The 144,179-nt window shown below is 42.3% G+C and overlaps 1 protein-coding gene and 1 pseudogene across 4 annotated transcripts; one reads left to right on the top strand and one right to left on the bottom strand.

Annotated features, from left to right (window-relative positions):
* Positions 1 to 19,520: 19,520 nt before the first annotated feature.
* LOC110284996 (charged multivesicular body protein 3 pseudogene) lies at positions 19,521 to 20,203 on the bottom strand (annotated as a pseudogene).
* A 28,897-nt stretch (positions 20,204 to 49,100) lies between these two features.
* Positions 49,101 to 130,416, top strand: Epc1 (enhancer of polycomb 1). Of its 4 annotated transcripts, none has more exons than XM_085833507.1 (15): positions 49,101 to 49,295; positions 102,908 to 103,067; positions 110,788 to 110,933; positions 111,742 to 111,948; positions 112,485 to 112,633; positions 113,742 to 113,901; positions 115,503 to 115,676; positions 115,757 to 115,846; positions 115,924 to 116,072; positions 116,911 to 117,263; positions 125,093 to 125,214; positions 125,292 to 125,360; positions 126,135 to 126,276; positions 126,395 to 126,758; positions 129,054 to 130,416. In XM_085833507.1, the coding sequence occupies exons 1-15, from the start codon at positions 49,293 to 49,295 to the stop codon at positions 129,124 to 129,126; spliced, it is 2,361 nt and encodes a 786-aa protein (XP_085689633.1). In that variant the 5' UTR covers positions 49,101 to 49,292; the 3' UTR covers positions 129,127 to 130,416. The 4 variants fall into 4 exon arrangements, with proteins under 4 accessions (XP_085689633.1, XP_021006172.1, XP_029328101.1 ...); XM_029472241.2 differs by lacking the exon at positions 49,101 to 49,295 and adding an exon at positions 74,946 to 75,507; XM_021150510.3 differs by lacking the exons at positions 49,101 to 49,295; positions 125,292 to 125,360 and adding an exon at positions 74,946 to 75,507.
* Positions 130,417 to 144,179: the final 13,763 nt, after the last annotated feature.

Raw genomic sequence — 144,179 nt, 5'->3', positions numbered from 1 at the left:
TCAGGACTCAACAGATAGAACCTCTCCAGAAAGTTGCTCTGCCAGAACTGGAACTGTGCAGTCAGAGTTTTGAGTATACCCCTGAAGATATAAAACTAATGGACAATTTAGGGTTTACTGCAAAAAATTCACAGGGCCAACGAGCAGCCAATAATGGTAAAATAATATTACCACAAAAAGAAGGGAAAAGATTTATTGAAAATATACATCAGCTTTCCCACCTGGGAGTCAAACACCTGCAAACACTGGTCAAAGCATCTGCTTTTTATGTTTTATGTTTTAAGACTCTCTGATGTTGCAGAAGCAGTAATTAAGAACTGTGTACCGTGTGCCATGACTAATGCAGGGCATTCAAGATATCCTCCAGGGAGAAGACTAGGAGGAGATCGCCCTAGGAGATCGCCCTAGAGCCTATTGGGAAGTAGATTTTACTGAAGTAAAGCCAGCTAAGTATGGTAATAAATATCTTTTAGTTTTTATAGATACCTTTTCAGGATGGGTGGAGGCCTACCCAACAAAAAAAGAAACTGCCAATGTTGTGGTTAAGAAAATCCTAGAAGAAATTTTTCCATGGTTTGGAATACCTAAGGTAATAGGGTCTGACAATGGACCCACCTTTGTTGCCCAGGTAATTCAGGGACTGGCCATCCAACTGGGGATTGATTGGAAATTACATTGTGCTTATAGACCCCAGAGTTCAGGACAGGTAGAAAGGATGAATAGAACTCTAAAAGAAACTTTGACTAAATTGACCTTAGAGACTGGCGGGAATGACTGGACAACCCTCCTTCCCTTTGCCTTGTTCCGAGTTAGGAACACACCGGGAAAATTTAAGCTTACTCCATGTGAAATCTGTACGGGGGGCCTCTCCCACTTACTGAAGTAGGGAGAGTGTTAGATTTTCTAGAATTTAACCCTGGTCCTTCATTGTTTACACGCATGAAAGCCCTAGAAGTGGTCAGAAACACCGCCTGGGAGCAGCTCAAGGAGGCCTACGAACCAGGAGATTTGATGGTACCACACCAGTTCCAGGTGGGAGATACAGTTCTCATCAGACGACATCGAGCTGGCAATCTAGAACCTCGTTAGAAAAGCCCTTATATCGTGCTACTGACCACCCCCACTGCTGTCAAAGTAGACGGCATCTCTGCTTGGATTCACGCCTCTCACGTAAAGCAAGCTCCTAAAGAACTTCAAGATGGATGGGAATTGGAAAGGACTGATAATCCTCTTAAGTTACACCTACATCGTCAGTGCCATCCTGAAAGAGAAGAGTGACAAACCACACCAGCCTATGACTCTCACTTGGCAAGTGTTATCCCAATCAGGGGAAATACCATTTGCCACCTCAAAATTAGAACCTCCGGGGGCATGGTGGCCAACCCTGTATTTTTGCCTCTGCCAAATCATTCCTGTGGCCGGGAATACTCCCCCTAATGCGGTCCGAAGCTATGGGTTCTATAGCTGCCCCAAGCACCTTAAGAGTTCCTGGTGTGGGGGGCCTAGGTGGTACTTTTGAGCCAATGGAGTTGTGTTACCTCAAACGATGGAGATTGGAAATGGGCCGTTGAGCCCTCTGGGGATGGATTAGAATTTTCTTTTCAAAATAAGGGGCCAGGCAAACATGCAGTAATGGGGCTATACAGAAATCAGAAATGCAAGTCTACAGACTTAGATCGTGTGAAACTGCCATTCACAGACATGGGAAAAAAATATGCTCTTGCTCAGTGGATTGGAGGCATGACCTGGGGAGTCGTGTTCTACAATTATGGTAGTAGACCTGGATCATTGCTCCATGTCCGTCTTAACATTGAAAGTCCTCCGGCCCTACCAGTAGGCCCTAATAAAGTGCTCCCTGAGCCAAACTGACCTCTTCTCCCAAGACCGGCCCCGACCTTACCCACACCCAAAAGACTCACCAAATGTCTTCCCCACAGAAAAAACTTTTTGAGTCATGTTCTTCACTCTATAGCCCCAGAGCAAGTTGAACTATCACCCACCCAACAAAGACTGTTAGGCCTCCTCCAAGGAGCTTTCTCTGTATTAAATGGTACCAATCCCAATGCCACCAAGTCTTGTTGGCTGTGTCTAACATCTGGACCTCCCTATTACGAGGGGATGGCAGTAATGGGAACTTATAATAATACCACGAGTCATGATCACTGCAGTTGGGGACTTAGCCACACACTCACCCTCACTGAAGTGTCTGGCACAGGCACATGCATAGGAAAAGTGCCTCTGAGTCATTTGTGTAATGTTACCTATAAGAGACCCCGGACCAAATTGACTTATTATTTGTCACCTGGTTCCAATAAGTGGTGGGCTTGCAGCACTGGATTGACCCCCTGTGTATCGACATCAGTGTTCAACGACATTAGAGACTATTGCATCCTGGTGCAGTTAGTGCCCAGAGTCATTTACCATCCCTCAGAAACTTTTGTTGATGAGTTTGATAGACGGCTGACTCGCCTTCGCAGGGAGCCTGTGACTATGACTTTGGCTGTGCTCTTAGGGGTAGGAGGAATAGCAGCAGGAATCAGAACTAGAGCTGCAGCCCTAGATAGTGTGCCCCACTATTATAGTCAGTTAAGACAAGCAATGGATACTGATATCGTGGCCCTAGAACAGTCTATCACTAAGTTAAAAGACTCTTTAACATCCCTGTCAGAGGTAGTTCTTCAGAATCACAGGGGGTTAGACCTGCTTTTCCTTAAAGAAGGAGGGTGTGTGCTGCCTTAAAAGAAGAATGTTGCTTTTATGTAGGCCATTCTGGAGTCATAGAAGACTCCATGAGCAAGTTAAGAGACAGACTAGAAAAGAGAAAACAAGACCGAGAAGCACAGACTGGATGGTTTGAAGGACTTTTTAATAAATCCCCTTGATTGACCACCCTCATTTCTACTTTGATGGGCCCTCTAATAATTTTGCCCTTACTGCTGATGTGTGGCCTACTAATTCTTAATAAATTAATGACCTTTGTTAGAGAGAGGATTGGTGCCGTCCAGCTGTTAGTATTAAGACAACAATACCAGTCTGCAGAACCTTGAAGGAGAGATTGCAGTTTAGTTCTAAGATTAGAACTAGTAACTAGAAGAAGTGGGGAATGAAAGATCCTGACAGAATGTAAAAGGTCACAGAAGCCCTGAAATTGGCAAAATAGATTTCGTTGTTAGTAGAACTAGCTTCACTGATTTAGAAAAATAGAGGTGCACAATGCTCTGGCCGCTCCTTGAACCTGTGTGTCTGCCAATGTTCTGACCAGGTGTGTGCCCATTTCTGCACCTCACTGTCAGGTGTTTGTGATATTGGTTGCTGGGAAAGAGTTGGGAAATCTCCCCAGCAACCATAGTCGGGGCCAATCCGGAATGCTGCACCTTCATTAGACTCTTTCCTTGTATCTCTCCCATACCCATTTCTTGAGGAATCAATCATTTTAGAATAGACATTGTTTAGATCTGGAAATCCCCTACTCCCCTCTTCTCCTTCCCCCCTGAGGGCCTATAAAAACTGGGTCCTCTTTCCCCTCGAGGTCGACTCCTCTACCCCTGCATGGGATATGAGTCGTCCCCAGAGCTCTGGCTTTCCCCGAATAAAGCCTCGTGTGGTTTGCAACAAACTCGGTCTATCGTGAGTTCTTGGGTGTCCGCTATTGTCCTGAGGCCTGAGCGAGGGGCTCCTCTCGGAGTCTTTCAGGACTACTGTATGCTCGTGGGTATTCACAAACTATAGAATGGACAACCTTCCCTCTGTAGCTCTCCTCTGACAATATCTCCTCAGACTGTGCTGGTTACCTGTGATCTCCTCCCCTAATTCTGGAGGTGGGCTGGTTTGTTTTATTGTTGTTGTTGATTTGGTTTGTTTTGGTTTTTTTTTTTTTCAGGTCTTGAAAAGTAGCACTAGTGGCTGTGAGTTTGTGAATATGACAGGTATATCATGTCAGAGAGCAGCATTCCACAGCTCTCCCCGTCCAGTCTCTAGCTCTCACATCCTTCCCACCCCTCATCTATGATGCTCCCTGTGCCTTCAGTGAGGAAATTGATAGAGCTGTCCCATCTACAGCTGAGTTATTATCAGAACTTCATCCAGTTATGATCAACTCCAATTTTTAAGTATATAATCTGGGTCTCAGAGTAGTAAATTGTGGTTTCAGGAGGTCAGGTGGCAAGAAAAATGTTCAAATGTCTCAGTTGTGGTCTAGGTACATGCCTATACCTGATCATGGTAAAGGTACAGGAGAGAGTTGCCAAAAATGCTGGGAGAGATCCAAGAATACAGTATGATGACCACAGCCCCAGGGTCCCACATGGAGAAAAGTACAGTACAAATGCCACAGCTCCAATCTGAGGCATAGAAGTTCTGCTCTGTGTTGGTACTTACCATGTTAGCAATGTAGGAGTATCTACCTGTTAGTGTACTGCAATGTAGTGTTGAACATGTGTACATATTGTACAGCACACATTCAAAGGCCTTATTCTCATGTTATCGTCTGACATCTACACTCCATTTGTCCTCATTTGCTTTCTACTGTTTTGATAACCAACATAGCCAAAAGCAATTTGGGGCCAGTCATGGTGGTGCACACCTTTAATCCTACACCAGAAGGCCAAAAGCAAGAGGATCCCTGTGAGTTCCCAGCCAGCTTGGTCTGCAGAGTGTGTTCCATGAAGCCAGGACTGTATAGAGAGACAAAAAGGAAAAAAAAGAAAAGAAAAAGAAAAGAAAAAGAAAAAGAAAAAGAAAAAGGAAAAGAAAAGGAAAAGGAAAAGAAAAAGAAAGAGAAAAAGGAAAAGAAAAAAAAGAAAAAGGAAAAGAAAAGGAAAAAGAAAAAGGAAAAGGAAAAAAGAAAAAGGAAAAGAAAAGGAAAAGGAAAAAAGAAAAGGAAAAGAAAAAGAAAAAGAAAAAGAAAAAGAAAAAGAAAAAGTGAAAGATCCTGACAGAATGTAAAAGGTCACAGAAGCCCTGAAATTGGCAAAATAGATTTCGTTGTTAGTAGAACTAGCTTTACTGATTTAGAAAAATAGAGGTGCACAATGCTCTGGCCGCTCCTTGAACCCGTGTGTCTGCCAATGTTCTGACCGTTCTTTGAACCCAGATGTGTGCCCACTGCTGCACCTCACTGCCAGATGTTTGTGATATTGGTTGCTGGAATAGAGTTGGAAAATCTTCCCAGCAACCACAGTCAGGGCCAATCTGGACTTAATGTAGCTTCATTAGAATCTTTCCTTGTTTCCCTCCCATACCCATTTCTTGAGAAATCAATCATTTTTTAATAGACATTGTTTAGATCTGGAAATCCCCTACTGTTGTATGCTGGGTACACCTGGGAGGCAGGTGGGGCTGAAAGAGACTTAGATTGCAAGAGAAGATAATGAAGCCAAGACAAAGGTTCTGATCAAGGCCCGAGAGTTTACTAAGAGACTGTGCTTAAAAGGGGGAAGGCCCATCCCCCCACCAGTCCATTCTTGGTATCTGGAGCCAGCCTGTAGGTGATGTGCAGGATAGTATGTGCCTCTGGAATACCTCAGGGGTCTATCAGCAGGTAGCAGAGTCTTGAAGGAGAGCAGTGGCAGGTGACAGAACAATAGAGCCATCTAGGTCGGAAGGCTCCACCCTAGGTAATCTCCTTCTTAGTGGCAGCAAGGTCAAAGTCTAGATCACCCTGCTTCAAGGCTGAAGGAGGCTACACCCTACTCCCTCCTTCTCCTTTCCCCCTTGAGGACCTATAAAAACTGGGACCCCTTTCCCCTCGGGGTCGACTCCTCTACCCCTGCATGGGATACAAGTCATCCCCAGAGCTCTGGCTTTCCCCAAATAAAGCCTCGTGTGGTTTGCATCAAGTTTGGTCTCTTGTGAGTTCTTGGGGGTTCGCTATTATCCTGAGACTTGAGTGAGGGTTTCCCTTCAGAGGTCTTTCAGAAGAAGAAGAAGAGGAAGGAGGAGGAGGAGGAGGAGGAGGGGGGAGTTAAAAAAGAGAGAGAGAAGGAGAAAGAGAAAGAGAGAGGGGGAAAGAAAAAGAAAAGGAAAAAGAGAAAAAGAAAGAGAAAGAAGAATAAAAAGAAAAAGAAGAAAAAGAAAAGGGGGGAGGTAACGTGGAGAGGAAAGGGTTTAGTTTACCTTACAGCTTATAGTCCATTATCCAGAAAAGTCAGGAGGCAGAGGCCACTCCCTATGGTTTGCTCAATATGGTAACTTTATATGTATGGCCTCTATAGACTCATATGTTTGAACGCTTGGCCCTAGGAAGTGGCACTATTAGAAGGTGTAGCCTTGTTAGTAGGTGTGAGTTTGTTGGAGTAAGTATGTCCTGGTGGGGACCAGCTTTTGGATGTCAGATGCTCAAGCTAGGCCTAGTGTGTCATTCTCTCCTGCTGCCTGAGGCTCAAGATGTAGAATGATCTAGTACCATGTTTGCCTGCATAACACTATGATTCTGCCATGATGATTTTAGACTAAACCTCTGAACTGTAAGCCAGCGCTAATTAAATGTTTGCCTTATAAGAATTTCTATGATTATGGTCTCTTCCCAGCAATGGAACCCTAACTAGGGCACTCAGCCCTGCTTTCTTATGCATCCCTGAAGCAGGGCCAGAGACGCAGCTCCACCCACCATGAGCTGGATCCTTCCCCATCCATGATTAATCAAGAAAATTCCACCAGAGACATGTCTACAGGCCAATATGATGGAGGTTTTTTCTCAGGCAAGGTCCCTCTTTCCTGATAAGCTTAGTTTGTGTCAAGATGACAAAAATAGTCAAGCAAATTAAGGAACCCCAGCAATTCTCATAATTGAGAAGAGTAGGCATTTGAATCTGATCCTGACCCAGTTCCCAACCAGGTTCCTGTCATGAAGCATGTGACCACAACACCCTACTAAGAGGACCATGGCAACTGGTCACATAGCATAGATCCCAGAGTTCTCCATGCTAATGAGGTCTCTAGCTGGGACCCAAGGGTTTGGCCAATAACCTTCCCTTCCCAAACATTCCCTCCTGCAAAAGGTAGTTAAACACTGGTACACCTGAGTAAGTTGTATGCATCCATGTTTCCACCATGAGTAAACAGTTTAGACACGCAAGGTCTGTCTCTCACATAAACCTCCCACTCCTCTGTGCTCCTGGCACTCACCCTGAGCTAAACTGGGTACCCAACCCCAGCTCATCTCAGGCCCATGACCCCCTGTTTTCAACTCCTTGAGGTTCCCAGAGGCTTCTGGGTACCCTGGAGTTTGAAAACCAGCCTTGACTCCACCCACCATGAGCTGGTGCCACTATGCCATTTCTCACCATGGCTGGGGGTCCCATCTTAGGCTGTGTTCCACCTCCCCTAAGCAGGTGTTGACACCAACCCAGTGCCCTGATGGTAGTGAGGAAGAAATATGGCCAAGTGCCCCTGCATTTTGTCTCCCTGATTTTCATCCCAGCACCCCCAGAAGCAAGGTAGAATGCAGACCCACAACTCATACCCTATTCTAAGTTGTTCAGTTAGGGGCAAAAACATACTCTCCAAATTAGGATGCTCACAGTCCTAAGTCTAGTTTAGAAAATAGAGGTCAATAAGTCACTCCAGTAGTGACTTGCGTGACAGGCCTAGAAACCTGGATGCAATCCCGAGGCGAAAAGTTCATGGAAACTTAGTCTCCTGGAACGGTGACATCCTGTATAACGAATGATCCAATAATGCCCTTGCTTTACTCGGTGAATGGATCTGTGAGCTTTCCCTCATATTGTTTTATTATAGGTGTCTCCAAGCAATGACTTGCCAAATACCTAAGCAAAATTGAACTTTGCTTCCTGGCCTTCACCAATGCCCTAGGTAGTCCTTGAGCTGACCCTGGGCTTGGAATTCAGTAAGAATGTTGCCTATTCAGTGACATTCAGAATTGCCTCTAGTATTGTAAGAGAGATAGTGAAAGAAATTAGGCATTACTATCTACTACATAGAGTTAGAAATCTCAGGGCAAGCTTAGCAAAGTATACTTAGAACCTTCATTACAGTCAGGTATGGCAGACTACATTGCATATTAGAAGAAAGTTGGTGAGTTCTTCTGACAAATGGAGAGTCCCTACAGATACTTAAAAGAGAAGCCAAGTTACTCCCATACACAGGAATTTACAGTGACCTAGGAAGAAGGAAGGTTGTGGTCTAAGAAGGAACTAGAGTAAATACTTAGAACTATAGATAGCTGTCAGAGACCATCCCGTGAGAAAGCAAGCCCTTCACAATCTCCCTGATGGGCCAAATGGCCTCATGCTAGAAGCTGGTTATCACTCCCTCCTCCCTATTCCCTTCCTGGCACCTGAGGCTGTAAAAGCTGAATTATAGTCCCCTCTTCCCTATCTCTTCCTGACTCTCGTGACTTCCAAGGACATGAGTTATGCCTGAGCCCGGCCTGACACCCAAGTCTGTCAGGGAGAATCTATATTCTGGAGATAAGATGCAGAGTGCCCACTGCCTGGAGCCTGACTTCAGCCCCCATGTCAGCAGATGCCTGCTTCTTTGTTCTTTGTAAAATTCCCCCTCGACCCCTCCCCTATTCCCTGCGATGTATGCTTTAAAATCAAGGCACCTCAGCCTAATAAACAAGACCTTGTTAGGTACCACCTGCTTGGTCTCCTACCTCTCCTTCCCTTCCTCCCATTTCCTTCCAGGTTTGCGATCCTCCTCGAACCCACGAATAACTGAATCTCGCGGGACAGGATAGATAGCTAAGTCACTCCCATGTACAAGAATTTACAATGGCCTAGGGAGAAGGTGGACTATAAATAGACTAGAATTGGAACTATGGCAAGGGCATGAAGGCCTTGCCCCTGGCTTCTAAGATTAAGCTGACCTTAGGTGGGACTGCTTTTGATCCCAATTGTTAACATTGGATTTTTATCCCAGTTGGTTCCTGATAGCTTTTTGTATACATTCCTCTGTTTTGTGTAAAAGTCGCTTATAAGACTGGTGCTCGCTTTGAGACAAATTACATTCAGATACAGCTCACTCCCTTGTGTCCTTGTCTGTTTGTCACCCTTTTGTCACCAACTCCTTGCCCACCTGTCTAGAACCCTAATTTCTCCCACAGATTGAGTGGGACTGACTCAGGCTAGTCCACAGCAAGGTCAGCTGTAGCATGTCCTTCTTCTGTGACCTATAAATAAATAGCACTTTTTCAAAATGTCTTTCAAATGCGTTACTGCTCTAGTGACAGCGTGAACCTGGGGAAGTGTAGTCAAAAAATGATGTGGACTAAAATCTCATGCAATGGCCTCCTTTTTGTTACTGCTGTTGTTGTTGTTGTGTTTTTTTTTTTTTTTTTTGTTCATAGACAAAGAATAACAAGCCCTGGCTATTGAGGACTCACTTTATAGACAAAACTGGTCTTGAACTCCCAGAGATCCTCCTGTCTCTGCCTCCGAAGTGTGGTATTAAAGGCATGCACCACCATGCCCAGTGTGATAGCCATCTTTATTCAGAGTTTCAGACAATTTATAATCTGAGGTCATGTGAGCAAAGTTCACATGAGTGCAAGTTTTGTCTAATCACAAGGGAAGGTCACATATGTTCAGACTATATAGAGTCAAAAGGACAGCTCATGCTTGGAAGCATGACATATATAAGAATGGTAAAACGAGTAATGTGAAGCTATGTATAACATCTGGGAGGGGCACAAAAGCACATTCAAAGAACAGCCCATGTTGTGGATGAACAGAGGTTATGCTTGGAGTTTCCTCACAAGCTTTCAGAAATCTTCACACAGCTTTATTCATGGACTGTGTTCTGACCCAAGTGTTTGTAGCATACCTAAATGTACAAACATGGTGATCATTCACCTTCTACATCAATCAGAAATGCAGAGTCTTCTGAAAACAACACACTCTGCCAAAGGCTTCTTCAGTGTGTGCCCTGCCTTAATGACATCTCCCTGGGGAAAGCCTTCCCATACCCACAGCCCCACAGCTTCCAGATTTTCACTTTAATCTATACATTTTTCATTAACTTTTGAATGTATCTCTTTGAATTTTGATTGTTTGTTTGTTTGTTTGTTTGTTTGTTTGTTTTGAGACAGGATTTCTCTGTGTAGCTCTGGCTGTCCTGGAACTCACTCTGTAGAGCAGGCTGACCTCAAACTCAAAAATCCACCTGCCTCTGCCTCCCAATGCTGGGATTAAAGGCATGTGCCACCACTGCCTGGCGAAGTTTTGAAATTTTGAAATAAAATGCTATTTTCTTTTAAATCCAACTTAGGATTTTCCTTAGGGATACTCAAGTGCCCACAAAATAAAAAACATATTTTTCAAGTAAACATTAACCCTATAAAACATAAAGAATATTTACTATTATCTTTTTAGTCTCTGCATTTGGAGTTTATTTCTCCCACTTACAAAGTATGCAAACCATTTAAAATGCATTCATTTTGTATGAGCAAGAAACAATTTAACATAAAAAAGAATATTAATAAAAAGGACTAGTTCAAATTTTAAGACAGCCAAAGTAACAGAAACATAATGTTGTTTGCATTATTGATAAGTATACCATATTTTTATAATCACCCTTTTCAGCCTTTTTTGTTAAGCCCACTTCAGTGTAGACAGATTATCTTCTTCCTGGGGAAGAATGTTATTTTCTTCCTTAAAATGTCATCTTTTCTTCTCACAACCTCTTATGGACTGAGCATCTCAGAGCTCCCTTGAGCAGCCCGGGGCTCACCAGCACTGAGTTTTTTTCTTTTTTTTTCTTTTTTAAAACCATTGCTGACAAATTCTGTCCTGACGTCAGTCTAAGTCTACAGTCGACAAAGGGTTAACACACACACACACACACACACACACACACACACACACAGTCTGTCACGTGACAAAAACCGCAACTAAGCACACTCGTCCGCGCCTGGACTTATACAACCAGCCAAACGCTATTTTCTGACGGGGTCGGATTCCACATTGGCTCCTTAGTAGACACAATAAGAGCGGACACGAGACTGAGACAAAAAAGAAACCACAGGCAACTTACAGAATCAGATGGCCTCTCCAAGGCCGGCCGATTTAGACCTTCCACCAAAGTGATGGTCTCTTGGCCTTCAGAGGGGTCCACCAGGCGTCCCCGGTCCTCCCCTTGTCTTCCTGGGGCGTCCCCCAGGGCGAGCGGACGGTGGACACCGGACACGTCTATCCCTATCCACCCCGCGCTCTCTCCCGGAGCACGGTCTCAGGTGCTCGTACCGAGCACAGAGCGTCGCGCAAAACCGAAACTGCGATCGCACCAGATACAGATTCAGATGGCCTCTCCAAGGCCCACAGATCGAGACCTTCCTGGCCTCCAGAAACAGAACACAGACACCAAACCAAGACAGAACAGAAAATCTTACCTCTGAGTGGGTCCAGGACTTCTGGGTGGTCGCGCTGATTCCCGGCCAACACACCAAATGAAAGACCCCCGGAGGGCAGACACTCACTCAAGCCTCGGGACAGCCGCGTACCCAAGAAGACACTGAGACCGAACTTAAGATGTAGAGAGTAAGATTTAATAAAGCAACAACAAGAAAGCACATAAAAAGCACATAAACCAGAGCTCTGGGGTCGAAACTCATACACCAGGCATGGTGTAGAGGAGATTCGATGACGACCCAAATTTTTCACAGGCTTATATAGAAAAAAACCCAAGGGGAGGAGTAGGGTAGGAAGAGTACAAGTTTACGTCACCAAGGGGTCGTGTCTTATATTTTGGCAATGTACCCGATCTATTGGAACATTCTGGGGTAGTACCAGGAGGCCCTTATCTCAAAAATGTTCTTGGAACAGTCCTCAGTTAGGAGGGGTAGGACTAGGTTTGTTCCAGGAGACCCTTATCTAAAAAAATGTTCCTGGAACAGTTTTCATTTGGGAGGGGGTCGGACTCTGGGGTGAAGAGTTCAGGAATGTACTCTGGGGTGAGAAGTTCAGAAGTGTTCCGGGAACAGTCTCTAGATGGGAGGGGTAGGACTCTGAGTTGAAGAGTTCAGGTGTTCAGTAATTTTCCTCTTTCAAACCCCTCACAGGTTTGAAAACCTACTACCTCTTTTAGGGGCCATTTCTGCCAAGGCTGGGCCTGTGCTCCACTGTGGTGATGTCACCCAGGCTCACAGCCTCCTGACATTTTCCTAAAGTGTCTTTGGGGTGTGTGGGTCAGGGGAAGAGGGCTCCAGTACTGTCATGCAGAAAGGGTGGGCTCTGGCTGGAGGAGGATGGTGAGGACAGCAGGCTTTGACTCCAGAAGTGCAAGATCTTCAGAGCACTGACCATGGACCTTCTCAGTCCCTTCACACTTACAGAAAGCACCAGGTCCAGACACAGTGCCACCCTGACAAGTTGGATGACCCATGATTTAGTGTCTAACATTCACTAGCCAAAGTTGATAAAAACAAATACACTCAGACACACACATTTAGATGCCATTAGATCAATCTCAAAGGTACTCAGTGCACATGAGCAAAAATGAACCCGTTAAACATGCTTCTGTATGGAGCCTAGCATGGCTATCCTCTGAGAGGCCCTACCACCAGCTGACCGAGACAGACACAGATACACCCAACCATTGGACTGAAGTTGGGAGCCCCTATGGAGGAATTAGGGGAAGGATTGAAGAAGCTGAAAGGGATGGAAATCCCATAAGAAGACCAACAGTGTCAACTAACCTGGACCCCACGGAGCTCCCAGAGACTGAACTACCAATCAAGCAGGATACATGGGCTGGTCTAGGTTGGCACATATTTATAGCAGAAGACTGGCCTCAGTAGGAAAAGATGCACCTAATCCTTGAGAGACTTGAGGATTCAAGGAAGGGGGATGGCTGTGGGGGGTTGGGAGGAACAACCTCTCAGAATCAAGAGGTAGGGAATGGGATGGGAAACTGTGGGGGGGGACTGGGAGGGGCAACATCTGGAATGTAAATAAATAAAATAACTAAAAAAAAATCTATCTGCTTCTGTGCAGCCCCACAGGGGTGGCCTGAAGCAGCATTTGAACTACACTGAACTTAAGGGTACCTCAGGACACAGCCCTTCCCTCTCTGATAGACAATCTACACCATCATACTCTTCTATTTCCCCAGGCCTAGTCTCCAGAGAAACCCTTCAAGAAGTTAAATCAACCAGCCAACTGTTGGTTGCCCTTCCACATTAACCTCCTTAGCTGGTCTCTATGAGAACCTAGGAAACCTAAGGCCAGGTTACTTTATTGACCCCAGAAACTGTGGCAAGATGTATCACTGAAGGATTTTGAGAGGGGTCAGCGGGGAGGACTCTGCAGATCCTCCAGGCAAAATGTAAACTCAGTGTGTCTGTCTCCCATCTAATGATGTTCATGATCTCTTTATTTCTACTTTCCTTTTTACCCTTAAGTCTCTAACCCTTAGGCTATCCTCTTCATTATCCCTAATAACACCACTCACTTTTCAGTTCTGAATCTTAAAGATGCTTTCATCTCAGTACCCCTAGATGTCCACTTCCAAGACCCTTCACCTTCACATCGATGGATCCTGATACTCAATAATCCCAACAACTGACTTATACTTACCTTTCCTAGGGTTTCAGAATCAGTCCCCACTTTTTGGCCAGGCACTTCTACAAACTTAGCCTACCTTTCCCCCTCCTCAGCTCCCTACTTCAATTTATAGATAAAATTCTTCTTCACAGACCCTCCCTCTCTGATAGACAATCTGACACAACCAGACTCCTCAATTCCTTCAGCTTCAGAGGCTACAGACTCTCACCTTCCAAATCCCAACTATCTCCCCAAGTCACTTAGCTTGAACTCTATCTCATGCCAACCCATAGACACCTCACTTTAAACCACCTTGCCTGGCTCACTCCTTATCTATGTCCTCATGGCCAATTTCCCTGGCTAGTGGATCCCTGGATTCTCAAATCTAGTACATCCTCTATACCAAGCTGCTTCTGGAAACAACCCCTACCCTACCCCTGCTGCCATGAGCTTCTCCCTCACAGTAATAAACAATTCCTTAAGCCTGAAAGCTCTCCTTTCTTCTACTGTTGGAGTTCATCAAAAGACCCTCACTCACAAAGACCACAGATACTGCCATCACTGAAAACTGCATGAAGATTTTTATTGATCTAACATGTTGGGGACTCTCCTCTCAGCACGCAGGCTAGAGAACAAAGAAAGAACACAGTTTTTATACCTTTGTAAGGGGCAGATTTGAGCAACAGGGTAACTGGCTTATTCTAGTTGGTGTAGCAAGTAACCTTTTCAGGCATTGGTTGGTTTGCATAGTGACTACCTCTGGTCTAGTGACTCACTTTGTTTGCCCCCACGGTGGGTTATTATGATTTAGTCAGCAAAGTAATAGTACATTTTAAACTTATGGATCATCTATTAACATCACAGCTATTAATATCACAGGGAATTCTAGCAAGGTCGGGGGAGGGGGGTTGTGGTCTTTCTCAGAATTCAGTGTGGGGCAGGGTAGGGGGATTCTTCTAAGAACTCTTATTTTTGTTATGGTTATTTTTCTGAGAACAGCTAATATTATTTTGGCAGCTGTAGGCTTAATCATTTTGATCGCTAAAACTATATTTTTACATTTGTTTAGTCAGCCAACTTCCTTATCTGTCTCTGCACTTGGCCTGCTAGAACAGTTTAGAAAATCCTTTTCAAAGGGGGAAGGTACTGGGTGGTCTTGAATTCATTTTAGATATTACACTACAACCACCCACCTTCCAGATTTATAGAAATCTTTCCATCATTACACTTCCAAAATACATAAACACTTTCTAGGACTGACCTTTGCCCCTACTGCCTACCTCTGCAAAGCTCTATAAACAGCATCCACAGTCAGCCTCCTTGTCTGTGCACTCTTGCCACAGCCTCTCTTCCCACCTCAGGATCTAACAAACTCTGGGATCTGCTCTCACAACCCACTGATACTCTCACCATCCATTCCCAGTGCTCTGTCTCCCTCATCAAAAAACTCATCACTCACATTTCTTATCTGTCCTCTCTTCAATCCCTCCATACTTATACCTTTACTTCAGTGTTCCTCGGATCCTCAACAGTACCATCCTAAAACTATCAAAATGTCCTCTCCCATTCCTCTCATACACAAGAGACCCTTTGGCTAGGTCTGCTTACACTTTTTATACAGATGGCAGCCCCTGTCAGATTACCACATCAGACTGACCCCTCAATTATCAATATTCATCCTCACCCTCCTGTTCTTCTTCCCTCAAGATCACCTGCTCCCCAGAATCTCATCTCCTGCTTTTCCTCAGCCCAAATGATGGCCAAAGATGCACTGCCAATTGACTCTCCTAAATTCAATAACTGTCCAGAGTCTTCACATATTAAACACTCTGAACTAATCCTACTCTTCTAGTTAAAATACTTAACTAAACCCAAGCCATCTCCTCTCCCCCTCACCCCTCTTCCCCTCCCCCTCCCTCTCCCTCCCCCCCCCAACCCTCACTCCCTCACTTGGGTCAAGGACATCCAACAAACTCTTCAATGTCTTGGTCCCTCCTTCAGTGCCTCCCACTGCTTTCCGCATACCTCTCTTCAACTCCCATCTTTAGCTACAGTCTCTCTAACTATAGATACCCCAGTTGCCAATGCCCCACCCCACTCCCAACAGTTTGCCCCTTTGACCATACAAGTCCCCCTTTGGGAACCAAAGCCAAATTCTCTCAATCTATCCACACCAAACTCCAAAACCTGTTACAGACCATACCTCTCAGTGTTTGCCAAGATCCTCCCTAATCATCCATGTTCCTAAAATATCTTAATTTCAAAACCCACCTGAACATCCCAGGAAAGATTATACTGATGTAACAAAAGGCTCTCAAGTTGTAATCTCCCTAATACAACCAGACCCTGCTTTCAGATAACATTTGTTCCCCAATTAACACTTGTACGACCAATCTAAATTTTCCTGGCTCCTCTCAAGAACTCTCAGACTCCAGATAAATACTCCTGTCAGTCAACAGCCTGAGTTTTTCTGATGAGTTGCCTGATCCTAAGGGTGGAACCTCTCCCACTTTCCTTGGGATCTCTCCCTCTTTCCCTGGTCTTGGGACTCCTCTTCCCAACTACCAGGGCCATGAACTGAACAGTTTCAAATGCACATAATTTGAATAAATGTACAACTGCAGATAATTTTTTCTAAACTCCTTAACTTTATCTCTGTCCCTAGACTCTGTCCCAATAGATTTCAAATAAACCTCAGACTGTCCCAACAATTCCAGTACCAGCCCTGCTGTTCCCTTGGAATCTACATCCTGGTTCAGCCCAACAGACTACACTTTCCTATGGTACAAGTGAAACAGCTGCTCTTTCCGGTCTTGACCAGAAATGCAGCTTCCTTGGATCCCCTAACAACAACACCCCAATGTTGTCAACAGGAAGCAGCTAGAGAAAATGACGTCCACTTATCCAACACCTACTGACCCAATAATAAAACAAAAAGAAGAGAATGAAGGGACTCTAGCCAGCTGGAACATAGCAAACATGGTGACAAGCTTGGCTCTTAAAACCCCTGCCCTTCTTTCCCATTCCCTCTGCTTTGTTGAAAACTACTAGTTTACATTCCTGAAGCTAGCCCCAAGGTCTATTACCTTGGCTACTTCCTCTTCCTGTGGCTGACTACCAAGATCCATCTATCAAAGTATTGAAGTCCCACAATTAAAAGCCCACTTTTGCTCACATAATTAACATGCCCAATTATACTGAATATTCCTGGTTGTCAACTTGACTATATCTGGAATGAACTACAATCCAGAATTGGAAGACTTACCAGTGATCCTAATCGAGATGGAAGCTGGGAGATACAAGTTTCTGACCTGGATCTTGAGGCATAGTAGCTATAAATTCCAGAAGATTAAGACAAGAAGATCTCTGAGTTCAAGGTCATCTGGGATTAAAGGCATGGTGGCACACACCTTTAATCTGGGCTAAACCTTCTGCTGGAGACCTGCATATGGACACTGGAAGAAGGAAGATTTACTCTCTTCTTCACCTTGCCTTGTGGGACTGAGCAACTGCTAGATTCTTGGACTTCCATTCACAGCTGCTGCTGACCATTGTTGGGAGTTGGACTATAGACTGTAAGTCATCAACAAATTCCCTTACTGTATAGAGACTACTCATAAGTTCTGTGACTCTAGAGAACACTGACTAATACATCAATTAAAATTAAACACCTCATCCTAAGAGAGGGTTTCCCCTTTTACTTTTATAAACCACCATTTTCCTATGGGTCATGTCTGTCTCCTCTCTACCCAGAGACATTCTTTGTCATACACACACACACACACACACACACACACACACACACACACACCTGGAGACAAATACCCCTTCACCATCTTCCTTGTCCTCTAGCTCCTGTCTTTGTCTCTTATTCTTCACCTTCTGTCCCTCTGGAACACAAAAATCTCCTTTGTGCTAAGAACTTGGTCTTGTGGTATCATAAACTGACTTTGAGTTTCCCTACACTAGTACATATTTCTCTTTTTACTGTTTGAGCATGTCAATAACATACAGTAAACACTGTGCTGGCTGAAAGTTCTCCTTGGCTCTTGTCTTCTAGAAGACTGCAGCCAAGAGACACAGAGAGTTAAAGCAGAAGCAAACACTCCAAAGAGAGATTGAAGTGGGCATGGGCTGTCCCAAAAGTGCGAAGCAGCACAGTGAGTTCTGCATTGTGGGTTTTCTAAGATGTTTTCATGAATATTTATGAGATAGGTAGCATAATCCTAAAGTGACACAATAATTTTTCCTTCAATTCATGGTGGATCATACCTCCTTTTATGATATTTCTCCTAGAAAATCCCATGAACCAAAAGTTGGTAGGATAAGGTAGGGATGAAAACCACAAAGTGAAAGACTCTTCATTAATGCCAGGGTCCTTCTGAACATGCAGAAAGCAAAGATTATTTGAAAATGAAATACGGCCTGGAGAGATGACTCATCAGTTACGAGCACTGACTGCTCTTCCAGGGGTCCTGAGTTCAATTCCCAGCAACCACATGGGGCTCACACCCATCTACAATGGGATCCAATGCCCTTTTCTGGTGTGTCTGAATACAGCCACAGTGTATTCACATACATGAAAGAAAAAGAAGGAAGGAAGGAAGGAAGGAAGGAAGGAAGGAAGGAAGGAAGGAAGGAAGGAAGGAAGGGGGAAGGGATGGAGGAAAGGAAAGAAGGAAGGAAGGAAGGAAGGGAGGGAGGGAGGGAGGGAGGGAGGGAGGGAGGGAGGGAGGGAGGGAGGAAGGAAGGAAGGAAGGAAGGAAGGAAGGAAGGGATGGAGTAAAGGAAAGAAGGAAAAAAGGAAGGAAGGAAAGAGAGAAGAGAAGAGAAGAGAAGAGAAGAGAAGAGAAGAGAAGAGAAGAGAAGAGAAGAGAAGAGAAGAAATGCATAATGAATCCAGCGAGTTACTGACAGCACTTGCCAGTGTTGGTTGTGACTTTACCACATCCCTGGTCCAGAACACACTTCTAATGCATTTGGATGGTAGATGCCTTCACACTTCACAGCACAATGCTATTGGTACACCTTGGCTCAGAGTCCAAACTACCATATGCTGTGAACTGCAGTCATTTTTAATCACACAGAGAATGGTTTGGGAACTTACAGAAGCATAGTGGTTTAGTAACAGAAAGCTAAGACTACTGAATTTTCCTATTAGCATTCCTCAGCATAAAAGAATCCAGAATTTTAGGATTGAATTATGCCATAATGCTTGGTTTTCAAATATGTTTATAAAAGTGAATTTTGACTTAGGATTAGGGCAAAACATACATTGTGTGAAATGGTATTTTCAGCATTGATGGTTGTAAACTCAGAATATTGATCAACTCTGAAAACAGTGAGGATGGTCAAAATTTTGCAGCGTGAAATATTTCACCAAGATTTAATTTTGTATATTTGTGTGTGTGCGCGCACATGCACATGTGTGTACATGAGTGTGTGTACCTGTGTGCATGTGTATGCACATTTATACATGAAGCTCAGAGGACAACCTCAGAGGTCATTTCTCAGGTGCCATCTACTTTATTAAAATAAGGTTTCTCACCAGCCTAGAACTCACCTAGTAGGCTGGCCAGAGAACCCCATGGATCTGCCTATCTGTCTCTCTGACACCGGGATCCCAAGCCTGGATTTTTTTTAAGAGCTAAAGCAGAAGTTTATTGACATCCATTAATATATTATTTTACACATACACACCAAATATAGAGTCCTCAACATTCAATCTACTCTTCTCAAAATTGCTTCATGAGCAAAGGGATTTCTTTGCCCTCCCCCAAGGAAGATACTTCTGCTATTTATGCTCCTGAAAATAATACATTTGAATACACCACCTTCATAAAAACAATCCTTCAATCCTCTGCAGATAGTGAAGATACACCAGCATAGAACCCTCTCCAAATATAATGCTTCACAGCAGAGGTGTAGTGCAAGAGATAAAGAAAATGGTGACTCCTTAGAGGCTGTATACATGCCTAGAGGAGGACACTGGAGAGTTGAGACCCCAACTGGGTGACCCTAGCTTCTGAGTGTGGCCAGCCATGACTGCATAGCCTCCAGATCCTCTTCATCTTCTTCCTCTTCTCCCTCTTCGGGGGCAGCCATCGCTCCTGCAGGCTCAGGCTCAGGAAGGGCATCGGTTACTTTCCTGGGTGCTTTGCCCAAGGTTCCTGCTGTGATTTCAAAGAGGATTCTGTCAGTCTCCATTTCTGCTGCTTCTTCCATTTCTTCTTGATTGTCCATGCTTTCAAATGTATCCTCTAACATCCTTTATGATTCCAGCTTTCATCATCTCTTTGGACAGCTCCCACATGGTGGCCTGGATTTCTAGGATCTTCACAAGACTCTGCATTGCCTTCATCACTTCTGTGCTCTTCTGCAGAGAACCAGCTACTCTCAGGACCGCGAGTTGGTTCTTCATGCCCATGAGCACAGAGTTCATGTGTGCTTTGGATGCATAGAGCTTGCTCACAGCTTTTCTTGACCTGATCATCTCCTTGGCCAGAACCACACAGACTTCCTTTTGGCCCTTCTTGGCTGCATCTTTCACAGACCGTTTTACTTTCTCTTCTTCTCTTTGGATGTCTCTTATTTGCCTGTCAACAACTCTCATTTCCTTTCTGATCTTCAGTGACCATTCATTAACCAGCTCTTTGGGAGGCTTCTCCTGGGTTTTTCCAAACAGTCCCATGATGAACTGAACTCCTTCTGACTTTCCGTTCCCTGCAACCAATCAAGTCAAGAGCAGCCGCCTGGGCGGGGCTGGGAAAGGAATCAGATTTTTTTTTTCTTAAGTGGATTCTTTTTTTTTTTTAATTACGTATTTTCCTCAATTACATTTCCAGTGCTATCCCAAAAGTTCCCCATACCCTTCCCCCTACTTCCCTACCCACCCATTCCGATTTTTTGGCCCTGGCATTCCCCTGTACTGGGACATATAAAGTTTGCATGTCCAATGGGCCTCTCTTTCCAGTGATAGCCGACTAGGCCATCTTTTGATACATATGCAGCTAGAGTCAAGAGCTCCGGGGTACTGGTTAGTTCATAATGTTGTTGCACCTACAGGGTTGCAGATCTCTTTAGCTCCTTGGATACTTTCTCTAGCTCCTCCATTGGGGGCCCTGTGATCCATCCAATAGCTGACTGTGAGCATCCACTTCTGTGTTTGCTAGGCCCCGGCCTAGTCTCACAAGAGACAGCTATATCAACTTAGTATACCCGAGATATAAGAGACAATTTGTTAAACACATGAAACTGAAGAAGAACGAAGACCAAAGTGTGGACACTTTGTCCCTTCTTAGAATTGGAAACAATCACCCATGGAAGGAGTTACAGAGACAAAGTTTGGAGCTGAGACAAAAGGATGGACCATCTAGAGACTGCCATATCCAGGGATCCATCCCATAATTAGCCTCCAAACGATGACACCATTGCATACACTAGCAAGCGTTTACTGAAAGGACCCTGATGTAGCTGTCTCTTAGGTGGATTCTAAGTATTGAACTTGGTTCCTCACACTTACAAGGCAAACATTTAACTAAATGGCCTGTTCTCACATCTTCAAGGCTTAATTCTCTCTTATAGAAACTATTTTTGTGTGAGTGGTGGGTCCATGATTGTGAAAGTGCTGGGCTGTGGTGTGTGTCTGGAGGTCAGAGGACAACTTTCTGGAGTCAGTTCTCTGCTTCCAGTTTTATATGGGTTCTGGGCATAGAATTTTGATTATAATGCTTGCATAGTAAATTCTTACCAGCTGCGGTATCTCCCTGACCCATAAGAATGTGGAATGCCCACAGAGGCCAGAAGAGGGCAACAAATCCCCTGGAGAAGAGCTAGAGTTACCTGTGACTGTGAGCTTCAGGAACTAGGTGCTGACAACCAAACGTGGATCCTTTGTAAGAACAACAAATACTCTTAAATGCTAGCTGAGCCATCTCCCTAACCCCAAGAGTTCATTCCTCATGTGAAAAAGCAAGACTCCAGCAGCTTCCAGCAGTTGACTGCAATCACAACTTAAAGACCTCTAGGAAACAACAGAAGCTCTAGCAAACATGGCACTGGCAAGCCTTGTCCTTCCTTCTCTCTCCCTTATAAACAATATATTACATCCCTAAAGTCAAGGTCTATTTTGACACTTTCTTATTCCAGACTCATTTCTGGGGCTGACTACCAGAGTCCAGCAATCAAAAACTCTTTTGGCTCACCTAATTAACAAGTTCAATCAAAATGTACTACTGCAGCCTAGCCCACTCTAACACAGACCTCGCCTTTTCTCTTCTTAAAAATTACACCTGCATGGTCTTTCAAGCCTCTTTTTCTGCCTGACTCAGAGAGCAGCCACTTTGACTTTTCTTCCCTGCTTATTAAATGATCTCTCTGTGGATATAGATGTTTGGGTATGGTTTGTGTCTAATCCAGGATCCGGTAGGGAGTCCCCACTGTATATAAGTTTCTTCAGTATTTACAGGAATTTACACTATATCAGACATATAGATTAGGCTCAGGGAAAATTAAGGAAGAGTTAGTAGAAAGAATGTAAGACCTAGCATACAGAAAAGGGTGCTATGAATTGTTGACTTTTGAACATGGCATAGCAGTTACACACATCAACTGATAATAACTGTGCTGACCTACATAAGATCATGCCAGTCAAAATTCCAACATGAATGGTCAAAGGGCTCCCAAGGCCCCAGCTTTGATGGAGGAGCTATTGACAGTACATGGTTGGTGAAGGAGAAAGAGAGTTTAGGTTGTCTAACCCTCAGTGGATATACCCACATTCATGCACATGTGGGCTGTACTAATTGGACGCAGGGGCTATCAGTAGCAACAACAACAAATAGAAGATATGAAGTTTGAAGACAACCAGGTAGGGTGGCAATCATGGATGAATATGATCAAAATACACTGGATAAATGTATATAAATTATAGGAAGAAAACACTCGTCCTCCATACCGACCCCATCTCTACCACTGCACACACAGATATTCCTTTTCTACATAATACCCAAGGTCAATGTAGCAGGCTAGCACTGTTGCCTACTGTCCATGCCTCTCCTCTGTTGTTCTCTCTCTCTCTCTTTCTTTCTCTCTCTCTCTCTCTTTCTCTCTCTCTTATTCTTTCTCTCTTCTTTTCTCCCTCTGTCTTCTCTTACAGCTACCTCTCTCAAAATCCAAAGGCTGATATCTGAGTTTATATCTTTACCTCCATATTTTTATTCTGTTAATCAAAACTCCCATATCTCCTCCTCCTATTTTTCTTTGCCCCTCTTATTCCCAGTTATTCCCCTCCTCTATTTCTCCCCTAGCAAACCATCCTAATCACATATTTCACTGTGGTTCTTCACTCATGTTCTTTCCATGTATATCATGATAACTAATATGCCCAGGGAGTGTTCAAAGTGACTGGCTGTGGTGTAAGGGTCATTAGAGAATTTCCTCACCCCCAGCACCTTCACTTACAAGAAAATGGGTATGGGAGGGAACTTCTACTGTCTAAATTTAAAGAATTTAACACAAATAGTGATTTTAGCAGATTTTTAACTCTGCTTAACATCTGCCTGGTACCCATGGCAAGGCAGTCCATTTATCCATCTCAGAGTGGCCTTGACCAAGTTGCTTAGATGGCCCAGATTCTTCTTTGAAATGATCACAGCACTATAACCCCTAATGATAGGCTGTATGTGAAGGGCTGAACTGAAGCATCAAAGCAACCGTGGTGCACAGACCCTGAGTCATAGTGCCTGTTACTAGCTGGGTTTTCTTTTCTTTTTCAATATTCAGTATAAAATTCTCCTAACCAAATGGAATTTCCCATCAAACATATTTTCCCTTTTCACAACTTTACTTTCAATATTTTAGGTAAAGAATCCTTTAAAATTAGCACTTATCTTTTTCATAGTTTAATTTTAGAAATTTTAGAGGAATTTTAAGATAAGATTATAGTGAAGTAAACAAAATCAAAAAGTAAAAGCTAGATGATGCATCATCCATTTTTATTTATGTACTTATGTTGCATGCATACATGTATAGATTCAGATTAAAAAAAAACAGAATGTACCTATGTAATTTTGTTTCTTTTTTAATATAACTTTGCATCTGTCCTCCAGTTGTTAACAGTGTTTCAAAGTTTTACTTAACCCTGGGCTATAAACTCATAACCATTTTGGATAGTTTCCAATTTTTCTAATTAAAAATGTACTATAATAACATTCTGTTGTTGTTGTTGTTACATTTATTTATTTGTTCTCTCTCTCTGTGTAGCCAGGGCCGTAATCCTTTGCCACATCACACACGTGGAGGTTGGAGAACAACTCTTCTTCCACCATCTGGGTTCCAGGATCTGGTTCCATCTGGCCTCTGGCTTGGCAATAGGTGCCTTTACCTACTGAGCCATCTCACAGACCCCTCGTTCTTATACAAAACTCCAGGTAGTTTCTGATTGATTATTTAAAATAGGTTTCTATGCTGGGTGTGGTGGCATTCTCCTTTAAGTCCAGCACTCAAGAGACAGAGACAGATGTATTTCTCTGAGATCAAAGCCTAATTTCTAGACCAGCCAGAATCTCTACATAGAGATTCTGTCTCACAACAGAAGAAGAAAAAAGTTTTCTAGCTGTGTAATTACTGAGCTAAATGATTTAAACAATTTCAAAGAAAGACTTGCTGTCAAATTGTAAATGTTTCCACTTTAAATCACACCAAGCTGTGTTTATATTATATATATATATATATATGTATATATATATATATATATATATATATATATATATATATATATACTTATTTGTATTTGTCTATGAGGAGTTAGATACCCCAAATCATTAGCAAAACCAGATTTTTTTTTCTACTTTTGAATTGTTTTACCAGTGAGTCCCCAGTATCCCCCTGTCTGTACCCTAGTGCTGGATACAAATACCCTGTGCCTGGATGGATACAGATACACTGTACCTAGATGGATACAGATACACTGTACCTGGATGGATACAGATACACTGTGCCTGAATGGATACAGATACACTGTGCCTGGATGGATACAGATACACTGTGCCTGGATGGATACAGATACACTGTGCCTGGATGGATACAGATACACTGTGCCTGGATGGATACAGATACACTGTGCCTGGATGGATACAGATACACTGTGCCTGGATGGATACAGATACACTGTGCCTGGATGGATACAGATACACTGTGCCTGGATGGATACAGATACACTGTGCCTGGATGGATACAGATACACTGTGCCTGGATGGATACAGATACACTGTGCCTGGATGGATACAGATACACTGTGTCTGGATTTTTACTTGGAATCCATTTAGCCAGCCCATAGATCGTGGGTTGGTTTTTTATTTTAATTTTTAAATTGTCTTGCAGAATAATAGGTCTTACGCCAGCATTTTCATACATATATGAATATGAAAATGCTTCTTATTCATCTCCTGCCACACTATCTGCCATACTGGTCCCCCTCTCTCCTCTTACTGGTCCTTCACACCCCTCTGCTGCTTTCATGTAAGATGTACTCCATTTCTCTCTTTTCATCTTCCTCCACCCTTAAGTGCTCTTCTTCCGTCCTTTGGCCCTTTTTCTGCTTTCAATTCATGTATGCCCAACACACACTGAAATATGTAACCAGAATGTGAGAGAAGGTCTAGTCTTCCTGAGTCTGCATCCATCTTCCTGCACATGCCACAGTTTTACTTAATAGCTAAATAAAATTCCAATATATAGACATACCTCACTTTCTTTATTTATTTAACAGTTGCTGGGCATCAAGGCTGGTTCTACTCCACAGCTATTGTGACTAGTGAATCAATACACATGCTGTCAAGTACCTCTGTGCTATGGACTTCTGCTCTTTGGGTAGTAGTTCTGCCCTTGGTTTTGAGGAGAGCTGCCATGTTTATTTCCATAGTAGATATACCAATTTATACTTTCACCAGCAGTGTGCCAGAGTTGCTGCTCCCCATGGCCTTGCATTGGTGAGAGGACAACTAGTGGGAAATTGGTTCTCTTTTTCCACTGTGTGGGTCCCAGGGATTGAACTCCAGTAATCAGGTTTGGTTGCAAGTGCTTTGACCCACTGAGCCATTTCACTCAAGTCATTCTAACTGGGGTGCAGTGAGGATTCAAAGCAGTTTTAATTTCTATCTCTCTGATGGCTAAGAATTCAAACACCATTTTCATCTTAAACAGGAATCACTGGGTTTGGTCAGGCACCGTTAGTCTTGAAATTACAGACCATGGTTCAAACAATCAGATCTGGTCTCCAGTGCTAACTTGTGGTCTTCTATCCCCTGAATACAACCAACAAGTCACCATTTTCTCCAGGAATCAGCTGGGGCATGAAGGGGTCACATTATAAAACTGGAGATCATGTAATGGAAGGTCAGCTCCCCACCCTATGTGCCAGAAACATTTATTATATCCTGGCCTCAGGTCTCACTATCCATCTCAACCTGGCCACAGCCTGTTGAGCTCGGTGATGAACTGGGGTGTGCCCAGCCTGATTAACATGGCCTAAAGTGTGTATTATTGGTGCTAGTCAGCTTCCATCCTCAGGAATGCCGGGATGGATGGCTGTTAAAAGACGGAAGGCGTATTGTGGCTGGAGCTCAGTAGGTTCATTCCATGACCAGTGCTGCCCTGTAGGAAAGATGGAAAATCACTGAGAGAGCCTGTGATGGAGGGAGTCATTCACCTCAGGATTGAAGGAAAGACAGAGAGGATGCAGTCCTTTCTTCCACTTTAAGAAGCCTCATCTCCCGCCATGTCACCTCTTCTATGCTCTGCCACCTCCCATTATAGCCAAACAGCAACATGAGACATCCCAGAAACAAACAACCACCCTGTGAAATTCAATGCTTTACCCCCAAAAGAGTCCTTGAGCAAAACCACCATGGGTCCTTAAAGGCACATCTAAATCTACAGAGACAAAAACAAATTCTTCAGGCCTGAGAGGACACAGGAACTAGAAGCCATTCTACATGGCAGCAAGACAGGAACTAATCCATAGGTAAGTGAACAGGGCAATCACCCTGGAGCCTGGGAATCAGAGGACAGAACAGGTCAACCTACAAGAAAGCACAGAGCTATGGAACCCAGTGTTTGGTCAGGACACAAAAGCACAGGGGTTCAATTTGACTGACCTACTGAGACTGGCAGTTTTATTCTCCACCTGGGCAAACTGCTTCAGAAACCCACCCTTGAACTGGAAGAAAACATGGCATTCCCTTGAGGCAACATTTTGAGCACAGGGTCTAGAAAGATGGATCATCAGTTAAGAGCATTTGCTCATTCAGAGGACATGGATTTGATTCCCAAAACCTATACAGTGGCTTACTACCATCTGTAACTCCAGTTCTAGGGTAGTCAATGTCCTCTTCTAACCTCTACAGGCACAGGTCCCACTGATGCACATACATACAGGCAAAAACACACATGCATAAAATAAAATTTAAAAATCTAAAAATTGGGACTAATATCTTCTAACTCAAATTACAGTCTTTGTGTGTTTTTTCTTAGGAGGAAGTTGGTATAGGTAAGGATGGGTATGGTTGCCTACTGGTCTGGCTGTATATACAATTTGGTTACTTTGAGTGGACATGAGGTGTTTGGCATTTGTCTCTAATGTTTTAATAGGTTAGTTTCTCTTCACAACTGGTTATTTAACTTAAATTTAATACTAGTTACTAATTCCACTGCATTTTCCATTTTCCTTTTCCACTTTTCCTCATATACATGCAAAGATTAAAATATCAGTATACAAAGTATCTTGTACTGTCTTAAAATTTTCTAAACATAAAAAAAAAAAGCTCCAGGACCAGATGAATTCATGCCAAAATTCTATCAGACTTTTAAAAAACTAAGCTAATGCTTCTCAAATAATTAGACAAAATAGTAAATTCAGCTATGCCTTTAAGCCATTTTTATGAAGCCAGTATTGTCCTAATCCCAAGTCAGGTAAAGAGGAGAAGGAGGAAGAAGAGAAAGATGGAGGATGAGGAAAATTATAGACCTATACCCTGACGAACACATATGTGAAAATCTTTTATGAAGGGATGAAGGGTATGGGTGAAGGGATAGGGAGATGGGTGAAGGGATGGGGAAGATGGGTCAAACAGTTATGTGGTGGTCCCTGCAAGCTTTATTGCCTACAAAGAAATAAGCCGCAAGAAGCAAGAAAGAAAATTCAGTTTAGCCTGACTTAATCGGTGCTAGTTCAAACTTCTGGAGACTGACACCAAGCCAGTTTATTTTAAACATATTTAAACTCAATACAACTTTGGAAAAAAAGGTTTCTGGCAACAATTATTCAAACATTATGTGCACAATAAAGGCATGATGATATTAAAACTCTTTCAAAAAGTACATGTGACATCCACCATAAAGATTGTAGATGGGTCTCTCTCTGATCTGGTGTGGTCTCTGAACAAGACAGTGTAGAGGTCAGCAGGCTATAAAGTACATGTGACATCTCCCCTAATCATGGTTCTATTGATTGAGAAACAAAGCTCAAACTAAAAGTCTAGGAAGGGAAGATCTGGGATTAAATTTTGTGGGTGATTTCTGTGAGGCCTGGGTCTACAGAGAGTGAAGGTTATTAACAGCATCCACACCCAAGCTTGTGAGTGGAAAACAGATATTCATTTCCTCCATTAAAGAGACAGTCCTGCACAATCCTCACTCCTGGTTTCTCCAGTGTTTATCTGTGAGCACTCTATCTTCTACACAGTTAAACATGTGCATAGGTCTTCCAGAGGATTAGAGTTTATCTAATTCATCAATATTCATCTCAGATGACTAAAAACAATGCCTAACTCAGCTCCAGGGATCCAACACCCTCTTCTATCCTCCATAGGCACCTGCATTTATGTTTACATACCCCCCACACATATATACATACATATATAATTTAAAATTCAATAATTTTCTGGTGTTCTTGAGGGTCTTTCTATGTAGTCCTGGCTGTCCTAGTTCACTATATAGACCAAACTGGCCTCAAACTCATGGAGAGCTACATGCCTCTTACTCTCAAGTGCTGGGAACAATAAATTATATACCAAAAATTACTTGCAAAACAAATTAAAGGTGACATAAAAAATCATTGGTCATATGAAGTTGGTTGTATTACAACTTGACATATACAAATAAATAAATGTAATTCCCCATTTAATGGACTCAAAGATAGATATCATATTATGATCTCATTAGATTCAGAAAAGGTCTTCAACAAATCCAAATCCCTCTATTATGAAAGCCATGGAGAAGATAAAGATAAACTATATCTCAAAATAATAAAGAACATATACAAGAAACCTATAGCCAGTGCTGGAGAGATGGCTCAGCGGTTAAGAGCACTGACTGCTCTTCTAAAGGTCCTGAGTTCAATTCCTAACAACCATGTGGTGGCTCACAACCATCTGTAATGGGGACCAATGCCCTTTTCTTGTGTGTCTGAAGACAGCAACAAGTGTACTCACATAAATAAAATAAATAAATAAATCTTTAAAAAAAGAAAGGACAGAAGGAAGGAAGGAAGGAAGGAAGGAAGGAAGGAAGGAAGGAAGGAAGGAAGGAAGGAAGGGAGGGAGGGAGGGAGGGAGGGAGGGAGGGAGGGAGGGAGGGAGGGAGGGAGGGAGGAAGGAAGGAAGGAAGGAAGGAAGGAAGGAAGGAAGGAAGGAAGGAAGGAAGGAAGGAAGGAAGGTATAGCCTTCACTAAACCAGAGAAACTGAAAGCTTCTCACTAAGGACAAGACCAGGAGACTGCTCTCTCTGCTCCCCTTCAGTATAGTGTTTAAAGTCTTAGCTAGAGCAATAAGACAAGAAAAGGAAATAAGGAGGGATACAAAAAGCACAAGAAAATGTAAAAGCATCCCTTTTGCAGGATATAATCTATATAAGGAAAAACCCATACACTTTCAGCAAAATGGTAGTATGAACACAGTAACCTTAATAAGAGGGAGGTCAGGAAGATGGTCCCAATCTCAGTAGCTATACACAATATATATCTGAGAACAAACCTAACCAAGAAAAGGAATTCCTCTTTAAGAAACTGATTTTTTTAAAAAGGAAGCTAAGAAAGATACCAGAACATGGGGAAACTGCCCATGCTCCTGAATCAGAAGAATAAATATTGTAAAGACAGACCTTCCATTGAAGGCACTTACAAATTCAGTATGACCTCATAAAAATTCCAGTGCCATTCTTTACATAGAGAAAAAAAAGTCCTAAATTTGTATGGAAACCTTAAAATTTGAAGTTATTTTAATGTTGTTGACATTAACTGCCAGTCAAAGAGAGCTAGAAAGGATGGTCCCCATACTGTAGGCTGTCTCATCTGCTGAGACTTGCCTTCCCTGCAGCCCCACTTATCGGTTCTCAGGGTTACTTCCAATGCTCTTGGATTCCTTTTCATAAAGTTCTTGCCTGGACCTGCACCCTGAAGTGTTTTCCCCCAAGTGTTTAAGCACTTCAGGATTTATTTTAAAGCCTTTGCTTTATTTTGAGTTGATTTTTTGTTCTCTTCTAGGTGAGAAATATGGATCCATCCTTCTAGGTGTAGAATGCAGTTTTTCCTGCACCACTTGATGAAGATGTTCTCCATTCCATCTGTATTTGACACCTTTGTCAAAACCAGGTAGTTGTAACTGGATGAACCTATATGTCTATGTCCTCCCTTCTGTTCCATTGCTCTATACAACTATTGTTTGTCTTAATTGACTACATGGTTTCAAAATTGTTTGTTTTTCCACCATTTTATTTTTAAGAGAAATAAATAAAATTAATGTCTAGCTCTTACACTTTCTACCTCCTGTCTTCTGAGATGTTCTTTGAGCTAAGTGTGGAGAGAGGTGACAGACATGTCCCACTTATATCTGAGCATGCCACACTTACTCTCTGTGCTTTGACCAGCTGTAAATTTCTGTGTTAACTTCATTTTACTGCACAAAACATTTCTCTTATGAGCACTGAGAAGTTATAGACTTATGCATTAAGAAGGCAATTTGATGTTATGTCCATTTACCAAAATACTAGTAAGTTCTCCCCTAGGGCATATGAGTTTCCAAGCCATGGATGCTTGGCCAGATTTACTGTGTAGAACAGTTCTAAAATCCAGAGAGTGGATGAAGCCTGCCATAGCTTTCATACTGCTATTGCACCCATCAGTACATCTTGCAAGACTTACAGCTGTTATTATAGCTACAAAATTTGCAGCTGGGTAAAAACCGTACATGTTTCTCCCCAGCATGTCCAATACTATGAAAGCTAGCCAACAGGGAGAGGCATCCAGGTCTGCTCCACCTTGATTTTTCTATATCCTGTGTCCAAAGTATGTCGCATCTTCAGCAACAGGGTCACAGCATCAAGCTCTGCTGGGTAACAGTGATAATCCACATTGTTTGAGAGTCTGTGGGACCCCAGTATACACACCCCTTTTGGTGCCAGTGCTGTGTTATCTTTGTCACTGTGGCTTTTAACATAATTTGAGCTCATGTTTTGCGATTATCTTCTGCTTTCTTTTTGCTTGGGATTTCTAAAGCTATTCAGGATGACAAAACACGCTTCTGCTTTGTCCCTCTCAGCCTCCAGATTAAACCCAAAACAGAAACACGGAGATGGACAAGACAAAGACAACTGGTGCCCAGACTTACTAATTGGAAAAACACTCCACTATTTAGGTCAGGAGTCTCCAGTGAATCCCCGACAAGAGCCCCCAAACGTAAGGGTTCAAGATTCACTGAAGACTCACTCACCTGGTCTCAAATAGTATGCAAAAGCAAGAGATTTATTCTGCAGAAGTCTCAGATGCTGGGGACTACCATTTACCAAGATGGAGATTCCCAAGTGACCTCACAGACCCAATTTAAAGCCCATTAGGGCAATTTCAGGGAGAGGTAGGTGATCTTTATCTTAGTTGGTTGACATTCCAAAGCCATTGCTGGATGCTCCCAACTCCATACCAGAAGCAGGGGAACTTGCTGATTCTCACCTGGATTCTGAACTGACTCCCCTGTGAAAGGTCTGAGACAGCAGGGTTTTTTTTGTTGTTGTTGTTGTTTTTTGGGGGGCGGTTTTTTTGTTTGTTTGTTTGTTTGTTGTTGTTTTTCTAGACGGGGTTTCTCTCTATAGCACTGGCTGTCCTGGAACTCACTTTGTAGACCAGGCTGGCCTCAAACTCAGAAATCTGCCTGCCTCCCGAGTACTAGGATTAAAGACGTGCACCACCACGCCTGGCTTGAGACAGCCTTTCATTTTGTTTTCATTTTCCCAGGAATGTCCTTCTGTTTGTTCTTTTGGTCCTCTCATACAAAGTTTTCTTTGATTCCTAGGATGGGACTGGCACAGAGCATCCTACTGGGCTTGGTCCTGAACCAGTTTAAGAACTTTTGCCAAGTTGCAGAAGACTAGGGTCTAGTTGTTCATCCCTGAAAACTAACCATTTTTTGCAGGAAGAAATGGCTCACCTATAAAGTAGAATGGCCTGAGGAGGGAACTTTTCATCTCCCCACAATTTATAGGGTAAAAGCTGTAATTTGTGAGGCTAGGGACCACCCAGACAAAGTGCAATACTACCACATGGCAATACCTGGTTGAGAAGTCCTCTGTTTAGGTGAGACCCTTTTTGTTACTGGCCTTGCTGCTCCCTGCCCTTCTTCCTCTAAAGGAGGGTCAGCCTTGGACCCTGCCTTGCTCCCCCTTCTACTCCCAAGGAGGATCTTTGTCCTCCTCCTTATGTTCCTGCTCCTGCCACCACTACCCCTGCCCTCCCCTGACTCTCCTAACTCCACTTGGAGTCCACATCACATTCACGCCAAAACTGTTCAACTCTACTACAGCCTTACCTCTCTGGGCTACAGGACTGTTCAAACTTACTCTAATGTACATTTGATTGCTGACATTTGAAGTTTGGTGCTCTTGACATCATTGTTGGATACCTCATTGTTAGCATGTAAACATGAGATGTGTTCTCTTCCTGCTGTTCTATTATAACTTTGTCTTGCTTGTTCACCAGCATTTCCGAATTCCTCAGGCAGTTCTACAGAATGACAGGTAAATGGTGATACGTAAGTGGACAACTTCTTTGCTCTTTGCTTTCAATTTCCTTCACTTTTCAGTGAAGTCACTCCACTGCCAACCCTCTGAACTACCAATGCTCACAGTAAAGTATATGGAGACCATAGAAAGAACCAGAAAATGTTCAGGCTATTGCCAAGACTACAGGTTGTTCCCCCACAAACTTGTGGCAAGGCCCTATTGCTGAAGACAACACCACACAACCCATTAAACCAGCAAAGTCAAGCTGGTACCTATATAGAGTCTTCACTCCTACAAGCTGATATCTTTAGCACAAGACGATATTCTGTATGCTTCCAAAGGAGAAACATAAACACTGGCCCAACAACAAATCCTTTGACCTACTACAATGCTGTTCTTCCTACAAGATATGTTAGTCTAATGGTGGCACAAAGTTTATAGGTTTAACCAATCAATATCTGATTTGACTAAAGACCCAGTCACTCCATGGCATGGACTCCATACCCTACACAGCTTGAATGATAAAGTACCTGAGACTAGATAGCCCAGGAACTTAGGTAAAAACAAATGCTACTATTCTAAAAAAAAAAAAAAATAGCAGTATAACGACTCATCTATACTCATAGAACAGTGCTTTGCTCAGCCTAGATCAGAGAAGCTTCCTCCTGCAGTTGATGGGGATAAACACAGAGACCTACAGCCAGGCATCATGCAGAGTGAAAGACCAAATCCCTTCCATGAGGATTCATGGATCCCCTTAAAAGAGGAGTCAGAAAGAGTATAAAAGCCAGGGAGCATGGAGAACACAAAGGAAGTAGGCCCTCTAAATGAACATGATTAGTGTGCATCTGTGTCAGGGCACAGGGACTGAGACGACATGCACAGGTTGCACCAGATGAAGTCTTAGAACTGAAAGGAGAAGTAGTAGATACATCCCCCCATCCCTGACCCAGAAGCAGTTGATATCGATTTGCAATTGATAACCACTTGCAAATGGCAATTGAGTTTCTTTTGAGAGGATCTCACTAGGGAAACAAACCACTCTTAGGGTAGGCTGCATGTCCAGAAGTAGATGCCAACAGGAAATGAACTTGGCAGCATCTCTGGAGGTTTCTTGTCTCATAATATCATGTCAGGGCCCTTCTTTATCTTTTTTCTTTTCTTTTTTTCTTCTCTCTTTGTACCCTACAGGTCATTTGAATACATGCTCTGGCTTTAGTTTAGTGTTTCTATGGGATTTCTATGTGAGTGAATACGAGCTTTTGTTTCCTGTGTCATTTCTTTCCTGTGTCATTTCTTGGGCTCTTTATTTATTTGCTTCGTCCCATTCTCGTGTGTTAGTTTTATCCTGTCATATTTTGTTGTTATATTTCACTTTATTATTATTCATAAAAGCCTATTTCTTTTCTAATGAGAGACAGAAAGGGGCTGGATCTAGAAGGAAGGGGAGGTGGGAAGGAGTTGGGAGGAGGAGAGGAAGGGAAAGCCAACATCAGGACATATTATAAGAGGAAAAAAAATCTACTTACTTTAAAAGGAAAAAATAAAAATAAAGAACCAGAAAATAAAAATATATTTTTTAGAGGGGAAGGCTGTGGAGTGCTAAGGGCTGCTGCAGGAGGAACCTGGGAATGACTGTATGAGAGGCCACAGGACTGAAGCTGTCTTCTAAGTGCACAGAGATGAGCTGTCAGAAGAACTGGTCTTATGCAGCCACCTCTGCAGGAAGTAGACCCACTGCAGCAAGTGCCAGATGTAGGCTTATATTTTTCAAAGCCTACTTTTAATATAAATTTTTTAAGTGCTTTAACCTCCCTTCTAGCCCACCACCCACCAGAGGTAAAGAAAAATAAAGATTATTAAGATATAGGGGACTGGGGGAACCTGTTTAGAAATTGATCTTTAAAGTAAATCCCATCTGCTTTGTCAGGAAATCGGCAGTTTAGTTCACAGGAGTCAGTAGCAGCAGCTTGGTCTACTCACAAACACTTCACAGACATACCAACAGTCCAGTTTAGTAGTGTTGATAATAGCAGCGGGGGCACGACCTAGCAGTGACAGCCAGCCACAAGTCAGTAGGAGGGATTAGGACACCAGAAGTTCTCTGCCCTGACTCTCTCAACAAAGCAAAGATCAGCAAACACACGGAAACTAAGAAGCGTTGTCAGCAAGCCAAGCCCCTGTCACTGTTCGCTGAGTCCTATTTATACTCCCTCCAAACATCATGTGTGCTCCAGAGGTCTTGCCTCACCACGTGAGTCTGACTTAGCAAAACTTTACAGGAATCTGTATCTGCTGACATCATTCTATTAATCAGCTGAGTCTATGGAAGCAACATTAAGATACCAGCACATCACCAGAAGTTTTTGGTGCATTTCTCTACATTAAGTCCCAACAAATGGAGCTCAGCTATGCATTGTACGGTGAACCAATCCATGTATGTCCTTAGCAAAGAATACTTCATCACATGTCCTTTCATGTGCTTGCTTTAGCAAAACATCCTTTCAATTGTCTCCACTTCAGGAAAACACTCCCTGACGTTCGCTCCATCTAAACATCCAACACAACTGACTTTCCAAAGAACCCTTAAGTTTCCATTTCAACCAGAGGTATAAAATGTATATTTTGTTTGCTGAGACACAGGATCCACTGCTGCTATCAGGTGACACAAGAGTGGGATAGAAGACTGAGAGTCTTGGAAGTCTTACTCAGCCTGAAGATGAAATACACGTACCCGGGAATGTGCCTACACAGAGTACATGTTTCATGTATTATCACATAACATGGGAACCCAACTGGCTCCTTTCCAGACCTGAGTTTAGAATGTTTCTCTAAAGTGGCCAGACTTCCTGATTTTCCCTGTGTTCAAAGAGATCTAGACATATAAAAATGACTCAGTTCCCTGGTTTCTTAGCCTGTTCTGCCAGAATAGTTACTGAGGTGTTGTGAAAGTTGTTTTCCCTTTTGCAAGGTCCTAGAATCAGCGCCTGGGTCCCATGCATGCTAGTCAGGTGCTGAACCACTGAGCTACCCCTGGGACCAATGCAGGAATTAAGAGTGATGGTCTTAAAAGTGCCCTGGGTTTTCCTGTACGTCCTCTGGCCACTCTGTCCATGTTACCATCCTGCATTATTCTGGCACCCCACCTCTTCTCTAATCCCTCATTTCCTCCACTCCCCAGCAGCCCATCTCTTTCCATATGTTTCAAGAGGCCCAGGTTCCACAGTCATTTCCTGTCATGCTCTTGTCAATCCAATGATCATCAAGCAATCAAGCAATCTAACTAGTTACATCTGCACCCATGTGTGACTTCACAAGTTATCCAGAACTGTGAGGATAATTTTCAAATGCCCTCCCGAAAAATCCCTGCTCTTTATCAAAGTGGAGTGCAATTGTGTTAATTATGTAATCATCCCTTCTGGGTTATTTCTGTGGCTGCTATTACACACACTCATTCAGTTATGTAATAGTGATCACTGACTTGGCATTGAGGTTCCCCTCAACGGTGGGGGAGGAGCTGGGGAATGGGACTGTAAACAGTTGGCATGCTTGTTATTACACATTTCTGTCTCCTAAATGCTTCATGCTGTGTTTATCACTGGAAGAAAATGAATATAATAAGTGAGATTGATTTTTCAGAAGGATACTTGGGACTGTAATTATTTTATCAATGAGAAAATCTGAAAGCTAGGTTTGATGTTAGATAATAGCTGGCTATTAATTAATTCCTATGTTATATGTACATTCAATAATGCTTTTTACCCAGTGATTAAGTCTGACATGAGTCATCACTCAGGTGATGCAGCTGTTCAGGAGTGGCAGCTTCATTTGAACTTCTTGCAGGTATTATAGAGGCTCCATGGTCCCCAGGATGCAGCCCTGTCAGTTGTCCCAGGCAGACACGGAGCCGGGTAAAAATGCTTGTTGTGAGAGAGTATGCTTCTCAGATCCTCTTCCTGAACTGTAGTGACCATCTCCAGCTGGAGAGAGAGAGAGAGAGAGAGAGAGAGAGAGAGTGTTGTATGCATATATGGAATATGTGTGTATGAGTTCATATGTGTGCTGTGTGTATATGTGGTGTATGTGTGTGTCTGAGTGTTCATGAGTGTGTGTGTGTTGTATGTATATGTGTGTGTATGTATGGTATGTGTATATGTATATCATGTGTGTATGTATTTGTATGTATGTGTGTATTTGTGTATTTGTATGTGTATGTGATGTATGTATTTGTATCTGTACCTCTGTGTGTGTGTGTGTATATATGTGTGTGTGATACATGTGTAACTTGCTCCATATAGCTTACTCAGCCTGCTTTCTTATAGAACCCAGGACTTCCAGCTCAGGGATTGCACCACCCATCAAGGGCTGGGGCCTCCCTATTGATCACTAATTGAGAAAAATGCCTTACAATTGAATCTCATGGATGCATTTCCTCGACTGAGGCTCCTTCCTCTCTGATGACTCTAGCTTGTGTCAAAGAGACAAACAAAACCAACTATTACAATAACTAACCAAAATCTAACACCAAAAGTTTTTTTTCAAGGCAGGAAAAAGATAGGGTTATTAAAAACAACTGTGTAGATGTTGACAATACAACAGATGGCCTATGCATGTCTGCTGTCACTAAGGAAGGATAGGAAGCCCTAGCTGTGTTTGACTTGAAAATGGTAAACTCCTCCTTCTCACTTGAGGCTTGAAGCACTCACTGACGCCCTTTGCTCTAGTATGAAGTGTATTCCATAAGGAAAAACAGTGCCATACCTTAGAGGACTTTTCAGCTCCTTCCTGCCCTTGCTCAAAGGTCACACCTTGAGGGAGCATCTTTGCCCACTGTGTTTCCATTGCTACAGTCGTTCTAATTCTTCTCTGACTTAAGGGATTCCTGCTTAATTGGAGCATTGAAGTCTGTGGGTTTTCTCTTTATCCTTCCCAGACCTTGCAGGAGTGCAGCGAGGAGGCAGGAGGCAGGAGTTTATAGTTTGCTAATTTCTTAATAACAAAAAGAATCCCTTTTCTGTATATCCTAGCTGAAACACCTCCCCTTAAGGCACTTTTACTGTTATTTTCTGTGTCCCATTACAACACACACACACACTCAAAGATTTGGTGTTTTAATCACTTTGGGCCCACCGGAATCCAACTATATCCACTATTCTATAAGACACATGCATGAGAAATTTGAGTGACAGCCAAGGTCACCCCAGATTCAGACCTCATATACTGAAGTGGCTGCTACTGAGAAAGGCATCTATATGGCTCTAAAATAAGAATACTAGGGGACATAGTGAGAAGAGGAACAGTAATGTAACACAGAGTCCTATGTGGCCACATGCCAGCAATACATGTCAGTAACACAACAGGGAAGTGTATCCATACAGGAGTACCCTTCGTCCTGGGAGAGACGTCTGTGGTCTCAGTAGCTACTCAAACAAACACTAAGAGACACGATCTTATTTTTCCTTATGGCTGTATTAAATTTCATTGTGTGTCTCATGTGCATCTTCTTTATAAACTCATCTAGGCTGGTTTTTTACCCTGGCTAGTGTGCATAGTTCAGCTATAAACATGGATGTCCTAGTATTTCTGTGTTGACTTCCTTTTGACCGCTTCAGGCATATACCTCTGAGTAGCATTGGTGGGTCATATGGAAGTTATGTCTCAGCTTTTCTTGAACCTGCACACTGATTTCCACAGTGGCCATACCAGTTGACATCCCTACCAGCAGTGAGTAAGGTTCATCATTTCCCACATCCTCTTTCACTTGTCTTCTTGTCATTTGTCTTCTTGATAGTATTCTGACTGCTATTCAATGGAATCTCAAAGAAACTTTTATTTGCCTTTTCCTGATCCCTAAGAATGCCAAACTTTTTTTCACATATTTATTGACCATGTGTATTGCTTTCATGGAACACTGTCTGTTCACTTCATGGGTAACTAGAAGATGTGTGGGTTTGTCGTTGTTTTTATATCATGGCTACTCATCTCCTGTGTGAAGTATGGTTAGTGCAGCATCTTTTCCTGTTCTTCTGCTATCTCTTTGCCCTGGTGATTACTTCCTTTGCTGTGCAGATGCACCTTAATTTCATGTACTACCCTTTTGTAAGAACATGGTCCAAGAGTGGAGCCGTGTGAGGAAAGTTCTAAGTGCTTGTGAGGAAACTCCTAATAAACCAAGACAAGAGGTTTTGTGACCTCAGTTTCTTCAAAACCACAAAATTGCTTTTGGATTATGTTTTCATGCCTCACCCAGGTGTAACAGATAGGAGTGAGTTTACTTCAGATTATTCATTACAACTGGCTATTGTTATTTGCAGACATGTCTCTATGGAAAGTCTATGGAAAAAAGTATGTTTTTGCCATGTGCTGCTTATCTAGCATGTGCAGCCTGCCCTTATAGTTTGACACTTTACTTATGTGACTCCTCTTGACCCTCAGAGTATAAACTGTCCGGTACTCTGAGGGTTTAGTCTGCCTCATTTATCAGATCCGTTCTCCCATGTCTCACCATCAACTAAAGTGGTTAGCAGCCTTTGTTAGTGCTAGGGCTCGTTCCCTATGCTATTGGAGTCCTGTTCCAAAGATCCTCGTCAATGCCTGTCTCTGAACTATTTCCTTTATATTTTCCTCTAGTAATTTTAAAGTTTCAGGCTTTACATTAAAGTTTCTGATCAATTTTTAATTGAGTATTGAGCATGGTTAACAAGCAAACCAAGATAATTGTTCACTCATCTTCATGTGGGTGCCCACTCTCCCTAGCACTGTTTGCTGAGAAGGGTATCTTTCATGCCATGTATTTTATGGCAGTTTTGTCTAAATTCTTTTTGTTAACACTGATAATAACAGATCTGCCTAATTTTCCAGTTTAATCCATTTTCCTAAAATTTTTATGACTTTGCTTTTTCTTTCAGCCTAATAAAATTCCACGTGTACATGCCCAACACTTTCCTTACTGTTCATCAGTTGTCAGACATTAGGGTGGACTCCATCTCCTAGCTGCTGAGAACAGACCAACGATGAATATGGACATGTCTCTGAAGGAGAACGTGGAGCTGTCTAGTTGTGTGTCCATGCATGTTAAAGCTGGGCATGTGGTATTAGCTTTTTGAGAAACACCTAGACTGACTTCCTCAGGAACTATACCAGTTTCTAGTGCCACCACCAGTAGACATGGCTTCCTCAGGAACTACACCAGTTTCTAGTGCCACCACCAGTAGACATGGCTTCCTCAGGAACTACACCAGTTTCTAGTGCCACCACCAGTAGACATGGCTTCCTCAGGGACTACACCAGTTTCTAGTGCCACCACCAGTAGACATGGCTTCCTCAGGAACTACACCAGTTTCTAGTGCCACCACCAGTAGACATGGCTTCCTCAGGGACTACACCAGTTTCTAGTGCCACCACCAGTAGACATGGCTTCCTCAGGGACTACACCAGTTTCTAGTGCCACCACCAGTAGACATGACTTCCTCAAGGACTACACCAGTTTCTAGTGCCACCACCAGTAGATATGCCTTCTCCTTTTCCGCACAGGCAAGCCAGCATTTATTGTCATTTGAATTCTTGATGATGCCCGTTCTGATCGAAATGAGATAAGACCTCAAAGCAGTTTTAGTTTGGCTTTCTCTGATGGCTAATGATGTTAAATACTTTTAAAAATATTTATTAGTCATTTATATTTCTTCTTTTGAGCACTCTCTGTTCATGTCAATATAATCCACTTTTTGATTTAGTTGTTTTCTTAAAATTTAGTTTCCTAGTTTTTTTGTACATACTATCCATCTTAGGCGAGATACACAGTTAGCAACAATTTTCAACTATTCTGTAGCTTTGCCTTTTCCCTCTTCAGTTTCTTTTGCTGTAGAATTCCTTTTAATTTCATGAGCTCCCATCTGTTCATTGTTGAACTAACTGTCCCTGTCTTCAAGTGTTCTGCCTGCTTCTCATTCTAGCAGCATCAGTGTTTCAGACCTTAAGTCATCAGTCTCCATCCATGTGCAAATCTGCACTGAGTGAGAGACAAGGATCTGGTCTCATTCTTCTAGCACAGCTGTCCAGCTTTCCCAGCATGCAGAAGAAGCTCTTTTCCCCCACTGTGCCTTGTTATGAAAAAATTATATAGCTACAGTTGCATGGATTTCTTTCTGGGCCCTCTATTCTATTTCATTGGTCCATCTTTCTGTGCTTGTGCCAACAGTATGCAGGTTGTGTTACTATGGTTCTGTAGTATAATTAGAACTTGTTGATATTTCCAGCAGTATTCTTTCTGATCAAGATTTCTCTAACTATCAATTCCATATGAATTTTAAGATTTTTTTTATTTATGAAGAATACCACTGGAATTTTTATTAAGATTTCATTGAATCTGAAGATTGCTTTTGATGGGACTAAGAGATTTTGAATTTTGTCATTTTGGGGTCTTAGGACACTTGAGCATGGGAGATGTTTCCATCTTCTTGTTGGTGTCTTTCTTTATTCTTTCTTCAGTACTTCAAAGTTTTCATTATAGAAGTCTTCCACATCCTTGCTTAACTTTAGTTCAAGACTTATTTTTGAGGCCATCGTGAATGGAATTATTGCCCTGGTTTCTTTCTCACACATGTTTGTCATTGGTCATAGGAAGGACACTGACTTTGTACATTGATTTTTTTATCTTTCCCTTTGCTAAAAGTGTTTATCAACTACAAAGATTTTCTGGTGTACTCTTTCGTGTCTCTTATATGAGAATAATATCATCATGTTCCTATCTGATTTGTACCCTTTTTCTTGTTTTATTGCTCTAGCTAAGACTTCTAAGACTTCCAGTTCTATATTGAATAAAAATGGAGAAAGTAAACACCCATACCCATATCTTGTTCCTAATTTTAGTGGAAATGCTGATTTTCCCCCATCTAATATTATGTTGGATGTAGGCTTGTCGTATACAGACTTTATCATGTTGAGTCATGCTTTGTCTCTTCCATGTCTCTCTAGGACTTTAGCATGAAGAGTTTTTTGTCAAAAGCTTGTTTGGTTTTTTTTGTTTGTTTGTTTTTTGTTTTTGTTTTTGTTTTTTGTTTTTTTACTTTTATCAAAATAATCATGTGATTTTGGTCCTTGTGTCCATTTATGCAATTTATAAGTTTTAAATTATATGTATTAAGCTATTTCTGCCTTGATGGTGTAAAGTCATGATGAATGATGTTTTTGATGTATTATTAAATTCAGTTTGCAAGTATTTGCTGAAAATTTTTGAATCTGTTCATCAGGAAAATTACTTTGTAAGATTTTTTGTGACTTTTTTCCCTGCTTTGGTATCAGGGTAATGCTAACTTTGTAGAAAGAGTTGGTAACACTTCCTAATTTTCTAGTTTATGGAATATTTGAGAATCTTGGTGTTAATTTTTCTTTAAAGATGTAGTAAAATCCACTGGTGAATTTATCTGGGCCTGAACTTTTTTCTTAATTGGGAGATCTTTAAATTACTGCTTCAACTTCACTCCTTGTTATAGCTCTGTTTAAATAGTGTGTGTCTCATCTTGGTTGAATTTGAAAGCTTGTGTGCATCTAGACACTCATCAGTTTCTTTTAGATTTCTCAACTTAGTATTTTTCTTTCCCTCTCTTTTTTTGAAAAGTTTATTTATTTATTATACATACACTGTAGCTGTCTTCAGACATACCAGAAGAGAGAATCAGATCTCATTACAGATGGTTGTGAGCCACCATGTGGTTGTTGGGACTTGAACTCCGGACCTCTGAAAGAGGTCTTAACCACATTCAGTTAAGAGCATTCAGTGCTCTTAACCACTGAGCCATTCTCTCCAGCCCAACTTAGTATGTTTTTAAGGTAAGACCTTTAAAAGATTTTTCTGAATTGGTAGCTGTTGTAATAGATTCCTTCTCAATGCTAATTTTATTTATTTAGATCTTCTCTCTCTTCTGTGTAGTTAACTAATGCTTTACCAATCTTGTTTATCTTTTCAAAGATCAACTTTTTGTTTCAGTGATTCTTCTAATTGTTTTTGTTATTTATCTGTTTCTTTCTATTTCATTCATTCCTATCCTGATCTTATTTCTCTTCCTGTTGATTTGGGGTTTGTTTGGTTCTTCATTTTCCAGGGTCTTGGGGTGTATCATTAGGTTATTTATTTGAGATCTCTCTGATCTTTTCTTTCTTCCTTTGTTTTCTCTCTCTCTCTCTCTCTCTCTCTCTCTCTCTCTCTCTCTCTCTCTCTCTCTCTCTCTCTCTCTCTCTCTCTCTTTCTTTCAAGATATATAGCCCTGGCTGTCCTGGAACTCTCTATGTAGACCAGGATGACCTCCAACTCTCAGAGATCCACCTGCCTCTGATGAGTGCTGGGATTAAAGCATGTGCCTCTGTGTCTGGCCTCTCTGATTTCTTAGTTTAGATATTTAGAGCTATAGATTTCCCTGAAAAGACTCCTGTACTGGCTGGTTTGGTGTATCAACTTGGCATAAGCTGGAGTTATCACAGAGAAAGGGGCTTCAGTTGGGGAAATGTCTCCATGAGATCCAGCTGTAGGGCATTTTTTTCAATTAGTGATCAAGTAGGGAGGGCCCATCATGGGTGGTGGCATCCTGGGCTGGTAGTCTTAGGTTCTATAAGAAAGCAAGCTGAGCAAACCAGTAAGAAACATCCCTCCATGGCCTCTGTATCAGCTCCTGCTTCCTGACCTGCTTGAGTTCCAGTCCTGACTTCGTTTGGTGATGAACAGCAGTATGAAAGTGTAAGCTGAATAAACTCTTTTCTCCCCAACTTGCTTCTTGGTCATGGTGTTTGTGCAGGAATAGAAACCCTGACTAAGATAACTCCTTTCATTCAGCATAGATTTGTTATGTTGTTCACTCAAGAGGGAACCTGATTTGTTCTGAAGAGTTTTGATTTTGTTGTTAAAAAAAAAAAAAAAGGCTGTTCTATTTATTGAACAGCACATCAAATATGATAGTGAAAAAGAATAAGGAACCTATGTCTTAAATCAATTTGTTGCAGGAATCACACAAAGGGAAATTGTTTTTCTAGCCCTGTTGACTCAGAGCAGCACACAAAGCCATCAAATGTCATTTATGCCCACATGTTGTTGTCAGTATTCTCTGTGAGGACTGTGACTTCCAGTGCCTTGCTGCTATCAGCAGATGATCTTACTCCTGGACAGTATCTTATGACACACTCACTGATCTGAATCAGGGTCGTGATGGCTTATGAAAGAGAAAAAAGAAACATGGGAAGTCCAATGCATAGTAGGATTAATTATATTGTTATATTATTATAGTAACTATATTGTTTTTCTTAATGTCAGTTTTTTGATTTTTGGTTTTTTGAGACAGGGTCTTTCTAGTTAGACTTAGCTATCATGAAACTTGCTATGTGAACTAGGCTGGCCTTACAACTCAAATAGATCCTCTTGCTTTTGCCTTCTGGGTGCTGGGATTAAAAGTGTGCCCCACCATTTCAGGTATAAGGTCAGTTAACTCTCAACAGACTAAGTATACAGTATGTGAGCATAATGAGATAATAGTTATAAATGATCTCAAAGAACATTATTAGTTACAGATTAGGTAAAAGTTTAATTTGTAAAGGAAGCTGCAAGCACCATTTCTTAAAGAGTCATTGCCACTGTATGTGGGGTGGGCGGGGGTTGTCTTATTGAGCAACCTACTCATGAAGCCTCAATCCCCAAGGAGCAATGGCAAACCCTATGAGATACAGAAATATACTTAAAAGCAATTACAACCCAGGAATTCATCACCAATATCAAAAAAACTGAAAATGATAAGACCAGTGTAGAATGTGCTACAATGTTAAGCTTTTTTTTTTTAAGAATAATTGTGTAAACAATAAATGAAATAAGATAAAAAGCATAGAAAAAGAGAGAAGACATGTTAAACAGACAAAGGAGAAAGGAGGTATGGGCAGAGAAGAATGCTGTAGAGAGGAGAAGAGAGCAAGAGCCTGGAGGAGCAAAGAGGTTTTACAAAGTTTAGAATAACACATAAAAACATGCAAAATGTTGTAAGCCAAATACAGTCAAGTCAAAATATTACTAAAGTGTGTGTGTGTGTGTGTGTGAAGGAAGAGACAGAAGGGCAAAATGGGAAATGAGAAACTGAAAAACCCTTGCCCTAGAAAGAAGAAAGATGGTTGAACACAATTGAGTGTGGATAGCGTGGGGTGTGGATAATGAATGAAGCATAAGCATCTTAAATGTAATAAAGTAAAAGCTCTGCTAAATGTTTAAGAAGAAAATCACTCTGAATCATCCAAGAAATAAAAAGACAAAAATGAAGTGGTGAACCAGTTTGCTCTGTGCCCCTAGAAGTCTCACGGGTGTGTGTGAAGGGCGACTGAACTCTACTTGTGCACTTCTGACTTTCTTTTGGTTTATTTTGTCACTGAGTTGTATCGGGCTGGCAACTAATGTTCAATAGAGGTGGTGGCTGTGCATCCAGGGCCTCTGCTGACCACACTTAACCCTTGCATTCTGTATACTGGCATAGAAGACTGCTGATGTCAGCCCTGAAATGGCTGTTTTAGCTGAGAGATGCCTTTCAAGTGCATTGGCATGTCAGAAGCAATCACAGCATTGAGGAGAGTAGAGACAGGAGCCTGAGTACTTTCAAGGTCTCTTGAGTACTGGTCACCCCAGCAGAGGGAAGCCACTGTGGGTGTCATGTATAGCCCTGGAGCTTCAGAGTCTTGAATCAGCCCTCTTTTAACTGACTTGTGAGTCCTACCGAACAATTTCAGCTATAGCCCTTCAGCGAAAACCAGCAAATCTTTCAATGAATAAATAAATGCATCTAAAACCCACAACAAACAATACATTGTCAAGTCAACACTCTTAAATCTCAGCTGAAGGTACCAGAACATTTAAAAAACAAAATAGCCAAGTGTGTTGCTTGAACATAAGTTTACAGGAAGTGTGAGTTCACCATTCTTAGGGCAGAATCATGGAAGTCATGAGGGGATGATAATGGGATTTTCCCAAGAATATGCACAATTTAATACTATTGTCCCCTGGGTGCCATATTGCCTATTTGGGGGCATTTCCAAATTGGAGTTCTCCATGCTCGTTAGGGTTACAAATGCTGACTTCAGCTAAGAATGTTTTGGGTTTTTGTTTTTGTTTGTTGTTGTTGTTTTCTGAATTACCTGAAAGAGACTCAAATCTACAGATGCACAATCCCTCTCCACAGTTCCAAAGGTGGGAACTTCTTGAAAAACTTAATTGCAAGCTGCAGTCCAGTATTTAGTGGGGAAAACTAAGCTGAATTACTTCAGGCTACTTGTATTTACTCTACTTACAGCAATTGGCCATATGTATTTGACTGCAAAAAACAGTAATAAACTTGATTGGGATCAGAAGGCTATATTATATCCCCTCTTGAAAATAAAAAGTTTGCACTCAAAAACATATCTTCCTGTACTTCTCAGTTCTATGAGGTAAAGATGTTATTAATGTACCATCTGGCTCACAATTTGAAGTCTCTGACTGTTGTGGTTCCTAGGCGCATTTGAGGGACTGTGTCCCTGATTTGATAGAACAATGAGTATTCTACGACTTAGATTTAAGTAGTTGAACATGCTGTTTCTGTTCATGTACACATGAAATTTTGAGTTGCAAAAGTCAGATACCAAATTGTAAAAACCTTACTTTTTATTCTAATTAACTTTTCTAACTTCTAGAGTCAACAATGCTTTGTATCTGTTATAACAATAGAAGATACTCAGATTTTTCAATGGATTAAACAATGTGTAAGAATTGTTTATTTTTATTTTGTTTTCCAGACAAAATTTCTCTGTCCAGCCCTTACTGTTCTGGAACTTGCTCCATAGACCAGGCTGGCCTCAAACTCACAGAGATCCACCTGCCTCTGCCTCCTGGTGCTGGAAATAAAGGCTTGCACCACCACACCAGCTTTTTTAAATTAAAAAAAAAATGTAAGAATCTTAAATAAAAGTCAAAGTACTAAAGCCAACTAGGCCAGAGCTATCTAATGAAGCTTTACCTAGGAAAACACAGCCAAAGAGACGCAGAAAATCAAGATGATGAGCTGTCTGTGTTGCTACTTTCTAAAAGAATTTTACTAGTATTACACAGTGTGGTCTGCTTTATGTCTTGCTTTTTCATATTTATAATTAACTCAACCATCATCCCTGGCTATGACATGTGGATAAAAAGCAGAACTCCGTGATGTAGCCATGATGTAGCCATGTGAACTCAAAATTCTCATTGTGGGATTTGCTCTCCACTTCCATTTCTCTGCAGTTCACCACCATTAAAACCTCTGAGTCTATTGTCTTAGTCACTGTAATTCACAGCTTAAATATGGAGCTCTGTGGTGGACCTGGGTCCACTCAACATCAGTCCTGCTCACATGCCTACTCAATCCTACCTGCACCTCTGACCAACTGTTGCCATCTTCTTCCTCTGGGTATACTGTGGGCATGCTGGTCTCCATGGCAATTCGAGAATGTGCCTCTGGAATCCACCTGAGGGCCTTAGTGTATGTGGTGTGGTAGTTTCCCCATCTTTTGAGTCTAGTGTCAATGTCATCTGCTAAGGAGCAGTTTCTGGGCCTCCTTATTGATGCACTCTCTGTCCTGCGTGCCTTTCAGAGAGAGCATTCTCCAACACTTTGAATTATGTGTTAGCTAACTGCTGCTTATTCATTATTACCTATAAGCTGCAAATGCTAAGTTCTCAAGAACTGTGATAAACAACCTCCAACTTACTTAACTGAGAAGTTTTCTACACTGTCTCCTCCATTTTGCCTTTGAATATAGAGAAAAAGCAAGAAACCTGTTCATGTATACCAAGAATATGGCTTCAAAACTGGAAAACCAGCTAGTTCATCAGAAAATATATAATTAAGAATATGAATAACTTACAAGGTGCTCAGAACAGTCTAGTCTGTAGACTATCTGTAGACTTACATAAGAGTCTATTCCTGTCCAGATTTTTTTTTTTTTTTTTTTTTTTTTTTTTTTTTTTTTTTTTTTTTTTGCCATAGCTGCTCTGTAAATATTTGTGAATCCAGGTCTACCCTAGTTATCCTACCCTACTTCAGTGCAGGGGCAAAATATAAAGGCCAGAGGGGAATGTGACTCTGTCTATTTAAATTAGCCCCAAGTCTGTGGGTCACTACCTGTTCATAAACTCTCTAGTTTACTGGAGGCAAGTCTTGCTTATTCTAATCGTCCTGTAATTAACAGCATTTTTTTTCCTCAGTCTTGTTGTAGACAGTGAGTGTGATAGTAATCCTAGGTATAGTTTTAAAGGTGGCTACCTATTAAATACTAGCCCCGTATATCAGATCTCTGTGTGGGGTGAGTTGAGTGTGTGTGTGTGGGGGGGGGGAGGATTTCTTGAAGAATGTGAGCAATTCTCCATCTTTGTTTTCATCTTTTGGTATTTTCTTTCGTCATTGGCCTATTAGAAATTTTCTGACAAGAAATTAATTGCACAGTTGATGCATTCAGTTTACACATTTAAGTTATTGAAACACTTTTTTGATATTAGCTGACTTTGGGGGACTTTACATTTGCAATCACAAGTGTTGGATTCCTCTCACATTTTTATGTTTAATTTTTAGACTGTCTGTATTTAAAAAGTCTGTTTGCAACAGCCCTGCTCAGCACCCAACTAGAGATAATCAAGTTTCCCAGCCCACTTAATTGAAAGTCTGCCAAGTTAGGTGAAAGACCTTATAAATATGTAAAGCAGTTAGTTTAAATTACAATCAAGTAAATCCCTAATGATTGATGTTCTTTTCAAAACAATTAAAAGAAAAATAGAACAAAAAAGAGCGCATTTCCTAGACACCTCGCTAGCACCAGCACCAAAGGTTGGTAAGGAGTTCAGACTCAAGGGTAGACTTTAGGGCTTTATTTATTTTGAATTTCTACCACTTCCTGAAGGCCGGGTGGAAGGATCCAAAAAAAAAAAAAAAAAAGCTGGACACCTCAGCCATTTTGTTTGTAAGGCGGCGCTGTAGAACTGGACCGGCCAGGAAGGGGTTTGGGAGCAGCGTTGAAAGGGGAGGGGGTGGGGGAGCTGACTATGGTTTCAACTTGTGTCGGGATTTATTCGATGGTAATGCAGGGACTGTAGTGCTCGCGGCTATAGGAGGCCTTCGGAACGTCACACCAAGCACCCTCGAACGGGCATCTTTCCCGAATGTCCGCGTCCACATCCGCGTCCCATACGGACGCTGTCTCCCGTGGAGCTCCCCACGCGCCGCGCGCAAGGGCGTGCCCAGATGCTCCGAGGACGCGGTCGCTGCCATTGTTGTGCTTGTCACTGTCACCTACTCCCCAGCTCCGAGCCGGGCCCGGGCGACTGCACTCTCCTGATCCCGGTGTAAAATGGCACAGTCGTGCATTCTTTCCGAGCTGCGGAAGGCGGGAGCGAGGGCGGAGCCCAGAGGCCGCCAGCCAATGGGCGTGCGCGCCCGCCCTCTCGCCCGCCAGCGCAGAGTTGTTAACCCCGCGCCTGCCGCCGCCGCCCGCTCCGCAGCCTCCAGCCTGCTTCATTCCCCCGGACGCCCTCGGATCCTGCGGCTGCCCGCCCCGCTCCGCCGCCCTCCATGGACGAAAGTCTCACTTTTGATTTACCAAATATTTTCAGGATGTTTGAAGATCCGTACGCTGCCCGGAGGCTGTTTTTTCTGGACAACCCAGACCCCAACCTATATTGTTACAATTTTTTTTTGAGAGCTGGCTGCTGCTTTGCCAACACCGATGGTAAGTTTATAATTTTAAACATTCTTGGCATTACGTCTTCAAAAGGAGCACCAGATAAGAGGTTTTCATTGTGTTTCTTCTTACAAAACCAATCTTTGTATTTTTCTTTAGCTTGGATCTCTGCACGTTCCACCTAATTTTGTCTGGTTAATTTTTACCAAAAGAAAAAAAATAGTTTTTCTCTCCATTGTTAAAGATAAACATGTATAATGAAAATTATACTTTAATTGCTGTGAACTAAAGGGAAACTCAAATGTTTCAAGATGGACTTTTTTTGTGTGCCAGCAATGTTGGTAGTGCCAAATATGTACGCATCCTCTTTATAAAAATTATCTATTGCCTAGTTTGTCCAGAGTAAATTACCAACGGGCAAACTACCATTGTAGTTTTGTTTTGCTTTTTAAACATAAATCTATTGTGATTCCCTTGATGGAGTACTTCAGAAAGCAGCTCTGGTATAATGAAGGCGGAGATTGACATAACCGGGTTTAAGTTATGGCTGTTGCTAAATAGTGGCTCTTTTATTGCTGAGAGGATCTAACTTGTGGTCTAGGATGTGATTTCTTTCAAGCTCTTTGTCGATTCATCTCTGCAGATCTATCTTATTTTTTTTCTCCAGAAAGGTACATTTGGGAGACATTTTGTAATTTTTGGCATTTTTCTAGTTTTCTTCTTTTTGCACACGGTGGGAGATTTTTTTTTTTTTTTTTTTTTGTTCTGCACTGATCTGTGTTGGTGGCGCTGTAGTGCTCCTCAGTAATTTGTCAGTTTTACTAAAAGAAAAAAGGAAGAAAAAAGGTGGGGCAAGATTTTATCTATTATCCTTTAATTTTCATAAAGAAAGTTCAGTTTGGCCAGCTGTATTATTTAAGCATTTGCTGTGCTCTGTGCACCATGGTGAGAGCAGACATGTCGTCACAGCCGATCCAGGGGACATTATGGACAAGCATGCAGTTGGCAGTTGTGTTTGATCTCATCTGATTTATTATCTTTATTGGATTCTTTAATAATAAGCTGTCCTTTGCCTTCTCCTCTCTAGCACCCTATATGTATTTTTTTCTTATTTTACAAAACCATGCCCATTAGCACCCTTTCAATGTAACAAAACATTTGAGTATTAGTTCTTTGGACATTGTAAAAGTTGAATTTCATTTTGAATCAAGGGATTTCTCAAATACATATTCTGAATCTGTCTCGAGAATGGTCTAGTAGCTTGTCATGTCTGTTTTATTTTAAGCTGCCCCTTGGATTGAATTTATAGACAGCCTTGTTTCAAAATGAGCAAGTATTTTTATTGCTGGAACAAAATAATTTTTAAAGAATATTGCATACATATTTTAACTTAAAAATACTAATGTGTACCTTACTAAGGAGGCATACATCTTTGTTCTTGAGAGTTATCTGATTAGAGACTAAGGGATTTAGGCCCAAAGCCTGCCAGGAACAAAAATATGTCACAATATGACACTGGCTTTACTAGTCTCTGTAAACATGTTTGTTGTTTGTGAAGAAGTCTTCAGTTGAAAAATAAAGTAGGAAGAACCAGTCATTTTACTTTGAAATGCATTGTTTACCAAGTAAAGTAAAAACTGAAACAGCTTCTGGATTATCTGACTAACAGGTTATGTCTTGAGAGAGCAACCATGTCAGGAGTCAAGAGCCTTTATTACTTTGACATCTGTAAATGCCCTTTCCACTGGTCCTTTACCAGTCTGGAGTAAAACAATATGTGAACTGGAGTAGAAATAGTATTTCCTAGAATCTGTTTATCTCCTTCCTTGAACTTCAGAGGAAACAAGCCCAACGCCTATATTTTGTCTGTAGCATGCTCAGGAGGTTTGGAAGGACTCACAGGCATAGTTCATTCTTTCTCTCTTTGTGAAGTCTAAATGCAGCTTCAAGCGTGGCTTCTGACAGTATAGATTATGTATGGAATGAAATACTGCAGGTATAAATACTGTCTAACCGGGTTATCTGGAGGCTTTAGCTCTCTGAAGCTGAACAGCTGGATAAAATATTCCTTCCAGCACATTTATTGCTAAAATATTCTCTTCTCCATAATGTAGTGATTTTTCATTTTATTTAATTTCTGAAAGTCTCTATGTTTGTCTAATGTCAACCCTTTTAAGAGCAAACTGAGCCGAGAAGTCCATCTGTAGCTATGCAATCCTCTTTGTTCTCCTCCTGACTATTACATCATTGATTATGAAGTAACCATTAGAGTTCAGTCGTTACTTTTGAAAATCACTCAGACATTTCTATCACACGTACTCTTCTAGATGTGACCTTGCTGTCATTGTATAAGAGGTTTAAATCTGTGAGGTAAAAATAATTCCCTATTTTATATTAGTCTCCATTTTCAAATGTATCTGGTACTTCATCTTAGCTCTTGATTCTTTGGGAATTAATTCTTTTTAATTGACATTTTATAGACATTAAGTTCATGAATTTGGTGTGGTTATGCTTAGAATTATAAAACCAATTTTAATCATTAAAAATTCTTTATAAAATGTAATATATAAAGAACTAATTCATGTTTTTCATGGCAGAAATTGCTAGATCATGGACAATCAAAAATTGTATTTTCCACAAATTTGCTGTGTCATTTCAAATTGACACCTTTTTGCATATCATTGTATCAGAGGGAGTAGTGGCAAGTAGCAAAATTGACATCATTAAAATGCCTTTTGTGTGTGTGTGTGTGTGTGTGTGTGTGTGTGTGTGTATGTGTATGTGTGCGTGTGCGCGTGCATGTGCATGTGTGCGCGCACGCTGCCCATCCCTCTTGTGGAGGGAGAGATTAACGAACAGTAATACAGTCAGGAAACAGGTTGTAGAAGGAAGGAAGGAAGGACACAGAAGACAGGGACAGTCTGTAAGTCAGATTCTAAACAATACACCTCAGAAAAATGAACGTTGAATCCTCAATAATAGGAATAAACTGAAAATTACATTCAGACTAATATACTGAGCCAGTATAGTTCCGTAATTCATTACTATGATGTCATTGGAATTCCTAAGTATTGAGAAATTTCAGATTAGCCAAACCCAGTAGGTAATAGATAGTGGTAGGTAAGGCAGCAAAGGGAAGAAGCTTAAGAGGCACAAAGGCAAGATGCTGACCTCACTCAGCGCGCCAGGCTCCCTTAACTTGGGACGAAGTTCTTAAAGGAAAGAATATATTCTCTGAATGCCGCTTCAATACAGATCTGAAGCTAGGCATTTTAAATGGTGCAGTTTTGTCCTTCCTGTGCATATTTGCCACTTCTCTGTTGTTTCTTGGACACGCTGCTGATTCCACAAATGTAACTTACTGTTCCTGGCATGATTTTACCAAGGAAAGAAAAATAATACACAAAATGGGTGTATTGTGCTCTGACTTATTTTTTATCTTTCCACTATGACCCTGAAATGAAGACTCCAGGCAGAAAGTAAGGCAGAGTGAAAGATTTCATTCCTGCACAGATACACACATGCTTTATACTTGCTGTGTGCAGCGCTGATTTTACCAGGGGTTCTCATTGTTCAAGATCTCCCTGTCTCCATCAGTAGTACAAGATGCTGGCTTATGGTAGTGAGAGAGAATGAAAAAGTTTTTCTCTTATCCACCTGAAAGTCTAACATGGCTCCGTGTTCTAACAATGTTTTAAATTTGAGGCCTTAGGTGTGGGATGTTACCATTTGGAGCCACTGACCATGTAAAATCTCTGGAGGAAGAAAAAGGTTAAAATTTTAACTTGTTAATATGGATCTGATAGTCGTCTCTTTACTAAAGGACCATAATTTGGACACCAAATATTCACAGCAAGCTTGGGGAAACGGTGGCTGGCCTTCCTGTTTCAGCTATAATACAAACAGATGGTACATAACTAGATAGCCACCTGATGCCTGTTCCCATTACAAAGCAAGAAGTGCAACTTTGGTTTGTCTGTAAGAAAGCACTTGAGAGGGCATCATGTCTGATGAGTTTGGGGTGTGTCTCTGAGCTCTGTTTGTTTATTAGTTTATGTGCTTGCTTGCTTGCTTGTATCGATGGTTAGAATTCAACCCAGAGCCCAAAATGTTTACTGTTTTATATAATTTTTTATGTGTATTGGTGTTTTGCCTGCACACATGTCCATGGGAGGGTGTACGATCCCCTGGAACCCGAGTTACAGAGAGCTGTGAGCTGCCATGCGGGTGCTGGGAATTGAACCCGGATTCCCCAGAAGAGCAGCCAGTGCTCTTAACTGGTGAGCCATCTCTCCAGGACCCCAGCCCCTACATGTTTACTTAAAAAAAACAAAACCAAACCATTAAGCTGTGGCAATACAAAGACTCAGGACTTCAAGGACAACCTGTGCTAAAGGAGAGTCTGTCTCAATAAGAAAAGAAAGAACCCAAAACAAAGACAGCAGCTACAAAAAGACAATATATGATGGGTTGTTGGTTTTTTTTATCATAAATGGACTTTGTATATTTTACTCACATAGCCCTAATTTAAGCCTTACCATGTTCAGTATCAACCTTTACAGTACAGACAAATAAAAGGAGTAACCAAAGACTATTGGAAGCAATTTAAGACTGTTGAGTCAGGGTCTCTCATTGTGTTAGGCTGGCTGGTAAGAAGTCTGGGGGACGCACCTGTCGCTAACACCCCACCTCTCCTGCTGAGCTTACAGATACATGGCACCAGTTATCTGAACTGAGGGCTTGTGCATAAGCTCCTTTTAATATATATTCTTATTTTTAAATCTTCTGTAGACATTTCTTTTTTTTTTTTTCTCGAGACAGGGTTACTCTGTATAGCCCTGGCTGTTCTGGAACTCACTTTGTAGACCAGGCTGGCCTCGAACTCAAAAACAGAAAAATTTAAAAGCAAAACAAATATTTTATGAAGTTAATACATTTAAACATCTAGCTAATGTTTAATCTACTAAGCAAGTATAGAACAAGAAGTCAAATTAATGTTATTTCTACACAGATGAATTGAAGAACAATTAAGGAGTTGCTGTAGATGATTTAAGATAACTAAATTATTTTGTTATAGAACCAGTTAACTCATACTGGCTGGGTGTTAATCGAGTTTGTTTTTGTGCTAACATAGAACTCTGCTGAGAATGATGTTAAAGCTAACAGTATTTATTAGTTATGTAATCAGGAGGGAAGCTCTAGATTTGACTTACTAGCTGATTGGTTTTTATGAACTTTCTTGGGTTTTTTTTTTTTTTTTCCTTTGACACTGTCGGTGTTATCAAGATGGCTGCCAAGACACAGACATCAGAGCCTAGGAACACAGTTTTCAAAATGAGAAGGCTCTGCTTTTACAAAGGGAGATGACCTTTCCCAGAAACATTGGGCATGCCTTACTTCAGCAAGGTTGGAATGATCACAGAAGGTGTGGCTAAAGAGAGATGCTTAGAAGGGTGCAAACTTCTATGTGTACATTCTGGAGTGAAGCATTAACATCATCTGTCTTCATGGTGACCAGACTGGTCACAGGCCAGCTAAGCTACAAAGGGACAACTGGGGATGCAGAGATGGCTCAGCGGTTAAGAGTGCTTGTTGCTTTTCTAGAATAGCCACATTTGATTCTCAGCACCTACACAGCTCACAGCCACCTGTAACCCTAACTCCCATTGCAGGAGATTTGATGCCCTCTTTTGGCTTCCAGTGGTCACCTACATGTCTATGGTACATGTAAACACATGCAGACACAGAAAAATAAATAAATGCACAATCATTTTTAGAAGACATTATCAATGTAGCTCTCAACTAGGGCTTGTGTTGTTCTACAGCCAGTACTGTCTCAGCATCTTCACACAGAGGAGGGAAGTTAAACTCATTTTTATGGAAGAAACAGAGAAATTGGCACACCTTAGATATGACCCACATTACCTAGTAAATCAAAGAATAGAGCTGGAACTTGTAGGTCTGAGATCAGAGCTTATATTGTAGACTCACCTCTTCACTACTGCCACAATAGATCATCTGTAAATTTGCACTTTGTGAATTGACATATTTTAAATGTGCAGTATAGTATAGCTGCATAATTTTCTACTGGATTTATTCATTATTTTATAACCAATAGTCATTTCATAGGAGCAGTAATTCTCACTTAGCAGTTATATACATCTGAATTTTTCTTTAAAGCTTTATTTATTTATTTATTTATTTATTTAATACTGTTATTGTGTGCATGCGTGGTTTCTGGTATGTGTGCACAAAGATCAGACAACTTTTGGGATCGTGTCTCTTTTTCAGCCAGGGTTTTGGAATCAGATTCTGTCTTCAGCCCATGGCACAGGCCTCTTAAATGCAGCGTGACCTTAGCAGCCCTGCTTCTGAAGTTTTCCATGTTGAGTTTGCCTAAAATACCTTCACTAGCAATTGTATGTGATGAGTTTCTGCCAGAAGTTGATTTTTACAATTTTTAAACTTATAAAATTGAATTACATTCAAAAAGCAAAGAAGCCTTGTTGAAGTAGGGAATTTCACCACTTATAAAATTAAGTGCACATAGAATAATGGCTTCTATTTTATAGCATACAAGGCCTGGTTAGGTTCTAAAATGGTTCATCACATAAAGGTACTTGATGCACAAGCCTGATGACCTGAATTTAAACCCCAGAACCTGCATGGTGGAAGAAGAAAACCAACTCCTGAAAACTATTCTCTGACCTCCACTTGTACACACTTCCTGTCCTGTGTGTGTGCTTGCACACACACACACACACCATCATCATCATCATAACAATATAATAAAAAAATATAATCAAATGGTTTAGTCGTTTTCAGCTTCAAGTCATAACGGAGCTTTTATTTGGAGGACATTTTTAGAGGATTTACAGTAGGTCTCAAATTTTAGCACCAGAATCACCTTGATGGCTTATTAGAACACAGAGTGCTGGGCTACACACCTTGGGTTCTGGCTGTAGGAAGTCTGGGGGTACCTATGAGAAAGCCAGGCCCAAATGACCTAAATGCTTTCCTCAGGGGTACACCCTTGGAGAACATTGCCCAGTTCTTGTCAGGCTATATGCCATGATACTTAATTGGACCTCAAAAGCTGGGTCACAAACTGTCATTCAGATCTGGCAGATATAATGAATGGCTATGTGGGCAGGCAGGGTGGCCTCACTGAAACACTTAACAGGGACTTGGGCGGATGTGTGTGTGTGTGTGTGTTAATCCCACAGTTGAATTTGTTGGCGATTCACATGCTGTGTTGCTAGTATTTGAAAATGTGGCCATGGGGAAGTATCCTGGTCTAGGTTGATGCTAAGCTTTAGAAATTCATTTTTGTTCTTTCAAACTTTGTTAAATTAAACACCATGAGATTTTTAGAATTTCCCAAAAGCTACCCACAATTTACAAGTTATTTGGAACTCAGGTAAACACGGTTAATTTTTATTCAGTAGGAAGTTGCAGTGGGAAGGCTCCTATCTGGGCCATGTTCCTGGCTGTTCTCAGTCTTGTATCCCACCAACCATGAATAACCCCATTCATGGATAGGGCTTGATTTCCAAGGGCCTGAGAAAGGAAAGCTGTCATTGCCAGTGACCTATATTTAGCCCTGGAGCTCAGGCTGTCACCACAGATCACTGGAAACTCTCATCTTCCAAGGCAGAGGTCACAAAGCACAGTTGGAAAACCCTGTACTATGCCAAAGACTGAGGAGGGCTTTCCCCGGAGTTTAATCAGTCACTTCTCCATTATTATGTACAAAACTTAAAGAACATTTGGTTCTGAAGACCTTTGCTTCTTTTTTCTACCTGAATGGAAGAGTGGAAAGCTAATCCACAGCCCTTGCTTTCCACACAAGCCAGTGTAATCTGTGTATCCTTCCATTTAGCTGGGAGGACTTGTTAGGAAATGGTGTGAAGAACCTCAAAGAGGTGTGAGTAGGGCAGCCTGGGCAGAGTGAGATGGTTCAGCAGCCTAAGTCTCATGATCTGAGGACAATTCCTGGGACCTACATGGTAGAAGGAGAGAACCAACTCCCCCAAATTCTCCTCTAACCTCCACATGTAGGACATGGTGCCTGCTGATACACAGACATCACACACACTAAATATATAAAGATTTTCTTTTACAAAAAGAATCATTCAGTCCCATTCAGTCCCAGACTCAGCTCATCTAAAATGACATAAAACTTTCATGCTGTACTCTCCAGTGAGCTAATCCGCTTGCTACATGGCATCTGTATACACTTAAACGTGAAGTAGTTAAACTTGGAGGTTTTAATTTCTCAATCAGACTATCAGCATTTCAAGTGGTCTACTTAGTAGTAGCTGCTATATTGAGCAGCACAGACTATGAAACATTTCTGATGTTCTAGAAGAGTCTATAGGGTAACCCTGGTCCAGAATATACCTGGATCCTCCATACTACTATGGCAGGCTCATCCTCTTACTCTAGAACTTCTCAACGCTGCCTGTGTATGTGCCTGTACTTATCCACTTATGTACTGTGGTGCTGAGGACAGAAGCCAGAGCCTCCTCGTGCTTGCTAAGCAGGCACTTTACATATGGCTTCACCTAGAAAATTGCAAACTCAGGAAATTCTGAGTTAATTGGTCTGCTGGAGCTGGGCATAGGATCTTCCACAGCTATTCCCAATCCCTATTACGAAGCTAGAGCTGAGGATCTGAGTTAGATCAATAAGTTAACAACTACTGAAGGAAGGTAAGGGGCACTCACCTTTAATCCCAGCATTTGGGAGGCAGAGGCAGGTGGGTCTCTGTGCATTCAAGGCCAGCCTACTCTATACAGTGAGTGGATAGCCAAGGCCACATAGAGAAACCCGGTCTCAAAAAGCAAAGCAACAACAAAACAAACCCCAAAGAGCTAGTGAAGCCAGCCGTAGAGCCGGAACTCTGTGGAGGGCTGTTGGTGGACGAGTACTGCTATCCTTATCCCCATTTCCAAAACTTAGAATCCTAGGAGGTGAGGGAGTTGCAAAGTAAATAGATTATAACTGCACAGTTGTATCAAGGGAAACAGCAAGCTAATGGACCCTTGCTACCCAGACTTTAGCTAGGAAAGAGATGCTGACAATCATCCTCTTTCTTTCCCAGGGAACACTTTTGAAACCTTAAGAAAGCCTTACATATTTAAGAAATGTAACATAAATATGGCAAGTTTCTCGTTCGCCTTAATATGTCAGTGCTACTTATAAACTTAGTAGGTATTCTGCTTAAAAGTGTAGGACAGACCTCTACTCAGTCCACTGTTAACCAGTTCAGTTCCTTTCCATCAAGTACTTAGGAGCCAGTTGTGGGGCACTCGCCTATGATCCTAGAATGTGGGAGGTCGAAACGGGGGATCAGGTGTCCAAGGACTACCTCAGCTTTGTAGTGAGTTCAAGGCTAGCCACATCAGATCCTGTTTCAAAAAGTAAAGTGTTTGTTATACCTTGTACTGTGCATTCTGTCTTCCTGGTTTGCGGTGTGCTTAGCTATTACAGGAACAGTCACAGCCTTACATACAGTCCTAGAAGGTGTTGTGAGAGTCCATTTTCATGCATAGCTGGCAGCCACGCCTCACTCGGTCTTGTTCATATAGCTCAGCACCTCCAAAAGTTCCTATCTCTATTATACTATTTCAATTCCCCCTTGGCATCTGTCTTAGTCAGGGCTTCTATTCCTGCACAAACATCATGATCAAGAAGCAAGTGGGGGAGGAAAGGGTTCATTCAGCTTATATTTCCACGTTGCTGTTAGTCACCAAAGGAAGTCAGGACTGGAACTCAAGCAGGTCAGGAAGCAGGAGCTGATGCATACCTGGCAGCCATGGAGGGATGTTTCTTACTGGTTTGCTCAGCCTGCTCTCTTATAGATCCCAAGACTACCAGCCCAGGGATGGCACCACCCTTAATAGGCCCTTCCCGCTTGCTCACTAATTGAGAAAATGCCTTACAGCTGGATCTCATGGAGACATTTCCTCAAGGGAGGCTCCTTTCTCTGTGATAACTCCAGCTTGTGTCAAGTTGACACACAAAACCAGCCAATACAACAAGGTAATACAGAAAAAAATGACTAGACCATGAGGATTGTGTTCCTTTGAGTATTCTCTCCTGAGTTCTGAAACGCCCCCTTTACACCTGGATTAGGTTAGGCCAGTTAGATCATCACCTAGAGCCTGAGTTTGCCGAGACAGGTGGAATTGCTTACCTAACATTAAAATGGGATACCAGTGAGCTAGCCAGCCAGCCTAACTCAGATGGCAAGTTTCTCATTCACTCAGAGACCCTGCTCTGGTCAACAGGATGGAGAGTGAGAGAGAAAGACATCCAACATATTATTCTATCCTCTGAGTGAGCACACTTGGGTGCTCATGTGTGCAGCCTTAGGTGCACAACACACATCAGTGAATGAAACAGACTTTCCAAGAGCTTCTGAATTGCCTTCTTTTCACCTTTTAAGCAAATATTTATTGAACTTCTACCACATTAAAACCAAAACAAAAGCAAAAAGCCTGCTGAGGATTACAGAGAAAGCAAAGAGGGCAGGTTTGGGAATGGGTCAACTTTACCGAGAAGGCAGCTTTTGCCTGGAGCTGTGTGTTGTGGGTGGACTTTGCTCCTGCAGAAGTTGACAAAAAGACAGACATGCCAGATAAAGGAAGCCACGTGGACATAGGTAAGGCAGAACAAGGCCTCTAGGAAAAGCTGGAACTTGGTAGGGCAGGTGCCTAGAATCTCTCAAGCTGGGCATCTAGAACTCAGTGCCCCCAAACAGTCCAAGAATTAACTCACAAAATGGTGGAGATAGAGGAAGAAACTGCCTGTGTCTGTTAATTTGTTCACCACTGGCCAAGGAAAGGAAAGTTTCAGCAGCTTCCATCTCTCATCAGTCTTGATGGGAGAATAAAGGGGTTGGAAAGTTGGAGACAGGTTTCAGTAAACATGGGCACAGGGCAGCAAGGAGCAGCAAGAGAGCACTGAAAAGTTGGTAGAATGTGTAGGTTGTTTCTATAACATTTCCTGCCAACTGTGAGTTGACATTTCTAACAACTGATATTAATACCACTATTCTTTCCCCTAGAATGAATAGAATTAACAGGCAGTAAAAGAATAGCTTACCTGTGATAGGCTGGTAGCATTGCTGTTTATCTTAGAGGACAGAAACCACTCTGCATTATTTCCTCGCAAGTCTATACAGGAAGCCAGAGCTTCACACAATAGTTTCAACTGGAAAGTGCACACACACAGACACACACACATATCTATATAATTCTAAGATTTTGCCTTCTAAAATGGATTTCCTTTTCTTTTTGTGTATGCGTGTGTGTTTGGGGCATGGTATGCACTGTGAGTACAAATCTTCTTAGAGGCAGGAAGAGCTCTGGAACTGGGGCTACAGGGCCTGTGAACTGCTGACTCTGAGTGCTAGAGACTGTACTCACGGCTTCTTGAGGGGCAGCTGCTTTTACCTGCTGAGCCACCTCTCCAGCCCCAGATCTTTCATTTTCCAATATTCATCTATGCTGTTAAAAGGCAGGGAATGGGCGTGGTTACTCTGGAATACAAAACTGCAGGTAAATAATGAACTGAACCAGATGTGGTGGTACATGTAACTCTTAATTCCAGCAGAGATGTGATAACCAGAGGCCCGAGGCCAGCTTTAATTACGTGAGAATCTGTCTCAAAAGAAATCATTCTATTTTAAATTTGAATGTACATATTATTTTACATACCAAATATATAGAATTTTTAAATCCCAAATTTGTAGCTAGTATAGTTTTTGAAATCATTTTTGTCAGTTTTATAGTCTCACTTTGTAGCCCAGCACTGCATTAAGTTAATCACTTGAATCTTCAGTTCCCTCACTGCCTGCCTCCACCCACCCTTCTCTGCCATTGTCTGTTTATCCCCTCCTCCTTCCTCCTGTCCACATTGCAAGCAGTAATCACTGCATGCTTGCCTTCACATTCTGCACCTTGTTTTCATTATTCTCCGTATTACATACTCTGCTTTCCACGTATATCCATATGCCTCACATTTATCTCTTTAAAAGACCAAAATGATTAGTGCCTAGTGTATGATTGCTGAATATCGACTTCTGTCTTTATTAAAGAAAACCAGAAAGAATAAATACATTTTTTGGGCTAAGCTAGCTATAAATAAATTACTTTGTAATCTGGAAGCAGAAAGATAACAAGCTTACCTTTCAAAATAGGGTGTACAATACTGTAGCCTCTTTTCTGAACAGGAAATAAGTTAGCCAAGGTCAAAAACGTGTTTTCCTTTGTTCTCATGATTCATAATCAAAGCTGCATTGGGGTTGGGCTTGGTAAACAAAATAAGCTAATGAAAACTTTGTTATATACAACTAGTTATATAAAGCATAGCCAGGCTTTCTGTGCAGACTTTATACATATATATTCTTTATACAAACAACACTTCAGATAGCTAAACTGGTTGAAGTGTTCCTGTTATTGTTTGGTTGCTAAACTATACTACTGTGCTAATTATTTTCTAAACCTATTACAGTGAAATTCTCCATCCTTTTTCAGGAAGAATATTACACCAGTTGGATTTTTGCCCTCCCCAGACAATTTCAATCATTTCTGTGTAGGCCATTGTTACGAAGTCTGTCTTTCTCTTTTCTAGTTTCACGATTTGTTTACAAGCCTCGAACTCACAGACATCTGCCTGCCTCTGCCTCCTAAATGCTGGGATTAAAGAAGGCGTTCACCACCATTGCCTAGCCCCTAAACATCTTTGATTACCTTTTTTTTTTTTTGTCTTTTAAATGAACCAGAGTTGAATATTTTATTAAAATATTTTAATATAGGTATAAACACTCTCAAAGAAAGTCAGGCACATCTGAGAACATGTGTGGGCATGGCTTCTCAGAGAGTAGTCATCTTTGCTTAGCCTTCTCTGTATTTAAAGTTTTTCATCTATCACTCTTCTGTCAATTGTGGGAGAACAGAGATAATCTTAAAATTGAAGAAGCATCAAAAACTCATCCTTTTCAGAGCTGAGGACCTGGGGACCCAGGAGACTGAGGTCCGATACAGCCTGGGGCTGGTGTAACTCAGGGCATTAGTGTGGCATGGACAAGGCTTCGGATTTCCCAGTAGCTCAGGGAGAGGAGGAGATCATACATGCTGGCTGTCAGCAGAGCACTGGAGCCCAACTCCTTTAAAATAAGATGCTCATGAGTAACCACTGGGAACAAGAAAGCTGGATCATCATGGATTAAATTTTAGCTTATTCATGAGTCAGTTCTAAAAACATCACGTGGCTGAAAATGCTTTTTGCTTTTTAAGACAAGTTCTTGAAACACAGCAGGAGGTGGCAGCACTATGAAAAGCTCTCTAAATTTTTTTCTTTATTTGTATTTGTGTGGCTGTTTTGCCTGCTCATGCCTGTGCAATACATGAAATGCAGTAATTACAGCAGCCAGAAGAGGGTGTCAGGTCCCTTGAGCCCTCATGTGGGTGCTGAGAGTGGAGCCTGACTCCGTGGTCATTAAACCTGTGCCATCATAGCAGCTGGGAAGGAAGGGTTCTCGGCCCTCCCTCAGAGTAATACAGGTGAGCAGGAATGCCTTGTCCTTGTGTGATTGCAGCGAATCACAGAAGACTTAGTTGCTAGAGAAGACACCTTTGTCCACTTTCCTTTCATAAGAAATCTTTTAAACAAGTTTACTAAACTTAAGACTCCCCACTCCCCTTTTAATTTATCTTGTCATAGTTCATCAGTGGACTGTAGAGAATGTATTAAGTCAGGCTCATTTGTACATGTGTGCCTCTTGTGGCATACTCTGAGGCCTGCAAACCCTTCCTTCGAGCTGCTATGTTGACATTGAGTACTCTTCCTTATATTGGTGTGGCACTTTGGAATTTTTAGAGATTGTTCCCACTATACTATCTCATTTGCTCTGATTAACCACCTAAAAGCAGAGAGACTGAGTATTCATTCCTCTGACCATTCGTGTGAGATCATACTGCTCAGAAATTAATCATTTCTGTTGTGTAGTTGTGTTAGTCAAGTGAGGGCCAGAACAGATCACCTGAGAAATCAACAGGGAAGACATTGTCAAGGAGGCAGCCAATGGTAAGTTGCCTCAGTTGGTGCCAGGTCTGGGCCCCAGTGCATCGTGGTTGGGTGCATGTGATGGCTGCTCACTATGGCTGCCAGGAAGCAGAAGGAAGGAGGGAAAGAATTCACTTTTACAGCAAATCCCCTTGGCTCACAAACCATCAATGTATTATCAGTCAGTGAGGTCAGACCCCTTATTCCAGCATTCACCTCTGAATAGTGGTGTCTCGGAGACCGAGGTTTCTACCCAGAAGCTTTTCAGGGTCATTTAGTGTTGAGTCTGGAACAATCACGGTAAATAATAGATACATTAGATTGGGATCCAGATCTTCAACCTAAGAAGCTCCCATTCTTTCCAGTGCCTGTTGGTGTTTAAAATGCACTGTCCCTGAGGCAAACAGTAGCTAGCTGTGTCAGGAAGCTGGTACCCTCGAGAGTTTTACCCTGAGTAACTCTGGAAGCTTTGGGCAGGGAGCTTGAGTGGTCATTGAATACGCTTTGATGGTTAATCACCTGACAGTGGGGTGAAAAGAATAGGGGTGCTCCTTCTGCAAGCCTTACTTGCCTGAATGATGCATAGCTGCTAAATGGAAAGAAATCAAAACACCCAACCCCCACTATGCTTCCATAGGCTGGTTCTGTAAATATGTAGGTGTTTGGTTGGAGAATTTTTGTTGTTTCTAATCTTAAAGGAGTTGAGTCCCTTACAGACACTATTCTCTTTCATACCAAGCATACAAAAAGTAAATTGTAGAGCTGTGAGTGTGTGAGTGTGAGCTGTGGTGATCTGATGTTTGCCTGGCATGTGTGAGTCCCAGGCTCAGTTCCTTGGCAGTAACAAGGAATAAAGCATGGAAAGTAAAAATATTTACACTACAGATGTCCTTTAAAAATGGGTCCTGTAAAGGTGGGCACTGTGGCACACACCCATAATCCCAAAAGGACGAGGAAGGAGGACCACAAGTTTGAAGCCAGCCTGAGCTGGAGAGTTCTACACAGTAAGACCTTGTCTCAGAGGAGAGAAGGAGAGATGCGGGTAGGGGAACTGGCTGGCTTGGGCATTCTTTTTCCATGAAATATTTCATCAAATCCTTGGAGAGCCTCACCTATAGGTTTATGATTCCTAGCTTTTGAAATGGGAAGGAACAGTTCCAAGGGCAAAGCAGTTTCCAGGGTTCACCTTGAGAAGTTTGAGGACTTTTTTTAGATACAGGGTTTTAAGGATCAAAAATATTGTGGAGTATACCAGTTTGCTGAGCTCTAGTTTCTATAGGAAATTCTGACCAAGTCTTTGTTTAAATGGCTTGCTTAGCATTTTTTAATATCAGGATAAAAATCTTTATCAGGTGCTGGAGAGGTGCTCAGCAATTATGGACACCTGCTATTCCTTCAGAGGACCCTAATTCAGTCCCCACTTCCCATGTGGAGTGGCTCATAACCACCTCTAACTCCAACTTTAGGGGATCTACCGATTCTCGAACCTTCAGGCACCTATGCCCATGTCCATATACCTACAACCAATGGTAACAAGTATAATACTATATAGCTATATATAGATTTTTACAATTTTTTTTCAATTTGTGTGTCAGGCATCTTAGACAATAAGATGCAAAGTGTGGTTGAAAATGTTCTGTTTCTCTGAGGTGTCATGACTAGAATTTGCCAAAGTGTGCTATAGATACAGTCAGACACGTTTGAGATACATTGTATTAAGCATCCCATTTCTTTCTGCAGGTTGCCTCTGAGCCTAGACACCATGAACCCAGGTTTGTTTGTTTTTTTTTAAGGGCAAGGTTAATTTGCAGTATTTCCAGGCTTACTAGCTTGTGTATTCATTTATTTCTTCAGCAGCAAGGGTGGAGCCCTAGGTCTTTAGCATGATGCTAGGCAAGTGTTCAGCCGTGGAGCCACACATCTAGTCCCTACTGGTATTTTATATACCTATATAACTCTTATTTCAGTATCTGGACTTACATACTTTTGGAAAATGTCAAATTAATATGTAGAAAGAAATGATACTATTTAAGATCAAGTTTTTTCGAGACTACTCAAATAAAGAATAGTTTTTCTACTATAATTTCTATAGACACAGAATCATCTTTAGTCAAAGAACTATAGACATTTATTCTCTTCTGTCTTAAACCATGATACTTTCAATGATTTTCTATCATAAGTGCTCTATTAAGATTATATATGTCTTTTTGTTTGTTTGTTTGTTTGTTTGTTGAGGCAGAGTCCCTCAATATACTCATGGGTGTTCTGAAACTCAGTATGTAGCCCAGGCTGGCCTCAGACTCACAAAGACCCTTCTGCCTCTGTTTCCTAAGTGCTGAGATTAATGGTGTGCATCACCACACTTGGTCTTATGTCTGTTTTTTATAGTAAACAAGAGTCAGTGTACATAGAGTCCCTTAAGAGGATAATGCTTTAAAAAACTATGGTACATACTATTAGGCTGAACATAGGCTACAGAGGCAGGAGGTGACAAGTTTGAGACCTGCTTAGGCTACACATTGAGACCCTGTCTGAAAAATAATCAAATATTTTAAAACAAAAATGTAGTAATAAGAGAGCAAGCTCAAGTTGTATGAAGATACAAAGGCCATGAAAAGATAGAGGTAGTGTTATCAATAGTATAATATCACTGTAAAACAAGCAAAGAAAAAGGAAAACCAGAAATGAACGAAGCCAGCCCCAAACGACTGGCAGAGATAAAAGCACCAAAGTGTTAACCCTGTGAACAGATCAATTAAGCCGATTGGCTCAGCACCACTTATCCTGGGTCTGAGCTTATGAGTCTCGTGTTTGGGAAACTCAATCCTCAGGAGGTCAGATCTGGATGTGAATTCTACCTCAGTAATTCCCAAAGGCTGACAGGCATTTGGTGTGGTAGCTTGTATGTCTTTGAATCAGAAAAAGGATGTACTGAAAAGGTGTGCATGTATGGAATGTTCCCTTGTAATATAAGGCGTGTCATGAGGGTGAAGACTGGGAGCGTCAGGCTAGGTCCTGATCTAAGCTAAAATTTAGCTCCTTTAGCAGGTGGATGAATTACTTTTCTTGTTGCTATGACAAAATAGCAGATAGAAGCACTTAGGGAAAGAACAGGTAAAGGGAAAAGGTCAGTCTTGGTGGCAATTTGATGGTAGTAGCTGAGTTTATGGTAGTGGGAGCTTTGGTACTGTCAGGAAGCAGGGAGCCCCAGTGGGAGCCAGGCTAGTGTAGAATCCTCAGTGCCTATCCCTTATGTCTGCCAGCTCGACCCCATGTCTAAAGGTTCTACAGTTTCCCAAAGTAGCACCACACTGCCTGAGTCCAGGGGTTCAAATAAATGAGTCTGTGAAGGACATTTCCTATTCAAACCATAACAGCAAGAAACTACAAAGTCTTGATGGAGGGCAGGGCCAGGGAGATAGCCCAGTGGATGAAGACGCTTACTGCCCAGCCTAACGAGCCTGAGTTTGGTGCCCAAGTGTCCAGGATCTACATAGTCTATAGAGTACTGAAACAAGTTTTCCTCTGACCTTTAGACATGGGCCATGGCATTGCCTCCCCACCAACAATAAAGAAATAAACAATGTTTAATAAAATCACATAGGAGGGCACTTGGAAACGGCTTGACACCTTGCTTGGCTTTGGCCCTCCAGATGAAAGACCACCATGGTCCAGGCACCACAGCCAGTCATTCCACCAGCTCAGCTGGTGTCTGCACAAAGCACCATTTAAAAGGATTCTGTGCTCCGAGGTCATCGGCTCCTTCCTTTGTTCTGGTGAGCAAGCGAGCTCAGCTCAGCTCCCAGCTTCTCCCAGCTGTCCCTCTTCTAGCCCTTCTCCCACCCCTGGCTCTTCTCGCTCTGCTGTCTGGACTCTTGATGATGCTCCCTGGGCCTCCGTCCTCTTCACTCTTCTCCTGTCCTGACTCTCCATGACTCACTTCTGATACCTGCAATCTCACTCCATGGGTTTGGAATCTTTATCTTCCCTTTGTGGACAGGGCCAGGAGCTGGATGCAGAGTGCATATGCAGGTGACGTTCCTCAAAGCACAGTGAAAACAGTGACAAGCAACACTCCATTTCACTAGTTAGCTCACTTGGTGACAAGAAAGGTAATTCTGTACCCAAGGATAGAAAGAACCCACAAAGCATTGCCATCCTGTTGTAGGAGCAGTAGCGAGTCACTGTAACCCCTCCTCCTCGAATGCCCTCTGGGCTCCTACCTGTCCACCTGATTGGTCATTGCTGTGGTCGTCGCTCACTGGCAGCTCTTTTGCTCCTTCAGATTTTACTCCCTTCCTCTCCTGTGCCACATATACCTTCCTGACTCACATGTGTTTCTCTGGAAATGGCACACAGGTTGTGGGTCCCATCTACTTAAGATTGTAAGGTGCCCAGCCGAGGTTTGTCCTCTGGAGCTCAGGATCTTTCTCCTGCTCTGACTTTGTCCTTCCTGGAGTCTACACCTCATATGAGCACCTGAGTGGGCTGAATGTGTCAGCAATATTTAACACACCTCATTTGAGATACACTTTGCCAAATATTTTGGACACAGACGGTTTAATTCTTACATATTTTTACATTTTTCTGCTATGGAATTTTATTCTTCTAGAAACCTAGTTGTTCATGACTTAGATCAGAATCCTGGTCTCTCTGTAAATATTAAGTCACTGCAATCTAAGCTCAAGTTTCAATGGTTTCTAACTCAGATTTTCTACCATTTCTCCAGCTATGATGGACAGAGTCCACATTGAAATGCCATCTAGGGTCTTAACTGCCTGCCTACAGGGTGAGCAAAACCCCCATGGCTTGTAGGAGCGGAAGGGACACAGCTTGAAGACTATCAAACTTACCTGGCCACCCTTAGTGGGATGGAAATTCTCAATTTTGACAAAAAGTTGTGCGGTAGTAAGTAAAGTTTGTATAACTTTAGAATATACTTTATACAGTAAGATATCCTAGATGAGTTGTTTGTTTGTTTGTTTGTTTGTTTGTTTGTTTGAGACAGAGTTTCTTTGTGTAGTCCTGGCTGTCCTGGACTCACTTCATAGACCTGGACAGCCTTGAACTCACAGAGATCCTCTGCCTCTTATGTGCCACCACCACCTGGCTGAGATTTTTTTTTAATGTTCATATTGGGTGAATCCACTTCATGCCATTTTTAAATTGTAGTCATAAGTCTCAATGTAGAGAATCCAACATGCAGTTATGATTTCTGGGATCCTCTATTAAATACATTGCAATGCAAACTGTTGTATTTCCTTTCTAGCATTTTTTAGGTTAAAAAAAGAAAGGCCAGGCAGTGGTGGTGCACGCCTTTAATCCTAGCACTTGGGAGGCAGAGGCAGGATTTCTGAGTTCGAGGCCAGCCTGGTCTACAGAGTGAGTTCCAGGACAGCCAGGGCTATACAGAGAAACCCTGTCTCGAAAAACCAAAACCAAAAAAAGAAAGAAAGAAAGAAAGAAAGAAAGAAAGAAAGAAAGAAAGAAAGAAAGAAAGGAAGGAAGAAAGAAGAAAGAAAGGAAGAAGGAAGGAAGGAAGGAAGGAAGAAGGAAGGAAGGAAGGAAGGAAGGAAGGAAGGAAGAAAGAAAGAAAGAAAGAAAGAAAGAAAGAAAGAAAGAAAGAAAGAAAGAAAAGAAAGGGGACAACAACAACTCACCAACAACATCTTAAAGGGTTTCCAGTCTGTATTTTAGTATTATGTTGGAAGGATTATTTATTGACATTTCTTATGTGGCTTATTATGAAAATGAAAGGAACAGCAGGTTAAGGGGAATCATTGCCTAAAGCAAAGCCATGTTCATTCACTACTGTTGCTTTTGCACAGTGCTCAGTACCAGCATCCTCATTTATTTATATTCATATTTATATTTATATTTACCCATTCATATTTAAAGATGTTATTTTCCAGCTGGGCAGTGTTAGCACACACCTTTAATGCCAGCACTCAGGAGGCAGAGGCAGACAGATCTTCCCGTTTTGAGGCCAGCCTGCTCTTCAGAACAAATTTCAAGTCAGCCAAAGCTACACAGAAACCTCAGTGGTTAAGAGCACTGACTGCTCTTCCAAAGGTCCTGAGTTCAAACCCCAGCAACCACATGGTGGCTCACAATCACCCGTAATGAGATCTGATGCCCACTTCTGCTGTGTCTGAAGACAGCTACAGTGTATTTATGAATAATAATAAATATTTCTTTTTTAAAAAAGGAAGAAAGATAATTTTTATTTCCCCAGTATATACAGTAACAGCATCTCCCCTTGAGAGGTCTTATGTATTGTGTTTTCTCATTTTTCTAGCACTGACTGCTTCACCCTAGCTCTGAATAAACTATTGGTAAATATTAAATGCTTTCAGGAATGAGGAAGCTGGACAGCTGCTGTTATGGTATTATGATATTAAATCCTGTTGTTTTATCTAGGAATTTAACTCTTTGTATTACTCTTCATACCTGGCTTCAGGTCTTCCTTCTTATGAGTAAGATTGTCCTGGGGTCAATCCATCTTTGCTTTTAGTATAAACATGTCCAAATCTCTCCCACCTTCCCAAAAAGCAAAACCCTTTACCCATCTCGCTCTTCACTGTCATCCCTCCTTCTCCATTTCATGTCCTCTCTTCTCTCTTTAATCTTATTTCTAAGACTTTAAAATCAGACACAGAGATTCTATTCTAACCAGCTATTCTTTCCAGCTTCATGACCAGAGGTAGTTTATATACTTTCTCTAACCTGACAGACACATCAAACATGGCTCTCAGGGAAGTGATACAGAAAGCATGGAGTAAATGGCAGGCATTAATCTTGCTGTTTGAAAATGGAGTTGACTTCAGTGAAAGAACAACAGTTCATGTAGGCTTAAGGAGTTTTGAGTTCATCTAATTGCTGATTTGTTTTTCAGATCATAACAGTAGCATTTAGATAAACTAAGTTTCCTGGAGTTGATACTGAGTTGGATTTTGAAGGATAGTAGACTTTCTTAGATTGATCCTGTGGGAGGTACCTAGCACTTGGAGGCAGAGACAGAAGGATGGGAAGGCCACAGCTGCCTGAGGTGCACAGGGAACACATATCTCAGATGTGTTGTATGAGAATGTGATGTATGACAGTGAGTGCTCACGTCTATGGACTATCCTGGGTTGGCCAGGGCCCATTGTTAGTGCTTTTCATGGGTCATTTCATTCAGTCCTCAAGACATTTTTGTAAGATCTTTCAGAAGATAGCCTGGAGCTGGACAAGAAGGTAGAAAAGCAGGAGTCAGAGCCTGGAGGCAGGAGAGCTGTGCTATCTCCTGGAGTTGGTAAGACTGACTGACCTTTTTCAGTTGAAGCACCCAGCTTTGGTAATAATGAGAAGATATTAACGGCATAACAGGAGGCCTTAACTCCCATACCAAAACCAATTTTAGCTTTCCTTTTGAGCAAAATACAGAACAGTTATGGACATATGGTCTGGGTAAAGAGTCTTCTGGGTAAAGAGACATGGGTTTCAGGAAAATTGACCTATGGCATGCACTATAAAGCCCCACTAAAGGCAAACCCTGAACTGTGCTCATTTTATCAGAGTGACAATATTTTAACTATTATGTCCATTGATTGAACCTTGCACCTCATTGGGTGGGGTGGGGTTGGGGGAACAATGACAGGATACAACAGGACAGTGACCAAACACTTGCATCTCAGGAGACAAGGCCAATTTGTGAGCTCCAAGACAGCATAGGCTAAATATCAAGACCCTATCTCAGGACAAACAGCAAAAGCACCTCTAATCCACTCCAAAGACACTCATATCTCTTTACTTGTACTTGTACACTGTCCATTCAAATTCCCATCACTTCTACTGGATAGTTTTGTAACAGGATTGTTGTGAGAGTACATTTTCATGCATACCTGGCAGCCACTCCTTACTCTGTCTTGTTCATATAGCTCAGCTCCTCCAAAAGTTCCTATCTCTATTATACTATTTCAATTCCCCCTTGGCATCTGTCTTAGTCAGGGCTTCTATTCCTGCACAAACATCATGACCAAGAAACAAGTGGGAGAGGAAAGGGTTTATTCAGCTTACACTTCTACATTGCTGTTCATCACCAAAGGAAGTCAGGACTAGAACTCAAGCAGGCCAGGAGGCAGGCGCTGATGCAGAGGCCATGGAGGGATGTTACTTACTGGCTTGCTCAGTTACTTACTTCCCCTGGCTTGCTTACCTTGCTTTCTTACAGAACCCAAGAGTACCAGCCCAAGAATGGCACCACCCACAGTGGTGCCTCCCTCCCATCCTTGATCTAATTGAAAATGTGGCTTACAGCTGGATCAAATGGAGACATTTCCTCAAGGGAGGCTCCTTTCTCTGTGATAACTCCAGCTTATGTCAAGTTGACACACAAACCAGCCAGTACAGCATCTTTCAGAACCACATCCTGTGCTACCATCATGTGATGTTTGGTCAACTCATCTGCTGCCACACACACTCACTGTGTGTGTGTGTGTGTGTGTGTGAGAGAGAGAGAGAGAGAGAGAGAGAGAGAGAGAGAGAAAGAGAGAAAGAAAGAATATGTGACAATGTGTGAGACTGTAGGTATGTGTGTGTATATGTGTGTATGAGTGTGTATGAAACTGTATGTATGTGTATGTGTGTATGAGTGTGTATGAGACTAAATATGTATGTATATATGTGTTTAGGTATAAGTGTGTGAAACTAAGTATGTGTGTGTATATGTATGTGTGTGAAACTGTAAGTATGTGTGTATATGTGTTTATGAGTGTGTGAGACTGTGTGAACATGTGTATATGTGTGTATGAGTTGTGTGAGACTGTATGTGTATCTATGTGTTTATGTAAAAGTGTGTGTGAAACTAAATACGTGTGTTGTGAAACTATAAATATGTGTGTATATGTGTGTATGAGTGTGTGTGAGACTATGTATGTATGTATGAGTATGTGTTGCTTGCTCGGTTTCTTAGGGCATAGGCTCCCTTATAGTCTGAGATGGCTGCAGTCCTGCTCTCCTTCTTCAGCCTCTTGAGTGCTGGTCTGCATCCCCACATCCTGCCCTGACTGCTCTCTCCAGCATTTCCCTTGACTGCCATGTGTGGTTCCCCACTCTCTCATTTGTGTTCTCTACAGAGATAACCCATTATCACCTCTGTTCAGCTTGTGTGTGTGATATGACTTACAGCCATTTTTAACTATAAAACTTTTCCCAGACATGTTTCTGTTTGAGAAAAAGTAAGTGTATCCCACATATAGTACATACAGTTTGGCATCATTGAGAATTTTATGTAGCTTTTGTTGGGGACACTTACAAAAAATAAAAGGTTTAAATAGTGATGAGAAAGTTAAAGGCAGTGCAGGGCTAGTGATTTTTCCTCCTAAGGAACCTTTGAGTAGGAGAACTGAGGAAATACTAGATCTGAGCTTTCATTAGTGTGGCGTGCCTCAGAATAAGGAGCTATGAAGTGCAGAGAAGTGGAACTCCTTTGGATCCTGAGAAACCTAGAAAGGCCTGAGATTCCAGGGTACTTGATTTGAAAACATGCTTCTTAGCAGGCATGTTGTATGTAAAAGGGCCCACTGATCTGCATGCAGATCTCAATGTCGTGATGATTTGAACATTTCTGGGAAACACAATTTATTTCTGCAATTTCATTACTGCTACTGTAGAATGTAGAAATGTGTCTGTAGGCTGCAGTTAGTTCCTGCTGATGTAGGGTATAGAAACATACCATATCCATAGGCTGCAGCGTCAATCACTGCTGCTATAGGATGGAAAAACATATACCCATAGGCTGCTGCTTGTCAGTCTCTTTTGTACTGCTGGGATTGGAGCCCAGCACTTTGCATACTATTGGTCCCCTGTCTGGGGGCCCTTAGGCTGTCGTTTCAGTGAAGATAAAAATAAGTAATTTTGTCAGCTCATTCATTAGCTGTAGAAGCTATTTTGCCCTCTAAAATCTTCAGTTCCCTAAGTATAACTTCTACTAGGATTTTTAGTAACCTCATATTACAAGCTGAGGGACTGCCACTGTTATACTGAACAGCCAGTGTCCCCCTAACTGTTGAACCTGGCAAGATATGAGTCATGTTGGACAGTGGATCTGGCAGGTTTTTCTGATTCCCGGAATGTGATCTAGTCTTCCATGCCTCTGAGATTTATCTTTCCCTCTCTCCCGCCTTTTTTCCTCCCCTTTCATAACCCATGCTTATCTGCATAATCTCACTTGGATATCCTCTCCCAAAACTTTGTTGACTACTTCAGTAGAGCCTCACCACTCACTTCTTCCAGTTCTCCAGCAATATGCACTAGCTTTCATCCTAACTCCTTGGGAGAGATAGTTACTGAACCCAGAAGCTGGAGGAAAGGCAGGTGAAAGCCCCACTGCCTCCCAGAGACAAGCTAGCTGCCAGTGTTGGAGTGTTAGGATAATCCTGAAGAACTGCAGTCTGTCTCCTCTGGTCTAGTAGAGCAAAGTGTGCTCTTACTGTGGGACTAAGGTCTTAATTAATGTTACATAGAAACAAACCTACGAGATAGTTTGTGCACTCTAAACTACAAGTTTCTATCAAACCCTGTATTTAAGAGTAGTAGTTAAGCCGGGTGTGGTGGCACACACCTTTAATCCCAGCACTCGGGAGGCAGAGGCAGGCGAATTTCTGAGTTCGAGGCCAGCCTGGTCTACAGAGTGAGTTCCAGGACAGCCAGGGCTATACAGAGAAACCCTGTCTCGAAAAACAACAACCAAAGCAAACAAACAAACAAAAACAAAACAAAAAAAGTAGTGGTTATTTTTACTATGTAGCCCTTGAGGAAATCAGACTTATAACACGTTTTTAAAATCTTGAACATTTGAAAATTTGCCGCCAAACTTTTAAAATCCATCCTAACAGTCTTCCCACTTTATAAAATATTTTACAGAAATGATATATTTGGGTACTTTTTTTCATGTATAATACAAGCCAGCTATTAGCAGTCTTATCAACATCTATGTTTTTAATAAATTAACGTTTATCCTCCCATTTCTGATGTGGCCACGGAAACCATCACGGGTGTTTGATTCTATTTGATAAAGTTTTCCAGAGAACAGATGGCAAGAGTGTGAAGCTACGTTGAAATAGTTTCTTCTAAATACAACAGAAATTCATGAGCTAGCTACCACTACAGGACTGGCTCTAGGAATTGGAAACTGTATCTGAACTGTTTCACTTAAGATTGTTACAATTTGTGGTAATTATTCTGCTTGCTTCAATTATACTAAAAGGGATGGTTAAAATCTGGGATTGGAGGGGGAAAACTACTTTCGAGCTGAATATATGCATAGTGGTTATAGAGATCCTGGGTTTGGAGACTGACCCCTGACTCAATGCTGAACCTGTTAAAAATTACATCAAAAGTTTCGTTCGACTTAGAGTTTGCCTATGATTTCGCGTGCGTTTTTATTTCTAAGTCCCTGGACCTCCCGCACTGCGCTGCGCTCGCCCTGCGCGGCCGCCCAGTGGCGACAAGTGCCCGCGCCCGGGACGCAGGCCCGAGCATCCCGGCCGCTCTACGCGCCGGCCTTCCCAGGGCCCGCGCGGGCGCCGAGCTCGTCGCTCCTTCGCTTGAGCACCGCGCAGGGCGGGAAGCGAGGCGGCCGGGCGGAGCGGGCGGGCGAGGCCGGCGGCCGGCGGGCCGGGGGTTGGCGGGACGCGCGCTCCATGCCGCGCCGCGCCGGCGCCCGCTCGAGCCCGCGCTCCCCCCGCGCGTGCCCGCGTCGCTGCGCGATGCAGTGTGGGGAATGGCTGGGGTTGGCTGAAGAGCGCACAGTGGAGTTTTAATGTCCGCCATGTTGGCCATGGCGTATTGAAGAGAGCGAGTGAGCGAGGCGCGGAGCGGCACAGCCTCCCACCCTCCCGGCTGGTGTCAGGGCCCGGACGGCGGGCTTTGCGCTCCGCCCCCAAGTCCCCGGCAGCGGCAGGCGAGTGGAGACCGAAACTCCGGTTCTCCATGATCCCGCTGGCCGGGGCCGTTTCCCCAGAGCGGAGAGGTATCTGCTGCGCCTGAGATGAGTAAACTGTCGTTTCGGGCGCGGGCGCTGGACGCCTCGAAGCCGCTGCCGGTCTTCCGCTGTGAGGATCTGCCCGACCTGCACGAATACGCCTCGATAAACCGGGCCGTGCCGCAGATGCCCACCGGGATGGAGAAGGAAGAGGAGTCGGTACGTGTTAACTCCCCTGTCCGACCCGCCGCCAGGCCCGCGTCCTCCGCTGCCCGCGGCGGCGGCGGAGCAGCAGACCCACACAAAATGGCCGCCATCTTCTCTCCGCCGCCGACTCTCGGTCGCCGGCCGGGCCGGTCTCCCCCGCCTCCCCGGGTGCTCGGTCCCGGGCGCTAAGGCCCGGCGGAGCCCCCTCGAAGGCCTCCCGCCGTCCTCGGCCACTGGTACCAGGGTCCCGCGGAGTTCGGGGGCCCGAAAGGCACAAAGGGGTCACGTGACGAAGCCGCCGGCAGCCATTTTGTGGTCTCAGTTCTTGGGTTGGGCCTTGTGCACATCCGGAGAGGGAAGCGGGCTGGGCGGCGGTGGGGGTGCCGCGAGCCGGGAGTGGGCCGCGCCTGCAGGTCCCTCTGAGGGCCGCTAGGTGGCGCTCCGGGGCCGTCGGGGCCTGGCAGCGGCTGCGGGCTCAGGCTTTGAGCGCGTTTGCCCGTGGGCTCGGTGCGGTCCCCACGTGGAGCCTCCGAGGGGCCTGTCATGCTGACTACAGGGCTCAGGCTGATTTCTCTCCCCTTCCTGAAAGGAAATGGCGAGGGTGCTCGGGGTCTGCCCAGGCGCCATTACATTTATAGAAGATGAAACTCCGGGTATATTCTTGCTTCCACCCGCAGTGCTGGTGGGAAGAAAAAAAACTGTCTCCTACTTTTTTGATCTTTGACAATGTTGCGGATTTGTTTACAGTAAGTAACTCTGTTCTAAAGTCTGCAACTTTTTAGTTCTTTGTAAATTATTTAGGTTCGCCTGTTTTGGGGAGAAAAGGTAGAGAATAAACTTTTCAATGAATGTTAAAGCTCTAAGGTCCTTTTGTATTAATAGCGTACGTAGCTAACGTTGAATGAATTCTTCACAGACATCCTAACATTAAGATATCCAAACTGAGTGGGCTGCAGTAGTTACATTATTGTTTATACTGCTAATAGGTCATTTACTATTGCTGTGCCCTTAACCTTGCTGTGGAAGTTGGGTCCGGTCACAGACGTAACATAATAGACTCTTCCACACGTTTCCCCCAGATGTTAACATTATAACTTGATGACTTCTAATTCTAAGGACTTGCATACGTTGGTTTCCAGGTACAGCCACTTATACAGGGTGCAGTGTGTTGACAGTTGAAGGAAGTCGAGGATTCCCATGGACTGTGTGCTCCAGTTTTGTTGTGGAAAATTGTACTGTAATACTTCTGTTGGTACTGTAAGAATTTCTATTCTCTGTAATGTTTTTCAAAATAAAACTCTTCAAACTGCTTGGGTTATTTAACCTTTTAAAGTAAAATAGTTTTGACAGTTGAATGTTACTTTGGGCGGAGGGTCTTGAATCTCACTTCACAGCTGAGTGCTAAGTGTAGCTGAGCTGTGTGGGGTAGTGTACTGACTTCAGCAGCTTATTATCTGTGAGAGCAGTGCTCTTTACTTTGACTTGTATCAACTTAGAGTAGATTGGTGACATTTGTTTATTTTTAAAATAAGTGATTTGTTTTTTTTTTTAATTAAAGTACTTGTGATTGCAGAATCTTGTCTTTTTGTTTTATTTTTGTTTCTCTATGTAAGTTATACAGATACTACTTTCAAGTAGGGGTGCTGGTGTTACCCTGCTTGAGGAATTTGTTGCATTTTGTGCATCTAAGGTGGAAATCATTAAGCAAGACCCACAACAGTACACTTTAGAAACTGCGTTAAGTCTTGCTTTCTGACTCTTTTGGACAGTCCTGAGAGTTACAACCTAAAATGAAAGCTGAGTTTAACTGAAGGGTCTGTCCGTGCATATTAACATTTACAGATCATTTTTGTTCACTAAAACAATCTTGTTACTGTGCAGTGGTTGTCACTGGGTTTTGGTGGGTGAAGTTCCAACTTTTATTAAGTATGGTGATTAGTGTTTTCAGTCATCTGTTTAGAATTCTTCACTTCACAACCAGCCAAAACTGTATTGTGAGTCAGGTCTCTTAATGGAAGAACTTAAAATCCTTGGGAAATAAATTGTTCCACAATCCTGTGTGTCAGGCCACACTAGTGACAGGCTCTGTGAGACAGGGCAGTGAAAGTAGTATATTGTACAATATTGAAAAGTACTAAACATAATATAATTTGGAGTTAACCTTTTTACTAAAAAGAAGAGTGAAAGCGAAGTTCACCCATGGGCCTCCTGCCAGGTCCTATAACCTAGGACCTGAATTGATTGTCTAGTTTAAAAATATATAGATTAATTTACTCTGTCTTGAAATGGTTAGAAATGGGATCTAGTTATCATAATCCAAGTTTATGGGTTTATAGGATTCTAATTCAACAAAACAGATTAAGATGAGGACAGTTTCTTATCCACTGCTGTATAAGAAAGCATTTTGTGATTTAAAAAAAAAAGTATGGCACGTAAAACTCCCTAAGGATATAATTGTTGCCTTTATTATATTTTTTTGTGGTTAAAGAAATCTAGGTTTTGTTTCTGGTTGTGTAGCCTAGGCGTATCTAAAATATACTCCCAACCCTGCCTCCCTTAGCCTTCTGGGTCCTGGGATTAGGAATAAGCCACCATCGCCAGTTTAGGAACCTTTTAGTACTGCCTGGGTAACTTGTCAATGTACTCCTGTTCTGCCAGTCTTAGTAGTAAAAACTGAACAAAGCTTAAGCCTGGTAGCATAAATCTGTAATCAGGCTGAGGCCAGTCCAGAAAATGTATCAAGACTCTGAGAATGAACCCACAAGCGAAGGACAGGCTCACTGTAATGATGGAGCACCTGTCCACTCCTGGTACTTTAGAAAAGATGACGATCTTGGCCTAATTAGGCATGCTTAATTTTTTTAAACAAGTTTAGATAAATGATGATACACATAAACACACACACACACCCCAGGTTAAAAGCAAATTGCTACTCCGTTTAAAAACTTATTGTAGAACTGAAAACTGGATTGTAGTGCTTGAACTGACTAAACTATAAATGTTAGGGATTCAGTGTTTCAATCAGTAGAATGTAATAAGTAACAACTTGCTAAGTCAAAAAGTGAGAATGGGAATTTTTGTATTTAGAGTCACATGTAAATTTTAAAGCTCAAAAAAATAAATAAACTAGTAACTCCATAAAAAAAAAAAAAGAGTGCTTTGGGGGTGGGGTGGGGGATAAGAAAGAAAATCAGTGAGGGGTGAATGAATGCCCCATTATCACTTAGCATCTCTTAAATAATTTCCACTGGAGGCAGGGTACCTTTCCAAAGAGATGAGCCCCATTGGATGGGTTTGTTACAGTTTTAAGTGATTAAAATTGGTACTTTACAGTACATTTGTGGGTCTTTTACTAGTTTTTAGAGTGGTGTTTGGCAAATTGGAGCTACTTTAACTTTTTATGGTGGGACACAGGGAACAGGCCATCCAGACAAGGAGTCAGGACTGGGTAGAATATTTGAAGTTACTGGATTATAAACCACATTGATATTAGCCATCCAGTCTCTTGAGACTGATTAAATAGAGTCTAGTTATCATAATTCGGCTCTACGTTTAAAGAATTCTAATTAGACACAGTAGTCTGGTAGTCCTGCCTTGCCTCACCTTCGTTCTGGGGTTACCACATGCAAGTGAAAGATTTATAAGCAGTTTTGGTTTTCTTCTAAAAAAGAAATTTTAGCCAGGCAGTGATGGTGCACGCCTTTAATCCCAGCACTTGGAAGGCAGAGGCAGGCAGATTTCTGAGTTTGAGGCCAGCCTTGTCTACAGAGTGAGTTCTAGGACAGCTAAGGATATACAGATAAAACCTGTCTCCAAAAAACAAAACAAAACAAAAAAATTAGGAGAGGTAAAATTGGAAATATGTACATATTCCCTATATAAAAAGCTCTACATCTAAATGGGCTATTTTGGAGATCTAGTTTGGACTCATAATTTGACAGTTTCAGTGTAAACTTGAAACTGATTTTCTTCTGAAACCAAGCTTTTTTTCCCCCTTTAATATGTTAAGCCAAGTTTATCTCTTGTGTCTAAAGCTGCAAATTTTGGCCCATTTTTCCATTCTGTCAACAGTCTTGCAACTGAAGTGAAGTGCATTGTCGCAGAAGCAGAATTAAAGAAACTTCAGATAGTTTGGATTAGGAAGAAACTGAGAAGATCTGGGCATTCTGCATTAGATAGCAAAGGGTCTGGACACAAAGGAATTTGAGAAAATAGAGTTTAATTTTCAGTGAAAGTTTTATTACTGTCAGGTTGCTGGGCCTTACTTTGAACTCCTGGCGCTCGAATCTACTTTCTTTTTTTTTTTTTTCTTCAAGACAGGGTTTCTTTCTCTGTGTAGCCCTGGCTGTCCTGAAACTCACTCTGTAGACCAGGCTGGCCTTGAACTCAGAAATTTGCCTGCCTCTGCCTCCCGAGTGCTGGGTCGAATCTACTTTCTGACTGCTGATATCATAGGACTGTGGTATCACACGTGAATCATAGAAGTTGGGATTCAGAGATGACACACCTTCTAGAAGTTGGAATTCCCTCCAAAAGCATATAAAATTTTGGGAAGTTTTTTGTTTTTTGAAAGGAGAAAGGCTCAAACCTTAATATTTCAAATGGAGACTCTTTGTCTCAATGTGGCAGTTATTTTAAAATAAGTGTGATAAAGGAATAATTTAAAACATGAATAGGCAATCCAGAAAGAGACTGAAGAAAAAAACTACAGAAGGGACCTATGGAAAGCTTCCACTGACATCAGCCCAGAGGCAAGGAGACTGTCTGTCTGAGTTTAACTCCCATTCTACTATGCAGTTTGATATTTGGGGTTGGTTTATATCTCAACCTTATTTTCTAAAGAAATTACAAGGTAAATGGATGGCTTATATGTATCTAAAGACATTTCTGTAGGTTGTGATTAGCTTTTTTTTTTTAACTAAATTACATTTTCTTTTATTACTAGAACTTAATTAAAATACTATTTAAATATAGAACAAACAAGGGATAGAAGACTTTGTAAAAGCTTGTAAGTCTCAGGAAGGATTAAATATTATACCAAACAGTGTTCTATTAAAAACAGAATGGGCTGTTGTTGTTACTGTTTTGTTTGTTCCTTTTTATGCTTTGGGTTTTTTTGTTTGTTCTTTTTGATTTTTGTCGTTTGGGGGTTTTTTGTTTTGTTTTTTGGTTTCTGTAACAGCCTTGGCTGCCTCTTTTCAGTTCAGTGGACCATTTTTTAAAGTAAGTTTGTTTGTTTTCATTTTTAGAGGCACAGTTTCTCTCTGTAGACCATGCTGGCCTCGAACTGATAGGGATAGGCCTGTCTCTGCTTCTCCTGGGATCAAACTGTCCTCCACCACGCCTGCCCAGCAGTTTAAGCACTTGTTAATAAGCGTTCTTCATACACATAGAGAAACACTGATTCTGACCACATGTATGACTCCACTTTTTCCAATTAGATAACACACAAGGAAATGAGGCTTTATATTGCAGTTACATAGTAAAACAAGTTGTTCCTGGGCACACAAGTGAAAGAACAGCAGAGCTTCTAGAGACAGGAAATTGTGTTAACTTGTGGAGTAAGTTTTGGAACTTTAAAATGCTGCTTCTAAAGCTAGCACGGTGGTTCCTGCCTGCAGTCTTGCAGACGGTAGAGATGGAGTAGAAGCTACCTTGTAAAGAGTGAGACCCTGTCGCAAACTGAAAGACGTGGCAATAACTTTTGGTGAGATAGGAACCCACTGCTTTAACTACTTTCTTAGGGTCACTGTCAGTAGGTTGGTTCCTGATGCTGTTGTCTGCATGTTTATACACTGGAGTCTTTACTAATCCTCTAAATGCTCGTGGTGATAAGAAACTAGGCTGTTGCAGTAATTTAAACTTAGTGGATACCCAGCTCTGCATCTTTAACTATAGTAAGTAAATTTCATCTAACAGTGGCAACCTGTTGCTGTGTTGTTAAAAAAATAGCAAACTTGCTGGCCTTGAGAAGTTTGGGTACTCTGAGTTACAGCCTTGATGAGTGCAGAAATCAACTCTTGAACAATTTGATGTTAGCTTTAAAAAGCTTGCTTCAGCTTTGGATATGCATTGTGACATAGCTTGCTGAATTTTGCAATCAGTATTACCAAGTAGATGCATAATTTAAAATGTCATGTGGGTGATTTTTTTTTTCAGTTCCAGACTTTTTAGAATTATGTTAATAATTTAGAACCCCAAATAAAACTTACATGTGCTAAGAAAATGCACCCTTGAGTGCTAAGGGTGAGCCAGCCCTTGGAAGAAGAGTTCTTTCACAAGTCACTTACCCTTACTGAATGGACTTTAGTCTGGTCCTGCCTTACTGGGTAACTTCGAGGAGTAAAGAAGGAACTTGTAAGAACACACAAATGCCAGGTTTTAGAATGACGTTTTTATTGGTACTCAAAAGTAATTTAATATTTATATAATCTGAAATCTTTGATTATCTGGTATAAAACATGTTCTCCTCCCTAAAGAGTTCCATAATACACTTGTAAAAAACTGTCTTTAAGTTTAGGTGATTATTAAAACTGAATATTAGTTAGACCTAAGTCTAGTCTAACCTGTAATATTGCTTGACTGGTTTTACCCAGGCTATCTTTTCTTAGCTGAGAAAGATGAGGTCCTGGCCTATACTAGTTTCCTGTATTAAAATAATGACATTGTGCCTTAAATCTTGAATTAATGAATGGCATCATTTACAAAGAAGGTAGTTAAGATCCATGGGTTCTGGTCTAGTCTTGGCAGGCTCAAACGTAAAGCCAAGTTCTGAAGGACATACAGGAAGTAAATGGGTGAAATAGTCATAGAGTACTTTGATTGTTGTAAGAACTTGGGGTTAGAGCCAGAGTTCTGTAATCAGTTTCAAATTATGGTTTATTAGTAAAAGAGGTCTGAAGTTAAAACAATATAAATATCCTAGTATCGAAGTGTGAAACAAAAATTTGGTCATTGTTTTAGAGATACTTGAGGTGAAAGGCATTATGCAGACAGTAAACACAGCTAAGTCCATTTTGTCTGCTTAAGTAGCAAATGTTGCATTTTCTGGGAAACTAATAAGTCCTATGGGTTGTACAGCAGTGACCACACAAGGGTGTTCTGTAGGTCTTATACTCCAGCCTGTTGGCTTTGTGAATTCTGTGTGCTTCAGTTGCACGTGGATGCATTTCTAGAGTCTGAAATGGTATCTAGTATGTAGTGTCGATATTTAAAATTAAACGACTTGATGAGAAGGGGTATAAAAAAGTAAACTACCATGATTCTTACATGGTGGTAAGATAAAAACACAGAATTGCAGATAGTAGGAAGACAGTTTTCTTTAAGTAGTGGTTAAGGCACACTTACCTGAGACTTGAGTGCTAAGGGTGAGCCAGCCCTTGGAAGAATCTCGAGGTAGAGAGAGAACCTTCCTGGCAGAAAGCCCCAGGATAAAACCAAAAGAAGACTAATGTGACCAGAACACAGGAAGGCTGATGGATGCTCAGGGGTGAGGAGTTCCAAGTGCTTTGAATTAAGGTTTATGTAAAGAAGGAACATATTCTAGCCTTCCCCCCCCCCCAATATCATTCTGAAATACCATGTGGGAATAGGTCTTTTGTGTAAGAGTGGGAGGGAATTTATTTGTTTGGAAATGAAGAGAACTCAGTGGATTTGAGATACATTTTGAGGTGGAACCAACAGGACTTGATGAGTTTGAATCAGCAGAGAAAAGATAAAGGCGAATAGCCTGAGTTTTACTTGAGCAGCTGGACCGGGAAATTAGGAAGGAGAACATAGAGTCAGAAGGTTTGGAAAGCCTCTTTTTCTACATGTAATTAGGCATAGGAGAATATAGTACAGTGAGCAACTGAAAGTGTGAATAATTTGAAAGCCATGGCTTGGTACTTGTTACAGGCTGGGTAGGAAATGTCCCTGCGGGCTTATATATTTAGACTCTGGAACCCCAGTGGATGAAGCTGTTTTGGAGGTATATGGAAGCTTTAGGAGGCAGGACCTAGCTGGAGGAAGTGAGTCACTGGGAATCCAGTCTTGAAATGGCCCTTCCTGTCTTGCTTCCAGTGGATCTGTCCTTATTGGTCAATATCTTATAAAAAGCAACCATGGCAAGGTCCTCTAGACAACCCACTCCCCCACCCCCATGGGAGTCTATATCCTCTTAAACTGTGAGGCAAAATGGGTGTTTCCACTCTTTTGTTTTGTTTTGTTTTGTTTTGTTTTTTCAAGACAGGGTTTCTCTGTGTAGCCCTGGCTGTCCTGGAACTCAGAAATTCGCCTGCCTCTGCTGGGATTAAAGGCACCCAGCGTGAGTGTTTCCACTCTTAAGTTCCATTTGTTTCATGTTTTATAAAAGCAATGGAAATTGTACCAAGTAGTATACTGTTTTATTTGATAGACTTTAGCTTATGGTCTGCAACTCAGGAAGAACTTATGTTAGAGGTGCCATCCGAGAGTGGAGACATTCAGGGAGATTAGCTGCACCGTCAGTTTGTTCCTGTGAAGTGATACAGAGGAATGCTCATTGTTAGAACCTAGAAAAGGTGAATCGGGAACACAGCAAGCACAAGAGATACTTTGGAAACCTTTGCTAGGAAAGGCAGAAACGATCCGGGTAGCAACTGGAAGGGACTAGTCTGCAGATGATTTCTAAAACTGTATTTCCAGTCCTAACTCAGACAAGGGAGATAAGAAAGCTGAGCCTCGGGTTGTTTTGCGGATTCTGGTGGAAGCACAAGGAAAAATGTCAAGTACAGCCTGGCAGCACACTGTATTACAGAGACAGAATTTAGACTTTGAGTGATACAGATGTACAAAGGCTGCATAGAAAGAGTGCCAGGGATCCCATTGAGCTTTCCTGAAGCTGAGCAGAGCTGATGAGGAACTTCCACGTCTGTGGTGAAAGGGATGGGTCTAGAACTGCGGAGCTTGGATCAGTCTAGAAAAACACTCTGGAAAGCTATCACCAGTTTTGTTCTAGGCTAATGACTGTTCTAGGGTTGAAAGATTGAATGCAAGGCCCAGACGAATCCGAAGTTAAAACAACCTGTGTTGGAAACTAGACCTGCAGCACACAATTCAGCATTTGGCACTTCAGATCACCAGGAGGAGGCTATGTATATGCTCGCCTATAATTTTAACACACTGAAGCTGAGGCAGGAGGATTGCTTTGAGTTTGAGATCAGCCTGAACTACATAGTGTAGGCCACTATGGCCACATGGCAAAGCCATAGGAAAAGAAGAAATTACCAGGCATTCAAAGAGCAGGAAAAATGTCGCTCATTTGGTAATCACAAAAATAAAGCATTTAGAGGTATAAATAACAGTAAATTACTCCAGTTAATATGACAAGGGTTTCACTTAAAAAGATCCCGTCTTCTCGAAGTCGGTGGCTCTGCTCTTGATAACCCTTCCCTGTCTCCCCAGGATCCATTTGACTGGGGGTTGGTTACTAGATAGAGAAGGGATACCACCCCCTCTTTTAAGGAAGGGAAGGCAAGCTATGTGGGGTGGAGGCTTAGGGGTAGTTAGTTGAATTGGTAATGAGGATGAGCTAACATAAACCTGTGTTTCTCTGTGACCTATGAGATGATATCATCACTTTGCTGTGAGTCTCAGGGATGACTAAACTTTCAGGGAAAATGTGATCGGATTGATGGATTTGCTGAAAGCCAGAATTGTGATCATTCTACAGTGATCATTTGGACAACTCAATGAAAAGGAAGCATACAGCTTGATATTTGGCATAAAATGTAGACAGTGGGGTTCATCAAAAGTTGATGTTTGCTTAGGAGGTACAGAAAACGAGTTGAGTAGTGAAATCACAAGCGTTTGTGAAGCACGTTATGATCTCAACCATAGGGTCTAACTTGTGTAAGCAGAGAGAGAAGGTACAGGGTCTCTAACAGCTAAAGAGCGTTGATATGTGACTCACTGGAATAAAAGGCTCTGTGCGGTTCATTGTTTCAAGAATAGGAGTGCAAGGTTAGGGAAAGGAACTGAGTCAGGAGAGGAAAGAGAAGGATGCTTGAGTTTAGGTTTTAGAGGTATGACTATTAGTGAAATGAAGCACTCTAGGGTAGTACCTTAGAGGTGGTGGGTGGTAGAAATGGCTGATAGAGCCCGACAGAGCCCTGATGTCTCTTGATTCCAGGTGTGCATACTCTTAGGAATGACTACAGTGCAATATTGGGAGTAAGCTGAACTCTAGCGGACCAAAGCACATGACGGCTTCCAGAAAAACATGAGAGTAGGAAAGGCCAAGAAAAAGCATGGTGTAGGCTAGCTGTGGAAACCAAGGAAGGGCGATGTGTAAGTGGTAAGGAAATGGACAGCTACTCGGGCACTGCTTGGGGATACTGCAGAACCGGTTAAAGCATTACAGCGAGGTCTAGAAACTGGAAATAGAACTGGAGAAATCAGGAAGAGTGGATGAGTTGGGTCACAGTTACTGTTGCAGTGAGAATGCAGGGAAGAAAACAGCTGTTTTTCACACTCTTTAATAATGGTTTATAAGCCACCACTAGAGGCTGAGCTATAAAGGATGACCAGGCTGTAGTCAGAGATGGTGGGAGCCTGCGGAAGGGCTGCTTATCACTCCTCATGGACAGCTACATAAATGTTCTTTTGAGGGGAGGGAAGACTCTGGGGCTTGCTGTGTAGACTGTTCTCAGATGTGTACAATCCTCTTGCCACTGCCACCTGAGTGTTGTGATTACAGATGTTTTAATACTCAAGAAGTGGACATTTTTGTGTTGTTAGAGAATATCTGAGACCTCTCCTTCATCTCTATATTGGTCCTTAACAGAGGCTTAACTAATTTCCTACCATGAGACTTTCTAGAAATTTTGGAGGCTTCCTTTCAGTTGTTACAGTTAGTAGGATATCACTGCAGTTATTAACAGGTGACCTGTATACATTTCACAATATAAAAATAGTCCCACAGAACATTCCATTAGATAAAATTTGTATGTGAATTATCTACATCTAGGCCCTGATTCCATGTTTCTCTGAAGTTTGTCTTTCCTTTTTCCTCTCCCTCCCTCCCTCCTCTCTCGTGTGTGTGTGTGTGTGTGTGTGTGTGTGTGTGTGTGTGTGTTAGTTTTGAGATATAATTGACTTTCCCAGAAATGCAACTAATATGTAAAGTGCATTATAACATGTAGTTGTTTTATTTGCTCAGAAACTCTGTAGGCGTGATCAGTCCCTGAAGGACAGAAGTTTCAGTAAGTTTAAAATGTCAACAACTTTAAGTTACAAAGAGTATATGATTGGCTGTAGAGTGCTCTCTCAGTGGGGTCTAGTTCTATTTATGATTCAGTATAACATAAGGTATTCAGAAGCATTGTTTACTGGACAATAAAGTTAATCCAGACCATTGTTTCCATGGGCTATGTGAGCCAGCAAAGTTGTTAGCTGTCTAAAGGAGGGTGAGGTGATGGGGTGGCGCAGTCTTCGCCTTTTTAACAAGGTCTGTGGCTTTTCATGCTTTTTTTGTTTTGTTTGGAGACGGGGTCTTCCTGTGTTTCATCGGCTGGTGTGGAATTCACTATGTAGGCTGGGTTAGCTTCCAGTTTACAGAGATCTACCCATCTCTGTCTCCCAGGTACTGGGATTGAAGGTGTGTGCTAACATAACCAGCTAGATTATTAATGTCTTAAGCTCTTATAGCTGCTCTACAACTTGATACATTTAAATCTAAGAATCTCTGTACAAAGGTTAGAGCACATTCTTGGGAAGATTTAGAATCACTCTTTTTCTCATAGAAGATGCAGAACCCTCTTTTTATGATAAATGGCGGCCTAACATGATCTCTGACTAGTGTCTCCACTTGTTGTCTTTCGCTTGGCTCCTTTGCCTTTCCTGCCTTTCTTTTCTGTTGTTGTTTTGTTTCATTTTGTTTTAGAGCAAAACTAGATTTATTAAGGAAAGGTGAAAAAGAATTCTTAGCCGGGCGGTGGTGGCGCACGCCTTTAATCCCAGCACTCGGGAGGCAGAGGCAGGTGGATTTCTGAGTTCGAGGCCAGCCTGGTCTACAAAGTGAGTTCCAGGACAGCCAGCTATACAGAGAAACCCTGTCTCGAAAAACCAAAAAAAAAAAAAAAAAAAAAAAAAAAAAACACCAAAACAAAAGAATTCTTAAGAGTGGGAGGGGCTCCAAGGGGAAAAGCCCTTTAAATCTGTACTACCAGTTTCTTGCTCCACAACAAATTATTTCCAAGTTTGGTCACTTGAACCAATACTCTTTGATACTGAGGGCTAAGGATCTAGATGTGGTTTATCTTCATTATGCTGTCCTGTAGCCTTAGAGTAGCTGTCCTTCCAACCTAGCACCTCACTTCCTCCAGAATAAAAGTGTTGGAGAAGGGCCATAGTCTTCTATAATTTGATTTCAGAATTTATATACTGTTAATATGCTTTGGTTGCATAGATATAAATAGGCAAAATGTAAGGGTTTTACACATGGCCAGAACTGAGACATTTTGATAGTCTTCACATACCTTCCATATGCAAATTATCCTTACCTACGTCAGCCCAAAGCCCCCCAAGCCTCCTCAATGACTGTCTGAACTCGGAACCAGGTATCTCACCTAAGTCAGTTTAGTACAGTTGACAGTTGCTGGCTGTAGTTTTGGTGTTCAGCTTCATGAACCGACCTAGGCAGCTGGAAATAACTCCAACGTGGAATGTTGAGTCACATTTTCAACAAAGCACATTGTTTGCTTTCTGCCAACATTTGGGCATCTAAGGGTCTGTTTTCTACTATCTCTTGTCTCTTGCAATGCAAGAGACCAATGTTTCTACATGTATAATTCTTTTAAAAATGTTTGAGTCTTCTTCAAATTGTATTGAGTTCTATTAGTTGAAACAACTTGTTTAATTAATGTATAAATATCTTACATATAAAAACAACTTGTTTGTATATATATCTTACATATAAAAAACATAGATGGGCAGTTAAGAGCACTGACTGCTCTTCCAGAGGTCCTGAGTTCAATTCCCAGCAACCACAAGGTGGCTCACGACCATCTGTAATGGGGTTTGATGCTCTCTTCTGGTGTGCCTAAAGACAGCTACAGAGTACTCATATGCATAACATAAATAAACAATTCTGTTTTTAAAAAAATTTAAAACTACATAGAAAGAATCTTTCAGCCCAGTCTGGCCTTGAACTGATTGTATAGTTAAGGGTGACCTTGGCTTCGCAAACCTTCCTTCCATCAGCCAAGTGCTGGTGTCACAAGCGTGAGCTACCTATGCCTAACACCTAGCTTGGAAGAATAAACTCAAGCTCATCCCTTTATTGGTCCTAAGAGACAGCACTCTTACATTTCTGAGAAGCTCTATGAGCTAATCTGTGAAACAGGACTCTCAGCATCTTTTCTGTGGTCAGAGAGATCTTACAGAATGAGTTGAGGCCTGAGCCTGTAGTCTCAGCACTCACCTATAATCCCAATGTGTGGGGTCTAAGGAAGGATGGTCCCAGCTTCAGCTGGCTTGGGCTGCATAGTGAGACCATGTCACAAGAAAGGTGTAACTAACTTTCAGCAAGCCATTTGGACCATGATTTCTGGCAGTGCCTAGGGTTTGGTTTTGGCACAGCATCAGATTCCAAATATATGCTTCATTTGTAAAGAGACACTGCACTTTTTTCAAGACCATCAGCCTGGCTCTTGTTTTAAGAGCCCTTGATTTAATTTTGCTTATTTATTACTATTTATAATGGGAAGAAAGCATTTCTAACTTTGGTTCAGAACATCTCCCTAGTCCGTAGTTCCAGCACCTGGTTCACTAGGTAATTTTTCTACTTTTCATCTATCGAAAGGCAAAAGCATAAACTTCCTACCCCTTGCTTGATGCCTTCCAGTGTCCAGTATCTTACCCTCTGCTTGTGTGCCCTTCCCTGCACAGCCACGTGCCAGGCATCAGTGACCTCTTCACTAATGGGTTCTCTTTGGGCAATGTACTTGTTCCAAAGCTATTCTATTTTAGTTTTTTGTTAGGGCAGCAAAGAATCAGTATCAACGTGTATGTTATCCATTACCATGCAATTACCCCAACGTTAGCAGCTTAAAACATCAACCAGTTAAAATCTCACCATTTCAGAGGGTCCACGAACCACATTGCTGGTAGTTCTGACTCCAGCTTTAGAAGAGTCCTTTAGGGTTGCCAACACTGCTTGCTTGCAAACTGCCTCTAGACTCACATTCTCAGTCCATGGCTTCTTAATCATCACCCAGGCCTCTCTATTGGCTACCTACATGACTTGGCATAGCATCTGGCTTCCTCCAGAGCATAGGGCCTAAGAGACACTAAGAATACACCCAAAGCCGACTCTTTGCTTATTATAAATGGCACAGGGTCACCTTGCCATAGGGTCACTGCTCACACATCAGCCAGGACTCTGAATACCAAGAAGGAGGTGTGTCTCGGGTGTGTCTTGAAGGCTAGCTGCCACAAGCCCTCTTCCCATTGGGCAGCACTATCCCCCTTTCTAGTCATCTTAGAAAATCCTTCTACTGTCAGTTTAGATAAAGTCTGTCTTACATTTGCCAAGTGCCATAGCTCCTGAACACTAGAGAACAAATTAACATATAATTTCTTACCATTCTAAGCCCTTTGATGGGAGAAAGCATCATCTTTAAAAACATAATATTAAGGTAACAAATATTTCTTAAACAAATGTTTAAATAGTTCTGGGAGCCAGGCGTGATAGCTCATATCTCTAGTCCCAGCACTCAGGAGACAAAGGCAAGTGAAGCTCTGAGTTCAAGGCCAGCCTGGTCTACAAAATGAGTTCTAGGACAACCAAAGCTATATAGGGTTTCTTCCCTGTCTCAAAAAACAAAAAAATTCTGGGGAAGTTAGGCATTCAGTAACATCATATTCTAAATGGCACTCGTCATTGACATTTTGAAGTAAAACCAATGAAGTTGGTTTTAAGATATGGAAGACGTGCGAGTGTCTCGAGCTCTCCTGAAGTGTAGCCTGAGAGGCCCTGTGTTGAGGGTGCCAGCTTGCACATTGACAGCCGTGTTCTCAGAGTGTGAAGCTGATACTGTGCTGTCTGCACACATTGCTTTTCCCTCATGGGTCTTAAAACTCAGGCAATAAACTAGATAGTGGTCTGCTCTTAAATTCCCAGTTTTAAAGATGAGAAGTAATTATTGTAGTTTACAGCAGTTATGTTGCTACTCAGCAAAATGAAAATAAGTTGAAGTTCCTGAAAAGTCACCTTGCTTACCATTTGAAGCAAAGAGACGTAGAATAAATCATGAATTCTCAAAATGAATTTCCTACTTGAATTAGAATTTTTTGCATTAATTTCCATCTCTTTGAACTGAAAATAAAGATTGATGGCAAATACTTTCTTACTACCTGCAGTCCAGTTCCCATCTACCACCTGGCAGTGGTGCATACCTGCGAAATTTATACAGTGTTCTTTATTTTGTGAATTTTCCCTTGTAATTCATTTGCACTGAAATAAAACAGAGGGGTTGTTTTCCTCTGTATATCGTGAAATATTAAAGAATCAGCTTCGTAAATACATTTTCATTGATGTCTTTGTCCTGTAGCTTTTATTTGGTTCTGTTTGTACACAGTCTGACTTTGTAACCCTGGCCTGCCATGAACTCTTCAGTCTTCCTAGCTTCACCCTCCTAAGTGCTGGACTTGTAGGTACATCACACCATACCCAGTTTTATAAAAAGAATTACTAGACCTTATTAGAGATCTCTTGACATGAATTCTTTTTCTTGTCCAGCTAAACAGATAGCTGTTAAACTGCCCTTTCATTGAGTTTACATGCTTAGCTTTGCTAAATCCCCATGGAAAGGTTAGCCTGGCAAGAAGTTCAGAATTTGATTGGACAAGTGCAGTCAGGCTAACAAACATTGAAAATACCCTGTGTCTTAAGTAACTTCCTAAATATGTCTAATATTCTGGCAGGTACATGTGCTTGCCATGAGTTCCTGATGCCCTGAATTCAATCACCAGAACCCATAGGGAAATGGAAGGAGTCACCTGACTTCAGCAAGCTGTCTGTGGCATCCATACGCACACCCTTGCCACACACACAACAAACATCATACAAACAATGCTAATACACTTTTTAAAGGTTACTACTGTTGTCATTCCCATTGCTATGGTTCTTCCCTGGTTTAGGAGACTGTATCTCACTCAGATTTCAAGTTCCTACCTAAGCCTTCCAAAATTCTAGTTGCTGCCTCCTCTATTCAGAAGTCAGCTGTTCCTTGAAAGACAGAACAAACTGTCGCTGCTGGGTTTGAAGTGGCGTGCGAAGCTCTGCTGGCTAAATGTCACCTTGACACAAGCTAGAAATATTTGAAAGGAGGGACCTCAGTTGAGAAAAATGCATCCTTAAGATCTAGCTGTAAGGCACTTTCTTAATAGGAGAGGGTCCAGACCACTTGGATGGGACTGTTCATGGGCTGATGATCCTGGGGTTTGGCTTTCTTATTTTTTTAAAAAAGGAAGCAAACTGAGCAAGCCATGGGGAGTGAGCCAGTAAGTAGCACTCTGTATGCCTCTGCATCAGCTTTTTCCTGCAGGTGCCCTGTCCTGACTTCCTTCAGTGAGAGACTATATGACGTGAAAGCATAAGCCAAACTCTTTGCTCCCAAACTTGCTTCTGCTGTTTCATCACAGCAAAAGAAACACTAACTAGGACAGATGCTCTGGGCTTTTGTCATGTGGCCTGTTTCTTTTCACTTCTGAAGCCTTCAGGTTCTTTTAACAGCTCTTCTTTATTTCCATTATTAAAGCGTTTCCCTACTATTCCCCTACTGAGTTTACTTATGGCCCCTGCCTCAGTTGTCCATTATGAGACTGAGAAGTCACAGGCTGCCACAATTGCTGCTGAAGGTTCCGTTTTATAAATTGGTTGGTACAGTCTTTTACTATAATATTCTGAGCTCCAACTACCATTAGCATTGGATTTTAGTGCCTCTGTAACTAGGTTTGTGACTTGGTTGGTTAACTTATTCTTGCATTTCTAGCCAATCTATCCCAAGGCTATGTTTGTTTCTATTGCACTTCCAAGTTCTATCAAGATGCTGGTTTTACCATGTGATCGCTATGATGAGACAAGTTTCTTAACCACTAGGCTTCATTACCTCATTCATTACACTCCTGTCACTTATAATACAGATCTATAAGCATGACTGACATGACTGTTTGTTTCTGTTATCAGGATAGGGAAGGCAAAGGTTGGACTGTAAGCATAGAACCTTTCCCCATCCAAGTAGCTTGACAACAAAGAGTTTTTATATCACTACGTTGGTGCTTCTGTTCTTCATAACCTCATGCCAGGGTGCAGACTGGGGCAGAATGGCCTCAATCCCAAATGTGACTTCAGTAGAAGAAAGAGCTTTAGAAGACCAATCAGCTCTTAATTGCTGTGGTCAGAATTTGACCAGTAAAAATAACATACCAAACCTAGCCATAGAGGAACCAGTAATTACAGTCTTGAAGTGTAAATATTTGGGAGATAACCTTCACTTTGGTTTAGCTCCTTTTTGATTGTATAGATCTGGATGTGTTGCCTCTTGCCCCTGATATGAATAAAAACTGCCACACAACACCCTCTCCTCCTCTTCCTCCTCCCCCTCAGAGAGTCCGTGGGTAACAGAGACAGGATGACAAGGATAAACATTCCATACGCATGAAGGAAGGTTGGGAGAAGTGCTGCAGAAACCCACAGGCCATGCCTGTTCTTCAGGCACAGGTCAGCCACTGCAAGAGGCTCCCTGCTCCATAAATCTTTTTGGTTTCTGTTGACTATGAGAGGTTTCCTTTTTTCTTTCCTTTTCTCAGCTTCATCTGATGTGTACTGACTACATCTGACTTTGAGAGCTGGAACAAGCCACAGCCGCCTTTCTACCTTGGCAAGGCGGAGACAGCATGCCTCTAACTGCTGTTGATGTCTGTTCATTTCTTTGTTGGCACTTACTTAAGCTTTGTGCTGTTCTGACTCTTGGTTGGCTTCCACTGTGTTTCCTTTCTGCTCAGTATGCCAGCCAGTGTTTCTGTCCAGATGTGTCTCTTCTAAAACTTTGTGTCTATCTGCCCATTATTTCTCCCCACTTGTGTGAGTGAGTTTGTGTGTGTGTGTGTGTATCCTATCTTTCATGTAATGCCAAACAGAACAACCAATGTACTGTTTTTAAAAACTTGGCTGGGGCTGCAGATTTGGTCACAGTGCCATGTCAGTCTTTCCATGTGTGCTATGGATTGTCGTTGTTTTTGCTAGGCATCTATTTTAGTTTTCTTCAGTATTTCATATTTTATTTGTACTACCTCACCCTCCATTTATATTTTAGGATAGGCATAGGTCAGGCTATATGGTATGTCTGTGATAACTGCCTCAAAGTCTCAGGATACAATAATATCAGAAGTTTATTTCTGGTTCTTGTCACATTTTGTATCACCATAGGTCAGCTGGGTATGCAGGTTGCTACAGTAATCATTATTTCAAACATGATGTTGGTGGAAAGAGTGCTTATGCCGTGATCCAGACAGAGGTCACTTTGACTAAGAATTTACTGCCAGAAAGTTTAGTCTTCCCAGAAGCATCTGAGGAAAGACACTTTGAGTTGTCCCTGTTTTACTGTCTGGAGAAGATGAAATGTGTCCACCAGGGCCTTGCCTTTGAGGTGTCTGCTAACTGCTCCTGTTTTCAGAGAACCTTTTGTTTGTTTTATTTTGAAACCGTGTCTGGTCTCTCTGTGTGTTCTTGGCTGTCCTGGAAGTCCTGTGTGAAGTCATAGAGATTAATATCGTGCACAACCACACCCAGCTCAGCAGATTCGAGGTGTACCTTAAGGTGGCTGTATTTTATAGCTCTTTACAGTTAATTCAGCCTCCCTTCTGTCAAAAGAGTTTTCATTCTGGCCTTGATTTGATCAGATTTTTAAAATAGAGAATGCCATTTCCTTACTTGAAGATGTTTTATGATTGGAAATTATAGAGTGAAGAAACTCCCTAATTGAACAAATGTTTCAGCACCAGCCCTGTGCCAGCGTCTGTTACTGCAGAGTTAACACCATTTTAGACTTGAGGAAATAAAAAGACTGACTGGCACTGTCTGTTACAGTTTGTCTTTGCAGTGAGATCGTGGCTGCTGTTCTATTGTCTTTAAAAATAGAATTAGGCTATCATTCTCAACAAATTTAATGGAATTCCTGTGTTCCAAATTTAGCAAGGTTTATTGGTGTCTTTGTAAGAGGTAGATGCACGCTGAGCTGTATTTCGTCTTTATATGAAGCAGAGACTTAGAAGAGGAAATGTGTTCCTGCTGCTGTGTACAGGACTGTAGAGATGGTGGTGATGCACTGAGTTATATCGGGCCTGGAAGTGTGTTCCTGCTGCTGTGTACAGGACTGTAGAGATGGTGATGATGCACTGAGTTATATCGGGCCTGGAAGTGTGTTCCTGCTGCTGTGTACAGGACTGTAGAGATGGTGATGATGCACTGAGTTATATCGGGCCTGGAAGTGTGTTCCTGCTGCTGTGTACAGGACTGTAGAGATGGTGATGATGCACTGAGTTATATCGGGCCTGGAAGCCACTGCAGTTATGTCAAGTTTGCAGCTCTTTTCCTCCTTCCTCCCCATATTAAGGTGGTTAGTGCATTTTTGTCTGTTTTCGTGGAAGGAGTTGACTAGATTCATTTCAGGTAGCATGCAAGGTTGGAAAATATTCCTGTGAGTTTTCACGTACACTGTGTGTGCCATACGTAAGTAGCATTTGGAATGAATTGTGGTTTTGATTGGAAGCTGTGAGAAGATAATCCCATGTGACTCTGATATACTTTTTCCCCTTTGTGTTCCAAAGTGTGGAGAGACCTTGTTGTTTTGGAAAAGTTGACATGGCTAACTAGAGTCTGTGCTTACAGTACCTGAAGTTTCTAAAGAAAGCCCTTAATCTATCAAGTGAGATTTGATGATTTCAGAGGTTAACTGATGACAGTGACAGTCAGCCAATAACAATGAAGTGGAAACAGTGAACTAGAATAAATCTTACAAAAAAACAAAAACTGTAGAAGTTGCTGAGTTTACTTGTTTGTCTGAGAGGGTTTGTGTATTTTCACTACTGTGGTACTGGTTACTGACCCTAAGGCTTGTGTGCTTCATTTACAGTTAGAATAGGCATCTCTATTAATGTTTCAGTCCGTTCATTGTCTGTTATAATTTGATCATTGGAATAATACACAGAGCAAGGCTTTATAGACACAACTTCTCGATTCTCAATATAACCCTGTAAGTTAGGTATTGTTTTCAGCCCTTCACCAGGAAGAAAACAGGCATTAAAATGATTTTTGAAATGCTAGGTATTATACTGAGAGGTTTCTATCTTCTATTTCACTTTTGGTCTTATAGTGGAAATACTTAATATTTTTTAAAGGTAACTAAAGGGTGAGGGTGATCACTCTGTAGAAAGGAGTGTGCAGTCTGTCCACATGGGGACTTGAGTCCAGAGTGCCAACATCAAAAGCCAAACGTAACTGAGCATCCCTGTATCCCAAGTGTTGTAGGGTTGAGATAGACAGGTGCTGGGAGCTTGCTGGAAGGCCAGCCTAGCTGACAGGCAAGCTTCTCACTGATTGAGGTACTGTGTCTCAAGAAATAAGGCAGGACCACAGGGGAGAGAGACCCTGTGCCCTCCACCCTGCTGTGTCATATATTCACATGCTCTGTAATGCATGGACACATGGAAACTAAGGTTTAAAGAACGCAGCTCAGAATTAGCAAATGGTAAACTGGAATTTCAGCCCACATTTCTGATGTCGCCTTTTACATGCCTTTTGTCTTGACTGTTGAAAAAAAACATTCTACAAGAATCAGAAATTATTTTCAAATTACATTAAAAGCAAACAATTTGTCATATCACATATTAAGCTAATTAGTAATTTGAAATTGTCAGATGTTTTCTTCTGTATTTAATTAGAATGAATAGAGAAAGAGTAAGTTTGAGCAAATGAAGAAAATGGGATTTTTGAGATGGTCAGGTTTTTGAAACTGCTATGGGAAGATACTGTTTACAGCTACAGTGGAGGACTCTGAGGGGTTTGGCTGAAAGAAGAAAATTATATGCAATTATTTTTTATTTTTAGTCTGAAGAAACTAGTAACGCCATAGCAGAACTGTCACTTTCTCATTCTGGCTGTGCTATACTGCCGCAGTTTCCTTAGCTCAGGGTTCCTGCACCTTGAGAGTTTGAGTCTCAGATGCTCACACAGAGTGTAATAAAGCAAAGGAATAATAGCCCAGTGCCGTTTGTAACATTCACCTCACCAGCAGGAAGACAAAATAGATAAAACTGTTACTTTTTATAGGTCAAATTTAAGCCAACTTGACACGTTGTTTCAACCAAATTTGTCCATCTCATAAGTCTTTTCTCTGAATTGTGAATTTGTTTCTTTATAACAGGAAAAAAAACCCAGTAAGATTGATTTTATACTTAAATTTAAAGGCAAGTGAATTTCTTTATAATTTCCTTTTAATTAAAAACTGATTTTCTTCCTGTGAGGAAATTCCTAATCCTGAGTACATTCCATAAATAATTAAAGTCACAGGCTGATAAGATGGCTCAGTGGGTAAAGGGCTTGCTATGCAAGCATGAGGAGGAGTTTAGATTCCCCAGCACCCATGTTAGTTAGGCATGGTGGCACACACAAGAAAAGGGTTCACAAACTGTCCTGCTGAGAAGGTAAGAGGTAATATCCTTCCCTACTATAAGTCTATTATTTGGAGATTATTTCAGTTACAGAAAAGTCTTTAGAAAGGGGATAGTTCAGTGGCTGAGGAGACAGCTCAATCAGTAAAGTGATTGTGAGGCCCTGCCTTCAATTCCCAGAACCCACATGAGAAGGAAGGAGCCACTAGTGATGGTCTGTAATCCAGCACTGAGGAGGTAGAAACAGAGACCTGGGACTTGCTGCTAGCAAATCCCCAACATCCATGTAACTCAGCACTGAGGGCGCAGAGGCAGGAGGATTTCCCAGAGCTTGCTGGCTAGCCAGGCTAGCCAAGCTTATGAGATCTATGTTCAGCAAGTAGCCTTGTCTCAAAAGAACAAAGTAGGAAATGATAAGGAAACCTGGCACAAGAGCTCACTGGGCGCGCATACTTGCATGCATGTATCACACAGGAACAGTGCACAGAACCTTGTGCCTTGGACCTACATGTGATTGTTTATATTTGTTCCACTTGCTTTCTTGTCTCTGCTACCCTCTTTTCCTCCCTTCATCTTCACAAACTATGTAGTAATTATATCATGGACTTTGCTCTTAAGTATTTCAGTCCTTTCTTGGTTTTTATTACTATTATTACTTTGCTTTTGTTTTTCGGCAGCATGTGCATGAGTATCAGAGGCGAGGGATGGCCTTGAACTCCTGGTCTTCCTGTTCTTTCCAAATGGTGGCATCACAGGTGCTTGCCATGCCTTTTTTTTCTTGCTTATTTTGCCCTGCTCCTTCTGACATGTGTAATGCAGGTAGTTTGGGAGCATCAGTTCATTATCGGGAAGTTTTCTCCTGATTATTCTTATCCAGGATTCTACTTCATAAAGATTTCGGTTACCCCAGCTGGCAAACTTCCTGTTGTAAGCCATCCTCCACCCAGTGTTTATCAGGAGACGGACACTTTAAAATCACCTTGCTGTTTTCTCTGTTACTTTAATAGATAGTGTTACATGAAAATGGTGAGAGACCTCCAAAGGAGAGGCACACATCCCAGTACAGTAATGTAAAATGGAGAGATATGGGTTAAAGATGAGGAACCATACATTCTAGTATTGCTAGAAAGTTGTGTACGATGTGGACTGTGGGTGGGAAGTGCTGGGGTATCGATTGGAAGAACTGGTGAGATGCACATCACAAGCAGCTTGCAGCAGAGACCACAGATTAGAGTGTTGTGTGAGTCTCTTCAGAATGGCCACTGGCACTAGCTCCAGAAGAGAAGGGGGCACAGTGTGTTCTGCTGGCTGACAAGCTTTAACTCTGAGGTGGGGAATAAATACTGAATAGCTTCTAGGTAAAATAAACAACAACAAAAATCTCTGAAGAATTGGGTCTGATTTGGAGAAGGGAAAGGAAAAGGAGGCCTTGGGCCTTTATGAGCGAGGAGGGAGGGACCAGTCCAGGGAGAGGTAGTGTGCATGGCCAGAGGCACGTCTGGAGCTCTTTGGAAATCAGAGTGGAAGTTAACATGTAGACTAACCCCCAGCATGGAAGTAGTTGAGGACGCAGTAGTGAAGTACAGGAAGTGGGCCGTGATGCCTTAATGCTGCTGTTTGTATCCATTGGACACATTTACTTTTGGTCAAGGTACTGCCTACCCTGGCTTAACAAAGAGACACTGATTTGGGATATAGACATTATCACTGTAAACTTTCTAACCAAAAAAGCAAAGAAAGAGACTTTGGGGTTGTTGTCATTAGCTTGTTATCCACACGGAACTATAATTTTCGCCTTTGTCCTCATTTCTGAGCATCACATTGGGCACGCAGGGCCTGAGAAGGGAAGCAAACTTTGCATGTTTAAGAACCACACAGACGTGGACTCCAGCGTGTGCTCTGTGGGTAAAACTGATTTTGAAACTTGCTGTGATATTGTGTGTTTAAGTAACTAGTTCCTTTTGTTACTGATAGTCCCACTTTTTTACTGTACTATATTTGGGACCCAAGGAGGCTGTTTGTTTCAATAGTGGGGGTCAAAGCCAGATTCTCATATGCTGTACATACTGTTTAGTGCTGAGCTGACAGATTCTCCTATGCTGTACACACTCTTTAGTGCTGAGCCGACAGATTCTCCTATGCTGTACACACTCTTTAGTGCTGAGCCGACAGATTCTCATATGCTGCACACACTCTTTAGTGCTGAGCTGATAGTGTGTGAGCATGTCCACTTATGGACAATGGGTGTGTCAGCCTGAGGCCTGTATTGTTAAAATGGTTTCAGCATTCTTACTCAGGTCTTTTGTGAACTCGTATCCAGTTTCTCTTGAATCAACACTTATAAGTAGATTTACCAGGCAATATGAACTGAATGAATATTTGGGTTTTAAAAACTACTGACTTTTTTTTCTCAGTGACAAGATATAAACGCTGTCATTCTAAATCCTTGCCACTTTTTGATGTTGGCCTTTTCAATTTTAGCCATCCTAGCGATAATATACTAGAGGAGCCCGTGGGCAATGATCTGTTTAGGAGGAGACATCTGGACAGAATGTGAAGAAGTGGAAGGAAGTGTTATTGGAAGTTTGACCAACAGCATGGACTCTGGTGTAATAAGCTAGATTAATGTTCAAGAAGCTTTTAACAAAATCAGCCATTACTTATTTGCCCGGAAGGAAATTTTATATATTATTGCTACTTAGAACAAACTCCTTTTAATTCACTTAGAATAGTCTACAAAAAAGTGAGCATATTCCGTCTTTTTGGTTTGAAGCGCTTATCCCAGACTGTTATAAGGCAGGAAGAAACGTTTCCTCGTGCTCCCTCGAAGTTGACCTTTCCCAGCTTTCCTCTGTGACAGCTTATGAAATACTATAAAATAAGCCAGATTGTCCAACCAGAACCTCAGGACTGCAAAGATATTCTTGCCTAGTCCTCGAGGCTCAAATGTATAATCTTCATATACCATGTAAGAGTACATCTTACGAAGAAAATGTTTAAAAGATAATTTAGACACCTACTCTGAGAGAACTTAAACTTGGGGAGTGGCATGTAAACGTAATTACGACCTGCTGTCTATCCTAAGTTCATGGCGCATGCTTGAGGCGATAGTTTGTGTACGTGAGGAGGAATGTGCAGGACTAGTGGGGCTTCCCCCCTCCCACCCCCTGTGGATGAGAATCTAGAGTACCTGGAGCAGAAGCTGCGCCCTATGATGTGAGCTCATGACATTGACAAAGCCCAATCTCCTGTGACCTAACAAAACTCTGGGACTTCTTTTTAGAGGAATTTCCTGACTTTTAAAAAATTAATGGTGTGCTCTGTTTAGAGCCTTACTGGAGTCAGGTAACAGCTTCCTCACAGGCACAGCAGAGTATGGGAGTCAGAACAACTGTGAATGCCAAACCTCCCTCACCTTATACCTACCTGTGTGAGGCAAGATCTCATCATATCCTGCTGTGTATACATGCCGCGGGCCCTTGAGCTTCTGGGGTCTCCTAGCCACTCCAGCCTCACTGTAGGCACACTGGGACTACAGCTGTGCTTGCATTTCAAATGTGCCTCAGAGTGCAGATGGATTAGCAGGAAGATCCAAGAGATAAACTATACCTCACATGTTCATGTAAGCACTGAAAGATAGCTGAAGAGTTCTGAGCTGAGAATAAGAGTGCCCCTGCTTCATCCATCCTGCCATGGAGGGTATCTGAGAGCAGAGGTATGTGCATGCGCCTGCCTTCACAGCTGAGGGGCTCCCCAAAGCAGCCTGTCTCTGGGCTTACAGAAGAGGACAGAAGGGCTACAGCTCAGAACCTCCTCGCCTCCTCCCCAATAAGCAATGGATTCGTGGAGTCATTTTGTATAAGCATCAAGATGGAAGGACTGGACTCAGGCCTTGAATCCGTAGGGAACAATATTTGTGGAGCTAGTCCAGGCTCCTCCACCTTATTGGTTGGTCTGAGATCTGGGAAACAAGTGCTGCGAACCCCTGGTGAGAACTTTGTTCAGGGCTGTGGTATAGCGTCATACTTGGTATATAGGCAGGCTGTTACTTTAGAAAAATAATGTCTACTGTGAAAGAAAATTCTGCTGCCAGATATGGTCCATCAAATCGAAGATGTAGTCAACATCAGGGACTCTCATTACCATTGCAGCCCTGCCTACTTTCACATAACATTAAACAGACAGTGCCCAACATTTATGGAAAGCCTGAGGGATCACTTGTAACTTGAGACTTAGATTCTATTCATAATGCAATGTGGGTGAACCCTCCAGGTTCCTTCAACAATTTCTGTTACCTACATGATGGTTGTACAGAGTTGGGGGAGCATAGCTACCTAGAGACATTTCTATCTTCTTCAGGACTGGCACTCCTATAGCTTTCCAGATAGGTGTAGCCTTCTTCTGGTTTTACAGTTGTGAGTGACAGTTTTCAAAAGATTTACTTAAGGCTTTCTTAAGAATCACTTTTCTTGGTGCTGGTGGCACATAGTTGGGACAGCTGGCATGGGCTTAGTTGTGGGTCAGAGCCAGTCACCTTTCTCCTGGATAAAACACATTGCTGACTGTACTCTTAGCTCCACAAAGTTTTTGTGTTTTTTTGTTTTCTTGAGACAGGGTTTCTCTGTGCAGCCCTGGCTGTCCTGGAACTCACTCTGTAGACCAGGCTGGCCTTGAACTCAGAAATCTGCCTGCCTCTGCCTCCCAAGTGCTGGGATTAAAGGCATGCGCCACCACCGCCAGACTAGTTTTTGTGTTTTAATACATTAGTGTGGTACATCTATAGGATAACTGTCTATGTTGGTTACTTATATGCCTGTGTAAAGTGCCTCAACCAACAGAATCATTCATGTAGACATTATACTCTACATGTAGGTTGTAAAAGATTGTTGTGATTGTCACTCACTACATATGTTTCAACTGTCACCTTAACATCTAGAATAAAACACCTGGAAATAAAAGCCGAACCACAGTTACTGCTGCTGTTCTCAAACCCCAGACATCAGGTCTGTGTTAAACTTAGTATGTCCCTAGTTCAGCCAGAATGGCTTACTAGTAAAACATGGCTGGTTAACTGCATTCAGGATTTCCAGTTACTACATGAAAGAGAATTATAAAAAGCAAGTCCCCGATCAGTTCTTACACCAAACAGGGTTGTCCTTTCACTTGAAGATTATTGGCAGTGCTGGATTAGACACCTGAGTGCTGAAACTGTTTAACTGGGCTACTCTGAGGGGGACCTAGAACAATTCCCTCCTCATTCTAGGTTGTTCCATTTTATGATTCCTCCCTGTAAACAAAATGCCATTAATATTTTATATACTCATTTTCTTCCTACTTGATATGTACTCCATGTTATCCTAAATGTGAACAAATAGAGTTAAATTTTAAAAAATAACTCTTGTCATCTGTAAACTAAGGTTTCATGCTGTTAGTCATATCATCTTTGGCAAATATTACCTTTTGAGGAAGTAATATCTGTACCCTAAAAGTATCCTTTCCTGTGCACCTTTGATCCTAGCACACAGAGGCAGCTGGATATTTATGAGTCTGGTCTATATGATGAGCCCCTATGTCAAAAAAAACCCTTAGGCTAGCTGGTCTGTTGGGTCTACCAGAATCCCTTCATTTGAAAACAAATGAACAGAAACGTCTGTAAGGCTGGCTATACATGCTGATGCTACGTCTTAAAGCTTACACTTTGTATTTTCCTTGTTTTTAGGAACACCATCTTCAGCGGGCTATTTCTGCACAGCAGGTGTACGGCGAGAAGCGGGATAACATGGTTATTCCAGTTCCTGAAGCGGAGAGTAACATCGCGTACTATGAGTCCATATACCCTGGGGAGTTCAGGATGCCGAAGCAGCTCATACACATACAGCGTGAGTGCTCGTTGAATCGGTTGTAACTCTGTGTTGTAGCCTTGGCTGACATGAGTTACTACACTTGGCTTTAAGACCATTCTTTATTCTGTTCTGTAAATTCGGCAGTTTTATATGTAATTCTGTGATCCATTTTGAGTTAATTTTTATGAGAATCATAAAGTCATTGGTTTTTCCCTTGTCCCTGGTCACTCTGCTGCCGTTATTACAGGAGCTCTCTCCCACTGGGTTACCACCTATTGTTCCATGGTCAAACACTAATTGAGCATGTTTTGTGGGTGCTGCTTTGTTTGTGGCAGAGTCTCTTTGTATCAGAGTGGTCTCAGTCTTGCTGTTCTCCTGCTTTGGTCTTGTATGTGCTGGGATTACAGGGCAGGTACTATTCTTGGATTCTCAATTCCCTTGATCTTTGTATTTATCTTGGTAGAACACCACCGTCTTGCGTATTATTGCTAAGTGTAACCCTTACCATCTGGGAATAGTCTTGAGTGTGAGAAAACTACCTGAGCAAACTGTGGGGATCAAGCCAGAGGCAGCCGCTTTCTTACAGCAGGCAGTCCTGCCTGTCCAGGGGTGGTGCCACCCACAGTTGTCTGAACCTTCCCACATCAATCATTAATCAAAAAAATATCCAACAAACCTGCCATCTGGACAGTATAATAAAAGTATTTTTCTCAATTGAGGTTCATCTTCCCAGGTAGGTAGAGAAACATGTAACATCACACACAGCCTCCTGATGTGGTAGATAATTCTGGTTGACTTTTAGACACTAGCCTGCCACCCTTATACCTCACTTGGCACATTGTTAGGTGAGGCTATAGTGTACACTGAAATCCTAAAGAATAGGCTCTGATGCTAGTGAAGGAATGAGCTTGCCAGTGAGAGTTGGGGACAAGTGGGGGGGGGGGGGGTGCTTCCTTCCTCCCAGCCTTTTACATAGCCTTCCAGCAGAAGTGCAGCCCAGATTAAAGGTGGATCTTTCTACTTCAAATGATCTTATCAAGAAAAATCCCTCACAGGAGTGCCCAGCTGCTTTGGTTTTAGTTAATTCCACATGTAGTCAAGTTGGCAACCAAGAATAGCCATGACATACAGTATCATTCTTTTCAGATGAAAAATGAACTTTTAATTCTGGTAGATGACTTAATAACTTGTTTGTAAAGAGTACATTGTCTTGAATTCTTAGGGACCCTCTCAGTGGTTTGTACATACATACATACACACATACACACATACACAGACACATTTCAGTTATGTTTATACTTAATGTGTATACAGTACTTAGGAATGGGGCTAGGTACTCACTGGGTAAAAGTACTTGCAGTGTGTGCCATGTAAACCTAATAGTGTAGTTGGATCACTGGAACCTCTCAGTGGAAGAGAGAACCAACCTCCAAAAAATAGTTCTCTGTCCCTACCCCACACGTGCACTGTCCATGGCGTGTGTATGCCCACACTCACACTCACCATGCAAACATTCAATAATAAAATAAGTTTAGAAGGGGATGCTCCTAAATTACACTAATTTTTCTTGGGAGTTTCTGGGTTTGTTTTAGTTTTATTATACAGGGTTATATGAGGCCATTTTCATGTGAATAAAATGTGTTTTAAGCATATACACCCCCATCCTGTTAACTCCCCTTTCTTACGCTTGTTCTTGCTCCCCTGTGGTCCCTAGCCATCTTGCTTTTGCTGTCATGCCATCTGTAAATAAATGAGTATAATTACATGTCTAGAGGCTGGTGCCCACGAGAGAAAACAAGCATTTGCTGGTCTCAACTGGCTGAGTCTGCTTAATACAGTCATCTCCAGTGGAGCCCACTTACCGCAGAGGCCTTAACTTTGTTGTACTGTATAGCCAAAAGGACCTACTGTGTTTGTTTATCCCCCTGCTGCCGGATGCCTAGGTTAGCTGTTGTGAGTAAACACTGGTGTGTAGTGCAGGCTCTAATGCCAGTGAGGGAGGCAGAGAGAGAGCTTCCTTCTTCAGTGTCCTTTATGTAGGCTGCCAGCAGAAGATGTGGCCCAGATTAAAGGTGACTAAAGATTTCCCCACCTCAAAGATCCAGATTAGAAGTAGTAGGTCAGCCGGGCGTGGTGGCGCACGCCTTTAATCCCAGCACTCGGGAGGCAGAGGCAGGCGGATTTCTGAGTTCGAGGCCAGCCTGGTCTACAAAGTGAGTTCCAGGACAGCCAGGGCTACACAGAGAAACCCTGTCTCGAAAAACCAAAAAAAAAAGAAGTAGTAGGTCTGGGCTGGCAAGATGGCTCAGTGGTTAAGAGCACTGACTGCTCTTTCGAGGTTCTGAGTTCAAATCCCAGCATCCACATGGTGACTTACAACCATCTATAATGAGATATGATGCCCTCTTCTGGTATGTCTGAAGACGGCTACAGTGTACTTACATATAATAAATAAAACTAGATTATTTAAAAAAAAAAAAGAAGAAGTAGTAGTAGTAGGTCTTCCCATTTCATGTGATTTAATTAAGGAAAAAAAAATCCCTCATAGATGTGCACAGGGTTTTAGCTAATTCCATATGTAGTCAAGTTCACAACTAAGAATGTCCACTACAGCTGCTGGGAAAAATCTTTGTGCTGTGCCTTGGAGTGTTTTCCTCTAACAGTTTCAGAGGATCAGACCTAATTAAGGTCCTTTAATGCATTTAGAATATGTTTTTACAAGGTGACTGCTCATGACCTGCAGAAGAGGCCGTCTTCCCAGCAGTGCATAACTTAGGAGTCTTGTAAAGCCCTGTGTCTGCACTAGCATGGATCTAGTTGTTTGTGCTCCCTTCTGTGGCATTGATCTAAAGGTCTGTGTGCATCAGGGGTGCTGGTACTCTGACTGTTTCTTTGGTGATTTTTAGGGTGACGTTAATATGCCTTAAGACAGTGGTGAAATGTGTTTGAGAATGCAGTGCCTCTTCCTGCCCCCTAAATGGCAGTGCACCCTACTACTATGCACTGCAGGTGACATGTCTTTTTGTACAGCTATCACTGAATGTTATTTCAATTCATCAAATGGGAAATTCTGCCTCAATTTTTTGTCTTCACTTGGCTTAGGAACAAAATCAGTATTTTCTCTTTAGTCTTGTCAGAGTTCTGCAAACAGAAACATTAAAGCCATTACTGTCTTCAGCTCCATCCTCTAGTGTTTCTAAACTGTTTCACTTAGCACTGTTGAGTTCCTCCTAATCCAAGGGATCCAAGAGCAGTGATCGTCCATAGCAATGAGTTCACCAAGTCCCTGTGTCATTAGGAAAGTGCTTTACCCCAGGCCTGGGCAGGAGAAGGACATGACGACACAGGGACATCTTGAGTGTAGTAATGAATAGTAAATTGCTGGGAAGGGTGGATTATATCATGCTGATTGATATATCATGCTGATGAGGAAGCTTGGCGAGCATCTCATGTTCCAGCTGAGTGTCAGAGCTTGTGACACCATGTGGACAGTTACCACAATCAAGATGACAGCATAGAGCCGACGAGTGTCTACTGGATGTGAGAGAGTGTGATGAGGAGCAGGATATGTGAGAAGTTTAAGCTCTTCCCTACACTGCTTATTACAGCACGAGGGTAAAGAACCACATGGAGCCCAAGAGGCAGAGGCAGTTAAGCCAGCAAAGGCACCTGCCACCAAGTTGTGAAAGTTGTCCTCTGACATCCCATGTGTGTACTGTGCCGTGGGTGTGTAGGTAATTTAAAAATGTAATTATCTGTTATGCAGGACAGATAACTATTGTGTGCACATGTTCCTTGATACTCAGAGTTGTTTTAGGAGGTAATTTATTGAAAGTTAGCTCTTATGTCAGAACCAGAGTGAGAAACTTCTGCTCGACCCTGGAGAGTGTGCTTTTCTCCTGGAATTGTGCTCTGTTCCACGCATCACACAGCACTGTTGGGAGTTGTGGGCAAGCCTGCTTGTGCCCAGTTAGTTTGAGCCATAAACAGCACTTTGTTAACATAAGCATTCATTTGTATTTCATCCCTGCACTAGATAGTAAGTACAGAAATTTTCCTTATCCTGTCCTTACTTGCCTGTGATCAGCTGAGCTCTAAAGTCTTCGAGCTTTAAATTGCTGAATTACTTTCTTTTTTTTTTTTTCCTTATTTATAAGACACACCAGAAGAGGGCATTAGATTCTATTACAGATGGTTGTGAGCCACCATGTGGTTGCTGGGAATTGAACTCAGGACCTCTGGAAGAGCAGTTAGTGCTCTTAACCACTGAGCCATCTCTCCTGCCCAATCTTTTTCTCTTTTAAAGTAACCTGTATTAGTTAGGGTTTTACTGCTGTGAACCATGACCAAGGCAAGTCTTATAAAAAAAAACAACAACATTGAATTAGGGCTGGCTTACAGGTTCAGAGGTTCAGTCCATTATCATCAAGGTGGGAGCATGGCAGCATCCAGGCAGGCATGGTGCAGGCAGAGCTGAGAGTTCTACGTTTCCATCCAAAGGCTGCTAGTGGAAGACTGACTTAGGATTCGAATATTAAGCCCACACCCACAGTGACACACCTACTCCAACCAGGTCACACCTATTCCAACAAGGCCACACCTCCAAATGGTGCCACTTCCTGGTCCAAGAATATACAAACCATCTCATAACCAAATCAACTTTTATGTGAGATTGTGCTCCATGCACTTAGATTCATGTTGTAACAGTGTTCATGTATATAACCTACAATGCTAAGGGTTGATTTTTCTGTGTTTAGTTTTTGTGATTGGGGGGGGGGGGTTGTTTGTTTGTTTTGTTTGTTTGTTTTTCAAGACAGGGTTTCCCTGTGTAGCCCTGGCTGTCCTGGAACTCCCTTTGTAGACCAGGCTGGCCTTGAACTCAAATCCTCCTGCCTCTGCCTCCGAAGTGCTGGGATTAAAGGCGTGCGCCACCACGCCCGGCTAGTTTTTGTGGATTTAAAGATCAAACCCATGTCTTTCATTATACATGTGAGGCAAGGGTTGGACCACTGACCTACACCCACCACATGGTGATAGTGTGTTTTGTTTTTTGAAAGATTTATTTGCTTGTTTTTATGTGTATGAGTATTTCATCTGCGTGTTTGTGTGTGTGCGTGTTTGTGTGTGTGTGTGTGTGTGTGTGTGTAGTGTATAGCATGCATGGCTGGTGTCCACAGAGGCCAAAAGGAGATTCTCAATCTCCCAGAATTAGTTGTGAATGGCTTTAAACTGCCTTGTAGGTGAACAGCAAATTCTGGTCTATGCAGGAGCTGCCTGTGATCTTACTTGCCTGAGCTGCCTTGTTTTTCAATTGTGCATATGTCTGAGTTGACCTTTTTAAAGGAATTAAAATCCACAGTGTCGTAGTTATTTAGGAGCAGTTGGCTAGCTGGATTTCATTTTAATTGACAAAACGTTGTTGTTGTTGTTGTTGTTGTTGTTAATTGACAAAACGTAGTTGTTGTTGCTGCTGCTGCTGCTGCTGCTGCTGCTGCTGCTGCTTACTGTATAGATCAAGCTGATTCAAAATCTTGGAGCAAACTGGCTCTGCCTCCTGAGTACTGAGATCCTGGGATCACAGGTTTGGGCCACCAAGCTTATATAGCTGATGGAATTCATTAGAGGAAAGCATGACACACCTGTAATTCTAACTAAAACTCTGGAGGTAAAAAGAAGGAGCCACAGGTTCTAGGCCATCTGAACTGTTCAGTGGGACTATTGGCACTATCAAAAGACCCTTGGGGGGTGGGGGGGTTTCCGCTCAGGAATGGCTATGCACTCTGGTGACATGAAGGCAGTCTTCCTGTCTAGTTCCTCCGTAGTTCCCTGGAGACTTAAAGACAATTCCAGTGTGTACCAGTAGCATGTGGAGAGCATTGATAGAAAGGTGATAACAGGCAAGCTGGCTTCATTCTTATGAATGATTAAAACATTGTGATGATTTCTCATGGGATGTGCTCTAAAGAAAAACCACATTTCACAGTAGAGCTTTCTGATGAGTGTTGTACAGATGAGATCCTAAAAATTCATTAAAGGCCTCAGAAGGCAGAACATCAGTACTGGTCCCTGTCTGTATGGCTCTCTGGATGATCTGGGTCAGCCATGTTTAATAGAACTTTCTAGAGCAGTGGATGTGTTTTCTAATTTGTATTTTCTGGAGCAGCCCTTACCATCAGGCACGTGTCAGTTGTTGGCACTTGGAATGCAGCTATGGTAGCAGAGGCTGAATTTTAATTTTGCCTGATTAGTATAAATTTAATCAAAATAGCTCGGGACAACATAAATCTGGATTAGTTTGGTTGGAAACAGAATCCAGTGCTCTCTGCCTCTGTTCCACCGTACAAGACTTTTTCAAAGTCTTGCTTTTGGAGCAGTGACAGGAAATGGAGGCACAAGGGAGAAGCTGATTGCTGCAAGCTCTGTGTTGAGAGATGCTGGCACTCAAGTCTAAACATCCAGTGAGCATTCCCAGCACACTTTTAATTAGATAAGCCAATGAGTTAGATAGACAGCAAAATAATGCATTTAATTCTGCAGGTACTTACAGCATCAGCATCCTCTATAGCAAGGGTAATAGCTACTTGATTCCCACTGAGTGTCCCCTTATGTCACTGTGTGGTTATTTCCTTCCCTCGGGTTTAAGTAGATTTACATAATGCTAAAATACTTCTCAGTTGATTGCTTCAGACAGGGGTGGCACAGAAGGGACAGGTTCCTCTTTCTCAGAGCACTTAGAGATACAAAGACAAGACATAGGCCTTCCTTCAGGATCAGTCACATCTTAATAGAGGGCAAACCATGCTTAACAGCTAACGTGTAAAACTGTACAGAAATGGTGGTGCGAAGAGAGGAGGGAATGATTGGGGTGGGGTTGTGTCTTTAAGCCATGTACCTTACAGTTTTATGATTGCTTGAAATGCCTCTAATTTATCCAGAATGTTATATATCTTCTCAGCCCATTTTTCTGTTGAGACTGAATAGCTTAGAAAGCACTCACTTGAGTGAGTAATAGGCAGAGGATTTTGGAGGGCCGACATCATTTGGAGTTTGAAAAGATCAAGTTGGAATTCACCTGCTTAGACAAAAAGTGCTTACTGCAAAGCAAGACCTGAGGTCATAACTGTAGCCATGTAGCCATGTGGGCTGAGACTGGATAGACTGCTGGCCTTAGGGAGACTGGATCAGAAAGATACATTTAAAAGATAAATAAACCTCTCCATTCTAGGCATTAGATTTCCAGAGTTAGAAACTAATAACCCAAAGGAAAGAAGAAATTGAAGATTTTTGCTATCAGAATATTTCATTTTCTTTAATATCCTGCTCCCTCCGTTTTTTGTAAGCCACTGAATGAGTTTTGATGCTGTAGAATGGCATTCTTCTTGCCTGTGTGTTTAAGTACCAAGCCACACGTGTCTGACTGACACAGTGACACAAGTGTCTCTTGACTTGAACCATTGGAACTATCACTGTTATTGGTAACAGCTTCCTAAATCTTTTAGAAAAATAGCTAAATGATTTATAAAATAGAACTTCAATAATCTAGACAAAGAATCTACATAAAGAGTGAGTGGGGAGTCCCGTTTGTTGTTTTTATAGTTTTTCTCTACATTCAGTTCGGTGTAGAAGACACAGCACTAAGCTTTAAGTCTATGTGAGATCTGGTGATCCCTTCATTCTTTAGGAAGCCCAGGCTTGCTTTATGTAGCCATCTGTGTGGGCCCATACTGTAATTGATTGCTTATGCTTCCTCCATCAGCTTTTAGCTTGGATGCTGAACAGCCTGATTACGATCTGGATTCTGAAGATGAAGTATTTGTGAATAAACTGAAGAAGAAAATGGACATCTGCCCATTGCAATTTGAGGAGATGATTGACCGGCTAGAAAAAGGCAGCGGTCAGCAGGTACAGCTTCATGTCTGTATGTCTGTGTGTTACCTCTGAACTCCTGTATTATGTGGAACAGTGCAGTATGGAGGAGAGCTGAGCCAACACACTCTGCAATTAGAAGCATAGGTTCACATCTGCCTACTATTAACCTGTATAATCTTGAGTATTACGTTTAAATGTTTTGTGCCTCGCTTACCCCAGCTATATAGAGAGATAAAAATAATAAACTGGAGGGATGTGGTGTCACACACCTTTAATCCCAACACTTGGAAGGTAGAGGCAGATGAATGGATCTCTGAGTTAAAGACCAGCCTGCTCTACATTGTAAGTTCCAAGCCAGCCAAGGGCTACATAGTAAGACCCTATCTCTAAACAAGAAGAATCAAAAAAGTCTCTTCACCTGGCATTTGTGTATTTGGTGAACAAGTAGAAAGTGACTGATATCAAGTCCTAAAGTCATGAAACACAGCAAGTTGTGTGAAATTGGTTTGGGATCATTGTAAAGACTGCACACACGGGCTAGAGATGTAGCTTAGTTAAGTACAATGCCTGCCTAGCATGTGTTGGGTGCGCTCCCCAACACCCAGTGAAATCAAGTGTAGTGTTTGCACCAGTCCAAGTCCTAGTACTTAGAAGTACAGGGTCATCTTCAGCTATGCAGCAAGTTCAGAACTAACCTGGGATGCATGAGACCCTGTATAAGGAAGTATACTGTCAATCTTGTTGTTGGCTTGATTGTTTTCATTAAAGGAAGCCGTGATGAATGTTTTTTGAGTCCTTGCATATGTGTTTTATGAAAGTGACGAAATGGTTTTACATTTAGCCAGTCAGTCTGCAGGAAGCCAAACTACTTCTAAAAGAAGATGATGAGTTAATTAGAGAAGTTTATGAATACTGGATAAAAAAGAGGAAAACCTGCCGGGGGTCATCACTTATCCCGTTGGTAAAACAGGAAAAGCGAGATGGTTCTAGCACAAATGATCCTTATGTGGCTTTTAGAAGACGAACTGAGAAAATGCAAACTCGAAAAGTAAGTGATTTTTTTTTAATTTTTAAGAAAAATTATAGTTATTAATTAATAACTTAATTTTGTGACTTAATTCTGTGCTTTATATAATATTCCTTAAAAATTATACTAGAGGGGTTGTTCAGTGTTCAGAGCTCAGAGCTCTTATTTCTCTATCAGAGGACAGTGTTGCTGTTCCTGTACCCATGTCAGGTAGCCCACAAACACCTGTGACTCCTGCTCCAAAGAATCCAGGGCCCCACTTTGGACCTGTGGGCACTTGTACACACACAAACACTCATACACTAATTTTTTAAATTACAGTAGAAAATAGTAAAATAAGTTGGCCTTTAGAGTTCTTATGAGGGTCTTAATACATATTAATTTTGATTCACTTAAAAATCAGGTACAGAATGGTATCTTTGTGGTCTGTATTCCTTTCCTGTGTCTTTAAACTGTAACTCTATAAATCCATACATTCTTAACATGGCAATAGCTGCACTTCCTACAGCTAGTTAGAAGTGCTTCTTGATGTTAAACAAGCAACTGTATATTTCCAGAACCGCAAAAACGATGAAGCCTCATATGAGAAAATGCTTAAGCTGCGCCGCGATCTCAGCCGGGCTGTCACCATCCTGGAAATGATCAAGAGACGTGAGAAGAGTAAACGGGAGCTACTGCACCTGACCCTGGAAATCATGGAGAAGAGGTGACCCTCAGTGCAGAGCACTGGGACCGAGGCAGGGCCATCGTGGGTTTCCCAATTAGCTGAAATTTTAGAAATAGTTTCTTTAGTAGAGACCATGGGTTATACTTTGTGAAATTTTATACACAATTCTGTCTTAATTTTCTCGGGAGATGATTGGGTTCACTAACAGGTTTTTCTATTGAGAGATATTTTACTCTTTTTGAGTTGTGTGTGGCTATGAAGCAGGGTGAGAGTGTGTGTTGAATAGTAGTTTATTTGGGGTGTTTTGTGGTTTTATAGGGAATTTTTAGTACTAGAGACAAAACCCAGGGCCTCACACAGCCCAGGCAAACATTTCCCTGAGCTATCCCAGCACCATGACATTCAGATGACCACATAGTGACAGTGAACATGGCATGCACATAAAAGCTAGTTCTCAAGGCCCTGCTTCTCAGGTCCTACTCTCCCCCATCCCCCCACTCCCAAAAAATCCAGTTAAATTTCTTGTGATTCTTTCAGGAAAAAAAGACAACACTAATTGGCAGGGTAGCTTTTGGCTCTACTTGAGGCATTTCAGCCTTGGGATTTTCCCCACAGTCTCTGTGTGCTGAGCTAAGGCTAAATACTCCATTAGTAGAGAGCACGCCTGTTGTGTGTGAAAGCTCTGAGTTTGAACCGGATGGCCCAGGTATGGTGGCTCATGCCTGTAGTAGGTAGTAGAAACAAAAGGACCAAGAATTGAAGGGGAGGGCCTTGAGGAGGCCCGTAAAGAGGTTACTCTTTCAAAGCACCTGGGTTGGGTTCTCAGCACCTGTGTGGCATCTTACAACTTTGTGTTAAGTTTACGTCCGGGGAGTCCAGTGTCCTCTCTGGCCTTGTGGGCAAGAAAGCACACACATGGTACACAGACATACAAGTAGGCAAAATACCCATATGCATTCAGGGTCACTGTTGAATACCTAGTACATTGAAAGTCTTCCTAAGTGATTTGATCCCACCTACAGCAGGCACACAGGTATCTGAGGATGTGGCTCTTGAATTAGTTGGACTGTACATCATTTCACAGTGGTTATGGAAGCCTCTCATTGTATTCTGTGTCTATCTTAAAGTTTCCTTTGTGTAATTTCAGGTATAATTTAGGTGACTATAGTGGAGAGATCATGTCTGAGGTCATGGCACAGAGACAGCCAGTGAAGCCTACTTATGCCATCCCCATCATCCCGATTACTAACAGCAGCCAGTTCAAACACCAGGATGCCACGGACTCGAAGGAGTTCAAAGTTAACAAGGTGATTAGAGCTTTGTAACAGTCGCTTTGTTCCGGTAAACAGGGAAAAGCATAAATTACTCCTGCAAGGTGTTCTGGGGTTAAGGGGGTTGGGGAGCTTTTCATGACAATTTAATTTCTACTTCTCTTGCTTCCTTAACAAGGGGAGGCTTTGTTCTGTGTCTGATAAAAAGAGGGATTTGCTGAGAGGGGATAGGAAACGTTGGTGTGATTAGAGGCTTGGAAAGAATATGAAGCCCTCCCACCCGATGTAACATTCCAGGACACATCTGTGTGTGAGTGACAGGCAGGTCTTGTTAACAGCTGGTGACATGGGCAGAAGTATAAATACTTTGACAAGTTGATACGTCATAATTTGTGAAGAATTAAATTGGTGGGGGGGGGGGGGACAAGAGAGGGCAGGCAGTGTGCCCTTTTGATAAATGTGCCTCAGGAGAGAAGTGTTTCATGACCTAACATGTATCATTTAACTTGGACTTACCATTCCATTTCAATTGAGGAAATCTGCTGATCATTTTGTTATCTAACCTGTTCTGTTTAATATTTTGTTTCTGTGATTTTTTTTTTTAATTTGGTGTATAATGTACCATATCATTTGGAATGATGGTTTCTGCAGCCTAGACTTTTTTTCTGTCAGAGCACTGACAGAGACTATTTCAGACATGTTGCTTTTGAAGTATTGGGATGTTGGACAGATGAATGGAAGTATTCTCTTTGATAATCACAAATGGTGGCTGTTAATCCCAGCAGAGGCCACGCCTGGCAGATCTCTGAGTTTGAGACACAGCCTGGTCTACATAGTGAGTTTCAGCCTAGGCAAGGCGACTTAGTGAAACACCTCCACCCAACTACCCCTGCCAAAAACAAGCTAAAGATCACTCTCCAAAATATTTCTTTGCTCATAATTTCTAGTCCTACATATGTATAATTTTTCCTTGTTTTTATATTGAAGTCCATTGTCTAAATGTCTGAAATATATGACCTTATATATCACTTGGTCTTACTTTGATTTTTATATTTCAGAACTTAACTCCAATTCTAATTATACAACATTGTATTCATCTGTGAATTCCAGAAACCTGAGCCATGCATTTGGATCTGGTTTACCTTAAATCCTTCTAAATTAAGACAGAATCATTAATGGAATAGTCCTGTTATTTTGAACATTTTCTTATTTAAATTTTCATTCAAATTTTTGTGTTGTCTGGCTGGAGAGATAGGTGAACAGTTAGCAACACATATTGTTCTTGCAGAGAACAATGTTCTTGCTAGGTTGAGTTGCCAGCACCTACGTCAGATGGCGTACAACTGCCTGCAATTCTAGTTCCAGGGGATCTGATATTCTCTGCCTTTTGAAGGCACCTGTGCATACACATAAGTCTTGTAAGCAGATGTTTGTTTTGAACAGAGCAAATGTAGATTATTAGGGGAAACTGAGACTGAACCTCTGAGGGTAGGAGGGGCTACCAGGAGGAACACTCAAGCCTGTTTTAATAGTTTAAGCACTTGGCTCCCCAAGTAATAATTAACTCAAGTTGTTACAGAAGTTGCAATTGTGGAATGTGCTACTGGGTGACTGTCTCGTTCATGCCTATGTTGCAGCAAGATAAGGCTGATCTTATCCGGCCGAAGCGCAAATATGAAAAGAAGCCCAAAGTCTTACCCCCATCTGCTGCCGCCCCTCAGCAGCAGAGTCCTGCTGCACTGCCAGGCTTCAGTGCTAAAGACTTAAACCAGTACGACTTCCCCAGCTCAGATGAAGAGCCTCTGTCACAGGTAAACAGAAGACCAGCCGTCTGCACACTGAAGAGGAATGTAGGAGCTGCATGGTTGACCTCTCGTTGCTTTATTTCAAGGTTTTGTCCGGCTCTTCGGAAGCTGAGGAAGAGAATGACCCTGACGGCCCCTTCGCTTTCCGTAGGAAAGCAGGCTGTCAGTACTATGCTGTAAGTGTCAGACTTTCTCTGTGAACAACAAACAGCACACAGACTGACAAAATACAATAATTTGGATTTTTTTTTAGCCTCATTTAGACCAAACTGGCAACTGGCCCTGGACTAGCCCTAAAGATGGAGGCCTGGGGGATGTGCGTTATAGATATTGCTTAACTACCCTCACCGTACCCCAGAGGTGTCTTGGATTTGCACGAAGACGGGTCGGACGCGGTGGAAGGTAACACGCTTCTGCTTTCCTCACACCAGCATGCCTTAGACATTGGAGTCAGAGTTTACACTGAGGTCCTCCTTGTGAACAGACTCTAGAAGCTCCAGCTTGCTGTGCTTAGCAGAGCTGTTTACATGTCTCCCACTGCATTACCAACGTCTTCACCCACTTTGTAGTTCTCATGGGCCCCATGTGGGTTCTTAACTCCCCAAGCCTCTTAGCACCTGAGTTATCACAGGGTAGACTCCTAAGAAAGGACAAGTGTAGCTTGTATTTACACACTCAGGATTGGTACAGGAAACTACAACCAAAGTCGCTGAGTTGTGGGGAAAGCTTACATTAACTACTGCAGTGACCACTTAACTTTACTGCTCATGACCTCAGTTTGTCAGAATGTGGTTCTGGGGTCTGAAATAGAATACTTCATGCATGGAGAGGAGGAGAGAAGGAATTGCAGAGCACAGAAAAAGTTTGGTTGAAAGACAATTTGAAAAAAAAGAACTCTATCCAACATTGAGATTTGAGGCTAAAAGAACCAAAGCCAACAAGATGACTCAGTGGGAAGGAGCATTTGCCACCAAGGTGACAGCCTGAGTTCTGTCCCCAGGACTCATGTGGTGGAAGGAGAGAATCAACTCTTGGGAATTGTCCTCTGGCTGCTGCATGCGTGCTGTGCTATGTGCCCTATGCCGTGCGCGCACAGTGTGAAAGAGCCAAATGCTGCAGTGGTGAACTTGCTAACTTTTAAATATTCAGTGTACTGGTGTTCAGCTTTAGGGGAAAGAAAGCTTTCGGAAAAGAAAGGAAGAATCTTTGATGTAATCTCTGGTGTCTGCTCCTTGTACAGGGTCTTGCTGGACAGAGCGCATTCAGACTATGACAGTATGTTTCACCACCTGGATTTGGACATGCTTTCCTCACCACAACCTTCTCCAGTCAATCAGTTTGCCAATACCTCAGAACCCAATACCTCGGACAGATCTTCCTCTAAAGACCTCAGTCAGATACTAGTCGATATCAAATCATGTAGATGGCGGCACTTTAGGCCTCGGACACCATCCCTGCCTGACAGTGACAGTGGTGAACTCTCCAGTAGAAAGTTACACAGGAGTATCAGTCGAGCAGGAGCAGCACAGCCTGGGGCCCACACGTGCAGCACCTCCACCCAGAACAGAAGTAGCAGTGGCTCAGCACACTGTGGTACGTTCATTTGTGGTACTCATTGCTGTACCAGGGCGGGGCCTTCCATCTTGTTGAGGATGTGGTGTTTTACTCTCATACTCTCAAAGTATTTCTTTGAATTCTGCTCAGTAGTGCTGTTGCTCTGTGAGTTTGTGTGTATGTATCTTTCCTTAACCACAGCCAAAAAATCGAGGTGGTATGTGGTATGTTAATACGTATTTAATGTTTAATTTGTTACCTTGAGGCAGTCCATGAACCACAAGATTGATTTTCAAATAATAAAATAAAAGGGACCCCAAGTTGTTAGTGGTATGTACTTGAACATCTAATCTGGTCTCATTAAAATTCGTGGCCAGTAGTCAGTAGTTACACATAAACTTAACTTGACACTCGTTCAGAATAAATACCAGAGAAACTGACTTAATATTTTAGAGACATTTTTAGATAATCCCTACAGGGTGACTAAAACACTGGAAACAGTGCCATGCCCTGTGACTTTCTTTTTTAAACCACTTGAGTCCACATTATCTGAGTTGTTAAGATTATAAAAGCTTACTGTCAGCGTGGCGGCACAGCAGATTAAGATTCCGAGCGCCAAGCCTGACAGCCTGAGTTCAGTGCCCAGGACCCACACGGTAGAAGGGAAGGGTCCCACTCCTTCAGTTTGTCTTCTGGCCTCTGTACATGTGTTGTGGCATGTGCATGCACACACTCATACATCATGCATACAATAAATGAAATGTTTTGGGGTATTTTTACTGGTGGTAGTTGTTTTGGTAGGTATTCTGAAAAAGGGTTTCACTGTACCTCTGGCTGTCCTGAAACCACTTTGTAGGCCAGACTGGCCTTGCACTCAGAGATCTGCCTGGTTCTGCCTCCTGAGGACTGAGATTAAAGCAAGCACCACCATGCCTGGCTTATGTTTACAATATTTTAAAATCATTTCATTAAAGTTCTTTTAGGATGATTTTTTTTTATATTTTTTTATTACGTATTTTCCTCATTTACATTTCCAATGCTATCCCAAAAGTCCCCCACATCTTCCCCCCCACTTCCCTACCCACCCATTCCCATTTTTTTTGGCCCTGGCCTTCCCCTGTACTGGGGCATATAAAGTTTGCGTGTCCAATGGGCCTCTCTTTCCAGTGATAGCCGACTAGCCCATCTTTTGATACATATGCAGCTAGAGTCAAGAGCTCCGGGGTACTGGTTAGTTCATAATGTTGCACCTACAGGGTTGCAGATCCCTTTAGCTTCTTGGATATTTTCTCTAGCTTCTCAATTGGGGGCCCTGTGATCCATCCAATAGCTGACTGTGAGCATAGGATGATTTTAATACAGATTTTCTTTTTTTTTTTTTTTTCTCTGTTTTTTGTTTTTTGAGACCAGGTTTCTCTGTGTAGTCCTGGCTGTCCTGGAACTCACTTTGTGGACCAGGCTGGCCTTGAACTCAGAAATCCGCCTGCCTTTGCCTCCCGAGTGCTGAGATTAAAGGCGTGTGCCACCACCGCCCGGCTAATACAGATTTTCTAAAAGAGGATTGCTTCCCTAATTACCTAATTAGGTTACAATTAAAGTGTTTTTATTGATAGATAGATAGATAGATATTTTCTTTATTTACATTTAAAATGTTATCCCCTTTCCTGGTTTTCCCTTCCGAAAACCCCCTATCCCCTGCCCTCCCCTCCCCCCTGCTCATCAACCCAACTATTCCTGCTTCCTGGCCCTGGCATTCCCCTACACCGGGGCATAGACCCTTCACAGGGCCAAGGGCCTCTCCTCCCATTGATGACCGACTAGGCCATCCTCTGCTCCATATGCAGCTGGAGCCCTGAATCCCATGTGAACTCTTTGGTTGGTGGCTTAGTCCCTAGGAGCTCTCGGGGTACTGGTTAGTTCATATTGTTGTTCCCCCTATGGGGCTGCAAACCCCTTCAGTCACCTGGGTACTTTCTCTAGCTCCTCCATTGTGTGCCCTGTGCTCAATCCAATGGTTGGCTGTGAGCATCCACCTCTGTATTTGTCAGGCACTGGTAGAGCCTCTCAGGAGACAGCTATATCAGGCTTCTGTAGTTTTGGGGACTTTAATGATTGTAATTCCACTAATTTTACTACTCTTTTTCTGTCCCGGATAGTCCTTAAAGTCAGGCTGAAGAGCTGGTGTAGTGAAGGTTTAACTAACACAGGTGTGGGGAGTTCAAAAGTGGACACTCTTAATTGGTTCCCCAAAAATATTTTTGAAGATGTATGAAATTTTTTTGAGATTTTTATGGAGTAAAGTAGCTATGTTCTATCAACCCATGTCATGTCGCTCCTGTGGTGGAGACACTGAAGAGCATGACAGACCTCCAGATTGTATTTCAGTCTATGGAACAAGGTGTGCTGGCATGACTTAGAGAGGCATGTCAGTGCCAGTTGCAAACTTTCCTGATTTGTCTCTCAAACATCATTAAAAGGTAGACATTAGCAAAAGTTAGCTTAAAAAAAAGCCTTTCGTAATTATGCAACTTTTCTCCATAATCATTTTTTGACAGTAGGGCCTTTTTAAATGTTTATTTTCAAATATACGTAGAGAATAAATGCCTACAGGCTACCATAGAGTTACACTCTGTTTTCATGCTTGGGATAGATATTCATGAGATCTGAGGCCCTCTCTGTGGCTCTATAAATTATGTCCTATGTACATTTAACATATGTGAGGTCTGCTAGCAGCCCCTGAAGACAGAAAAGACAATCCAGCTATTTGCTTGTTACGTGGGAGTCGAAGCATATTCCTCTTGAAAGAAAAGTGTTCTCCAGAGACAGCCTAGAACTGCTGAGGGTCTCATGAGTGTCAGCCAGGTCCTCTCCAAAAGCATCAGCAGGCTATATCTTAGCTGTGCTGACTCTGCCATCCTGTCAGATGGACAGGAGTCAGCTTCAAATGTAACCACTTCTGATTATTCAGTTACTGACTCTGCTTGAGATCGAAACTTACAAGTGATATGCACACCCCCACCAGGCTCCTTTTCTAAGTAGTTATTAGTGAATTGGATACACGTTTTTTAATAGGAAATTCCAAGTGAAGGTACCAGGAGTGTACTCCCTTCCTCGAAGAGTGCCCAGTTGTAAAGCTTCTCAGTGCTTGGGGTCCCTTCAGCTTGCTACTCAGTCTTGGCCATTTCATAGCTGTGCACCATGGAGGGTGTCCTGAGTAGGGTGTGAGGTGGCCTCCAAGAAGATATAAGTAAATGTTGTGCCCCCTTTGTGCTGTGTACTAGAAGGGGGACTTGGGAAGACTGAGTGATAGGGACTTAGAATTTCTAGGGCTAGATCTACATAGGGATAGGATAAATTGTTTGTTTTTAATGACCATAAGTTAATACATGATTTGGACTGTTTTCAAATAGCTTTCTGGGCTTTTATTAAGCTATAATAGCATCTTTTCAGTGTTTGCTCAGTGGTTGAGCATCCATCTGTTTTGTGCATTTGAAATTGGAGGGTTATCAAATTACAATAATTAGATGAGACCCTCATACAAGGGCTAGTAAGCAGCATGGCTTAATAGGTAAAGGCTACATACCACCAAGCCTGCCATCCCAATTCTATCCCTAGAGCCCACGTGGTGAAAGGAGAGAATCAACTCCCACAAGTTGTTCTTGGTCCTCCTGATGCACACTCTGTCTCTCTCAGAGAGCAAAAGTGACCCAGACAGACAGGGGAGAGAGGGACAGACAGACAGGGGAGATATGTGAGTATATGTGAGTGTTTAGATGATTCAGAAACACTTAAAACTCCTACAACAGAGATGGGGCTAGTACTCGAAATCTTAGCTTCCAGTAAAATTGAAATCAGCATCATTGTAAGTTATTTTTCTAAACTCAAACTATCTGTAACAGTCTGCTTAATTTTTGTAAGCAACAGAAGTTCTATAGATAGAATTATTGAGTTTGATATGGAAAGGACCGCAGTCCTGTGCAGTGGTTATTGTTACTTGTGTAAGTCTACGACGAGACCCTAAGCTTATTTCAAGGGCTTTCTAATCCAGAATCTTTTCTGGAAGGTGGCCTTTATCCATGCCACTTGTATGTGATGCGCTGTGAATTCAGCAGGTGTATGTAAATGTTACAGAGGCATCACGGACAGAGTAGCACTGGGCTAGTGAAATGTCACATTGAAGTCATAGCCAAGCACACTCAGCTCTGACACAGCATGCCGACAGTTGAATTGCAACACACCGTGGTTTTCAAGTCGGGTTTTCAGGTGGGCTGATAAGGGCGGGCTTGGGAAGCTTTTTGATTTCAGTTCCCTACTGCAAAGATCCTACTTTAGTAACTAGACCATTTCATATCGGTCTAGAGTCTCCTGCACACTGGCGAGTGCTGCACCACCGAGCTACATCCCCAGCTTTTGTTTTCAGTGCCTTTTTGGGTCAGCCTGTTAGAATTAGAAAAGATCTTCAGATTCGAAGGTTTTTAATAAAATGTAAATGTCTTCCATTTGAAACAGTTCATTTCTTGCTGATGATACGTGTCTCCCTTCCCACTTAGGTAATTTGCTGCAGGGTCAGGGATGTGCCTGTAGGGCCTTAGACAATTCCTGGTACTAGAACACATTTCCCCATTCTTGGAGTTGGCTTGTTTCAGTGTACTACCCCAGAGAATTAGTTAGAGACTCCTAAAAACCTGGTGGTTTCATGGTGTCTGTTTCTGATGTGAGGAAATAGAACAGATGAAATTATTCTACATTGAAAGAGCTTGCTCAGAAAGCTTATCCACACACTACCAAAAGCAGCTTTCTTCAGCTCAGAGTGGTGTTTTCTCGTGTGGCCATGTTACGTGTGTTCACTGTCTGCTGCCACACTGTTCACCAGAAATAGTCCATTTCCTTCCCCAGTTCAATGCGCTTAGCTTTCCTACTTAAAAATATCGATCTAGAACTGTTTTTCTGTTTTAACTTTGAAATCTCACTATTGGTGGTGCTTGTTCTCCTTGCGTGTTTTTCCCCAGGACCTCAGCCTCATGTGCGGTGTGAGGTTACAGGACGGCATCAGGTCTGAGGGCCTCGTCGACTACAGCTCTTTTGGTTCTGCAAAGCAGTTGTGATTCTAGATTTGCTTTAGTTGGCTCTGCCCACCATTTGTGGATTAAATTTGACTGCTTCATTTTATCTGAAGTAGAGGTATAGCTGAAAACTTTCTGCCTTGATGCCCCAGTTCATTAATAGAAGTCTGAGAAAATAAGGTTGCTTTCATTTATTTCATGGAACAGTTGGTTAGACCTTAGAGTCAGAATGGATTAGGGGCTTTGAATGCTTCTACAGCCTCTGTGATAAAATAAGAATATAAAATCCAGTTCACATTTAATTATCCACATTTACTACCTTACGTTCATACAAATGCACGTTCTTTTAGAATGCAATTTTATTTCTGAGAGGGAGCTAAAGAGAATTTTGGTATCCACCTAAGTTTAATTCTTGTCATGTTTGCACGAAGATGTTGAGCCACAACAGGTGGCAGGCACACTCTTCTGAGTCAGGACTCCATTGTGCTGCGTTTGTATTTCTCACTGCCAGCCTCTTTGTTGCTGTTTTAATTACAGAAACATCCAGGCCAGATTTTACAACGAGACTCTAGGTAGAATAATATCATCTAAGAAACAGTGATCTCAGATACTGAGCTGACTATCTGGAGGGGTGGGGGAGTGTCTTGTGTCTTTATCTCTGGTCTGCACTGGCAGGAGACAGATATTAAAAAGTAGGTTGTCTGGGCTGGAGACTTGGCTCAGCAGTTAAGAGCACTGACTACTTTTCCAGAGATTCTGAGTTGGATTCCCAGCAATCACATGGTGGCTAACAACCATCTGTAATGGAATCCAATGCCCTCTTCTAGAATGTCTGAAGACAGCTACAGTGTTCTCATGTACATAAAATAATGAATAAATCTTTAAAAAAAAAAAAAAGTGAGGTTGGCACACCCGCACACAGAAACTGGGGTGAAGTTTAACCAGGGCAAAAAAGTATTTGAAAGTTTATTCAACGTTGATTCCCAGTTCATTTACCACTAAATGTTTAACTGGAGCACAAATACCATCAAAGACACACAAAAACATTTTGCAGGAAGAAAACATTGCATCTGTTTACCTTCACTCACAAGAGGTGGTGAGCAATGGCTGAATCATTTTCCTAGGTATGAAATGCCTGACTGACCCTTCCAGAAAAAAAAAATTTTTTTTTAATTACTGAATATTGCCTACTGAAAAAGTAAAGGCTGAGGCAGCACATTTGATTTTAGGAAGTTAAAGTATTATATAACTCTCAACCTTCATTTTTGTAGATTTTTTTTCATCGTTTTGGCCCAGCTCAATTCTGTCACATGTCAGTGTCTTGATGGCAGGAAATACTTCTGTCAGTATTTTGTGAATATCATAATATCAGTAAGTCTCCCCATAGAATCTGTAGATTGCAAATGGTAGGAAAGACTTACAAATCAGATACCAACTAAATGGAGCTGTAACACACGAAAAATAAGAGAATCAATAGGAGTATTTTTCTAGGGAGAAGTGTGAGCCATGAGCTTAATTCAGTTGAGAAACCTGTGAAGGTTCTGGTAGCCTAACGGTCTTCTGGGTACATTGAAAGTGTGGTAGATGTGTTCCTATTGTCCAGTGCCACCAGGCAGACCCAGGACCCTGGAGGTTAGTAAAGATCCCTCCCAAGTTACAGGTGAAATTCAGAAAACTTGATGGGATGATGATATTCCAACTAGCAGAGCACTTCAGAGCAAGTCAGGTGGGCGTGTTTGAAATGGCAGTTTGAGCCCCAGGAACAGTGGGTAATAGATGCCCTGGTGACATAGGGTGTAGCATAACTCTGTTGGTTTGGGGTTTGGTTTTGGTTTTGGTTTATTTTTTGTTTGTTTGTGTGTTTGGTTTGATTTTTTGATTGTTTGTTTGTTAGGGGGTTCTGGGGGGAATTGTTGTTTTGTTTTGTTTAAGTTACTTCTACTCAGAACGGTTTCTTTAAGAAGCCTTTACTGTCAGGCGGTTGTGATATTATTTGCTTTCTTTTTTCTTCTCCCCTCCCCCCTTTCTTTTTAACCTGGCAAAGGAAAAGAATAAAGAAACAGGTTTCCTTTTTAAAGTTGCACACACTTTTGGGGGTAATAAATGAACATTTTTTTTGTTTGTCTTTTTTAGAACTGAGCTCTCCATAGACACACATAAGTAGCATAACACAGTGTCTGTCCTCAGGCTTCACTCTGTACAGTAATCAGCATAACTCCGTTCTTATTGACTGGATTTTGTCCAGGTGGGTTAACTGGGTGGGGAAAGTTGATTAACCTTAACCCTGGTACTTCTTCTCCTCCTGTTAATCTCGAAAGATACGTTCTCCTGTCTAAGTATTAAACTGTCGGATTTACTTTTTATGGAGAGGAAAGTTTTGCAATGATTGGAGTAAGAAGCTATGTAGACTTTAGTGTTTGTACACAGCTGTTGGGAAGGCCCGGGCCTCGGTATGGCGATCTGGACAAAGTAGAAGCGGAATGCTGGTTACCAGGTTTCACCTCATACTCAGTGCAAAGTGCATCTCCAAGAGTGTGGACTGGGAGCCCAAGAGCACTTTCTGCACTGTCCAGCACAGTGTCACAGCTGAAAAAAGTAGTGGCTTTTTCTTTAACTTGAAGCCACTTTGGTTAAATGTGGCAGAAGATGCTGGTTTGTCTCTGGGAGCGATCTCTGGCAGCATCATTTCTATCCAAATGCTTCCATTTTGCACAAAAACATCTTTTTCTTCTGCTGGATTTTTAGTGTTGTAAGGCGTCTGTGGTGTCTGTGCATCTTGTGAACCGTCTCCTTATTTATGTTCAGCATTCACAGCCGAACAATACCAGCAGCACCAGCAGCAACTGGCACTCATGCAGCAGCAGCAGCTTGCACAAACTCAGCAACAGCAGCAAGCAAATAGTAGTTCCTCTGCCGCCGCGCCACAGGTGAGGGCCTTGTGTCTTATGATTATCCTCGTTGTTTCCCACCAGAGTTCATCTCTAATTACCAAGTGTTGTCCTAGAACCTTGCATCTAACCAGCAGAAAAGTGGCTCTGGCCTGAATGTACAGGGTTTAGAAAGAGCATCCCAGGTGAGTATGAGAGCTGTTCATTCTGCTGCTGCCCACTACACAGAGTAGCCTAAGACCATAGTTCTCTTAGTTGTAAAGTTGCTTCTTTCTGACTCGTGGTCTGTAATGTACTGTCCCCGTCGTAAAGCCCCATGCAGCAGGTGTTCTAGTTCCAGAACTAAGCCCAAACAACCTGTTCTGCTTTTGGAAAAGTATTTGCTGTATAGATAGATTTGGGGCTGAAAGGCTGAGAATTGAGTCTTCTAAGCATCTTAAAGGAAATTTCATTTTTGAAGATTAAATAGGCCTTTTCATTTTTAAATTAAATTATGATGTCAGATCTTTTTTTAATTAAGGGATGGTTATCTTACTATTCAAAGATGCCTTTGAGTGTACAGTGGTGGATGTTAGCACTGAGGGTCTTTACAGAGAGTAGGTATTTAGAGATTAAATGGAAGAAGTTTACATATTTGCCTTAATGGGTTCGTCCAGCACTGCACTACCTGAGAAATGTGTTTTAACCTTTCAACTGGAACTTTTTGCTGTTGTTGCATTCTGTACTAATAGGCTTAATTTTGGTAATTGCTTTGTATATATTTTGTATTCCCATAGGAAGATCAAAATGTATAACCCCTTAAGTTAGACAGCTAACTTTTCAACCTTCAGACTTATGGCTATGAAAATAAAACAGATCTCATTGGTTTGCTGCTTTTAGAGCTGTGAAGCTGACTTTGATGACCTGTGTGGTGACCTGTGTTCCTCTGACTCATGCTGACGTTTGTGTTTTCCTATCAGGGTTTTGTTTCTAAGACTTTGGACTCTGCTAGTGCACAGTTTGCTGCTTCTGCTTTGATGACGTCGGAACAGCTGCTGGGCTTCAAGGTGAAAGATGATGTGGTGCTTGGGCTCGGGGTGAATGGCGTCCTTCCTGCCTCAGGTGAGGGGTGAAAGGAAGGCGTCTGCGTGACGCAGCTATATTTACATGCATACGTATTTGTACATCATGACTCAGCCACAAAACGCACAGCGCTTACACGCTTTCTTTTTCTCCCTAGGAGTATACAAGGGCTTACACCTCAGTAGCACTACACCAACGGCACTTGTACATACGAGTCCTTCGACAGCGGGTTCAACTTTGTTACAGCCTTCAAATATTACACAGACTTCGGGTTCCCACAGCACACTGAGTCACCAAGTAACTGCTGCCAGCTCTGCAACAACTCAGGTTCTGTTTGGGAACAACATCCGATTAACTGTCCCCTCATCTGTCCCCACTGTCAACTCTGTCACCCCAATAAACGCACGGCATATACCTAGGACTTTAAGTGCTGTTCCGCCATCTGCCTTAAAGCTGGCTGCTGCAGCAAACTGTCAAGTTTCCAAGGTCCCCTCCTCATCCTCTGTAGATTCAGTTCCAAGGTGAGTGGTTCTTCTAAGCTTCAATGTCTGAAATGTAAACCTAACTCTGCCTCCTGAAGTGGCTATCTATCCACCTAGGTTCTCTCGTTTCCTTCTGTGTATTGAATGAATGAACACACACACACACACACACACACACACACACGCGCGCGCGCGTGCGCATAGTCTTTGTTTATTCAAGAACTAAGCAAGTGGATGTTATAATTCAGTGTTAGTTGAATTCGGTCTTGAGACTAAGCCAGCCCACTGGGTTGGCTGGGAAAGTCAAAGTTGCTTCTGTGGCAGGGACCTCCTACTGCAGCAGTGACCTAGAAACCTCATTCCTCTCCAGTCTTGGGTACAAGGGATTCTCTTTAGCATGTCTTGTTGTGCTGTTGGTTTCATCGTAGCTTACTGTGGGACTGAAATTGGTAAACCTTCCTTCGACAGTCTGCTAGCTGCTCCCAGTAGTGGCAATGCTGGCAGACCTGGCCACATCTAATCATTGCTTTCTCTGCTCACTCACCTTCTTGAAGTTCAGTAGTTTAGGGTTTTTGTCAAGGCTCCATTTTAACTATAACTAACTATTACTTTAACTCGGTATTAACTAATTAAAGTCCTGCTGCTACAAAGTACTAGGAGAAAAAGAAACAAAGACCTGCATTATTCAGATTAGTAAGAACTAAGCTTAAAACATAGATGTGAATGTTAAAACAGTGCAGGTAATAGACAGAAGTCCTTCTAGGTGGGTCTTAGAGCAATGTGTGTTGCCCAGTTCATTGTGCAGACAATCACTATTGTTTTAAAACAAAGAGAAATATTTTCACAGCAAGGTAACTGTGAGTGTATATCAGAAATAGGCAAAGCAGAAATAAAGTTGGGAAAGATAGTGTTTAGTGGTTAACAAGTAGCTGGGTTTTCCGGGAGCGGGGGGGGGGGGGGAGGGGGCTTAGGAGTGACAGGAGGCCAGGCCTATGCTAGACTGACATTTAAACTTTTCAGCAGAGAGTATCAGGGAAGAACATCTATGTAGTAGCTTATTGGTAGCCTTTACTTTGCACATCCACAGGTCCCTGTCTACATTTATCAGGTCAGTACCAGGAACGTATTGTTGATCTGTTCATGGCTGATCAGTGGATTAGTTCCTCTTCCCCATCACCAATCATGACTTTAATTGCTGTAGAACTGGACAAATATGAGGACATTTACAGTTGATGGGACTTCTCATATCCCTGTCTCTATTTAAAAGTAGGAAACAAAGCCAGTGGACTTTTCAAAGGATACCTCTAGAACCTAGTGTTCTAGCTACTAGTCCTGTGTCTGTGTCTTACTTAGTGACATCCATTAGGACCTAGATTTAAAGTCCTGACATGTTAGATTACTGAGGTAATCAAGCTTTGGGATTGGAAGGAGAAGGTGGCTCCGGTTAAGTTGCTTGCCATCAAGCCTGGGAGCTTGAGATTGACCCACTGTATCCATGTGGAGAAGAAGAGAACCAGACCCTGCACATTGCCCTCTGACTATACAATGTAATTATGTAAAGCCCTGAGAAAATGACTCGGTGCTTGCCAGGACAGCGTGAGCACCTGAATTCATAGCCCACGGTTTTAAAGACGCTCCATGTAGTGTTGGGTGCCTGCAGTGCTTGCCCTCTGGGGTTACAGGAAATGGTGGGACAGACAGATCCCTCAACTCCATGAACTTCAGGTTTTCTCAAAAACAAAGGTGAAGATGGATAGAAGAAAGGCGCTTGCCGTCCACCTCTGGCCTCCATGTGCACACACACGCACACGCTCACATCCCAAAACGATGATAGAGGTTGGGGCCCACCATGATGGCTCCATGAGTAAAGGCACTTGCCACCAAGCCCAACAAGCCAAGTTTGATCCCAGAACCTGCATGGTGGAAGAAAAGAACTCACTCCCCAAGAGTTGAGCTCAGATACTTACATGAGTACATGTGTGCATGGACATACCTACTAAATAAGTAGATAAGTGTAAGAAGAGAAAGCAGCTGCAATTGTAACTTTCAGAGCGTGAGACGTATTGGTGTAGGGGTGTGGATCTTTGGTCAGTTGGGTTCTTGGACAGGGTTTGGCAGTGCAGTTGGCATGGAGTTGACTGTTGACCCCTGACTTACCTGATTTCTGCTTGCATGATTTTCATAATTACAAAAATGCACAATCCTTTGTCCCATTGCCCCATAAGTAATGTTTCTTCCTGTTGTTAAAGATAACTAAGGCTTTTAAAGGAAGGATGCTCTTCATTTGCCTAGTTTGTGCATGACTGTTGACTAACGGAACTTTTATCCCAACAGGGAAAATCATGAATCGGAAAAGCCAGCACTGAACAACATAGCAGACAACACAGTAGCAATGGAGGTGACGTAGCTCCTGGGAGCAGGACTGCATCCTGGGGACATGGTCAGGTGCTATGCATCAGAGCGTTGGAACGCAGGGAGTATGGAGAGCACTTGTGCGGTTCCGTGGCAGCTGTGGGGACTTGGCAGCACTGCGCATCTCTCGAATCTCTCGTGCTTCAACCTTTCTTTTCTTATTGTTAATAGGAAAAAAATCAACATCTGTAAATTAAGAATACAGCAATTATCTGTACAGTACTGCATATTTGTAATACCCTTGTATATATGTTACTTGAATACAGAACTGTTCATTTGTGATGCTTTGCACTTGGGGGCGGGGGGTGGGGGGTAACTGCAACAAGAGTGTGAGCTGTGAGATTGTGTAGCTGGTGTCATCACATCATGTGCATGGTGCGGAACCTGCTGTCTCTATTTATTGTGCCGTGTTTACAGGTTTTGTACACTGTACCCTCATTGGTTCCTGTGCTGTAGTAAATGTGTTAGGTAGCTGTGGACTCCTTGGTATTTTGTAAATGGTATAACATAACTTGGTTCCCTCTGGGTCCTTGAGTTTTCTGTGTATCATGTGAAAAAAAAAATGGTGACATACATACAGAATTTTACAAAAAAAAAAAAAAAGGCATCAGTTTTTTTAAAACGGGGAATGTACTGTTCAATGGGGATCTTCCTGGTCTACTAGCATTAGGACGCGCAACAAGCTAAAAATGAAGTCTCTTGAATTCTCCCGTCCCCGCCTGTCTGCAAGCTTGGGCGGCCCTGGTACTTAAAGCACTAATGTTATGTTGCTGCCCTACAAACAGCCCAGTCGTCCCATTTCCTTCCACACCAAAAAGTGTTAAATCAAGTACACAAACGGAGTCCTTACAACTGGAGTTTATGTTGTCTTGCCCCTTTTTTTTTTTAGCACAAAAAGATGTACTTTTATATTGTGGAATTGTTTAAAGACTTCATTCTTTACTTGTTCTTACAGAAAGGATATAGGGGAGAAGAATGCAGTAATTGCTGTCCGTGTATCGTCATTCCAGTTTGTAAAACAGCCAGCCAGCTTTTTTCCTTTTAAGATTCTCCAGAAGGCTGCGAGGCCAGAACCACAAATATCGGGTGCCTTCCTTTGGAAATATTTGACCTCTCTTCTGTGAAGAGAATGGTACTTACCAGACTACTACTGCTTTGTTAGTACCGAAGTCTGAGTGCCCAGTCCAATGGCATACGCTATCCTTAAGGTTTTTAATCCCACCTGGAAACATTGTGATAGAATTCTCACAAAATAAACCCAGGGCATTACATGTTGACAAACTAATGTGCAGTGGTCTTTGCCTTTTGTTTTCAACCCCAGAACTTTGTGTGACTTTGTTTCAGTATAGGGGCTTGGTTAGAAACAGGAAGGAAGAGCTTCAACTTCATCTTCTCAGTGATTATTTTGACATGTCTGTCTACAACAGTGAAGGAAATCCCTGCACTGATTTATAATCTCATGGAGGTGAGAGTAAATAAGATGGAAAGCAAAAAGGCAGGGTCAGTGAAGAAGCACAGAGAGCCAAGGATACTCCCAGTCAGACTGGGTCAGAGACTTGAGCAACAGCAGCTGTTGGGCAGAGAGGAGCATTGATCTGCGGACCAGGGAGCAGAGTATAGGGTCAAGAGTAGCGCGTGACACAGGGGACTCTGGGGACTCTGCCTTCTGTACAGAACCGAGCATGGAAAGGAAGAGCCCCGCTCTGCCTCAGTATCCAGACAAGTCTTCAGCAGTTGCTGACCACAGTTACCTCGGAGATAGTGTGAAGTACTTGGCTCTGTCTCTGTGCCCTCTAAAGGGCCATTAAAAGTTGCTTACTGGCCAGGCCTGGGGCAATAATCCCAACAAAGGCAGGTGGGTCTCTGAGTTCAAGGCCAGCCCAGGATATGTACAGAAACCCTATTTCTAAAAAAGAAAAAAGTTAAAATTAAAAAAATAAATAAATAAATAAATAGTTAATCTGTTTAGTAGGGCACATGAGAAGAAAGGGTTAAGAAAGGCTTCAGAGGGGCAATGAGGGCCAGAGTTGATTCCCAGAACTCAGTAAAAGCCAATAGTGACAGATGCTTGTCATCCCAGGACTGAAGAAAGGAGGTGGAGGGTGGTACAGCCTCTGGGCTCACTGTCAGCCAGACCAGCCTGCTCAGACCAAAGACTGCAAGCAATGAGAGACTGAAAAGCCAAGGTGGGTGGGCCCCTTCTAAGGGACACCATTACGGTACCCTCCACATGGACATACAGACAGAACTTAGTTCAAAGTGTTTTAACTGAGCAGGTTGACCCGGCCAGGGTGGAGCTGGAGACTTGAGGTTACAGAAAGCAAGGGACAGGAGAGTAAGCAGCAGTGGTGGCATGGCAGGTTGGAGTTCATTTCATCTCTTGTCTCAAAGTAGACAACTAATGTGACGAACTAATTCCCACTCGCACTGTAAGGAGAAAACAAGAGGTTTATCTTTCCTGTCAGGGTCGAGTCAGTACAACTAAAAACTTAAACTGCTGTCATAAACGACAATTCTGAAGTGCACCCTGCAGTGAGATTGAGGCCAAGGTCCTCAGAAGTTTGTCTGCTCTGTCTGCTCTTGGAGAGGTTGATATGCAGCTGTGCTGGTTGGCAGGTCCTGGTCCATGCAGCAGCTTTTCTGTTACACCACAATGGGGATTCAGGAAACGTTCAAAGGAATACACGTTTTCAAAAAGAGGTACCTGTACTTGGGGGACTCCTAAACTATGCTTCCCATACTTTTGCTGCCATGTTGCAGTACCATGAAATCAAGGACATGATATAAACGGCAGCTTAAACAAGAAGGCCTCAGGAAAGTGAAGAAAGGCCACATAACTTTAACAACAATAACTTTAAAAAAACCACAATAACTTTAAAAGCACCCACAGTCTTTAAAAATTAAAATACATTTAAACTTCGGCCCCTTTAAAACATTAAGTAGTGGTGGGGAGCAGCACTCAGGAGGCAGAGGCAGGTTGATCTCTGAGTTTAAAGTCGGACTGATCTACAGAACAAGTTCCAGGACAGAAAGGGCTACATAGAGAAACTATGTAACCAAAAAACCAAAAGTGGATAGATAGATACATACATACATACATACATACATACATACATACATACATACATAGACTGACTCCTGGCACGGTCACAGTCAGGTCAAAGCATAAGCACTCCAACAGTGTAATTCAATTTCTCAAATCCACTTAGGATCTGAGTTCCTCCAAGGGCTTTGGGTCACTTCTCTGGCTCTGCCCTCTGCAGCACACACGAGGGCTCCACTCCACAGGTGCTGCTGTTATAGGTGGTTAGCACATGGTGTTGGCATCACCAACATGCTGGGGTCTTCTGCTACAACTGGACTGTACTTTTTTCACTAGCCTCTCCTGGGCTCCTTTCACGGTGCCGAACCTCAGCTACTCTCCATGACCGTATGTACCTTCAAAGCCAGTACCACCTGTGAGACTCTTGCACACCAGAGTGTGTGCTGCCAGCATGAGGTACAACATTGGCTGTTTCTGGAATGCAGCTTCTCTATGCTCACCCTGGGGAAACACTATCCAGATTTCATCTTAATGATGCTAGTCTCTTCTTAATCACAGCTGTATCTTTTTTTATTTATATAAACAAGTTTATTAGATATTTTCTTCATTTACAATTCAAACGCTATCCTGAAAGTCTCCTAGACCCTTCCCACCCCCTGCTCCCCAACCCACCCACTCCTGCTTCCTGGCCCTGGCATTTCCCTGTACTGGGGGTATATAATCTTTGAAAGACCATGGGCCTCTCCTCCCAATGATGGCCACTTAGGCCATCTTCGGCTACATATGCAGCTAGAGACACAAGCTCAGGGGGTACTGGTTAGTTCATATTGTTGTTCCTCCTATTAAGGTTACAGACCACTTCAGCTCCTTGGGTACTTTCTCTAGCTCCTCCATTGGGGGGCTCTGTATTCCATCCAATAGTTGACTGTGAGCATCCACTACTTTATTTGCCAGGCACTGGCATAGCCTCACAAGAGACGGCTATCTCAGGGTCTTCTCAGCAAACTCTTGCTGGCATATGCAATTGTGTCTACATTTGGTGGCTGATTATGGTAGGGATCCCCTGGTGGGGCAATCTCTGGATGGTCCATCCTTTGTCTCAGCTCCAATCTTTGTCCCTGTAACTCCTTACATGGGTATTTTGTTCCCTATTCAAAGGAGCAATGAAGTATCCACACTTTGGTCTTCGTTCTTCTTGAGTTTCATGGGTTTTGCAAATTTAATTTTGGGTATTCTAAGTTACTGGGTTAATATCCACTTATCAGTGAATACATATCATGTGAGTTTTTTGTGATTGGGTTACCTCACTCAGGATGATATCCTCCAGATCCATCCATTTGCCTAAGAATTTCAAAAATTCATTGTTTTTAATAGCTGAGTAGTACTCCATTGTGTAAATGTACCACATTTTCTGTATCCATTCCTCTGTTGAGGGACATCTGGGTTCTTTCCAGCTTCTGGCTATTATAAATAAGGCTGCTATGAACATAGTGGAGCATGTGTTCTTATTACCAGTTGGAACATCTTCTGGATATATGCCCAGAAGAGGTATTGCTGGATCTACTGGTAGTACTATGTCCAGTTTTCTGAGGATCCGCCAGACTGATTTCCAGAGTGGTTGTACAAGCTTGCAATCCCACCAGCATTGGAGGAGTGTTCCTCTTTCTCCACATCCTCGGCAGCATCTGCTGTCACCTGAATTTTTCATCTTAGCCATTCTGACTGGTGTGAGGTGGAATCTCAGGATTGTTTTGATTTGCATTTCCCTGATGATTAAGGATGCTAAACATTTTTTCAGGTGCTTCTCAGTCATTCGGTATTCCTCAGTTGAGAATTCTTTGTTTAGCTCTGTGCCCCATTTTTTAATGGGGTTATTCGATTTTCTGGAGTCCAGCTTTGTGAGTTCTTTTTATATATTGGATATTAGTCCCCTATTGGATTTAGGATTGGCAAAGATCCTTTCCCAATCTGTTGGTGGCCTTTTTGTCTTATTGACAGTGTCTTTTGCCTTACAGAAGCTTTACAATTTTATGAGGTCCCATTTGTCCATTCTCGAATCTTTCAGCACAAGCCATTGTTGTTCTGTTCAGGAATTTTTTTTCCCTGTACCCATATCTTCAAGGCTTTCCCCAACCTTCTTCTCTATAAGTTTTAGTGTCTCTGGTTTTATGTGGAATTCCTTGGTCCACTTAGACTTGAGCTTTGTACAAGGAGATAAAAATGGATCAATTCACATTCTTCTACATGATAATCGCCAGTTAAGCCAGCACCATTTGTTGAAAAGGTTGCCTTTTTTTCCACTGGATGGTTTTAGCTCCTTTGTCAAAGATCAAGTGACCATAGGTGTGTGGGTTCATTTCTGGCTCTTCAATTCTATTCGATTGATCTACCAGTCTGTCACTGTACCAGTTCCACAAAGTTTTTACCACAATTGCTCTGTAGTACAGCTTGAGATCAGGCATGGTGATTCCCCAAGAGGTTCTTTTACTATTGAGAATGGTCTTCACTATCCTAGGTTTTTTTTGTTATTCCAGATGAATTTGCAAATTGCCCTTTCTAACTCAGTGAAGAATTGATTTGGAATTTTGATGGGGATTACATTGAATCTGTAGATTGCTTTTGGCAAGATAGCCATTTTTACTATATTGATCCTGCCAATCCATGAGCATGGGAGATCATTCCATCTTCGGAGATCTTCTTTAATTTCTTTCTTCAGAAACTTGAAGTTCTTATCATACAGATCTTTCACCTCCTTACAGTCACACCAATGTATTTTATATCATTCGTGACTATTGTGAAGGGTGTTGTTTCCCTAATTTCTTTCTCAGCCTGTTTATCCTTTGTGTAGAGAAAGGCCACTGATTTGTTTGAGTTAATTTTATATCCAGCTACTTCACCGAAGCTGTTTATCAGGTTTAGGAGTTCTCTGGTAGGATTTTTAGGGTCATTTATATATATTAACATATCATCTGCAAATAGTGATATTTTGACTTCTTCCTTTCCAATTTGTATCCCATTGATCTCCTTTTGTTGTCTAATTGCTCTGGCTAGGACTTCAAGTACTATATTGAATAGATAGGGAAAAAGTGGGCAGCCTTGCCTAGTCCCTGATTTTAATGGGATTGCTTCAAGTTTCTCTCCATTTACTTTGATGTTGGCTATTGGTTTGCTGTATATTGCTTTTACTATGTTTAGGTATGGGCCTTGAATTCCTGATTTTTCCAAAACTTTTATCATGAATGGGTTTTGGGATTTTGTCAAATGCTTTCTCAGCATCTAGCAAGATGATCATGTGGTTTTTGTCTTTGAGTTTGTTTATATAGTAGAGTACATTGATGGATTTCCATATATTAAACCATCCCTGCATCCCTGAAATGAAGCCTACTTGATCATGATGGATGATCGTTTGGATGTGTTCTTGGATTCTGTTAGCAAGAATTTTATTGAGTACTTTTACATCGATATTCATAAGGGAAATTGGTCTGAAGTTCTCTTTCTTTGTTGGGTCTTAATGTGGTTTAGGTATCAGAGTAATTGTGGCTTCATAGAATGAATTGGGTAGAGTACTGTTTTGTGGAATAGTTTGAGGAGAATTGGAATTAGGCCTTCTTTGAAGGTCTGATAGAACTCTGCACTAAACCCATCTGGTCCTGGGCTTTTTTGGTTGGGAGACCATTAATGACTGCTTCTATTGCTTTAGGGGATATGGGGCTGTTTAGATCATTAATCTGATCCTGCATTAACTTTGGTATCTGTCTAGAAAATTGTCCATTTCATCCAGGTTTTCCAGTTTTGTTGAATATAGCCTTTTGAAGTAGGATCTGATGATGTTTTGGATTTTCTCAGGTTCTGTTGTTATGTCTCCCTTTTCATTTCTCATTTTGTTAATTAGGATACTGTACCTGTGCCCTCAGGTGAGTCTGGCTAAGGGTTTAATCTATCTTGTTGATTTTCTCAAAAAACCAGCTCCTTGTTTGGTTGATTCTTTAAATAGTTCTTTTTGTTTCCACTTGGTTGATTTCAGCCCTGAGTTTGATTATTTTCTGCTGTCCTTTCCTCTTGGGTAAATTTGCTTCCTTTTGTTCTAGAGCTTTTAGGTGTGCTGTCAAACTGCTAGTGTATGCTCTGTCTAGTTTCTTTTTGGCAGCACTCAGAGCTATGAGTTTTCCTCTTAGAAATGCTTTCATTGTGTCTCCCTTTGTGTTTTCTTTTGGTTTCTACTTCCATTTTTAGATCTTGGTTGGTTTTGTTCAATTCCATCACCTGTTTGGGTGTGTTTTCCTGTAATTTTTTAAGGGATTTTTGTGCTTCCTCTTTAAAGTCTTCTACCTGTTTAGCAGTGTTCTCCTGTATTTCCTTAAGTAAGTAATTAATGCCCTTCTTAATATCCTCTACCACCATCATGAGATATGATTTTAAATCTGAGTCTTGCTTTTCAGGTGTGTTGGGGTATCCAGGACTCCCTGTGGTGGGCATACTGGGTTCTGATGATGCCCAGTGGTCTTGGTTTCTGTTAGTAAATTCTTACTCTTGCCTTTCACCATCTGGTAATCTCTGGTGTTAGATGTTCTAGCTATCTCTGTCTGGAGCTTCTTCCGCCTGTGATTCTGTTAGCCTCTGTCAGCACTCCTGGGAGTCCAACTCTCTCCTGAGTCCCAGTGGTCAGAGCACTCTCTGCAGGCAAGCTCTCCTCTTGCAGGGAAGGTGACCAGAGGTCTGGAGCTCAGTTCCACCTCCTGAGTCCTGGGGTCAAAGTCGTCCCTGGAGGGTGACTCTCCGCTGGCAAGAAAGGTGCCCAGGGGTCTGGGTCTCAGCTCTGCCTCTTGGCTGAGGATGAAGGCACAATGGGACCCTGTTCAAAAGCTCTGTTGCTTCTGCTGCCCACGTGCTCTCCTGTGTAGATTGGTCTTAGTGATCCCAAGATCCTAGGTGTGATGGGGCCTGCCCAGTTTGCACCCAAGATGGCGCAGAGCTGGAGCCACCAGAAGGAAACCCAGCCTCTGGCTGGGCAGAGTTCCTTTGTCTCTGTTCCTACTGGCTGAAATAACAAGAATTTTTTTTAAGTGCTAGGTGAAAGCTAGCGAGATGACTGTGTGGGTAAAGTGCTTGGCTCTGAAAGTTCCTGACAGAATGTAAAAGGTCAGAGAAGCCCTGAAATTGGCAAAATAGATTTCATTACTAGTAGAACTAGCTTCACTGATTTAGAAAAATAGAGGTGCACAATGCTCTGGCCATTCCTTGAACACGTGTGTCTGCCAATGTTCTGACCGTTCCCTGAACCCAGGTGTGTGCCCACTGCTGCACCTCACTGCCAGGTGTTTGTAATATTGGTTGCTATATTGGTTGCTGGGAAAGAGTCGGAAAATCTCTCCAGCAACCACAGCCAGGGCCAATCCGGAGTTACTGCACCTACACTAGACTCTTTCCTTGTTTCCCTCCCATACCCATTTCTTGAGAAATCAATCATTTTACATTGTTTAGATCTGGAAATCCCCTACTCTCCCCTTCTCCTTTCCCCCCTGAGGGCCTATAAAAACTTGGACTCCTTTCCCCTCGGGGTCGACTCCTCTACCCCTACATGGGATATGAGTCATCCCCAGAGCTCTGGCTTTCCCCAAATAAAGCCTCATGTGGTTTGCATCAAGCTTGGTCTCTCGTGAGTTCTTGGGGGGTCTGCTATTGTCCAGAGGCTTGAGCGAGGGGCTCCTCTCGAGGTCTTTCAGCACAAAAGTATGAAACTCAGAGTTCAGACCCTCAGTCCCCATGCGATGTGGTAACACTTTCACATTCCAGATCTCCTCTGGAGACAGGAGAATCCCAGCAACCTTTTGGAGCATCTAGCTTGGCCCTTGCCTCAAACAAGGTGGTAGAAGAGGATGGACACTCAAGGTTGTCCTCTGACCTCCACATGTGTCCTGGGACATACACACAAACCACAAAGGATGGAAGGAAGAAGGGAGAGAAGGAAGGAAGGCTGTGTTACCTGTGCTCGAAAGCCCAGCACATGAGTCCAGGAGGCAAAAGGACACTGATTTCAAAGCCAATCTGGACAACAAAGCAAGATGCTGTACAAAACAAAACACAAAACAATATGTTTACAACAAAGAAAGGAAACCACTGGATGTAGGACTCACACCTTTAATCAACACCCAGGAGGCAGAGGGAGTTGGATCTATGTGAGTTAGAGATAAGCCTGATCTAGTTAATGAGTTGCAGGATGGCCAGGGCTACATAATACAGAGACGTCTCAAACAAACAAATAAAAAAGAGAAAAAAAATGACAGAACAGTGTGTCCATAAATATCAGCTCTTGTGAGTGTATGAACACAGACAACATGAGAAGTTTTAATAAATTCATTGTAACCGTATACACCAAGGCTGTTGTGGTTAAGCAGCTGCAATTTCCTGCCCAGCTCCAGACCTTAAGGGAGGGGATTGGTGCTGGAGACTGGTGTCAGTCACCAATGGCCAAAGACTTAATTGTTCATATGTACTTGGTAGAACCTCCATAAAAAGCACTACACGGGCTGCTCTAGATCATGTGGATGTAAGAATTGTCAGTAAAAGTTACATGAAAGTCATATATACAGCTAACCAGATAGAAATTAATTTACTAGCTACTGCTGGTTTCTTGTGGAGAGCCTTTGGGGGACCGCTTCACAGGAATCTGACATTGGCCAAGGGCAAGGAAATGGGCTCCAGGCAGGAATCTGACATTAGCCCATGACAAGGAAGTAAGTTCAGGCAAGAATCTAATCCTAGGCTATAATAGGGAAGTAGGTTCAGGCAGGAATTTTAATCTTAGGGTGGAACAAAAGAAGTAGGCTTCAGGCTAGAATAGAATTTTGGGCTTGGACAAGGAGTAGGCTCAGGTATTTTGGTCATTCTGACTAGCCTTTGGAAACAACTGTCAACAGGACTTGGCTTATTGCCTTGTTTGTTCTTCATTGTACTGTCCATCTGCCCTTAGTACTTGCATGTAATTAAAATTGTATAAAAGAAGATTGGGAAAAAAAACAAAACAAAACTGCCTCCAGGCTCAGAATTGGCTGGGGTCATGCTGCAGCTTTGTCTAATTGTCTCTTTTCAATCCTCACTCCTGCATGCTGGAGAACCTGTTGACTGACTGAGAAGGCTTGATCATTTTCTCATGAAAAGTGGGACTCAGCTAACAGGGAAGTGCCTCAGCCAAAGGGTTTTACGTAGTGCCAGTACCTTGTCCAACAAAAGAGCTGCCATAAGGTCTTTAAAGGGGAGAACTTGCTGGGCGTGGTGGCGCACACCTTTAACCCCAGCACTCAGGAGGCAGAGGCAGGCAGATTTCTGAGTTCAAGGCCAGCCTGGTCTACAAAGTGAGTTCCAGGACAGCCAGAGCTACGCAGAAAAACCCTGTCTTGAAAAAACCAAAAGAGGAAAAAAAAAAAAGGTGGGGGGAAGAACTCTGATGGAGAATGAAGGAGCTGAAAGAGTCTGTTGCAGGCTGCCCTCTGCCTTTCAAAGAAGTGTCACACACATACAGACGGTATCTGCACACAGGCTCGTCTCCATGCTGCAGCAGTCAAGTTGGCCTAAGCTCCAGCTGCATAAATAGCCTTGTTGCGACCCACGTTTGGTGGTAGAACCACACACTAAGTAAGCTGAGGTCTATAGTTCCTGCTTTGTCCAAGGGGTTTCTGGCCTCTGTGTCCCCTGCAGAGGATGAACTTTGAATTGCTCACCAGGGCTTCATTGACAGTGTCAATCCATTCCTTCTGGAATGAGCACCCCTATTGGTACCACGCTCCTAGCATCCTAGACTTTTCTCAATACATTGCCGCCTGTGCTGACTTACAAAAAACAACTGAAAGACTCGGAGAGGAGCCCCTTGCTCAGGCCTCAGGACAATAGCGGACACTCAAGAACTCACGATAGACCAAGCTTAATGCAAACTACATGAGGCTTTATTCGGGGAAAGCCAGAGTTCTGGGGACGACTCATATCCCATGCAGGGGTAGAGGAGTCGACCCTGAGGGCAAAGGGGTTTCAGTTTTTATAGGTCCTTAAGGGGGAAAGGAGAAGGGGGAAGTAGGGGATTTCCAGATCTAAACAATGTCTATTCTAAAATGATTGATTCCTCAAGAAATGGGTACATCAGGGAAACGAGGAAGGAGTCTAAGGAAGGTGCAGCAACTCCGGATTGGCCCTGACTATGGTTGCTGGGGAGATTTTCCGACTCTTTCCCAGCAACCAATATAGCAACCAATATCACAAACACCTGGCAGTGAGGTGCAGCAATGGGCACACACCTGGTCAGAACATTGGCAGACACACAAGTTCAAGGAGCGGCCAGAGCATTGTGCACCTCTATTTTTCTTAATCAGTGAAGCTAGTTCTACTAACAATGAAATCTATTTTGCCAATTTCAGGGCTTCTGTGACCTTTTACATTCTGTCAGGATCTTTCACAACAACAACAAAAACATCAAAACAAAACAAAAAACTATTATCTAGTATATGTTTTCTTTTGTCCTATGCTAATTAAAAACTACATAGAGTGTCATCAGAATCCAGGTCTGACTCCTTGCTCCAAAATAAACCAATCCAAATGTAGAGATAAGATAAGAGGCAAGAATTTTATTCAAAAAGTCAGAAACAGAAATTGTCTGTCTGAAGTTCTTAGGAGGATTGATGATCTAGGGGACTTTCTTTGGTGGCCCAGGTGCTCTCAGACTGGTGGGCACCTTCTTGAAGCAGGAGGGCTGACTTTAAACATCCCGGCCATGACAATATTTAGAAATGTTTAGAGAAGAAACAGGGTCACTTTCCTGGTGTGGAACAGCTACATAGTAAACAACCTCCTCAGTGGCATGCTACTAACTCACAGTTCCAATATTCTGTTTCCATAGTTACTGCTCTTTACTCCTCTCAGGGTGAGGACAGTTTACAATCTCTTCCAGCATCAGGACCTCAGCTCACTCAAGCTGAGTCTTACCTAGCCACTGGTCAGACTCTTTGAGTAACGTCATTTCTTTCTTTTATTAGTAAAATCTCATAGCTAGAAGGTGACTTTGTAAGAACTCTTGCTCTATAAGCATGAAGAACTGAGTTCAGATTACCAGTACCATGAAAATGGTTGAGCATGGCTTCATGTAACCCCAGCATTAGAGGAGAAAGGTAGACTGAGTTAAAGAGCTTGTTGGCTTGCCAGCTTAGTTGAAATGGCCTTTCCAGTTCAGTAAGAGACCTTGTTTCAAAACAATAAGCTGGAGAGTAATAAAAAATCACACACAGACACACACACACCGTTTATAGCAGGATTATTCATTATGGCCAAAAGGTATGAACAAGCAGATGTTCAGCCTCAAAGCAAAGGTACTGTTTACATACACAGCCAGGAATAGTACTCAGCCATGAAAATGAAGGTGACCCTGTGACTGTAGCCTGGAGCAACCTTGAAGTACACTGAGTGAAAAAGAACATTATCTAAAGTAGTCATCTCACAGAATGTAAAAGGGATGTCACAACAGGATGATGGAGAGAGAAATGATAGCCACTGACAGATGAAGATATGAGTTCTGGCCAGTGGTCCAACATGCAATAAACTTTAAAATATTTAAAATGGTAAACTTTGTCATTTGTGTCGTATGGGTCACAATTAAAATCCTGAAAAGCAGTGACGATAGCAATCAAAAGTCATCACTTCCTATCTATCTCATTGTATCTATCATGACCAGTGCTCTGGAGACACACCATCATATTTAGATCATACTACACACAGGCAGGCTTCTGGCAGCTGTTCCCAGCTCAGTGTTTAGTGGAATCACGTCCATAGTTTGACTCAGCTGTGATGAGTGATTTACACACAGATGCAGAAACAGGAAAAGCAGGTTGTGGCTTGAAGAGCTGTCCATTACACATTTACCAACACACCACAGACTTAAAGATGGGCCCTCCCTGCCATTGTACACTAAACTAACTACCGAGACAGAAGGTTTCTTTCTTCATTGGCACCTTTGGTGGCTCTGAGGGATTGTGGAGCTGGGTATGGGATCTGGGTATGGATAAGGTTGTTTCTATTCCTGGCTTCTTTTGGCACAAGACACTTGGGATGAGAAATAAATGGAATCACAAAGATCTGTAGGGAGTTCACTGCACCTGTAGTTCTGTGTTCAGATCTCAGCTTAGTGCTGCACAGTTCATACCTGTCTTTTTTATCTGTGCAGGGCTGGAGAGATGGCCCAGTGGTTAAGAGCTAATGGGACACAGTGTTCTTGCAAAAGGGCTGAATTCTGTTCTCAGTACCTACCCACATAGGGCAGCTCACAATGACCAGTAGCTATACCATCAGGGGATCTGATGCCTCTGCTTCCTTTGATTCATGCACTCACATGCACATACTCACACACAAAATAAGAGATTGGAGAAATGGCCCAGCATGTATTGCTCTTGCCGAGGAGCTGAGTTAGGCTCCCACTATTCATGTTAGGCAATTCTTATCTGTCTTTAACTTTGGCTCAGGAAATCCTAAACCCTGTTCTAGCCTCCTTTGACAGTGTGTGTGTGTGTGTGTGTGTGTGTGTGTGTGCGTGTGTGTAAGCCATAACTCTAGATCCAGGAATATAACAGGTATTCACGTGGTGCACATACATGAGTTCAGGCAAAACATTCATACACACAAAGTAAAATAAATAAATCTTATAAGTTAAAGTATGATTGTACTGACTGGTTTTATGTGTCAACTGGACACAGGCTGTGGTTATCACAGAGAAAGGAGCTTCAGTTGGGGAAGTACCTCCTTAAGATCCAGCTATGGAGTATTTTTTCAATTAGTGATCAGGGGGGAAAGGCCCCTTGTGGGTGGGACCATCTCTGGGGTGGTAATCTTGGGTTCTATAAGAGAGCAGGCTGAGCAAGTCAGGAGAAGCAAGTCAGTAAAGAACATCCCTCCATGGCCTCTTGCATTAGCTCCTCCTTTCTGATCTGCGTGAGTTTCAGTCCTGACTACCTTGGTGATGAACAGCTGTATGGAATTGTAAGCTGAATAAACCCTTTCCTCCCCAACTTGTTTCTTGGTCATGATGTTTTGTCTGTTGTGTCCGGCCAGCGGTTCACATGCCTGGGTTCTTGGTCATGATGCTTTGTCTGTTGTGTCCGGCCAGCGGCTCACGTGCCTGGGTTCTGTTCTGAGAAAGCATCTTGGAATCTGGAAGAGAAGGGGGAGCGAGACAGTGTGAGAGAAAGATGAAACCAAGACAGTCATTCTGATCATGGTTCAATTTTAATGTCAGCAAACACACTTTATAAAGAAGAGGGGAGGCCCATCCCTAGCCATGCAACGTTTCTTTGAAGTAGATAGGTCAGTCAGCCTTTTAGTGGGAACTCACAAAGATTGCAGTTCGCTGCTAACTCTGGAAAATCTTGGAAGAGAAGAAGGCAGGTTGGGCCTTGGGCAGGTAGTGGCACATCAAAGGAGCAGCACAGCAGGTGGCTCCGCTTAAGCAGCAGATGGTCACAGCCAGCCTTGCTAGGCTGGAAGGAGATAATAGTTTTGTCCAGGAATAGAAACCCTGACTAAGACAAATTGGTACCAGCATAGTGGGGTATTCCTGTGACAGCCTGACCATTTTTGGGGGAGGACTGTGGAAGGACTTTGGAACTTTGGGCCAGAAGATCCATTCGGTGTTAAGAGCTCTGTCAAATGTTGTGTAGGAGCTTGGAAGATAATGTTGAGAACAGTGCAGAAGATGAAAGCCTGGCTTGTGAAATTTTAGAGGGAAGATTAAAGACTTTTTTCAGGGCCATTGCTAGTTTGATTGCGAAGATTCTGTGGTTCTGGTTAGCTGGGGCTGAAGAATCAGCTGTGATTAACAAGATACCAGAACTACTAAAGCAAAAACTTTGCATTACTGGGACTATTGATGCTGGCCAGCTGGAGCTAAGAAATTAGCGGTGATTAAGAAGAGACCAGCATCACTGAGGTGACATCTTCTGGGAAGTGTTTTCTGGAGTACAGAGGCTGTATTCCAG

The sequence above is a fragment of the Mus caroli genome, unplaced genomic scaffold (assembly GCF_978045245.1).
Source record: "Mus caroli unplaced genomic scaffold, Mus_caroli_1 scaffold_19, whole genome shotgun sequence".
Classification (NCBI taxonomy): domain Eukaryota; kingdom Metazoa; phylum Chordata; class Mammalia; order Rodentia; family Muridae; genus Mus; species Mus caroli.
Note: the sequence above shows the minus strand (reverse complement) of the source record. Positions and strands in the feature narration are given on the sequence as shown.

What these genes read in the sequence shown, in the direction of transcription:
- Epc1 (XM_029472241.2), top strand. Translation starts at nt 75,355, where the DNA reads ATGAGTAAACTGTCGTTTCGGGCGCGGGCGCTGGACGCCTCGAAGCCG. An exon ending in TGGAGAAGGAAGAGGAGTCG is followed by an intron (nt 75,508 to 102,907) that starts GTACGTGTTAAC and finishes CCTTGTTTTTAG; the next exon opens with GAACACCATCTTCAGCGGGC. An exon ending in CGGGTCGGACGCGGTGGAAG is followed by an intron (nt 116,073 to 116,910) that starts GTAACACGCTTC and finishes CTCCTTGTACAG; the next exon opens with GGTCTTGCTGGACAGAGCGC.